The sequence below is a fragment of the Pleurodeles waltl genome, chromosome 8, assembly GCF_031143425.1.
Source record: "Pleurodeles waltl isolate 20211129_DDA chromosome 8, aPleWal1.hap1.20221129, whole genome shotgun sequence".
NCBI classification, from domain to species: Eukaryota; Metazoa; Chordata; class Amphibia; order Caudata; family Salamandridae; genus Pleurodeles; species Pleurodeles waltl.
This window is the reverse complement of record NC_090447.1, coordinates 663,552,998-663,697,176: the sequence shown is the minus strand read 5'-3', so window position 1 is coordinate 663,697,176 and position 144,179 is coordinate 663,552,998.

Genomic DNA, 144,179 nt, shown 5'->3' with positions numbered 1-144,179 from the left:
ATTTCATATACAAACAGGAGGGGATTTAGTAATTCACTCAGGACTTACTGGTCCATCCCCCAAAACATCCTCTTCACTTATTTCATGTTTAAACCCTCCCAATGTCAGATAATATATTCTGCTGTCATAGGGGTAACAGGTGGACCTCTTGGGGTTCTCTATCCGAGGGCAATGATACCAAACCTCTCTCCAATGTATCCAAATCACTGGCAGCCTTTTGTGTAGGCACTACTCTCCATGTCTGGATCCCCTCTAACAAATGTGCTCTGTCAACAGCAGCGTTTTCTTTTTTGGGGGGCTTTAGCTGAATAACAGAGGTTGTGCAGCTTTGTCTGTTTTCTCAGATTGCTCTATGTGCTCTTCCTCAATATAAAGAAGAGTCTAGCAATCCACAAAAATAATCTGTGGAGCTTAAAAAAAAGAATTTATATGTTCTCAGTTTGCAGAGATTCACTAAGTAAATTATGTTTTAACAATTTCAGAGCTTGTTTAATTTCAAGAAAACTTGTTTAACTTCAAGGAAGGTGAAAAGTCTAATATAATGTTAAAATCCATAATTGATGGACTTGTGAAGGTCTCCTGTCTGCAGTAGGATTCACAAACCTTAAATATTGATATATACTTCACATAAGGTGAAAATAATTATTCCGTGTTTCCATCAATAACACTGTTCACATAGAAACAGTTAGTCCAAGAGGCCACTCAGACTTGAAAGAATTCTGAACATGTTGCATCTGTTTTTAAGATCCCAAGTCTTGAATCATAGTGGACCTTCTAGTGAAAAACATCCAATAAAAATACAAAATGTAATCCTCTTCAGAAGGCAAATTTTTATTGGAGCAAAGTGTTTTTAGCCTATCCTGTGACTGGGTTTAGACGGTAAATTGAATGCAATGATAGATAGGCATAGATTGTTTATACAAGTGTACTCGTAGACATGATTTTGGTTGACTGCAATATTGCATTTATTTTACTCTGTCTATTCTGCTCTGGTATGTAAAAAGGGCAGAGGTAAGAAAATGGCATTCCTGTGCAACACAACATCATTTAATGTTATTGGGTCACCTTTTGAATATAATCTGTGCAAAGTGTAAGAATCGGATGTACTATTTTTCTCTTATACGAATCCTGTTTATTGTTTTACAGGATTATGATCCATTGTGTCTCAATGTGTGTTAACATGTCGAAACAGCTAGATAGTAATGTCCCATAATATGTTACATAGCATATCTCCTTGATACATAATTTGCGGTTCCTTGCTGCATGATTTGTTAACGCTGTTACATAAGCCAGTCCTCCTTTTCAGCATAATTGGAGTGCCCTTATTCACATGGAACACATAGGTTATATTTAATCAACTTCCCCTCTGCTTGTGTTAACTATTTTGTCCTAGTCTCATCTGAACACCAACTGTTCTACTTTACCAGTAACCTTCTCTCCATAATTATGTATCACTTTCTTCACAGTCACCATTTATCAAAATGCATTTTAGGGTTGCCTATATTATTTCTTTACAGCTTGTGATCTGCAGTGGGTATTCGGTTAATGCTTGTTTCAGTCCTTTGATAATTACTGTTTTTATAAAAACTAAGCTTTCTTTGTGGGTGCTCTGTTATTTGTGTGCAAATACAAACAATTTACATAATTGATAGATTTGTTTGACTTCTCCCCGGTCCCCTCTGTTAAATTCTTACTCGTTTTGCAGTAAAATAATACAACAGTAATTAAATTTAAGGCAGTATTACAGAATGAACGATTTCCTGTAGAGTTGGCAAGTGGTACCCTACTGTTGTGTAATTTTCGGGAAAATCAATTTAATGTCATTGAATTTATGAAACTGGATTGCTTTTAAATAGCACATTAGATCAGAACAAAGTGCATTGAAATAGAGTTTTGATTATTAGTCTTACAGGTTTATGTGTTCTTAGTGCATGCAATACTTCCATTGATGCTATATTGGAACTAATATACAGTCTTGAATAAACCCACAAACACTTAATGGCATTTCTATTATGAGATTAGTTTCCCTAAATGTAAACGTTTTTGAAACATTGTAATTGAAATTAAAAGACATACAGTGTGGTTTCGTTAAAGAAGGCAGGTCTCTAAACGTGCGAAATAGTCCACATTTCCGGATTGATAAAGCACATCAACAGGTCAGTAGAGCTACATAATCTGACTTTGTCAGTGTTATTGGACTGCATGTAGTTTTCCCTCTCTTAGCACCGAACCCAAACATGCATTGCATGGAAGCAAGTTTTGCTCAGTATCACCTTTTCACCAACAAGGTCGACGTGTACATTTAAATTCAAGTGGTGGAGAGAATTTTGGTTTCATTCACGCAAACATTGTGTAACATTCTATGGCAAAATACTAGGATAAATATATCTCAATTAATTAAAACCATGGGCACTAGCAGTACATTTATAGTCTAAAGAAAAAAATGATAGCTACTAGGTGCAGAACTAGAGAGAGTCTCCAATGCAAACAAAGCTGATAGATTTGCTTCACAAGGTATCCTTGACAACCCTTGCGCTAAAAGCAATGGAATTCAGTACATTTATGGAAAGGGATGGACTGTTACCCAGCCCTTGGTCTAACACGGGATTCGTATTACAATCCCAATACTTTTAGCACAATAGCCTTGCAGGGTAAAGGTCCATTGCAAACACTTGTTTCCCTAAATATAGGGAAAACTTACCAATGGAAATGAAATAACAGAGGGGTCGTACATTAACTCCAAATATCTTATTACAGACAAGAAATCTTGTCCTGGAGTCTTCTATTCATTTAAATAAGAGTGTAGCTATATATGTGAAAGAGAATCATACCATTCAGGAAACTCCGAGTAAGAGGCACACAGCTAGAGAGCTTACAGTGACACTGGCAGTTCTGCATTCAGTAAACCTGAAACTCCCCAAAAGGAAGTATAATATTGAGACAGGAAAGGGGCACAGGTGATATTTAACAAAAAAAACTCTCACCTTCTAAATCACTTGGAATCTTTCACCCCAAGCTGTTGAGAAAGTGACCATCAGGTAAAAAGTTTCACCCTGAGGGTTTCCCTTACTTGAAAAAGGAAATTCCAGAGAGATGTATTTATAGACGTCAGGCCCTTAGTATTTAATGACTTTCATACAGAATATAACTGTCATTTCCTAGCAAAGAATTTGCGCCAAAAGTCAATCACAAAGCTGTCTGAAAAAAACAGTTTTTTTCTACTTCCAACAGGAGAGGGGTGACTTGCATCAGTAGAGTACAGCAATTAATTATCAAGACAGCGTCAATAGATCATATTTTGGAAAAAATATTCTATATCCTCTAGCACCTTTTTCTTTCAGGTGACGAACAACCTTAAACCCAACCTGAGTATAAATGCAGTTTTAACAAATAACCTATCCTTTTATCTTCCGAATACAAAAGCGATTACATTGGTATCCGTGCCCTTACCTTTAATTAGATTTGAGACACAACCAACAGAGAAAATATCTCTGCGCCATGTCTCCAGGACATTTTTCAAAACTGGCCACCATATGTCAATCCAAAAACAATCAGTCAGATTGAAATCAGAACTAAAAAAATAATTAAACCATGTGTGTGAAGAAAGGTTCCTTTTCTGGCAACGGGTAATTGCTCTAGAACGTACTTCCTCATGCTACTAAACAGACAAATAAGCACGAACAGTGAAGTGCTCATTTGCACCTTCAAGTCTATTACTACTCGTCAAAGGCCTGTACAATGTCCACTCCAGCATCAATAACTCTCTAGATTCCTCCATTACAAAACCTTGAGAATATATTCTACACCAGCTGGTCCTAAATAAAGCCACATTTATCAAAGAATAGAGACCAGAATGCACATAATGCCGCTTTGTACTGCATTTCAGACATATGTGCCCTGATTCCTGTTTGTTTCTATGCAGGGCTTTAAATGACACCAGCAACAACAACAGGGTGATAGGAGGAATGCTTGACTTATTCTCAGCCACTGGTAATCGCTTGTGCCGCATCCAAGTCCATCAATTGTCACCCACCATGCCACCTCAGTTTGGACCACATGCAAATCAATTTTGGCCCTCAACGAGTGGGAACAGTCCAACCAGAACTGCCAGGATAGGTCCCCTCTGAATCAGAACAAAAGTAACATAGGACTAGGTTTGCCCTGATAAGGACTCATCAGTCAGGCAGTTTTGTTCCAGTGGCACAGTGAGCACGAAACTCACACCTGGGCATACTTGTTGCACATAGGGCTTCAACTGCAACAATGACAGAGTGATGGAAGAAACGCTTGAATTAAGTTCAGCCACTGGCAATTTCTGGGGCTGTTTCTCAGTCCATCATTTTTCACTCACCATGCCACCTCACTTTGGACCCAGTCATATGCAAGTCATTTTTTATCCTGCTCCAAAAGGAGCAGTCCTGTTGGAAGTGCCAGACCAGGTCCTTCCTAAACCCAAAAATAAGCAACTAGGACTGGTTTTGCCTTGATTAGGGCTCATCAGTCAGGTACAGCTTGGTTCCAGTGGAAGAGTGAGCACAGGACCCATGTCTGGGCATACCTGCACTTATGTTGTCAATTACAACAACAACATGGTGATAGATAGAATGCTTGTATTAATTTCAGCCATTAGAAATTGTTCGGGCCGCATCGCATTCTATCATTTCTAGCCCACCATGCCACCTCAGTTTGGATACAGCCATATGCAAATCAGTCTTGACCTTGCTTCAGTGTGAACAGTCAAGCCGAAAGTACCAGGCCAAGTCCTCCCTCAACTGGAACACAAGTACCCTAGGGCAAGTTTTGTCCTAATTAGGGCTCATCAGCTAGATATAGCTCAAATCCACTGGCCCAATGGGCACGGGACCCATACTTGAGCGAACCTGTTGCACTTAAGGCATCCACAACAGGGTGATGGACAGAATGCCAGTGGCAACTGCTCCAGTTAATTTCACAGTCCATCATTCTGCATCCACCATGCCACCTCTGTTTGGACCCAGCCATATGAATTTTGATCCTGCTCCAATGGGAACAGTCTAACCTGAACTTCCAGGTCAGGTACTCCCTGAACCAGAACACAAGCAACCTGGGACTGTTTTTGTGCTGATTAGGGCACATCAGCCAGGATATATTACACACAACTCCAAGTTTTTTATTGAGGTACAAATGGAGTCCTATAGAAAAGCATAAAGTTCTACATGGTACGGCGAATCATGTGCTGCGGTCTGAAGAAAAGTGTACGCGCTACTGAAGTGCAATATCACAGACAATTTGCTGAATTACACCACTATTTGCTTCTCCTATGCTGTTTAAAATTAAAAAGGATCCTGTGACCGCTGTCTGCAATATCCAATAAGTGAACACTGCCATGTATTCCTGGTTGCACAAGTAGAAAGCCTCGAGGTGCAGCTTTCAAAACGTGGACAGTAAAATCCCAAAATTACAATTAATATAACGCATTGTTACAAATTAGATTTCCCGAATTGAACTTAATAGATAAACCTAATCTACAAAGTGTACAAACAAGGCACTTTGCCAAGTGAACATTTGACACGAATACATCACAGAAGCATATACATTTCAGTTTTTTTTTTTAATCAAGCCGACTTGTACTTATATTTCCATTGTAGCAATAAATAATGTTTCTTTTTCAAGAAATGAATTTTTCGACTTCTTTTTTCAATTAATTATATTTTGACTGCTTTTGGGATAAAGTAAAAGTACTAAATAATTGCACCTTTGGAAATATATATATTTAAATTATGCAGCACTATTCTAACAAGGAACTATTTAAGTCTTCTGAATTTTGCAGTGTGTCATAGTCTTACTTAAGTTCAAATATTTGAAAAATCCACCAATTGTAAGGTTGCACTTATTAAAGGTATATCAATCACGAAAATCGGCAAATCACACATCTCTTCCATAAGCTCTACACTGAAGGATTCATCTGAGATTCAATTCATATAATCTAGACTGTGGGTATGTAAAGTCATCAAGGAAAACATTAACTTTTTGCTTTAAGATTTTACAAAGTAAACACCATGATCAAATGGTAGTTTCACTTTCAATTTAGCAGTTTTGCAGCAAAACGTTTAGTGCCAGCTTGCGTCATTTCACAACAACAGCTGGGCGCCGTATTTATTGAATGGTGCAAGCCAGCACTAAACATGGTCTAGCATCTTAATAAAAGACGCTAGCCAGGTGGGGGTGGAGGTAGGGAAGGAGGGGGTTGTGCGTCTGAAAATTACACGAGGCTGGTTAGAGACCAAAAAAATGCCTCTAACCAGACTAGCACCATTTCATGACACACAACCACCAAAAACATGACTCCTGTCTTAGGAAAGACAGGAGTCATGCCCACCACCCCAGTGGCCAGCACAGGGGACAAGTGTCCCCTGGACATGGCCATTGTACCCTGTGCCATGCAGGGGGCCCCAAGTTAGGGCCCAGATGGCAAAACAAATATAGAAAAAAAATACTTACCTGGGATGGGGTCCCCCATCCTCCGGTGTCCCTCTGGTGGGGTGTTCCTGGGGCTTGGGGAGGGCCCCTGTTGACCCATTCCATGGTGTTTAACCGTGGAAATGGGTCCACAGGTCCCCTAACGGCCGGTCTGACACAGGCGTTAAATAATGGTGCTAAGCAAGCTTATTAGCCCCTCCTCCCACCCATGTGTCATTTTAGCATGGGGGATAAATATGGAGCTATGGGGATAGCACCATTTTTTGGATGGGAAGGCCTACCTTGCATCTCATTGACGCAAGGTAGGTTCACTCATCCAAAAAATGGTGCAAACTCCTATATTTTGATGTCAGACGTGTCTAACGTCAAAATATAAATATGGAGTTAGGTTTGCGCTGAATTTGTGTCAAAACAATGATGCAAATGCGGTGCAAAAAAAGTATAATATGGGCAATAGTCCTATCTTACAACAACAGAAATCTTTAGAAATTATAAAACAATTCCAAAAAACATTGAATTCATGTGAAAGCTCATCATTTTGTCATGCACTGAGTAAGATTAACCTCCTGACCAGTAGCAATATGTGCTGATCACATAGGAATGCTTTGCTTTGGGTAAGACCAGTCCCATGCAAATTAGGAAAGTTTACCTGCTGTAGCAAACCTATCACATTGAGACCTTTTCAGTGACTGTATACTGCTGTTCCTGCACTATATTGGCCTTTTACAGAGGGGGTACACTTCGCATATCATAGGCCTGGCTGGTGATAATTCTGTTTTATATATCGTTATTATTATAAAAACCATTCTTTGAATAAAAATGTGTGAATTACTCTCACATCAATCAACACAGAAAGGAAGTGTATCTAAATGCTTAGCACAGTGTGAGTAAGAGACTGCCTCAAAAGACAGAAATAGATGTATGCAAGATATATTGGCTATTCTGGAAAAAAACAAGTGGTCCTCAAACCTGGCCCAGAATTAAATATTTTGCAGGTAGGGGTGCTTGATATGTATGATCAACATAGTCCTTTTTACCCTCTAAAGGGAGGGACATCTGTAATGCCTGTAGCAGTTTTGGCCAAGTGCCCTGGACAAGGAGTAGGGAAAGATAACACAATGGTTCTGAGAGGTTCAATGGGGAGATAATGGGCAGGGGACGGTAAATAAAAGAATGGGAATAAACCACATCAAGGAGTGTTGGAGAGAGCGTCTGGGTCAGTCCAACAAGGAAATAAATTGGTGAGGCCCCAAAAGGAGGAAATTATGATAAGTACCGAAGGGGAGGTGTTGGGCAATTTGGAAAGTAAGGTGTTAACGAAGGAAAACTAGGGTGTTTGAATGGGCGTATGAGAGGATGAGGGAGAAACGTAAGGCGAGGAGTTTGAAGTGGGTTTAGCACAGTCTATAAATGCTTGGGGTCTCCTGACCACCAAGGGAACATACAGTCACTAGTGTACCTTAGTGGGGTGGACTGTGTAGGTGAAGAAGTAGATATATGTAGTCTCCAAAAGTTTTTGTTTCTGCTCATACCTCTGTGGTAAATCCTTTGAGGTGCCATTAGCATCATCAGATTGTATGTCTGTTCTAAATTGGCAGCCCCTCATAGTGAAAAGTCCTCCTTGTGGAACGATAGGCACCACGCCCTTCCCCAGAGTCTCTAACAGTTCTTCACAAATTTGAAGTTTCAAAAAATCAATCTTGCTCTTTCAGTGACAACAGTTTAAGAGACAAAAGTAATCTCTTCAGGGCACCCCTCACTACGAAGTCCCTCTTTAAGAGTGGTTATTTTAAATAGCTATGACCACCAGTTCCCAGCCCCAACGGAATTCTGAAATTCACAGGAACACAAGGCAAAAGTTAAAATCCACATGGTGATTTCAGCTCCTGAAAGCAGTCAAAATATCTGGGTGGAACCTCTGTTGGACCTAGCCCTCTTTGCAGGGTCACCCAGCTTTCCTTTTCTGAACCTGTTTGTGCTGACTTTTGGGACTCTGTGCACTTTTGCTTTGCTAAACAGTGTAAACATACTTGTACTCTCTCCCTAAAACATGATAAAGAGGCCTACTCCTAACTGACACATTTCATTTACTTATACATCCAAAGTAAATGGTACAACATGTACCCAGGGCCTGTAAATTAAATGCTGTTGGTGGGCCACAGCACCCATTGTGCCACCCACTAAAGTAGCGTTTTCAAATATATCTCAGGTCTGTCACTGCAGCCTGTAGTGCATTTTTAAACTGCAATTTCAACCTGGGAAAATAAACTTGTTGCCAGGCCTAAGCCTTCCTTTTTAATACTTACAGGTCACTCTTAAGGCAGGCACTATATGCTCTCAGTTAAGGGTGCATTGTATTTAAAAAGTAGGACATGTAGGTTTAGGTTTTACATGTCTTAACAATGAAAAACTCCTAAAGTAATTTTTCTCTGCTGTAAGTCTATCTCTCCCATAGACTAACACTAAGTTACCTTATTATGCTTAGTAAGTGCTAACTTCAGTTTGAGATCCGATAGAGAAATGCTGTTTACACTCAAATGAACTGTCATTTTAAATCCTCATTAGTGGAAAAGTCAGATTTTCAGTTACTATTTTAAAACTTTTCAAAAAGTTGGCATTTTTCTGCACTAAACCAACTTTGTACTTCTGCCTGTGTCCAGGGCCATAAGACTGTGGATGGCTCTCCTGTGGTTTCTTGGGTATTGCTTTCAGATATTGAGAAAAAAGAAGCCTATGTGTGGAGGTGGATGGCCTTCCTGAGATGATGCCTGGGGAGGAGTCGTGCCCTGTGCTTATCACACATCAAAAAGAATCTGTCTGCAGCGCACCCAAAGAAACCTAATACAATGCCTGCCCTTGACTAATTTTTCCCTAGACAGTTTGGTGCCAAACTCAGGCGAGGGACTGACCAGAACCATTTTTGGGAGTAGGTCGCGAAATTCTCAAAAGTGGGACTCGTAGAACCTCTCATGAGATCACTCCTGGACCTTCAGAAGATTCCTAAAAAGGACTGCCCTACTGTTTGAAGAAGGAAGATTGGGCCTGCTTGCCTTGAAGCCTACCCACCACCAACTAGACCTGCCTGTCTGAGCCCTGCCGCGGGTCTCTGCTGGAGTGAGCCCTGATCTCTAAGATGTGCCCCCAGGCCTGGAGCCTTAGTTGGCATCATAGTGTACTCCTCCTTAAGAAAGGTTGAAGATACAGATGTTTCCAGCTCCTCTGAACACAAAGTGACCTCTTCACACCGAGACTCGACCGCCCATGATGACCACCAATGCAAAGCTCCAGCGGGACCTGAACGTTGCTCTGACAGTGACCATCCACAATGACTGCCAACGCAGGCTCCAGCGAAACCTGCACTTTGTGATGACAAAGACAGTGTGCCCCGACCATTAACGTGAAGCTCAAGAGATTATCGACTAGAACAGTGACCATCTATGACCTCCAACCAGCACCTTGCACCAACAACGACCTCCTCACAGCCCCTGCTAAAGTGAACAGCAGTTCTTTGAACAGATATGAGAAGGTAACACTTCAGCTAGATGAACCTGGTCCCTGTATCTGACCTGCTCTCTCCTGGTTGGTCTAAATTTGTGACTTTCCCCTTGTCCAGGGTGACCAGATTACCATGAGTGGTGCTTTGTGCTTTTTGATGCTGTTAGTACATAAAAAGCTTAAAACTCATTTCTTTGGTCTCACAGATTGGATATTTGCCATTTTGGTGTCATTTTATCTACTACATTTTACTCTATTTTTCTAAAGGACGTTTCTGTTGTTATGTTATTACTTTATTATTGTTTGGGTACTGCATAAATGCTTCACACATTTCATTTAAGGTAAGCCTTACTGGTTTTGTGCCAAGCTGCCAGAGGATTTAACATAGGTTTATTCAGTGACTTTTGTGGTTCACTCTGCCAAGGGTTTTATTAATTGAGTGGAGCTTGCACCCTTCTCAACTAACAGCCCAATTTCTTACACCTTCACAGTGTAAAATCAAAAAGGGCTGGGGTTTCCCTTCCCCCCAACATTTACCAAGTACCCCTGAATTGATACCTATAGGGTGGGGAACACAACTACACATTTCTCTGGCTACCCTTAATAAAGGCCAAAGGCTCTATTTTTGGCAGTAGCTCCTTTCTTCATGTCTCTGAGATGGGATAGCATTGGGAAAGGAGAGTATTAAATCACTTCTTAGTTGAATTGTACCCTTTCATAGTGCTGCTTCCTGAATATTGCCCATCAAGTCTTCATTCTTTAAAATCAGCATGACCATGAGGCCTGGTGTCCTAGTGGGTGGTGGTGATCACTGTGATTGTAACTGGCAGCACAGGCTTATTGCTCCTGTGGTGACCTTCATGGGGATGTCCAAGGCTTCTGACATCCACCCTGCCCAAAAACCTCTAAAATATTTTCCTCCTGCTTTCTCCATGATACAAAATAACCTACCACGCGTGGCTCTGGGAGAAGTCTTTATCAATTCTATTGTTCATTCTATGCCACTCTGGTGGTTGAACATATGCCCTCCCACACCTTTCTTGTATTTCCCAGTCATCAATAGGGTCTGAACTGGTTGTGATGCCTTACGTATAGAAAGATAGTGACTTCACTAAGAATGCCCACTAAGTGTGACCCTTCAGCTGGTAAATCAATTTAGTGGGATTGAAAGTTATCCTTTGCTCCTTCACACTTAATGTTACAAAATTAAGCATTTGTCCAGTGATCATATTCTTGTGTTCATATCTTCCAAATCAAACATATTGCAAGGAAAACCACCTTTGCTTCTTCATACATTGGGTGACATGTTTCACTCAGGCAGATGAATCAAGGAGCTTCCTCATGGAAGTTGTGTTTGTATGCTGACCATAAAATGTGGTTCTGTATCAGTTACCAAACCATGTTTATGTACTCAAGTGTTCAGTCTGCCTCGCTTGAGTACACGAATGTGGTTAGGTGACCAATTAAATAATTTATTTCTATTAAAGCAAAGGTTCTCAATGTAAGTTGAAAATACCAATAAATCCAAGAAAATAATCACTTGATATACATTTTAATATCTACACTGAAGATACCCTTAAATACCACTTATTTATCTTATATGCTTGTACCGACTTGATTTCAGTGAGATTTGTCAGTGCTCCTTCTATGAGTTGAGGAACACTTATGTCCAACTTCCCATATGCTTCTTGTAGACCATGAAATGTGGTGCTCAAGTTAGTTTGTCAATGCCCTGATGCACTACCCTTTCTTCCACATAGGGGAAAAGAGTACCTGGGAAACATGAATAAGTAATTTGTCTGCAAGCTCTCTCCACTGGCCTGTTTGATAGCTAAGCACTTGAGGCACAGAAGTTTAATTTTTCCCAGTTCTTGTGGTCTTTGGGAGTAGGTTTAGGCATGATGAGTAAACACTTTCACTGTTTAGATATTCATGTTTGAATACACCAAATTTCGTACTTTACTCCATTTCAAAACGGCACTTGTTTTTCACCACAAGCCTGCCTTTATTTTTTGTTGTTAAACATCAGGATTAAGACGCGATGCTTCTTCCATTCTCTTCTATTTTACTCTGTCTCAGAGTGGGATTCCCCAATAACCCCAACTCTTTGGTATTTTTTAGAACTCAGCAAACTTGAAGTCCCCTGCTTCCCCGTTGGCTCCCTGTCTGCCCACTGTCAGCAGTCAGCCTTCATTTGCACTGGAAGCTCTATGCCTATGAGGGGACTCCATCTGAACAATTATTTTTATTTTGCCTATCTGAACAGCCCATTTCCCCGTTCCTGTCACTGTGAGGACAGTAATATTGCTCTGCAAAGGCTTGGATCTGTGTTGGAAGCTCTCCTTCAAAAGAAGCTCTGCAGATGTGCATGCCGCTGGTTGCCATATTCGCCACACAACACTTAAAATGTAATTTCAGAGTGGAAAGGGAAGCAAGATGGTGGTTGTTTGAGAATGGCTGTAAATGACCCTTCATTCTCTTGGTGCCAATTATGGAAAGTGTAGACTGTAGCCTGCACTCTCCCTCTATTGCTGTGTGAGCATAATATGGCCGGTCCGCCTGCACCGCAAACTTAACACATGCTGACCACTTTGGCTGTAGGACAGACTGAAACTGCTGCTCATCGCAGTACCAGTGTCAACTCTGCACACCTAGCGCACAGCGGTAAAAACCAAGGTGCCAAAAACTAGTGGAGCCACTAAAGTCCCAGGCAGGAAAACATCCAAGGGCAGCGTTGGTCATGGAAGTCCCAGCACGCAAAGCATTACAGCAAGAGTACGAGCATCAACAAGGAGACGGGAGTATGAAAGGACAGCACTGTGCACATGGATGCCCCCAGAGCTGTGGCACGCATCTTTAGGAAACTTGTGTCAGTATCAGGAGGTGCAATGACAGGGGCAGAAGAAGATGTCTGCAGAGGGCACACTTGGCATCTCACTCCCAGTGAGTCTGATTGCAGGCACAGACCTGAAATGATGAGCTGAGGACTTGTTGGGACAGTGCCCTCTGAGCCTTCATATTGAAGATGAGCTGCAAGTCATGAAGGCCGCCCTGGACACCAAGACATCCCGGCTTCCCCCTACTAAGGTCAGTAGTAACGTATCTTTCACACCATTGAAAGGCTCTCCATCAGTGAGCAGTACTGTGAAAGAGGTTAGTGGCATGGTGGCAAGGGGCCCTATGGGGAGGCTAAAGGAAGGACAGGACATAATAAATTAATCTACGGTTGAAGCAGGTCTCTCTAGTAAGCATGTGACTGGACAGAAGGGTGGTGGTGGCTTGAGAGGCAATGCAGATGACTCTCAGAAAATCAGAAGTATTAAAAGTTCAAATAAAAGGATTAATGAGAGAAAAGGTGGTCCTCAATCAGACAAAATCGTAGAAACAGAGTCATTGGAGCATTTATTTTCCTATCAAAGCAATCAGACTGGTGGGGGAAGAGAGATTCCTTTGACAATGATCTTTCATGGGCACTATAAGTGGAAAAAGTGATGAGGACTGCACCCCTCCTACAAATTCAGGGGATGAAGGCTCATGGGCTCCATTCAAGAAACTCCCATCCAGAGAAACTGGAGATAAGGCTTGTGGTGAGGCTGGTCTTAAATGGGTCTATTCTACAATGCCCCGGTTAGAAGGAAGTTTAATGGCATCTCTGGACACAGGAGGTGATTCAGCCACACTTGATTCCATATATTAGGGAATTATGTCCCATAGGGAAAAGACACAGTCAAATAGCCGCCGAGCTCTGCAAGCCACCAGAAAATAACAAGGCACCATTCAGAAACTGGCAAAGACATACTCAGAGTTTTCAAAATGAATAGGCACATTGGAGGGAAGGATGACTGCATTAAAGATGGAGGTTATGGCCAATATGATACCAGTGTTGGCACATGAGTCAAAATTAACATACACTCAATGGAAGCTAGGGGAGTTTGAAAACAGGCTAAGACACAACAAGCTCAGGATTTTGGGCGTGACAGAAGGTTTGGAAGGAAGCAATATAAGATCATATGTAAATCAGCTGTTCAAGGGTGCCTTCCCTGAGTTGGCAGGGTGGAACTAGGAGATCTACATGAGAAACCAGTAGACCTTGGGCCATCTTGGTCTTTTTTTATGAACTATCTCCTCAGCAGGCTGTTTTTGAAAAGATATGACCAGACTCTAGGTGCACTGCTAGCGGGCGTACTTTCTTTGTGAGGCCAGACTTCTGCCACATCACAGTAGAAAGGCGATAGAGGATGTGGCAGATGAATAACCCCTTTCAGGATAAGGAGTCACAAGCATTTTTGATAAATACAGCCAGAGTGAAAGTATTTATGTCTCACAAAACATTTATCTTTCATTCAGAAATTAAGGCTAAGGAATTTGTTAATAACTTGTCTTAAAAATATTGCCTTATTTCACCCTGCTTGAAATTTCTCTTGTCTCTCTTTTCTTTCTTCTTTAGTTGGTTTTGCTTGATAGGCTATAGAGAGGTGCATATTTTTGCAGGAAGCTTTAATAATGCTGGTTTGATTTAAACTTGATCAGGATAGGATGAAGGGCACCCAGCCATCTATTGACCATGGCTGGTCCAATTGCATCACTTGGATGGCTGAGGGAGGCTTGGGGCTTGGAGGGCAAGGGGATGGGGTTCGGAAGGGATATGGGTGAAATAGAGTGGAAATTTAAGCTTTAGACTATGTTGCCGCAGGCAGATGTGTATGTGTGTAGTTATGAACTTCTGTTTCTATGATGTTGTGGGCCTACACCGCGTAAATGCAATGGTGTTTATAATTGCAGGAATATTTAGATCATAGGATGCTCGATAACAAGTTACGTGTTAGCTCTATCAATGTTTGTGGGTTAAGTGATAGAGCTAAAAGAGGAAGAGTGGAATTAGGTCTTGAGTCAATGGGGATGGATATCATCTGGATTCAGGAAACCCATGTTGCATTGAAAAAAAAGAGGAATGTGCATGGGGAACTAGGATACCTAGTCCTCAGAACCACTACTCAAGGCACGACTGCTAGGGAGATAACAACATTAACTAGAAAGAACAGCTGTTTGGTAATGTGTAAGCTCTCAGAAACATTTGGTAGATGGGTCATCCTGGAGTGCCAGGTGTAGAGTGGAAAATTCACCCAATGCTCAGTGTATGGGTCTAACCTTGATGAGGATGCCACAATAGACAATCTGGTCATGGAGCTTTCATCTTGGCAAGCATACCCCGTCTTGTGTGGTGACCTGAACAATCATTTAGAAGTAAGTGGTGACTCGGGGCAACATCAGGCATATGTTGGCAAAAACCATTGGTGTATGGAGCAGTTCATCAGCTGATAGAAGATCATGAGCTGTTAGATGTCTGGGATAGAGTGAAAATGCCAGACCGCAGGTACACATTCTTCTCTTCCCCCCAGAAGAAGTGATTTCACCTACATTATTTTCTGGTCCCAGCAGCCCTTGGAGGTTGCATAGGGATAGAGAGATATCCAGGAGGGCTATCTGACCCTAACCCACTGGTTTAAGAGTTATCTGTAGAGGGTTTATCTGAGCCAAGACCAATCTCAACATTAGATACAGGGTTACCTTTCAAGGTAGACTATGTTAATCACATGCGTAAGTGGTTATCAGAGCTTTTGGTAATAAACAGAGGTACTGCTATAGGTAACATTGTATAGGACTTATTAAAGGCAGCTGTCAGAGGGGAAACCATGAGCTATAGCATCCTCAGGTAGGAGCTGAGGCTTAGTCAGACTCAGGGATATTACGAGTAACGTTTGATGTTGGAAACAAAAAATTAAGCTGATTAGGGGGAGAAGGGATGATAAGGAGGTACAATATAAGATTGCTGTGCTTAAAGTTCAGATAAATCACTATTATAGCAAGGAAGTAGCTGCAAGATATTAATCTTATAGATCAGAATGTTATGGGTATGGGAAAATGCTGGGAGACTTCTAGCATTCTGAATAAGGAAAAAGGAGACAGAGAGAGGGACAGGGTATGTAGTGGACAGACTGGGGAAGAAGCATGACACACTAGAGGGGATCATCAGGACCTTTAAGGACTTTTATGAAGAGCTATATACAAAAAATATATCTCCTTCACTAGAGGCCCTTACAAACATTGTAAGCACATTAGAAGGGGAGTTCTAAAGGAGGAAGATCAGACCTCACTCAAGCTGCCAATTACCATTGAGGAGGTAACTGATGCTGTAAGACCTTAGGTACAGGGTAAGGCAACAGGACCAGAAAAAATACCTCTGGAGTTCTATAGGACTTTTCTCCCAGATTTAGGGTCTGATATTACATCAGTGTTTTTGGGTGTACAGCTAGAGGGACAGGTTCCATCCTCTTGGGAATATACTAACATTGTTATCTTTAGGAAAAAGGGTAAAGCTCCTCAGGACCCAGGGTCGTATTAGCCAATCTCACTAATAAATAATTCTGCCAAAATCTATGTGAAAATATTGGGCATGCACCTAGGGAAAGTAATTGTCAGCGTGGCTTCATCCCTGGTCACTGTACCTGTAGATCATGTAAGACGGCTATCACTTTATTTGATATAGCAGAGGTCGTGAAAACACCTATGGGCCTAATTTTATTGTATGCAGAAAAAGCCTTTGACTGGGTCTCTTGGAGTTGCTTTTGGGAGATTCTGAAATGGAAGGGACTCTGTCAAGGTTTTATGAAGGCGCTTAGGGCTTTGTATCAGGCTACCTGCACTAAACTACAGATAATGGGCAAAGAGCAAAAAAGGATTCTAATAGCCAGGGTTACAAGGCGGGGCTGCCCAAGCTTACCCCTTCTCTTCTCTGTTTACATAGTCACTTTTATTGCCCCGTTAGAGATGAACCCGATAATTAAGCTGATTTCAGTAAACAATGTCAACTGTAAAGCTCGAGCCTAAGCAGACAACATCACTGTGGTAAACCCAGACCCAGACCCTGCAAAGGTTTTGCCAGCACTCAAGAGGGAGGCCAAAAGTAGGCTACCATCTAAATGAGGGGCAAACCCAGTTAATATGTACCGGGGATATTGATCTGAGGGACCAACACAAGGTGGATAGTGGGACGTATTTGAGGATCACAATGACATCTAAGCTAGATCAGATGGTTGATCTGAATCTAATGCCAATGCTATTTCAGACACAATCAGTTTCAAGCAGAACTAACAATCTACATCTCCCTTTGGTGGAGAGATGCAATGTTCTAAAAATGGTTATACTGCCGAAAATTATCTTTGCGTTTAGAGCTATCCCTCTAGGGGTTAATAACCCTTGGCTCTTTAGGTTTGAGAGTGTTTGCGCTAGCTTCTTGGGCAGTATAAAAAAGTTAGGAGGGCCTGTAAATACATGAAGCGTCCCAGGAACAGGGGTGGGTGGGCAGCCCCCAGTTGTACACTTTATTATTGGTCCTGCATGCTGCAGCATATGGGGATATTGATCACCAAAAGGACCCACAATATAGGGCCTGCTGAAACACCAACCATATATGAACTTTGGGCTCTCAGGCTAAGGGGTGCTTTTTCAGAAATATAGACCATACTTATTACAAGAAGATTAGGACTAAAACTGTGATGGGACATATCAATTATGGAGGTAAGTGAAGAAGAGAATAGGTGTCACAAAATTCAATCAATACACTCCAATCTCCTATCTTTCCCTTTATATTCCGGGACAGTGTTGGTAAAAGATGTAAGCAAGGCAGAATTGCCAACCTGGGCGACCTTTTCTTTGATGAACAGTTATATTTTGATTCCCGACAGTACGCGGCCAAAACGCTGGGTGGAAGGATACACAATCACTGAGCTTATCATGGCCCGTGTCTAGAAGTAATACTTTTCTGAATGTACTACTCCTAAAACATCTTTTGTACCAACCACTCTACTGGCAACCTCCTTTGGAAAACACTATTTCCTGTCTGGATTCATTAATCAGTGGAGCGCAGTTGCAGACGTAATCATAAGTATCTTTTGGACCTTCGGACACTCATTGCCTTGATAAAGTCACTTTGTGATGAAACACGTGTTGGCTGTTAAACGTTAAATGACTGTAATGAAGAACTGTGCAGAAACATGAACTGAATCAAAGTTTCAATAAAAGAAGGCCTGGCAACACAAGACGGATTGGTCTGAAAGACTTATGATATGGACATGTTTTGAACAAAGAGAGTGCTTTGGTTGCAATGTTTTCAACAGTTACATTTATTTAGCAAGCTGCAAGAAAAACATGGCTTAACTAGGGAGTACTTTTTTAAATATCTACAGATTAGAGATTTTGGGCCAGATTTACAAGGCCCTAGTGCCTCTTAGCGCCACACTAGCATCATTTTATTTACGTTAATGTGGCATTAAGGAGCCCATTCTAATGCATCATATTTACAAAGTGGCGCAATACTTGCATTGCGCCACTTTGCGCCCTCTTGCGCCACATTATGCCTGCAGCAGGCATAATGTGTGCAAGGGGGACGTTCTCCCGTAGGAAGGCCCGTAAAAATGGTGCAGTGAAATATATAACATTTCACTGCGCCATGTTTAGCCTCATTTTTAACACCTGTTCAGACCAAATGATGGGCCCATTACTTTCAATGGGCCTCCCTTTACTTTGCAGGATTACGGCCACAATATATGGCTCTATTCCTGCAAAGTACCACAATAGCATCATAACTTTTTACGCTATTGTCCTAATGTGCACCATAGTGCACCGTATTGTAAATACGGTGCACTATCATTAGGGAGGCGCACAGAGGTGCAAGAAAAGTGGCGCTTCACAGCTGATGCACTGATTTCTTGTAAATCTGTCCCTTCATGTGCAAACTGGACAAGAACCAATTGTTGAATAATACAAAACCAATTCTAGATGCTATTGAAGGTGGAGCCAGTATTGGGCAAATCTATCATCCATTAGTGCAAATTATGCCAGATGATTTAGAGGCTCAGAATTCTGAATGGGAAAAAAGGCAAGGGGTAGAAGGGGCGAAACTTTAGAAATAAAGGACCTGGCTTTTATCAATGTAATACATGGAGAAGAGTTTATATGACTGTCTGACTGGAATTTTTCCCCCTCTGCCAGGAATCTGGGCAATAATTGAGAATATGCACTTTATCCTATGGAAAACCTGAAGCATCATATGAAAGATTCTTGCTGCTAATGTTATATGAATTATCTATCATGTGAATTTATGTAGGGGTGTGAAGGTGATGTCTCTCTTTCTCTTCCCTCAGTCGATAATATGGGTAATAGTAGAGCATATGCACTTTATTCTATGGAAAAATGTTAACTGTCAGTTTAAATACTCTTACTGATAGTGTTATATGATTGTTTCCTGTTCTGCCTACTTTTGTGCTGTACAATGTTTTATTGTATATGACTGTCAGAGTCCTAATTGAGGCTTAAGCACGTTATTGGGTTTTAAGATTTTATGTACTTTTATGCTCTACAATCATTTATGATTATCACTACCCTATTGAGACTTAAACACTTAGGGGCATAGTTAAGAGCCCACAGCATCACCTTAGCGCTGCCATAACATCATTTTTTTTACACTAAGGCAGCGATAAAGTGACATTTTCCCCACGCCATATTTACAAAATGGCGCAAAGCATGCGCCACTTTGTAAACCCTTGCCTCACATTACGCCTGCGGCAAGCATAATGTATGCAAGGGGGGGGCCAAAAAAAATGGCGTAAGATATTTTGTTGTGCCATTTTTATTGGCACTTTTATCGCCTGTTCAGAGCAGGCGTTAAAAGGGAGGATGCCATTATCTCTAGTGGGCCTCTATGTACTCTGCAGGAGTAGTGCCAAAATGTTGCCACTATTCCTGCAGAGTACATCAATAGCGTAAAAAAAAAAAAAAAAAAGACGCTAGTGCTCCCTACCCTGCACCATGGTTTGTTGTACATTTTAAATACGGCGCACACATGGTGGCGGTAGGGGGACGCTAAGGGACACAAGAAAAGTGGCGCTGCACTAGGTGCAGCACCACTTTTTTAAAATCTGCCCCTTAATTGTAATTTAAAGAATGAGGCGCTTTGTAAATCTGAGGTATTTTTCCTGCTGGTATTTTTATATATGCTGTAGGATTTTCATTCCTCCTTTAAAATCAATAAACAGAGAGAAATTTAATTTCACAATTTTGTAAACATACCCTGTTTTAGGGATACTCCTACTGTCCGTCCCCACAAAAAAAATGAAAAAACAATCCTGCAGTTCCGTGCAGATGTTCAATTTGTTGCATCTTTTCAACTCCTTCAATGAAAACCAAAGAGGCCTGCTTACAGATCGATATTTAGTGATAGATATTTCAAGACGGAAACCATGTCTGCCCCGTTGTAGTGTTCCCGAGCATTGCAGTGAGCATTCAGGACAGACAATTTAAAGCAAAGCAGTGGCTGTTAACATTGCAGATGGTCTTCGAGGGAGTGGAGCACAGACGCACATGCCTTATAAATCTGCTGGCACCAGACCCCTTGACATTTGCAACGTGTTCCCAGTTGCAATCAGAGGGTGACATTTGTGTAGACGGCCAGCTGCTGTGATTTTGCTTGCTCCTGGCAAACGTATGAGAGACAGTCGAAAAAACAGCCAGACCTAACTACATGACCATAACTCTTATATATGCTCCACTGACACAGCCCTAATATCTGATCACAGCAAATGCAAATCATTCGAAAACAGAGAAAGCGCAGAACAAGGATAGGCGCCATTCCTGCAGGAATTCCACGTGTGTTAAGCAACCAGGTATATTCCTTTACAAGGAGCGGAGAGAATTTCTACATGCAACGCCTGTAAATGTGAAACTTTTAGGTAACAAACATGACCTAAAGAATATGCAAATCGTAAAACTTTTCAAACCCCAAATACAAATAATGTAAACCATGTGGATGTGAAATCCACCGGAAACTAAATACCTTATGTATTTAGTACATCATATATGCTGCAGAGTGAGGTTGTCATTTCCACGATTCATTGTGCATCTGGCAGATGCCTCCTAATTTTGTGTGTATGACGAAACCACGCATGCCATTACCACGCGTGTTTTACAGCGCAGTTGGTACAACAAATTTTATTGTAAAGGCATGAATGGTAAAGGCATTTGCATGGGGAAATATTTGCTTGTAAAGGTAAGTATTTTGCAGGTAAGTATTAAGGGCCAGATGTAGGAAGAAAGCAAATTGCGACTTGCAATTTGAGAGTCCGAGCGACTCGCAAATTGCAAGTCGCAATTTGCTATGCAGAAAGGTGTCTCAGGCACCTTCTGCGACTCGCAATGGGGTCGCAAAGACCCACCTCATTAATATTAATGAGGTGGGTCGCAGTTTGCGACCCCATTGCGAGTCTGGGCACTCACGGGGATGGTGGCCTGCTGGAGACAGCAGACCACCATGTCCGTGACTGCTTTTCAATAAAGCAGTTTATTTTTTTCCATCTGCAGCCCGTTTTCCTTAAAGGAAAACGAGGTGCCCTTGGAAAAAAATACCAAAACCTTTAGTTTCATTTTTTTTTCTGAGCAGGCAGTTGTCCCGAGGACCACTACCTGCTCTGAAAAAATATTTTTGTGTACATTCACAAAGGGGGAAGGGTCCCATGGGGACCCCTTCCCGTTTGTGAATGAGTTACCATCCGCTTCAAGTGGATGGTAACTGCGAGTTCATTTGCGACCGCTTTTGCGGTCGCAAATGAACTTGCATAACGTTGCGAGTCGCAAATAGGAAGGGAACACCCCTTCCTAGTTGCGAGTCGGAAACGCATTTTGTGAGTCGGTTCCGACTCGCAAAATGCACTTCTGCATCGCGTAGAGGCTTTTGCGCCTCACAAACGGCGTTTTTCGCCGTTTGCGAGTCGCAAAACCCTTGCTACATCTGGCCCTAAGTGTTTTTATGTATATATATATATATATATATATATATATATATATATATATATATCCTCCAACACTCCCTAAAATATCAGGAGAACCAGGACACCTCCAATGTGAAAATTTAATTTATTTCAACACAAAGGGTTTTCACATTGGAGGCGTCCTGGTTCTCCTGATATTTAAGGGAGTGTTGGAGGATGTATTAGGGCCTCTCGGAGCCCATCCAGGACCACTGTATGGTGCACCTGCTTTCCGGGACTTGTTTGCGAGATATATATATATATATATATATATATATTTGTTTAATGGTTTAGGGTTGTGATGGGTTTTTGGGTGGTAAGGTGTATTTTAGTATTTTCGGGTGGGTATGGGTCTTTAGGTGGCAAGGGTTTTTTTTAGGGTTCAGGACAGGTATAGTGTTTGGGTGGTAAGGGATATTTTTTGCATTTAGGGTGGGTATGGGTTTTTGGATGGTAAGGGAGGTTTTAGGGTTTAAGTTGGGTATGGATTTGTTGGGTAATAAGGGATTTTATAGGGTTTAGAGAAGGTATGGGTTTTGGTTGGTAAGGGCTTTTAGGGTTTAGAGTGGGTTTGGATTTTTGGGTGGTAAGGCTTTTTTAGGATTTAAGTTCGGTATGGGTTTTGGGTTTAAGGTGCATGTGGTTTTTGGGTGGTAATATTTTCTTTAGGGTTTAGGGTGGGTATATGTTTTTGGGTGGTAAGGGAATTTTTAGGGTTTAGGATGGGTAAGGGTTTATGGGTGATAAGGTTTTTTTTTATAATTTAGGGTGGTTATGGGTTTTAGGTGGCAAGGGTTCTTTTTAGGATTTAGGGTGGGTATGGTTTTTGGGTTGTACATACGCATATACATTTATAGCTATGTGTGTACTTAACATATTTATATACATCTATATAAAAAAAGTATACATATTTATGTATATGTGTGTATATATCAAAACGAGGCCCTTTCAGGGTTAGAGTGATGGATACATTATGCAAAAACAAAGGAGAACTCTGTGAAGTTCCCAATTTTAGGTGGAGAGCAGCTCTAGTAAGGAGCACCCTGCAACACCAGTGACACTCTAGATTTGCTCACCTCAAATGGCTGCTTATCTAGCAAAGTTTTTAAGCATAGGATCAGCACAGCGCTATCCACGCCGAGCTAGATAGTGATAAAGTCTTTTGCCATTTGTACAGCAAAATCTTTAAGCATAGGATTGACACAGTGTCATCCACGCCGATCTGTAAAATGACAAAAGCCATTTACCACTCCAGGCACAGTATTACAGCTTTGGAGTGGTCAAATACCATCCAAGCCAACTTGGAATGAGTAAAGCAACCCCTGACACGTGTTTCGCTCTCATTAGAGCTCTTCAGAGGGGTTTAGCTTTGTCCAGACACAAGGGAGCACCCATAATGTGTGTGTGTGTGTGTATATATATATATATATATATATATATATATATATATATATATATATATACATACATATAGGGACATTATAGTTAGGACATAGATTTTTTTTTAAACATAGAAATTCACGGAAAAAAAACAAAGGTTACAGCGTCGTTATAGTTAGGCACACATTTTAAATGTACAAAACCATAACAATTCACCTGCTATAGTTAGAGTTATCTCAAGTAACTAGAACTCATCCCCTAAGGTAACTGTAACTTGCGCCCCCGCCATGCACAGTTTTTTTAATCAAAAATGTTACTGCAATTATCACATTGATATTATCAGTGATGTTATCAAAGATGTCATGAGTGCCAGAATTTGTGGGGTAAATAGCAGAACATGGCAAGGGCACAAAGCACCCAACCTTGCACAGTGCACGGCCTTCGCCCGTGCACAGCGGGGGCTGTCCGCAAGGCCTGGTCCGCAGCAAGTCCCTGCGGCTAGCTCCCGTAACCACCCAACCCTTCTCTGCACACGGCCCTTTGGCCGTGCGTGGCCGGAGTTGGCCACAGCCTATCTCTCTGTGGGTGAGAACAGGTGTAAGAGGGTGTATCTGTGGCTGTGAGTGTCTGTGAGAGTGTGTTTTGGGGTGTGAGAGTGCATGCATCAGTGTCTTAGTGGATGTGTCAGTGTATGTGCAGGTCTATGAATGGGTGCATAAGGGTGTCAAGAGGGTTTGTGAGTGAGTGTGTGAGAGTCTGAGTGGATCTGTGAGTGGGTGCACGAGTATCTGAGTGGGCCGGTGAGTGGGTGCGTAAAGGTCTAACTGGGGTTGTGAGTGGGTGCACAAGGGTCTGAGTGGGTCTGAGAGTGTGTGCGTGAGTGTCTGTGAGTGGGTGCATGAGGGTCTGACTGGGGCTGTGAGTGGGTGCACGAGGGTCTGAGTGGGTCTGTGAGTGAGTGTGTGAGTGGCTGAGTGGGACTGTGAGTAGGTGGGTAAGGGTATGAGTGGGTCTGTTAGTGGGAGAAAGAGAATGAAAGAGAGAGAAAGAGTTTGAGGGAGAGAGATTGAGAGTTTTTTAGGCTTTGATGGATGATATACTTAGAATGAGATATTTCTGGACAAACTGAAAAGAAAAAATGTATTTGTCAATTAAAAAGAGTGAGATCACCTTTCAGTATGAGCCCTAAAATGTTTGAATTTAAAAAAAAATTAAAGGAGGGAATTCATGGGCGTGCCTGGATTTAAACCCTCAACTTCCAGTGTGAGGGTCTGAGACCTTGGCCATTAGGCCATAGGATTTTTTCTTAGTGTTTTTTTTTCATTTTATGCCCTTATGGACTATCTGAGACTGCAGGGGTAGCCACAAGACCTCCCCTGTGGTCCCTGCTGATTTTTGTTTAATGTTGTGCCTTTTACGTGCTATCTGGGACCGCGGAGGGCCTCAAGGCCTCCTCCGCAGTCCCAGCTGGTTTCCGTCTGCTGCATAAGCTGGCATTGCTCCAGCAATCAGGTACTTTTAGTAGCAGCTCTCTGATTGCTAGAGCAATGTTTTCATCTATCTTCCCTGCATGCATAGCTGCATGCAGGAAATACAGATGAAAACTCTGCTTTCTGGCAGCGGGTCCTGTTTGACAGATCCAGCTGTCAAAAGCAGGCTTTGTTTGCTTTTGCTTGGTGGGAGCGGTCAGCTAACAACCTTTCACCCTACGGTAACTATAATTCATGCCTTTGCCATGCACAGTTTTCTTATCAATAATTTTATTGCAAATGTTGCAGTGATAATACCAAAGATGCTATACAATTTCTAATCAGCGATATAATGTGTGGAGTAATTAGCTGTGCATGGCAAAGGCGCTGGTTATAGTTACCTTAGGGTTCTAGTTATAGTTACCTTAGAGTGCCAGTTATAGTTACTTGAAAGAACTCTAACTATAACTACTGAATTTCTATGGTTTTGCACGAGTAAGAACCTGATTATAACATCCCTGTAACCTTTGTTTTTTTCAGTGAATTGTTATTTGTTTTTTAATTAAAGTAATTTTAATTACTATATGCTAGTCCAACCCCCCGGCATGCACTTCCTTCGGCCGTGTGCGGCAGGGGTTGTTTGAAAGCCCTGGCCTGCGGCCAGTCCTTGCAGCCAAGCCCTTATAACCAACCAACCAACCGGGTGCCACACATGGCCTTTGGCCGTGCCCAGCGCAAGTTGGCCACAGGACCTGTCTCTGTGAGTGGGTGCTCAAGTGTTTGAATGGGTCTGAAAGCGGGTGTGTCAGTCTATGAGTGGGTGCATGCGTGTCTAAGTGGGTGTGTTTGGGCGCATGAGTCTCTGAGTGCATGTATGAGCAATGATTTAGTCTATGAATGAGTCTGTGTTTTTTCTTTGAAATTCTTTCATATTTCTAAATATTTTGCAACTAATTCATGATAATTTGTGAAAACTCATGACTGTACGTGACTATCCCACCACACATGGTGATAAAAAATTATTTTAAACCCATAATTTGCCTCTAAAACACACCTATATCATACCCCTGGGGTCAGGGTATCTTCACTCTGACCCCTTATGCCACTTTTCACCACCCAGGGACCGTGTCTGTGAAATAAAATGGCGGCCACAACTTTCTAGTCAGGTTGCAGTCAGCCAATTACATTGCTTCTTTTTGCACACGTATCATGAAAATTCAAATATTTTCACAAAATATTTGCACAATAATTGTAAATTTGCTGCAGCCAGAGATATACAAATTTGGATTTCCCTAAATTTCTCTAAAACTACTGAACAGATTTACACCAAATAAGCGAAAGTGTGATCTGCATACCAACAGCTAGCTTTCTGACAAATTTGGTGTAATTATGTCTAGTGGTTCGGGCTGTAGTGGTGTATAAAGGTCCTATGGGATTTAACATGGGGAACACAACTTTTTTGACCCCCCGTTTTTTGGAAAAATTCGTAAAGATTCATCAAACAGTGCCAAAGATACAGGCAAGTCAAAAAACGCTTTTTCTATGGAAACATGGTCCTAACTATAACTACCTTGTGGGGACCGCCAATAGGCCATAAAAAAAAGTTTTATCTAGCTGTACATTTTTTACCAAGTGTATGCCTTTACAATGCTTCATTTACCATGAAAATATAAATATTTTACAGTAAAGTATAAGGTTTATACTTACTTGTAAAATACTTATATTTACTAGCAAAACCTTTAACACACATGTGCCTTTACCATTCATGTCTTTACAACACAATTCGTTGTAAAGGCATGCATTGTAATGGTATAGTCGTTGTAAAAGAATGTATGGTAAAGATTATGGGTGGTAATGGTACCCGCGTTGGACCAGTCATTGTAAATTTAACGCGCGGTAACGGTTGTGTTGTAATGGCTGCTTCCCCTAATTTTCGCATCTCTCCTGCTTAAGCCAAAATGATTGTGCACTACATACGCAGCACAAGCTATGATTTGGGAGAGAATGGACTAATTATGTTTATTTTAACTGTTTGACAAAAGTGCTTTGAGTGATGAAATGTGATTTTCTTAGGAAAGTCTGTATTACTGAAAGAAAAACGGAGGTTTGAGCAAATTTCTGGAGGCCAACACTGAAAGAGTGTTTCTAGCATCCATGTTAGAAGCCCTGAGAGTACAAGAGCTAGCTAGCCCTGCAAGCAATACATTTTCCCCTATGATCCCGACATCACTACACTGCTCCAGAAACACAAATGTTAGTTAAACCATATTAGGGAAATAGGTCTGAAATAAACTGTAAACTTCGCTCCTGTATAGCACACTACTCACCCGTAAGGGTCTCAAGGCGCTGTACACATACCACTGTGGAACCCCTCCTGGCTTTTCCCTGTGAGGCGCCCACTCCTGGACAGCCCCAGAGTGAAGCCAGGCATCCAAGCGCTGTGAGGGCCGTTGTGGAGATTAAGCAAGCAATTGCCCAGAGTTACAGAGTGGGACCCATTAATTAGATTAGGCATGAGGCGAGAATTATCTGGTCCAAGGGAATTGAGCCCAAGACCCGCCAAAGTGGAAATTGAACCCTGGTCCCGGGCCAGATCTCTGCATCAGGGTCTGCCGCTCTAACCATTGTGCCACACTTCTCCACAAAATAAAACATTTGTGCACTATTGAACATGCTCACAATGTATTACATAAAATTGCACACATAAAAGGCATGCCTGTACTTGAATTAACCTCCTATGATTTTACGTAAAGGTGCCTGTTAGAAATTGGGTCTCTAGTTGGCAGAGGTGTGCACCCTATCCCAGTAGGGACCATAATTCTGGTCAGAGTAAGTCAGTAACAGACTTTAAATTAACCTGTGCTCGCCCTCTGGTAGATTGGTACAGAGCAGGCAGACTTAACTTAAGAGTGCTTGTGCAGGACACACCCAGCAATATAAAATAAAAACACCACACAAAAGGACTCCACATCAGTCTAGCAAAATTAGAGAATATTTATCTGAGTAAAACAGGACCAAAACAACAAAAATCCAATAAGTACAAGTCGAGGTATGGGTTTTATAATAAGGATTGTTCAAACAGTACTTTACGATCTGCAAGCAGGTTCAGATCGATACAAAACAGTTATTCAGAACATGAATGAGCGCCTATTAATATAATTAGGGTGTTAAAGAAGCTACAGTTTTTCCCAAAGCGGTGAGTTCAGGATCGGGCCTAGGGACAATTCGGGTCCAATCTAGGTAAGGTAACAGCTGCCATTTAGCTTCACAGGGCACAGGGAAATTCCCCCTTAGCAGGACCCACAAACAGTACTCACAACTATGTAGGGAGTGCTGCACACCCTTCAGTGCTCCTTGGGTCCTGACAACACAGGGAACAGTGCCAAAATAACGCTCATAAAGGACTTTGATCCTGGGGCCACAGTATTGGGGGCTAGAGCCCCTGTCGCAGGTTGGAAAGTTAGCAGATGCCGTAGACATGCTCCGGAGTGGAGGCACACTCACCAGTGTGGTTTCTCCCAGAATGCAGGCTTGGGAGACCGTTCCGTCTCAGGAGACAGGTGGGGGCTCTCACACAGCAACCTGGTTGGAGCAAAGAGCACAAGCCCTCTGCATGCTTTGTCAGCTCGGAATCCTTGTGCAGAACGACTAGCCTCGGCTGGCTCTGCACTATAGCTGTAGGATGTCCTTTAGTTACTGGGGAAGACAAGGGCACACCAGCAAGCCCATGGAGGCACTCTGGGATGACTTGAGTTGTAGCAGGGTAGGGGGCACAACAGCCTTTACTCCAGTGTAGTTTCTTTCAGATCCAGGAGTGATCTGATTTTAGGGGGTCAGAGACCCTTTGAGGTGTAAGTGTGATCCCTTCCCAACCTCCTTCAGAGGAAGCACCATCAGCATGCAGATGAATGGAGATGCGATTGAGTATTCTTTGTTGTAGGTGTCAGAAAGGAATGCACCAGTGTAGCTGTCACCTAGCCTGGCCAGGCATGTATTTGAGGCATGCTGTGGGCACACAGGACAGTGAGAACAGAGAAATGCCCACTTTGTGAAAGTGGCATTTCAAAATAGTCATAATAAATCTACCTTTACCAGTAAAGAGGATTTCTCATTACCATTCCAATGGTACCAAACATGCTGCTCCTCTCTGATCAATAATTACAGCTTAAAAGTATTTTAAGGAATTCCCAATGCTGGCCTATGAGAGAATAAGGCCTCACAGTAAAGAAAAACGACTTTGGGAGTTTTTCATTACCAGGACATATGAAACTAGAGAGTACATTTCCTGCCTTTTTATATGGCACCCTGCTGTTTGGGCTACCTAGGTCCTACCTTAGGGGTGTCTTATATGCAAGAAAAGAGGAGTTTAAATCTTTGCAAGAGGTTTTGAATCGCAAGCATAGGTGGCAGTGAGATTGCACACAAAGGCTCTGCAGTGGCAGGCCTGAGACATGTTTACAGGGCTACTTGCGTGGATGGCACAATCAGTGCTGCAGGCCCACTAGTAGTATTTAATTTACAGGGCCTGGGTATATGGTATACCACTTTACAAGGGTCTTACATGTAAATTAAATATGTCAATTGTGGATACACCAGTGTTACCATGTTTAGAAGCACATGAACTTTAACACTGGTTAGCATTGGTAAAGTGCTAAGGTCAACAAAAAGCAACAGCAACAAAACAGGAGGTAAAGACAAAATGTCTGGGGTAAGACGACGCTAAGGATGCCAGGTATAACAAGGCCTCAAATAAATAATTGTGTACACTCCTCTACTGGTGAAACACGCTCAATTTCCTGGCTTCAAATAAGTAATGTAATTCATCTTATGTTAGAGTTTGCTCGGTACTGTAGCTGAAAAGGTATGCATAGGAACTGTCAAGAATTCTGACTTGCTTTATTTGCAAAAATTTCCATTTCAAGCAAAGAGAAAGCTAATGCTCGCGCATTGGTTAGCCCTATTTCTGAAGCCTGCATTATAGGTAGGTTTGCACCGAAAATGGTAATGGAGGAAATGCCATTCAAATGTTTTGCCAGGTAAACTTGGTTGAACATGTCAGTGAAAAAAGGCCTGCAAAGTCAAGAATCAGTGTAGAAATGATAGTGTCAGCAGTATATTTTGAGCTTGAAGCAGGTATGTTGTTAGTTGTGATAACTGTGCGAGGGTCAAAATAGTCCTGTTTTTTAGTATAGTGTTCCTCTTCCAGCAGGCTTAGGAGGCATTTTGTTGGGCCCGTGTGTGTCGGTGGTGGACTTGGTGGCTGAGACAGACATGAAGAGTGTAATTTTTTTTGTAGGTTAGCCTTATTATGTAATAGACAAGGAGATGCAAAGCTGTTAAGAGTGATATGTTGTTCATTTTGTTTGTGTCTGTTTAGTGTGGAAGGAGTATGGGTTGGGGTGGTGAAGGAGCATGTGGATCATAATGTAAGACTCTAAATTGTGCAATGGATGAGAGGCGGGTGAATGAATGTTGCTGTGTTGGGGTGCTTGTGTTAGGTGTTTGTGAAGAGTGAGAATGTAGGGGGTAAAGATAGGTCAGGATTTCTATTCTTTGTGTAGTAATGAGGGTGGGAGTGGCTGTGACGGAATGTATAATGAAAGTGTGTGTTATTTTGATGAGCTGATGTGTGTGGTCTGTATTGTTTTTGTGGAATAGTGAGAGGGGATAATGATGTAGTGGTTTTCTGTGAAGGATTTGTATGTGAGTGAGTGCTGGTGAGTGGTATTAGATTATTACAGGGGGTATTGATGTGTTTTGGAGATGAGTGTATGATGTGTGTTAGAGGGGATGGATGTGTGTCAGTGTAGTGCTTTCCTCTTTTATCTAGTTTCTAAGCACTTACATAATACACCAGAAATGCACTTCTGAGTTCAAAGAAGACTTTTATTGTTGTTAATTCTTCCCCAACCGCAATTTTTATGTATGACGAATTAGTAGCTTTCAAGCGCACGCCAATGCACAATTTGCAATATACACAGCAGGTTATATTTATAAGATATTGAATGCAAAGCAAAACAAATACTTCACCGTGTGGGAAACTATTTACAGCTTCATCTTTCTAGGGTCTGCAAGCTGATGACTCTCTGTCAGCTGCGAGAAAGAGATTCATCTACCCACACGGGATGCTGGCAACTGGCGCCTAGTCCCAGCACGAAGTCAGGCAGATTCGAATCTGAATCTCTGCAGCCTGTGACATTCGTTACAAAGGTGTGCCCCCTCCTCTCAGACTCGGGAAAACTGAGCAAGCCTTTGGAGACTGGCCAGGTCTCCGAGACTACTCCTCTTCCCAGGCTCAAGCGGAGAAAAACAACCAGTGTACCCTCTCTTATCATGTCTAGTCTACTGTGAGAAAAACATCTTGGTTCATCTTGTGCAAAAACACAGCTTGGAAAAATACAGCTTGGATTCTCAACTGCATTGTCTAACTCCACGTTAAAGGCAATGGGCAGCTAACCTAAATATCAAATGCAATGTCTAATGTCATATCAAAGCCAATAGGCAGCTGAGCTGAATACAAAATGCAATGTATAATATCATGTCAAAGCCAATAGGCAGCTGAGCTGAATACAAAATGCAATGTATAATATCATGTCAAAGCCAATAGGCAGCTAAACTGAATACATCATGTCAAAGCCAATAGGCAGCTAGACTGAATACAGCATGTCAAAGCCAATAGGCAGCAAAACTGAACAAAACATACAATGTGCTACTGGTGAACATTGAGCAACTAATATGCGCAGTGGTGAAACACAAAGTCATTGATCAAAACAAAATTAAGCCAATAGGCAGGACAGTCAGTGGAGTGTGTGTTAGTTGTGGTGAATTGAAGAGGTAATAGGTGTGACGGAGTGGAGTGTGAGGATTGTATGGTTGTGTGTAATTGATGAAGAGAGGGGAATGGAGTTTGTAGATGGTGTTTTGGAAGGCTGGGTTTAGGTATTGTCATGATAAAAGGGGGTCTGTGTGGAGCAAATAGAAGATAGTGCTATTGATTTGTATGAACAGGTAGTGTGTACCTGGATGGTTGAAAGTAATGTATAATGTGGTTGTGTGGGCGATGGCAGGTTGTGTTAGTGGGAATGGACAGAGTTCTGTTTGCTGTGAGAATGAAGGTTTTTTACTGTTGTAGTTGTGGTGGATATGTGTATAGGTGTGGTATATGGGGTTTTGTGTTGGTTGATGAGAGATTGCAATCTGTATGAGGTCAGTTTGTGATGCAGGAGTTGAATGTCTTTGCTGTTAAGGTGTTTGCATGTTGATAGATGTGTAAGGAGAATGTTCCTTTCTGATGAATAGAAAATTGGGCGCCATTTCTGGCCCTAGGCACTACCAGTCCTGAACAGGCCCAAACAGGCAATTGCCCTTGTCCTCTCCGTCCTTATTCTCGACACCCGGGCTGAGACGCCCTGAGCCCTATGCTAAAATAGCCCTACTGGCCAATAGAAACCTAGTCCTAGCCCTAACCAATCAGATTTGTAACCCTAAATCTCACTAACCAATGGGAGACCCAACCCTATTCACCAATCATACCCCTAAATCCGACAACCAATCACAACCACAACCCTAAAACTAGGAGCCAATAGGAATCTCACTCTAGTACCAATCACAACCCCAAACCTAAAACCAGGAGCCAATAGGAAGCTCAATCCCAGTACCAATCACAACCCCAATCCTAACAAACAGGAGCCAATGGGAACCTCAACCCTAGTAGCTATCACAGACCCAACCCTAATCGCTAAGCCAATAGAAAGACAAACCCCAACCACCTATCACACCACCATATGCAACAACCAACAGAAACCGATGAAAGGGCCAAGTTAGCTGAGGCACCAGCCCCGGTGGGAAGGGACGAGTCAGCTGCTGCTCTATTCAGAAACTCCTTGGATACAGACAGGCTGAATTAAAACTTCCAAGCTAGCAGATTCTACTTTCAAGGTAAGGGAGAGAATGTAAAAAACATTGAAATACTGCTTGTCGTGCACTCAGAAATGTGGCCTTTTCAAGGCAAAACAGGTGATGCAGACAGTTTCTAAATACAAGTTTAAATCACAGAAACAGATTAAGCAGTCTCCTAAACACACTGTGGTTAAACACTGAGGTGAAAGTAGCCTTTTACTTAAAAAAGAAGTGGGAGGGGCTTTATGCAGTCTTTTGCCACAAACTAGGAGGGAAATTTCAAACAGTCACAGCTAAAAAAAAACCTTTAAAAGCCCAAGATGCCTGAAACGCAGAGAGTCTACAGTAAACAGGCATGGGTAGCAATACAAAACAATTTTAACAAATAATAAAATTTCCCAGAAAAGTCTGGGGCTCCTTACCTAGGTCTCCTAGGAATCCTTGGTCACTGGGCTGTATTAGAGTGCAGAGAAAAAGCTGGGCTCACAAAATGGAGGTGGCTGTCTTGGGGTTCCCACCACAATCTTAAGGGGCCAGGGCAGGTATGGAAGGAGGTCTCAGGTTGCCTGCGACTCAGCGAGCCAATCAGCAAGGCCCAGCCCCTGTAGGAAGGGAGGAGGCAACTGCTGCTCTATTCAGAAACTCCTTGGATACAAACAGGCTGAATCCACACTTCTAAGCTAGTAGAGTCTACTTTCCAGGTAAGGAAGATTATGTAAACAAACACTGAAATACTACTTGTCGCGCACTCATAAATATTGCTTTTTCAAGGCAAAACAGGTGATGCAGACAGTTTCTAAATACAAGTTGAAATCACAGAAACAGATTAAGCAGTCTCCTAAACACACTCTGGTTAGCCACTGAGGTGTATGTAGCCGTTTTACTTCAAAAAGAAGGGGGGCTTTATGCAGTCTTTCTATGGGCCTACTTTTGTTCCTTTATTCTTAGTGTACATTTTTGAATGCCTTTAGCATTTAAAGTACTTTAGATTAATAAAATGTTGATGTATTCATTTGAAATATATACATATCTGGATACAGGGAAAATGTGGTGTAAATGCAGTGCTTAATTTGTGCTTATTGTATCCGGTGCTGAGCACCGGCACTTATTTTTGAGGGCCAGGGCTTATTCTTCTGCCTCAAGCATTTGCTGCGAGCAGAAGACACATATGGGAAAAATGGATGAAGGGAAAAACGAAAAAGCGTCACAAAGAGAGAAAGTAGAAAGCTGCAAGAGTAAGCTGAAGAGGCAGGGAGTGGCCTTTATATGGATTGAGGAGGCCCGAGATGGCTTCAGGATTACGCTTCCTGAGTATTCCGTTTTCACACATTTAATTGCAGCAGCCGCGTGTTTGAGGAGGGCTTTGAGTACCGGCACCTTTTTATTTTCAAATTAAGCACTGTGTAAATGTCCATGACAATCTGTCCAATTATCTGGGAATGCTTTGGAGGCATAATTGCAGCATTTCAATTATTTTTTGTGTGTGTGTTAACGTAGAGGGACACCACCATATGCAAACCCATCAGATCCTTAAAAAAGGATAAATCTGGCTTGGATTATAAGGGCCCACTCTGTTAGAAAAAGGCGTAAACTATACACAGTGCAGCCTCGAGAGGGGTCTAACGTTAGTCTCTAGAAACAATATCCACGTGGTTTACTTCTCAATATAATCTCTCTAACTGGAGTGATTACGAAGGGAGGATACAATGTGATCGAAAAGCACGAGCAAGTATTCTTAAACAATTAGCATTAAAACAGAGGAGCTTTCAAACCATTTTAACCATCACTGTGCTACAAAATTAGACAAACCTTACCGGTTCTGTCCAATCTTGTCACAAATGGGGCAGACAGTTTACAACTGCTAAGCCAAATTCCCTCTGCAACTCTGTGGTCTAGCTTCGTGAATAATCTTAAGGTAGCTTATTTGTTTGTTTTCAGAACAGATACCCAGTTTGGGAAGAGTGGATAACAACTAAATATTGCTTGTTGAGCCTGTTCCCTGCACTGCCACGAACAATGAGACACTTTGCATGTTGTGTGAGCTGTAGGACTGTTGTCCTGTTTGGGCCAAGGTGCTGGAAGAACAATTGGCCGAGCATTCTAGTTGGTATGTCCTCTCATTCTGGCCAAGTGAGAATCAATCTGCTTGCCAAATCCATTTGTCTGGTCTCTTGGAGAGGCCAGGGGACAACCTCTACGAATTTCCTACGTCTTGTTTTTTGATGCTGTGCACAAACACAATAGGAGCTGGGAGGTGTCACCAAGTTGATTTGTGATAAAGGAAGGGTTGTGTTTGATTCTTTTTGTACTAACATTGAGGAAAAATCTGCTGCGAGCTCCGTTACTTAGCACATGAAAATTGTTGAAGAAAAATTACAAAACCCGAACTGGATGATTTCATATATATTTTTTGTAAAGGCAGTACTCCAACAATGTCAAGTGTCAGGGGTTTTGATGTACATAAATAAATATTTATACATATCAATATCTAACCGTAGCCCCAACCTTTACCCATAACTATTAGATATTGCAGTTATCATTTTCCACAATGCCTGCTGCTCTGCATACTTTCAAGAGTTAGCATCCCACTACATCCTCACTAGTTACCTCTAAGCAGCATGTAGGTACCTAATTATTCAAAGCTCCTACAACCACCTAAAAAAAAAATGGCAGATGGCTCCAGGGAGTTCACCATTGCATGGACCACACGTTCTTCACTATGCTTTGTTTATTTTCCTTTCTGATTCTAGTATTGCTACATCATGGGTCTCCAAAGAGCCTTTGAGCTGCCTCAGCCTTTGAATCGCTAGATGTGTCGTGATAACTAATCCAGAAATATGTATGTCCTTTCATTTTTATCCAGTGTGTGCTATATAAGTGTGGATATATTTGAAAGATACCCGTATTTCGTATTCTGTGCCTGCGTCTTCCTCTCTCTATAGAGAGAAAGTTATCTGGCAGACACATGAACAAAGTGGTCTGGACAGGTTGCATGTTTAATCTTAGGAAGACAGATTTCCTGTGATGCAAACACATCCAACTCATTAATGCATTTCAGACAAGTGATAAAGGCAATGCGGCAATGGCAGGAGGCTGGTAAGGTCCGGCATTCATCACATCGCCGGAGAGGTGAGGGAATGCAAGATGTCTAGTCGAAGTCACCAAAGTTAACGTGATTGGATAGATGTTGCACCAATGCTGAGCGGAACCGACAGCTGCAGTTCCGTAATGAGAACGGAAATGAACAAGACAACTGGGAATTTGACCTGCATCGCAAAGCCTATCTCTGCTGTCTACAGAGCTAAATAATAGGGTTTTCAATTGCTCTTGAAACACCTTTAACGGAGCTCAGAATTGCAAGACTATTAGCAAAATATGCCCAAGCTAATCAATGGACTGCAGCTAGCTAAGTGCAGTCACTAGTCCTTATTCTGAGTGAAGATACGACGCCCTTCATCTTTTTTGTTTAAAGAAGTCTTATTTCATTTCAGTGCCAATATGAATGTAATATATGCTAAACTTCTCTTTTATATGCTGTGAAACGCCTTTTACCAGATACATCCTTCATAGCGTTTATATATGTTAAAACTCAGGCCTATTATATGACATCTTAGCACTAGTGCTCCAAGAAGACTAAGCTAATGTGTATTACGAGAAACGAGGGAAACAGCAGCGCTGATCAACTTTGTCACAAAAAGCTACTTTCCAACGAAAGTTAACACGGCAGCACCATCAAAAGACTTAATTGTACATGACCATCACATCTAATGTGTGCAAAAGAAGCATAATGGGGATGGTCCAGCACAAACCGCCATAGCAATAGACACAAAGTCAATCAACTAAAAGATCAGAAATTGGCTTTGAGTGGAACCAGATGCCATCAATAGACAAGTGGACTATTGCATAATATACCCAGCATATTATGCACCTTAAGTAAAACCACCCATTTTATGTGACTTAAAAGACAGCTTTTCTAGTTGTAATTGTGAAAAGTGTTCAGAAAAGTGGGGTGCGAGCAGTTATTCCCCATTTCAGGGACAAAAAACATAATAGCCGGACTTTGAAGCAAAGATGCTGGCGGGTGAACTTAATTTCGGCCCTCCAGTATCTCCTCTGCTAACTCCAGGCAAATCATGATGGGATCCTAAGTGTGAAGGCTGCTGGCAACAAAAAACGCAGAAAGCAATCCCATTGAGCTCTGCATGCTCCTATGATGTCCCTCTCACGATTTTCAAGTTATAAGGCATTGCATGCTCTGTCTCTTAATAGAAAGTTAACTCAATGCAGCAAAATTCAAATACTGCAATAGAGCCTTGCCATTTATCCAGGTTCTGTCCTCGGCTTTGCTACTTTGTACAGTGAGACACAGTCTGTTCCCAAGCCATTAAAACTGACCAGACTGGATGTGTGCGCCATATTGCACATAGCCCTTTTAGACAGTGATAAATAAGATCATATTTTGCCGTGCAAGGAGTGGTTCTGCTCGCAGCACAGCACAAAGAAGTGAGCATCCTACATTTATAAAACATTGCACAACTCTTAGACACACAGTATGGGATCTTTTATTTGAGCTGGAAAAGTGAGCTGCAATTTTCAACATTAAAACATAAATTCATTTCTCTAACGAGTCATCATCATCATCAATAAGCTTTTATTCGATTTTTGAAAAAGTCAGTCAAGCATACAATAAGGCAAATAAAATCGGGCAGATAAAAACTCATAAAAGCATAACAAATGTAAAATCAGACAATTTCACATAAAATATAATTTTGGACGCCCACATAATAAAAAACAGGTTTCAAGGAACTAAGGACAACTCAAGAACACCTTATTTCTGCACTTTCCTCCTGAGATGGATCGCTGCAGAAATAAATTTGTATATCATAAAACAAATAAACTTAGATTGCAATAACCGTAGGGAGAAAAGGGTAGATCTGCATTGACAAAAATTTAAAAACCTAAGCAAAGGCACTAAAAAATATTTCCTGGAGACAGCATAGAGTTTACAAAAAAACATAAAATGCAACAGGACATGGGTCTAAAGCTGAATCATGAAAAGCCTGATTGGATAGGATAGGCTTCCAAAAAGTGCGAAATTCCCAGTCTAAGCCTAATTAAATAAAACTGCTATTTATGGGTTAGAGGAAACAAAAAGTAAGGCTCCATCTGAAAAGTTGTAGCCAGAGGAAAGTAGCTGGCCACAATACTTTCCCCTGTTGCTCAAGTGACCTTGACTGTTCTTTCAGTTTAAAGAAATCTTGCCAGAGCTGCTTCTTTGAGGGGGTACACATTAACGTAGACACATTAACAATCCTCTCGCCAAAATAGGGAAAGCTGTTCCTTAATGTAGTTCAGCCATTTAAATCTGGAAGACAAATCAGAGGACATGGCATGATGTAATAAAGCTCTGTTAAGTTGTGTTGCCTCCTTACCGATATTGCTCTCCATAAGAGCAAATGGGACAGATTCATATAATCCATAAGCAGAGTCAGCGCACAATTCAGAATGACAAATTATACTGGGGAAACTGTTGGGAAGCGAAAGAAGCTTCTGTAAAAAAAATATTTTGGCCAACTTACAGGTTTATGACGTCACCTACTCCCCAAACTCCTGAACCAAAGGTTGCCAATGACGGTTTGCACAGTAGATGCTCAGCATTACGCCCAAAGGTTTCCCACCCAGTCTCTGAGCAAACCTAAGGAGGGCTGCCTTAGCTTGTTCTAATTTGAATCTTCTGCTTTTAACCAAATGTGACCATGAATTACCACAACTGAACTAAATACCGAAAGAAGTAAAGGTACTAATTTAAACAGTTTCACCCCATACGAAGACCGGAACCTAGATGTTTTGGTTGAGGGACCTATAACCATCAAATGTGATTTAGCAATGTAAGTTTTAAGCCCCAAGCCATTCATAAACACAATAAACTAGCAGTCTTTGTAGACCCAGGCCTGTGCTAGCAATTAAAACACATTCATCCACATTTAACAATGCAGGAAGTTTCCTGGAGCCCACTTTAGGAACATCGACTTCCACTGCATGCAGCCACTTTTCTAAGCCATTAACATACAGACAAAATAAGAATGGGGCGAGGACACAGCCCTGCCCGACCCCATGATTAATGTGGACTGCATCAGTAAGCTCATAATTTGTCCCATGCCTTACCCTTGCCGTTACCTCAACATGCATCTGGGCCAAAAAATAAACAAGGGGTGGGTCAAAACCTATATCCAAAATGATCAACCACAGTTCACCTCTATCTTCCCAGTCAAAAGCTGCCAAAAGATCCATAAAATCCAGATGGATACTCCCTCTATCACCAAGGGTGTACTTTGAAATCAAGATGTGCAGATTGAGGCATTGTTCAACCATGACCAAACCATGTCTAAACCCATACTGACTGTCTGAAAAACAGCCCTTATCCCCCACCCACAGCTCTAACATTTCCAACAGGACTCTACCCATTAATTTATTACCTTTTTTAAAAATAACTATAATGTGAGCACTGTGCCATGGCTCAGGGAGGCCAACTACAGCTGCAGCGCGCAAGACATTCATCAGAAGTGGGGCTCACAGTTCTTGATTGTCCAGAAAAATGTAAATTGGGACCCCATCAGCACCCGGGGCCTTATTCCTCTTAAACCAACTCAGGACAGCTTTCACTTTGCCATAAGTAGGTACATCTAGTAACTGATTATTGGAAGTCAACGATGAGAGTTGTAGTTAGAGTTTAAATGTTTTATTTACAATAAGTGTTGAATCTGTCTTTATTAGTCAGATAAGGTTTACAGAACATTGCATCAAGCATGTCGAATAATCCATCCCTGTTCCAGTATTCTAAATCAGTAAAAGTAATTCATTTTATTCAGAAAATAGTAAAGAAAACAAATGTCTAAGAGAAAGTATGGTCGGCAAAGCTATCAGCACTCATAAAGAATACTGTCACAGACTCTGATAGAGAATAGTCTAGGCGGAGAGGAAAGACTGAGGCTCAGTCTGGAGCTCTGGGAGAGGAGAGGGATTATTTCTGTTCTTTACCTAGGACACTTTCTTCAGCTACATTTTTAGTCATCCAATCACAAACAAAAAAGCTGTGAGACAGGAACAGTTTCCATTGAGATGGCAACTTCTAACAAAGGCAGCTCTAATACAAGACACATTTGACAAACAATTTTATACAAGCTGTTATATTGAAACATTTTCTCAACCATATTGGTCTCTGGGAGAAAAAGCAATAATGCACATTTTATGCACAAATAGTTTATGTTATTTTAAGTTTCACAGTTCTCCACACTAAAGCCTATTAATATAAAGATGCAAATTTAAGATTAATTTTGCAAGTTCTGAGATTCCAATGCAGGTCAAGCAGTTAAAAAGATTACAATAATATAGCTCTCTTTGTTAACATACGAAGTTTGCATTATGCAAAGGCCACGCAGAGGTCACAAAAGAAACATTACTGCTGTGTTAAAGTTTGATTGGAATAATGTTAACATTAGCAAATCAAGCAATTTAAACAATTGCAGGTCATGCAAAGTTTAGAAAGGAAAGTGCATGTTTAAAATGCAGCTTTTAGTTAGGCTAGCTTTCACTCATACAGGTTATTCATTAAATGTGTTTTATTTTTAATGACATCTCTAGCAATTCCCCTCAGTGGTTTCGAACCATCAAGAAATTTTATTCATAAATTTATTTGTTAGATTTCACTTTCATCTTCTTCAGTACATTGTCTTTTCCGTTTAAAATGTTCTCTTTCTTTCAGTCTCTTATATTCACTCTTACTCAATTCTAAATCTTTCTTCATTCTTTTATTCATGTCTCTTGCTCTCTTTTTGATTAAAATCATTTTTTTGCCTTGTGTATTGATAATGTAGAAAGGAAGCAGCTACTAATATTAATACAGGAACTAATATTATTTTAAGAAATCCTCCTCCTATTGTTCCAAGCCAACTAGCTACTATGGAAAATCATTTTGTGAAGCTTAGAATTATTTGTGTGGTTTCTAAAGGTCAAGATCAAGCTTTAGATCAGAAATGTTCTTCGCAAAGTCCACTATCTTCCTACTATCATCAGGAATGTATGTGCAACAATTCTCAGACTTTGCCTTTTTCAGCAAGTAAGAGACCTAAGATATAGTGATTCTGCGAAAGTATAGCTCTAATTGCTACCAACTCACTGTTTTCACTAATAAAGCTCCAGAAGTACTGGTTGCTACTCTATCAACTACTTTTGAAAGCTTTCTGATTTTCTCATTATTCAAAACTACTCCCGTAGCAGGTAAAAGTGTTCCAAATATGTCTCCCACTTCTTGTGATCACTCATTCACACTACAGGTATATCTTTTGTATGCAGGTCTCATTGCTAATGCATCTAATCTCTGTATGTGATACATTTTTGGAAAAAGTAAACTAAATAGCAAGTACCCTCCCACTAAGCAGCAAGCTAAAGTATGCATTGTCTCCACATTTAAAGTACACTCCAGGTTTTGTAGGATCCTCTTCATGCAAAATCTTCCATGCTCTTTCAGACAATTCAACACATGCTTGCAATTATTGTTTCCCACTGGTGTCTTTCTCCCACTAATTCTCCTCTGAAACACATACACTTTTCCCTTATGTCTTTTATCTAAGTTGAGCTTAGGATCAGACATTTTTCCCTAAATTAATTTTCTTCTTCTTCTTATGCTATATTTTTTGGAACATCAATTTCTTATACACACTTCTTGCACATTGCTCATTTCTCTCTTCTAACATTAGAACTAAAGCCTTTTCTTGTGAGTTCATTAGGAATGTTAAGTTTCTTTGATGTACTTTAACAGTGTTTACAGGAAGAAACTGTCTACAGTAATGCCATGGATTCTCGAATGTTCTTGCTTGTGAGTGGAAATGCATACTCTTCATTAGGGAAACTTTAGAAAGTACCATGTCAAAGGTTGAGTAAACTAAGAAATATACTACATGAGATAGCATTGGAAAGTGGAATGCGATGATAGGAAATCTGTTCATCTGCTGAGGATGACATGTGTGCAGAAACTTATCAGGCTTTAACATCAATAGCCTTCGTGTATTCTTGAATTAATCTATAGTAAACATTCATTGAGTAATCTTCGTTCATGTAATAAATTAATTATGTTTTTAGCTCATCTTCATCTATACCTAGTTTAGATGTTGCATTCACATATTCTATTACGGCTTTTTTCTGTTTTAGGTGTAAAGTGTATAACTAATACTAGTGCTACTCCTACTAAAGCAATACAAGTGTAAGTAAAGTCACTAAAGATATTTTGCGCCTAGTTCAGCAGTACACATGTTTCTCTACAATCAGATCTACTACCAAGGAGTCATCGCTAACAGCAAATTATCTCTTGTTGAAGTTGAACAATAGCAGTAAACTCTTCTTCAGGTTAGTTTCCTCTTGAGACTTTTCTTTTTCTTTTACTCTTTTAGTGTTGTTCATTATACTATCTTTGTATAGACAATCCTTACCCATACTCCACGTTCTTCTAAAAATATTATCCCTACTCTTCAACTGCTCCCTCAGACCTCTGTACTCATCTTCCTTTTCAATTAATTTCTTTGTTAGTCTTTTTATTTCATATAATGTCTCAGTCTTTTATTTCTCGGCTCTCAACTTTGCAAATCAATTGTTCTTTTGTAATAAAGCGCTTTAGAGGAGGCTCTGGTAGCTCTTTGTTCCAATCAAGCAAATTAAAGATTGGGACATTCAAACCTTGACTCACGTAATATGTCCATTCAAGTGACGAATATCTTCGACACAGTACTCTAGATCTTTTTGATCTTCTGAGTGTGTTTTGATCTTCTTCTGCATCACTTATACCACATGACTCTGCTTCTTCTCTGAATGTTGGTGGTATGATTCAGCTGACACACTCATTCCTAATTTCCTTTTACTGTAAGCTTTTGGTCATCTTTCTTCTGTGGATCACTTCTTGTCTCTGTTCCACAACTCATCCTTTCTTCTGGATCACCAGTGTTCTCTGTTTGTTCCGAAACTGGTCCAGAAGTCACTTCAATACTTTTTATTACCAGTTTAATGTGAATCAAGCACAAGAAATTGATCTTACCTAATAATTATGCAAGGCTTTGCAGGAAAAGTGAGCTTTCATTGTATAGTAACAAGAGCCTAAAAGTAAAAAAAACAACTTTTATCACATTCAATTATCAATAAACTATGTGACACATTGCGTAAACACCAGTTGTAGGGAATTGGGTTTTTGATTGAGGGGGGGGGAGGCAGGGGCGAAAACCCTTCTCAAGCAGCGTCCACAAACAATGCCAGCTTGTACTACAAAAATTACTAAATTAACTTGTGCTTAACCCTCTGGTAGCTTGGCAAAAAAGCGATCATGCTTTACTTAGAAGCAATGTGCAGAATATTTATGCAGCACTAGGCCAGAAATAAAGTGAAAACACAACAAAAGTAAAATCTGACACCAACTTAGAAAAATACAGTAATTTCGAACAAATAAAGTGATATCAGAATAACAAAAATCCTATCTGGAAAACCAGAGATACACAATTTCAACATTTTAGCTAAGTATAGCACCTAAAAGCACAAAATGCCACTTGTAGTCATCTGGCTGTGCTGGTCATGGTGAAAGTCACAAGTTCAGAGCAACCACAACGGACAGCAAATTGGATACAGTGACCTGGTTAAGTCCACTGAAAAAGTTACCTTCTCAAAGTCAAGCGCGAAGAGTCCAGTTTGCAGTGGAGGAGTCCATGAGAAGCAAGGAGAACATCACGAATGACCAGGCGTTGCGGAGGGTTGTCGCTAAAGGTTTACATTGGCGGTCACCACAGACTGTTGTTGCTGTAGCACAAAGGCAGATTTCACACTGCCAGTCATCACTGGTGGTGGTTGTAGCATGTTCACCAGAGCTTCACATTGGTAGTTGTTGCGGGCAGCAGAGTTTTGGTGCAAACAGGCCCATTCACAGTCGCGAAGGGCCCAAAACTGCAGGATTTCTCCCTGTCTTTAAGGGGAGTGCACTCTGATGCAAGCCAATGATCTAGGACTTGGGGGACACCTCTCAAAGATCCAGGACTCACTCTGGCAGAGGCCAGCAGATATCATGGAAGTCCAGACAACAGCAGAGCAGCTGGGCAGCTGCAGGGTTGCCTCTGGAGCTTGATGTGTTCCTGTAAGTCAGAACAGGAGACCAGCCAGCTAGCCCTTGGAGTCGCTCTTGTAGTCCAGGGTTCAAGGATCAGGTACAGGTTACCTTCCTTAGGCTGCATGCCAGCAGGGAAGTACTTCCAGCAGCAGGGCAGGGAGCAGGGCAGCCCTTCTTCTGAGTCTTCCACAAGTTGAAAAGAGATCTGATGAGTGGTTCAAGAGGTTAGATATTTATACCTGGTGCAAGCCTTTGAAGTGGAGGGGCTCCCTATACCAGCCCCGCATCAGGTTCCGGAAAGTTATTTTCTTCCCCTCCCAAAGATGTTTATGCAGACAAAAGACTATTGTCAAGTTCCTTTGTGTATGTGCTAGATGCAGCTATTTGAAATGTAAGTGGGATAGGAAATAGCTGTGCCCCAACCATCCTGGCAGAAAAGAGATGGATCTACTGCAAGGAAAAAAAACTAGGATTGGGTGTTGGGAATTCCCCAATCGCTGGATGGTGCACAACGGAAGACTGGATTCTTTCAACCACCTATTCATAACATTCCAGGACCCAAGAAGAAAGTATCTTGAAGAAAGCAGACTCTGCCTCGCTGCTAGAGGACTGAAGACATTCAGACTTCTAACAGCACTCTGAGACTGGAACTGATCTCCAAGGGTCAAGTGATTGACCTCCTACTACCTGTTATAGAAGAATAAAAAGCAGAAAGGCTCCGAACTGCAAGGAGGCTCAGCTGAATATTGTGGATTGGATTCTGCAGGAGCCTTGACAAGAGGAAGGTTTGGTTCCAACAAGCATACCCCGAGGACTGGAGTGCTGTAGGAGTCACCAGGACAAGCTTTCCGAACAACTGGAGAAAAAAGTGGGGAATATTTTCCATTTCTCTACCACCGATGTGAGGCTCTGGAGGTTAGCTTTGGAAGGAGCACTCTCAATGGACCAGTACCAGTTTTATCCAGCTTCGAGGTTTTTACCATGCTGAAAAATGGTTCAGCAGGACGTGGTGAGAGGGCAAATTTTGAATGGCTGTTGGGAAGGGATGCCCTAAACATGCCCCTTCCAAGTAATGATTTATTATTCGTTTGGAACCCAGTTTAAAATTCAGTTACCTGTTATGGAATTGTAAAAATGGGCTTAGTACATATCAAAAAGCAATCTTCCAAATCTGAGGCTTTGCAACCGCAACATGTCTTTGTACATCAATCCCCAGGTTTCCTCCTGCATTATTGATAGATAGTGCATCAAGTCTAAAAGTCAAATTATAATAAGATCCTCTGGAATTATGCCATTTTCAGCCAAAGCATTTTCTGCATAACTATGGATTTGCTGCTAATGCCGTACAATCCATCATCTGCAGCAAAATCCATTTATTTTAACAAAAAAAATGTGTTTCTATCTGTGAGAAAACAGGGCTAATTGCAGAGGCCCCCTATCTTTTTGCCCCCATTTTCCACTTTTTGCTGGCGTTTTCCTGACACTGATGGTGCCCTGGGTACTGCTAACCAGTCCCAGAGCCTGTGCTCTGTGTAAAATCAATATGCAAATAAGGCTAATTATAATTGGCTAAGTCAACCTACCTATAAGTCCCTAGTACATGGTAGGGCATGTAGGTTTAGGGACCACAGAATAGGTAGTGCACCCATAGGTGCACTGCTGAGGTGCCCAAGTGTAATTTTAAAGGTAGGCCTGCCTTGCTGGCTGCTTTTAAATTAAAGTATATGCAAATTCGACTTTGGAATTAAAAGTAGTTCCAAAGTCATAAACTACCTTATTTTTTACATATAAGTCACCCCTAAGGTGTGCCCTATATGCCCCTAGGGCTGGGTGCCATGTAACTATAAGCAGGGACCTTATAAAAATAGTTTTATAAGCCCTGGTGAGGTAAAAACAGCCACATTAGTTTTTCCCTCATTGTAGTGAATGGCCTTCTTAGGCTAGAATGGGGAGACTTTAATTTTAATTTGAAAAGTCCCCTTAAGTAATGGATACCAAGAGTTTGGTATCAAATCCATTGTTATAATACAATCCACAACTTCCAGTTGTTGGATTTAATATAACTTGTTCAGGTAAAGAGTTTTAAACTTGAAAAGTTGCCAATTTCACCCCTGCATTGTTTTTGCTGCTGTGCTCTGATTGGCCAGCTTCAGGCAGCCTGGCCAGGCTGCCTTGATGAGGTGTGAAGTGGCCTGGCTTCACACAAAGAGATGTGCCTGTGGGAGGGAATTTCCCCTCAGCAGATGGTGAGGCAGGAGCGGGGAGGGCTGCCAAACTGGTCTTCAAAGGCAGAGAAGGACATTTGGACCAACCCAGCAACACCCCCACATCATGCAACCCCAGACAACTAGGTGCCCCCTTGATTAGATTAGGAGAGGGGAGGAGAGGGGTGTGTTTATGATTTTTGGCCTCACCAGTGGGTGGGCTCTGCCAGATGTAACCTCCAAAAATCAGATTCAGCCATGATGGATTTTTGAAGAATGTTGCCTCCTGGGATTGATTTTTGCCACACTTCCCAGGAAGTGGTCATCACAGGGGGAAGGACCCTGCACCTGATTGGAGAATCAGGACCCTCCTGTTTTTCACCCAGGAGCAAGGATAAAACTGGCAGACCTGCACCCACACCTCAGTTCCCTACCAGGAAGAACTACAGAAGAAGAAGGACTGCCCTGCCGGACCCCTGGCCTGCACCTGGAACCTGCACTCAGAAGGACTGCACCAGCTGCACACTTGGGCTTCACCACAAGAAGGACTTTGCCTGGCTTCAACTGGTTTAAGGAGGGACTCCCTGTTTGCTCCAGGTGAAAAATTGCTAGCCAGAGTCCCATGCACCAACTCCTGAAGAAAACGACCAGCTGACCACTGCCCAGTTGCCAGAAAGGAGTTTGTGCCAGGTGCATTCTGGGAGTTGTAGTCCGCACCCCCCAAGGATCATCTCAGAGCTTCTGAACCCTTGGGGTGAGCTGTGGACCTCAAAAAAACCTTAAAAGAACATCTGGGAGAAGACCCAGAAGTTTGGAGAAGTTTGGAGTACTTTTGAAAAAAAGCTCCAGAGAGGGACCAACCTGCTGCGGCAACTCTAGCCGGCTTGCCTCAACCGCGACCCGGCCTGATTTGCAGGTTCGTCCCGCTGAAGAAAATCTCCGAAAAAGAGACTAAGTCCGAAGGTAAAAAGTTGACCGGGACCTCCCAGCCAGGGTATCCGAGGAGGGCTCCAGGGACGTCGGATCAAGATCCAGGTTTACCCCGGTCAAAGGATTTTCACCTCGAAAAAACGACTACCTCCGAAGGTAAAAATCTCCACCGAGGGCTCCCGCAACGTGTATCCGGAGAAGAGTTCCAGGAAGTCGGATTGGACTGGCAGGTTCGTCCCGCTGAAGAAAATCTTCAGAAAAGAGACTAAGTCCGAAGGTAAACTTTTGACCGAGGCCTCCCGCGAGCTGTAGCCGAGCAGGGCTCCATCGCGGTCGGCCTCAAACTTTGACTTTGCCCCGGTCAAGGTGCGACCAGATGACCAGATTGGCACTTTTTGTTTCTAGGCACTAGAAAACAATAATTCTTTAAAAATTCATATCTCCAGTTCCCCTTATCCGATTTTATTCGTTTTTTTGTCATTTTAAAGATACAAATATAATCTATTTTGATAAATTGGTTTTGGATTTTTAAACTGTTTCCTGTGTTTTATTTAATTACTGAGACCTAACTGGACCTAAGTGGAGGTTAGTGGCCTATTCTTAAGTGTAGGTACCGACCTGCCCTTACCAATAACCCATTTTCCAACACTATCTCAATGGATCAAACGTTGATAGTGGTATTAAGTGTGAAACTGGCAAAATAATAAGGCAGTACTATTACAACGTATGCCACATTATGCAGTACACTTGCAGTTTCTTGCTGCATTTAACCCTGCACAAAATTTGATCCTCGTCTGCCACATAATTCCAGTGGCCATGTTTGTAATATTAAGAGTTTGTTTTGAAAAAATAGTTTTTCAAATGTTAAGTAGACATCAAACAAGAAAAGCATATGTTCCACTTTTATATAGTTTAGTCTCAATAATTGTTAGTTTTATGTATCTTCTTTCTAGCATTCACCAATGAGCTCATATTTATAGGTTCTACTCCAAATGTATTTCTTCTATGAAAAAAAGAGATACTTTAGCCCGTCAAACACATCAATTTTATATGGTTAATTTAAAATGTTATACTTACTGATGTACATCAATTACTTGCAGTGTATTTAATCGTGCCATACCTTCATGCATCCTTTATGGAGCTCATTCCTCTATAATTTCATATTTCAAACAAAACAAAATCATTATTTTTACAAAGGCCACTTCCTACAAGACTTTGTTTTGCAATGGATCTGTGCTGAAGTTCTGAACTTGTACTTGCAACAATTAGAGTCCTCTAGACTGAGTGAAAAGAAACTATCAACCTTAAATTACTGGTAATTGTGCCTTAGGAAAGCCAAGCCCAAAACATACCAAAACGTAAACTTTCTCCCAAACATAAACTATTATAAAACATTCATTCATTATAGTAAGGATCATATGTACTAAGCATTTTATCAGTCTAAAAACACACACTTTGATTCCGTGTTTAGCTTGTTTAAATGCTGTTTTTAACATACTCATGTCATTTTAGGAGTGCTAAACATTTACCAACTCCTAAAATGGCTCTGAGTGTGGATACCAGTTCATAGTTTGGATGGGGCGTAAAGTGTTGCAGGAATATCTTCTAAATTGCAAATTGGTATGTGACGTATGTAGGAGGCTGGCCTGGTGTGTGGTGGGTACCTGTGGTACTTCCACCTTATATCAGGTCCAGTATCCCTTATAAGTGTAGTGTAGTCAGTGTCTAAAAGCCAGGGGTAGCTGTGGATGAGCAGCCAAGGCCTATTTAGGAGACATACAAAGCTCATGCAATACCACTGTAGTCACACTTAGTACTTACACACACATGAAAGAAAGCTCTCAGTGTTACAAAAATAAAGGTACTTTATTTTGGTGACACAAATGCCAAAAATACTACAGAGACTATACTCCTTTAGGAGGTAAGTAATGCTCAAATTATGTACACTAGTTTGCAGAAAGAGGCATAAAAACAGTTAGAAAACAGTGCAATTAGTGAAAATCACAATAGTTAGCAATTGGCCTAAGGGGACCACAAACCATAAACTAAGAAAGTGGAATGTGAAAGTCGGCCCCCCACCTAGGCAAGTGTAGTGTGTAGAGGGGAGCTGAGAGTACTAGAAAAGCCCAAAGGTAAGTACCACAACCCACCCCAGTGACCAGGATAACAGAAGAAAATCACAGTAAGTTTCCCAGAACACACACATAGAAGTAAAGAAGAATACTGCAAAACCTAGAAGAGACTGCAAGACACCAACAGTGGATTCTTGGACAAGAAGACCTGTGGAGAAAGGGGACTGAGTCCAAGAAGCACAGAGGGTCCAAGAAGGGCAGGAGCCCCTACCCACCAGGATGAAAGTGCAAGAGTTGAACCACCGGTGAAGAAACAAAGTCAGCACTGCACCAATGAAAACAAAGTCAAGTTCCTGGAGGATACAGGTGATGTCCCACGCCGGAAGGAGGATTGCAGTTGGGTTTGCATCTTTGGGGTCCGCTAACAAAACGTGGTACATAAAAAACTTGCAGTTAGCAGAAAATGGGGCTGCTAGGGACCAGGAAGGACCAGGTGGACTCTACCCAGGAGGGGGAGTCAGAGGGAGCCCTCAGAAACACAGAGAGCCCACAGAAGATCAAGCAGCCCCCATAGGAGTCCCACAGGAAGGTAACAGGAGAGTCACACCACTGGAGAACCACTCAGGGAGCTGTGCATCACAGGAAGGAGTTCTGGGGGCTGGAGCTTCAAGATGCATGAAGATTTTGAGAAAAGGATGCCAACAAGCGGTGGCAGCTGCAAATGACGTAGTGCACGGGGGTTCTGTCCTGCATTGGGAGATAAGGGCTTACCTCCATCCAAGTTGGACAGTTGGAAGAGAGTCTCGTTGGGACCACTTCAGTCCACCACCCGTGATGCAAGATCCATGCAGCTCAGCAAGAGAGGGGCTCCACGCAGCTGGTCGTTGTCACAGTTGGTGCCTTCAGAAGCAGTGGAGTGACTCCTTCACTCCAAGGGAGATTCCTTCTTTCTTCTGATGTAGGCTGAAGAAGGGCTGTTCTCAGAGGATGCATGACCAGGGAAATGTTGCAGTTGTTGGAAGGAGCCGGAGATACAATGTTGCAGAAGGCGTCTTGCTTCTTTGTTACTTCTTGTAGGGTCATGAAGAGTCCAGATGCTATGTCGTCTGCAAGAAGCCAAAGTGGAGGATGCAGAGGGTTCCTGCTGGAGTTCTGCAATCCAAATCTGAGGAACCACTGAAAGGAGAGACCCTAAATAGTCCTGAAAGGGGAATTGGTCACCTAACTGGGTGACCACCTATCAGGAAGGGACTCTGACGTTGCCTGCTGGCACTGGCCATTCATCAGATGCTCCCAGAGTTCCCTGCCAACCTTGAATCCAAGATGGCAAAACCCAGGGACCCTCTCGAGGAGCTCTGAGCACCACCTCTGGGGTGGTGATGGACAGGGGAGTGGTTACTGCCCTTTCCTTTGTCCAGTTTCACGCCAGAGCAGGGACTGGGGGTCCCTGAACCGGTGTAGACTGGTTTTTGCAAGGAGGGCACCAAATGTGCCCTTCAGAGCATTTCCAGTGACTTGGGGAGGCTACCCATCCCAAGCCTGTAACACCTATTTCCAAAGGGAGAGGGTGTAACACCCCTCTCCCAAAGGAAATCCTTTGTTCTCCTTTCCTGGTCTCAAGCTTTTCAAGCAACAGGAGGGCAGAAACCTGTCTGGGAGGTGGCAGCAGCTTGGGCTGCCTGGGAACCCTCAAAAGGCTGTAATGCCAATACTGGGGTCCTCTAAGGAGCCCCTTGAGTGCATGGAATCATACAACCAATGCTTGCAAAAGCATTGAGGTATGATTCCAACATGTTTGATACCAAACATGCCTATGTTCAGAGTTACCATTATGTACCTGGACATAAGTATTGACCAATGTCCAATAATCGCATAAAATGGCGTCCTGCACTCATGAAGGCCAGGAAAGTGGGCTTTGGTTCGTGGATCACCTCTGCTAGTGCAGGGGTGCCCTCACACACAGTTATTTTGCACCCTGCCCTCTGGGCTAGAAGGCCTGCCATAGGGGTGATTTATAAGTGACCTGGTGTGGTGATAAATGGCAGTGTAAAGGTGCTTGCGCCTTTTCACGTAGGCTGCAATGGCAGTCCTGCAGAAGCCTTTGCTTTGGTTCCCTATGGGTGGTAAAATATACGCTCCTCTGGAACCCCAATGCCCTGGGTACCTAGGTACCATATACTAGGGACTTATAATGGGGCACCAGTGTGGCAATTGTGGGTGAAATACAGACTTCTGGGAGAGAAGGCATAATCACTGAGATCCTTGTGAGTAGGATCTCAGAGAAAACAGCACAACACACTGACATCAGGCAGAAAAGGGGGTAACCTTGCCAAGAAAGAGGGTACTTTCCTACACTGTATTGATGTTTTAGTGATAGAAATCCACTCACAAAACACTGAAAGATTACCAACTACTGTGTTGGGGTGGTAATGCTTTTGCAAATTGGAAAGGGCCTACTTAGGATTTCATGATTCCATAAGGGGAACTGTGTAATATGATGCAATATTCCCATCAAAAGGTTATGGTGACATAATAAACCACAAGGCTGAAGTCTGATTGGTTTGTAAATGTCACTAGGACATCAAAATGGCCATATAATTCATTGTACCCTTTATGTGATTTTTTTTATATTACATATTTATTTGAGGGCAGTTAGACTGAAAAAGCTGTTTCCATCATAGTACAGCTAACAAAGGGCACATGCTGGAATTGGAATGTTCAGGCTTTGTTTACCTTGCCTTAATACATTTTTCATAAAAAAAGAAGCAATATCAAGGTCAGTGACTTTAGGAGATTGCGTGGCTGCATCATTTACCACATAATTATGGATTTACTGCATTTGCCACATGATTTGATTCATAATTTGTTAACTTTGCAGATTTAACCTAAATGTTTCTGTCTCAAAATAAAAATAATGCACGTCAGGGATGTGCTGCATAACTTACTTTTTGCCACATAGTTTAGATATTCTTGCAACATAATGTTATTCTTCATGCTGCCTAATCCTCGTTACCCAGTCAGTTCAAAGTATATTTTGGATGGAGCCCATAAAACACAACATTCAAAACAAACATTTTTTTAAAGCAAATCTTCTGCTTCGCCAGATCACCAATCCTTTTTAGTCCAGTATCAAAAAAGAGAGGGACGACGGGGTACTTTTGGGGAGTTTAAACAGCCATTTAATAAAGCTGTTCTCTCTTGATGTCAGCCCTTTCAAGTTACCTATCCCCAACAGTTCCGCAGCATATGAGGATGCTGACTGCACCTAACCCATATGAATTTCGACACCCGGAGAAACTGATTTTGAGCTAGGCGCCTTGTAACATCTGAGAGTGCACTATGCAGAAGGGATAGTTCATATTTCAAAATGTATGCTTTCCATTTTGCCGTTTTATGGTCAATATGATCTACCATTTGAAGTCTGACTCCTCTCATACAGAAGCCCCCTTAAAGGATTGTGTGTCAAGGCCAATTGTGTGCATGGTCTGCACTACTTTGTGTCGTGCTGGCTCCGCTTCTTCAGGAGCCCAATCATTTTTTATATATCTCCTAATACTAGTGTGTTTTAGGAGTAGGGAGTAAGACAGGCCATGCGCAAAAGTAAAATCAACCTGCTGCAAAAGCAAACTGTTGCCAAATGATGCCCCAACCGTTGTGACCTCACCCTGCTCCCAAATATGCAATTGCCATTTCGTTAGTGTTAGCTCCTCTGGCTAAGTAAACTTACAAAGGGACGCAAATAGGTCAATGAACCTTTTGACTCGCAATTAAGATGTTCTTACCATAGCTCCAGTACATAATCAATAACCAATACAAAATAATCAATAGCAATCAATAACCCTAATAATCAATGGAGTCAGTAATTGTCACGCACCATGACCTCTCAGTCATGAATAACCACAACTTTAGTAAAAGTTAGAATATTTATTTCCCTATATTAGCAATTCTAAGGTCATGTAGATTAGTCTCAAAATCAAATGAAACACATACAGAAACAATACTGGCTGTCCAGAGCAGCGGTAGAAACGTAATCTAATCACAGCTTGAACTACAACACATTCCAAAGTTATGGTGCAAACCAGTAACAAAGTCAACTGCATCAAAGTAAGTATATACATTAAGTTTAGCAGAGTAATTCATCAAGCATTAAACCCTATTAGCATGATTTCATTACTGAGGATCCTTAACTAACACCAGATTAGCATCAGCATGTTGGTCTTCATGCAAAATAATTTAGTAACACAAATTTAGAAAAACATCTAACTATGGCTCTATAAAAACAATGCAGTTGGTACCTAGAAAGAAAAAGCAAATATGCTTAATAATCAACAGTCTATTACATTATACCTATCCTCAGTGTGGATCAGCAAGCAGAGTCAGTCTTCGCCCTCAGGACATCAGGATTCAGCATTCAGCATCAAAGTTCAGAAAACCCAAAGTCTTTAAGCATTAAAGTTAAGCACGTCCCTTGTCAAGACGCACAAGAAAATAACCTTTCGGTCAGGAAGAAAATGGACAATGGCGGTGTCTTCTCGCAGTGTAGTGTTGTTATATTAAAACTACTAAAACTACTTCTCAAATCCCTATTGGTCAGTTATCGCATGTTCACACTTTGTCCAATAAAACTAAAACTCCAAATCTACGAATTCTCCGTTCACATGTCGTTGATTGGTTTGTCTTACAATGTCCTCATCATCCGGCTTGTCAGGTAACAATATTGTTGAAGCTTCCACTCCAGTCAGTATCTCCATGTTACATTAGCGAGAACAGCATCTTCTAGCAGTCGGTTCTCATGAGAAAGCTTCCGGTAGGAGCATATTTAAACAATACAATAGAAGTCACAGTTTAGCTCTCTAGGACTGCCATTTTATTAAACGTTAAGAAAAACTGCTTTGACATGAGGCCTGACAAGTGGCCATTACACTCGCTAAGTGAAGGCCTACAATTAATAAATCTGAAGCTTACTGCAGAACCCTTGATATGGTAGTATGCTACAGTAGTCAAACATATATTCAACATTTCATAATATTAAATTATTGATTAGTACATTTTTGTTAACATTGGTGACCATTCATCGTAATCACATTATCAAACGTGTGCATTATTTTTCTATGTTATTTTATTTTCTACATAATTTGCTTATTCAAAATACATGAACACTTGTTAATAATTTTCATTAATACACCTGCACTAGTATTAGTGTACCAGATGACACTGGAAGACCTAGCAGTGGAATATTTGAAGCATATGGTGTTGCCGGTGCAGTGTAATTCATATCGATCTTCCAGTACGTTAGAGCAACTCGTAATAGCAGGGGGAATATGGGTGGGGTATTCGAACCCTGGCAAATCAGTCTGTGCAGTTTACCCTGTTCCAGCTTACCCTGTGTGTAATTAATTTCATGAAGGTTGTGTCCGTCTAACCAGTAGAAAAGCCACTACAACTGAGCTGCCACTCAGTATGATTTAAAGCAAGGGCCCCCATCCCACCACCGCCTCAAGGTAGCTGTAGGTTAGCAAGGCTTACTCTTCTCCTGCCGCTGCGTTAACAGCGTTTAACAATTTGAAAAAGTGAGCCATAATCACCACTGGTAAATTCACAAAATAATAAAGTAGACGTGGCAGCATCACCATTTTGGCAAGCGCAATCCGGCCTGCCACGACAATGGCAATGTGGCAATAAAGTACTATGTCATCTGCGTACAAAGAAGTCATGTGGAGTGTGGTCTGTTTGATATCCCCCAGTTATGTGCCCCCTGTCGAAGCGTCTGTGCCAGTAGTTCCAGCATAATCACAAATAGCAAAGGGGACGTGGGTAGTCCTGTCTAGTGCCATGGAAAATAGGGAATGTGTCTGAAATGTATGCACCCGTCCGCACCCTCACAGTAGGAGAGGTGTATAACAGTTTGGCCCATCATATATAATCAGGAATGATCCCAAATCGTTGAAGGGCACCAGCATGTAGTCCCAACCCAAATAAATGCCATATATCCAATGAAAGGCATCCAGCTCATAGGTAGTGGACTCGGGTACCGTCCATAGTATGGTACAGTTGGTGTATATTCAGGGAAGTATTAAAGTTGGGGATCAAGCCACATTGGTCTGTGTGTATGATTTTAGGGAGCAGGAGGAGTCTAAGGACCAAGACCTTACTCAGAATCTTGTATTCAGTATTGAGTAGTGACAGTGGTCTATAGGAGAACATACCAGGTTTCAATACAGACATCACCAAGGATTGTCTAGCAGTAAGGGGTAACACCCTCTTTGCAGGAGGATTTATATAGCAGTTCCGACTGAGGTGTTAAATGGTAAATGTAAGTGGTTTAAAATTCCACTAGGAGTCTCTCAGTTCCCAGGGTTTTGTTACAAGGTAATTCCTTAATGGCCTCACAATTTCACCAGCAGCCAATGGATCTCCTAGGGCTTCCCTGTCGACAGCATTTAAGTGGGGCAATGTCAAGTCATGTAGGAAAGAATGTATCACCACAGGTCCTGCCGAGGAGGGGGGGGAATAAAGATCTGCATAATAATGGTGGTAGGCAGTGTTAATTTCAAGTTGTGTAGTGGTTTGTGTCATCTGGGGGAAACAACATCAGTAATAGGAATGGGAGAGGGTATCTCTTTAATCATCTGGACCAATAGCATGCCCACCTTGTCTGTTTCAGAGTGAGAACTCTATACGCAAGCTCTATAGTCTGTGAAGTGGAGACACTCTAGAAGGTCTGCATTGTTGATTCTAGCTGTCTGTAGCTCAGATATGTGAGACGTGTCCATCTCTCACTTGGTTTCTCTAGGAGACCATCTCCTCTTGACCATGAGCAAGCTCACGGTGGACTGTTTGACAAGCCCCTACGTTTGACCCTATGGACCTGTCTGGATCACTACTTTAAATGCCTCCCACTCCACTAGTGGGGAGGAGGCTGTGTTGGTATTCCTGCGAAGTAGGTATCTATTATTTTGAGTGTCCGGAATGTGCTATCCTCTAGTAGCCTGCGGTGTAGGCACCATGTGGGAATAGGAGTTGTTACTCAGCCCCAAGACAATGTCAGTTCCAGAGGGTTATGGTCGGATAGGGTTTTCCGTAAGTACGTAGTGTGGGTAATACTATTTAGGAGTGAGGATTTGATCCAGATGCACATATAGGGCGTGTGGGGGGGAGAAGAGTATTCTTGCATTCCTACATTGTGGCTACACCAGGTGTCCATTAGTATCCAACCTTGTATCCAGTTCTGTAGGGCTTTGGCCTTGTGAATCGAGCCGGTACCTGACAAAGGAGGGTGAAACGATTTAAGTCTATATCAAGTAGTGCATTAAAGGCCCAACCAAGAATCCAAGGATATGGTGTCCAGTCTGCTAAGAATGTGGACAGGTGTGTAAGTAAAACATCTTCCTCTGTATTCGGGGCATATATACTTCCTACCACCACCGGTTGTCGGTTCAGGGGGCCCAAAGTAGGGCGTATCTGCCTTGTGCATCAATCGTAGTGAACTGGGCCGTGAAGGGGACAACAAAACAGACCCACGTGACTGCTCTTTGCACAAAGGCGTAGTATGTGGTGTGAAAGATTTGACCCCTCCATTTCTTCCATAACTTGAGGGCCTCAGATGTGGTGAGATGCATCTCCTGTAGACACACTATGTGTACCTGTCTGCGATGTAATTAGGCATGTGTGGCATTTGTGAATGGAACCCATGCTCCAGACATTCCAGGTGATTATGTTATAGTGGCTTGTACCAGACATTATCATATTTAGGCATACAGGAGGTGGTATGATATGCATTAATCAAGTGGATCCATGTCTGTGAAACAGTAACCAAAACAATAATCCTCCTTAATGCATGATCCAGCAATGTTCACTTGTTCAACCAAACCTTTGTAACTTAACATAATAACAATAGAACAGTTTGAGCACTTGTTTGTGCGGTGTGCTGCGTACGTCCAACAAACATTCATGAAGCAACAGTGACTAACTCTATGGGAGTCAGTTGACTCAGTCCAAACCCGGGATCTGACACCCAAGTAGTGTTAGTGAGATTACAAAGAGGAGGAAGCATATCTTATTCATCAATCAGAATTTCTAATGGCAGTCTTGATATTATGAGTTATATGGGAAATCATTAGCATGGTCACCAATCATCGCTTGAGCTACCCCTTGTTTTTTACTATAGGGGACAGTTTGGGAAGACAACTTGTTAAGTCAGTCCACAAGGGGATTAGTAATACCCCCCACCCCACCCTCACAGGCTGGGCAGTTCCAACATTACTATATGTACTAAACCCAGCCCAGTGGATCGTTGGCTGTCTGCAGGGTAACGGAGAGAAACAGTGCAATGCTACTTTCCTAGTCTGAGTAAGATGCACTGTCCGCTGAGGAGATCATAGTGGAAGGTGGTCGCTTATCTCTGAGGGAGGTCGCGGTGGCGAGCGCCGGCTATTGGCTTTCCTAGACCTGCTTTGGTGTCCGAACTTCAGTCCTCCACATTCGCTGCTCAAGTCCACATTGTCAACTCCAAGGTGGCTTGCTGTGTCTTGGGAAGAAGAGACTGTGAGGTCCCTGCTTTGTGAGTTCCAAGGAAGGTTTGTTCCAACCAGTACCAGGCATCCAAAAAAGTACTCCTTTGTTTGTGGGTCACCTTGAGTCTATCTGGGAACAGCAGGGTGTAGGAGAGATAGTGTGCACAACTGTCTTCTCACCACCTGGAAGGATGCTCTTTGTCGCTGGACCAAAATTGGGTAATCTGGGAACAACAAGACTTGGACATTATCCATCAGGATATGTGCTTTTTCTCTAGCGGTATGAAGAAGAGCATCACGGTCTTTATAGTTCGGTATCCAGGCCACTACCAGCCGTAGGGGCGGTGCTGGGGAAGGTCTTGTGGCTGGGACCCAGTGCACTCTTTCCACAGTGAACAAGTCAGAGAGGCCATTCAGCGCCGCTGTATTGCACAGCCAATCTTCCTCATATTGCGTAGCATTGGGGCCCTCATTTCCCTCAGGTAATCTGATGATTCTAATGTTATTATGGTGGGCCCGCCATTCAGCATTTTCAGAGCGGTCATGTAAGATATTAACTTGGTGCTGAAGTTGGGCACTGGTAGAAGTGCATTCCGATTTCCAGGGCGTGAGGTCTGCAAAGCCGACCTTGTTAGTTTTGACTTTTTCCGCCAGCTTTTTATGATCATCCTTGAAAAGGGAGAGGTCCATATTAATTGTCCCCAGTTGCTGTTCAATTGCCGTTCTGGACTCACATATTTCTTGCAATATAATGTTCAGTTTGTCTTGTGGGAGACCATTGGTTGTTGGGGTATACAGTCCTCCAATAACATCATAGGGGAGCTGTCTGAATGGGTCGATTGGGATGCAATTTGAACTCGAACATCAGTGGTCTTGACTCTCATGTGGCCCTTGGTGGAAAGGAGTCCGTGATCTCAGTAGCAAGTAACGTCAAATGGGTATGATTGTCACCAAGTGGCTCAATCCCCAGAGGTGGACGGTCATGGCAGGGGCACCACAAAGGTCTATGCTTGACAGTTGGAGTTGAGAGCACAAGATAGAGTACTGCCGTATAGCAATACTGTGAAGGAATTAGCACCGGGGGATCCTCAGGCGTGCCCATGGGTACACCCTCTTTATCTCCTGTTGCAGCAGAATTGCACCTCACAGGGGGATTCAGGCCTCTATAATCCTATCAATCTGGTGCCACCTATAAGGGGCCTGGAGTATTTATTCCAAATGGTCTATAGCGGGATGGACATACCCAAGCTTGTCAGCAGATATATCATTCTAAGGTGGTAGAGACAGTTGATCCTCGCTGCAGTCGCTTCTTCTGTTGATCGCTCTAGTTTATTACATCTCTTGTGTTGCTACATTGGGTACAACTAACCATTTAGCAGTGTTAGTAGGCCATATAGGGGCTAGAGAAGGCTGGCAGTAGAATGAGCTGTAGCCGGGCTCACCAGGTAGATATGCGTAGAATTACATTTCATCCGTGGCAACCCAGTGAACAATGGGGGTGTAGAGGTCCAGGGTAGGTAGTGCAAGGCAGAGACCTCTGTTTGATTAGGGTCACCCACTGCGATCGGTGCTCCCACCACAAAGCCTTCATCAGCCACAGTTGGATCACTGGTCTATCAGGGCCTCAGTCTCTTCCCAGTAGCCTGCAGAAAACTCCCAGTCTGCTCTTCCTGGGCAGTGACACCCCTCTGTGTGCACCCCTAGGAGACAGGTAATTATTCCTATCTCTTTATCGCTCCAGGTGGCTATGTTTTCTGCAGGTCAGTCGTGCAGGATCGCCGCAGCAGCCCTGGGTGTGTGGCTTTTGCTGTTGTCGCCACTGCCACTGGAGCTTTGGGGATGGAGTCCTAGACTTCACTAGGTGCCCGGCACACCCTGGCATTCACTTCTCTTTTGACACAGCCTTGGGCCAAGGCGCAACCGCCAACCTCAGTTTACAGCCTGACCAGACCCACAATGTCAGGACCCTCTTGCAACGTGGTGTCTTCGGTCCCCTCCACCGCCGCTGGGTGGCGTGGAGCCATTCCATGGAAGGACAGAGGATGTTCAGGCATCAGTGGCCTAGCTTAGCTGTGCAGGCAGTGGAGTGCCGCAGCCCCATGCGTCTTCCTACTTGGGCCTCGGGCCACCATCACCAGCATGCGAGCAGGTCCGAGACAGCCATAGGAGTGTGGTGAGTGGAGTCGACAGAGTTAATTCACCCCCGCTTAAGGCGGCAACAGGGTGCTGCATTAGTAACAGATGTTTCTCCCCAAACAGTTGATTAATGGCGATTGCCAGTCCTGGGCTCGGAAGCCAAGTGAATATACAGACTAAATGTAACTGAGAGAAACGGATGAGACCTGAGTGACCACGGCTTCCCTGAGAAACCAAGTATGTCATGCGCTTGGCTGCCCAGTCATCCCTATCCTTGGGTAGAGATGAGGCACTGCTAGTAAGCCGGAGCAAAACCTGTATTGGAGCGACAGGTGTCACCCACAGTGGGTCAGACTTAGTCCCCAACACTGCGGGCAATTCTGCCACTCAAAATCCAGTAGTCTCATTAGAATAATGCCTACGTGACACTATCAAGCTTAAATCTTTGTGTTATAAGGCGACACACCCTAGATGGTACTACCTCAAGGCTATATTTGGCGTTCCCCTGCATAAAGACTCCTTCCAATGTCTAGGTCTCTTGGAGTAGAGCTATATCAAAAAGACTAATAAAAGTACCCCGGCCTGTTCTAAATTAGTACTGTAAAAGGTCTACAACTTCTTATATCAGATAATGGTACATTTGTGGTGGTAATAACATGGATCTGGGTTCCAGAATCAAATTGATGGACATGAGTAGTAATGTAAAAGGCTAGGGATTGAGGAACTAAGGAAGATTGGAAGTTACAAGCAGCCTCATCTGGTTTGCGCTCAGTCTACATGCCTGTGGGTGAAACATGGATACCAATACTCAATATGGGTATTTGAACATGTTCAGAAGTGCAAAACGGGATTCTCAAGCATTTTAGACTGGGGAAGGTGAATGGACAGATAGTCAATCAACCTTGCACAATGGGGATGTCTCCATATCCCTCAAGATAGTTGCGTTCCCTTGAGCAGGCACATTTGATCCTCTTTGCCACTGCATTCCTTGGCCCTTAGAAAGGGGGGGGGTATAGAAAAGGGGAGATCAAAAGTTCCTAGTGAATTGATCACTCAAACAGCTCTTGAATTGAATCTTACAACCAGGGGGTGGATTTGAGTGAGCTTCAAGGGCCAGTAAACTGTTAACAAGAGCTATGCCCCTCAGATGTAGCTCTATAGTGTCCCAGGTGTTTTTCCAGGTTAGATAATCAGTGGGCATTAACAATGTCCAAGAGCACAATGTCTAGGCACTGCCTTCACATTCTAATCCAATGTATAACTTTATTCACCAGAGAATCTGTATTTTCCTTGTGATTGGATTTAATCCATGGTGCATTAGTCATATCGACTAAACATTGTCTGTTATATCTGCAGTAGCTTGGGATCAGTCGATTAGTAGCTAAAGATGGGTTGACCTGGTTCCTTCCATACTGGTCAATGTTAGTATCTTGGGAGTAACTGGCTATAGCACTATGTCTAGGGAGTTCTCGGAAACCTGGCGGGAGGAGGTGAGGCCTTTGAATGCATTCATACCCTTATAATGGGATAGATGGCATGGTGGTTTCTATCCCTGCCCAACAGGTGCAATGCTCTGTGTTAGTTACATAGACAGATAACAACCTTCAGTGGCAGAGAGTTTGTGCTGAGTCCTGTGTATGACTTCTCTCACCTGCTGGGTACAAACCTGACACTTTTGGCAGCACTGGTGCACCTCCAGTGCACTGGTTGCAATCTTTGTTAACTCTCTCTTAGATCTGCGTCCAGCGCATAGAGGTCAGATACCATTTGGTTTGTCGCCTGGAGGGTGATCTGCAGGTCACTGACCTCCTTCCTGAGGTTGTCAGTGAGTGCATTTGTACTCTCTAAAGAATTTGATGATAATTGTGAATCTGTGCAAGACGGCGGTGGTTGATTAGCCGCCAAAATAGTTAATGGGGTGAAAAGATTGCTAGATGAGATATCTGTCTTGTGACTTACTTGATTGTCTAATAGGTCCCCTTAGGGTGGTTGATTATTGTTAATAAGAGGCTGATTTGCTGTCGATTTGACTTGCCAATTGGCCTCTGCCTGTTCCAAAGCCTGCAAGTTAGTACCAGGGGTATTAGTAGGTTCACTCGTCTTGGCTTCCTTATTTCTCAAAAAATGAGTTATTTTTGATTTCCTATTCTTGCCTCGCCTATTCTCGACTCACTCATCCTCCTTGTTTGGCATATACTCCACCTCTTCTATTAGGTTATCGAAATCCGCTAGTGTGCTGTTTTCTGCTGCATGTTTTTTTGCAGATTTAGATTTAGGTCCCTAATCCTTTAAGGGTTCTGCAGCCTTTCTCTTCCCCATAATAATTGCTCAAGGTACTCACAGTTGTGTAGAGGCCCCGCTCACTGCGATAAGTGGCTGTCCAAAGGAGGAAAACCAAGGGGGTGGCCCTGCCCTGCCTCTTCCAGACACTGACAGGTGAGGGCCCGCCCTTGTCCCGTAAGCGTCCCATGCAGTGGGACATCTGAATGTGCTTTGTAGCACATTTGTAGAAGACCATGCCCCCCTCCAGGAATGATGCTGCAGCTGCACCTCCTGGTACTATGGAGAGTGGAACATAGAATCCCTAACAAAGCAGTAAGTCTATGGGGGCCAATAAAAAAATATTCTAGCTATCGCATCAAGAATTTTCAATTCTATTAAGGACACAGAGGCGAGGATTATGCTTTCTCTTTCTTTACTGAATCAAACAGCAGCCAATCCAATACAAGTAACAGAAAAAACTACACATCCCAGGATGCCTAACATCCTATCACATGGTCCAATCACTATCCATGTCCTCTGCTATAAGTCCTTTGACCTTTGATGTCACTTCCTCTTTCTTTGGTCAAACAGATAAGATCAACTTGAAAACAAAACTTCTTACGCCATCACAAACTCCGATGACCTTTACATCTACTCTTCCAGGATAAACCTTCTCCTGGACAACTCGATACCAGGCATCAGCCGAGGCAGAACATGAAAACCAAACTATTCCTGCTGACAAGAGCTTCAGGAATTTTTCTGATCAGAACCTGTAAAATTAAACAGGCTGGTAATATCCCAACAAATTGAAATGTCTCAAACTGATGGTTCTATAATAGACAATCAAATGGGAGGGAAAAAATGACAATAATCATAAATATTCACAATAATTGGCATTCAATATTCATTATATTTTAAAGGTGGGGATAATCCTCACCTCCGTGTCCTTAATAGAATTGAAAATTCTTGACGCAATAGCTAAAATTTTATTTATTCTATGTCAGGACCGGAGGCTCTGATTATGCTAGTTTAAAGCTGTTCCATTACTACAGTAGCTACGTCCAATACTGGTTTGTGATAAAACTTACGAAAAGTGTTTTCTGAAGACCAGTCTGCTGCCTTCATAATGTCTTCTAACCGGGAACACAAGGCAAAAGATTTGGAAGCCATAGCTCTTCTAACAGAATGAGCCCCGAATATAGAAGTATCAATACCTGCTTCACTCATCAACCATCTCAACCATCTGGCCAGAGTGGCTGAAGTCACTGGTTTAAATGGTTTTAGCAAATAAATTAATAATTGACCTTTAGTATCTTGTCGAAATTCTTCTGTGACTACTTCATAATCCTTTAAACATTGGACTACACACAATTTTGAATTTTCCATGTAAATAGGGTAGGATACTGACCTGTAATTTGTTTTAGTCCTTCTTGTCACTGAAAAGGTGACCCCTTCTAGGGAAAAACTCTACCAGCTAAATCCAGAGCTCTGACGTCTGAAACCCTCTTGCAAGAGATAAGGCATAAAAGCATGGTCAGTTTAGCAGAAAGCTGTTTGCGAGAGAAATACCTGTTGGTAGGCCAAGAATCCAAAAATTTTAAAATAATGTTAACATCCCATAATACAGAATATTTAGCTTGAGGAGGTTTGGAAAGACGTATACCTCTCAAAAGTTTGCAAATTAATGGATGTTCTTCAATGGGTTTACCCTCAAGATGAGCGTGCCCTGCTGATATAGCGGATCTAAAGTTATTAATTGTCCGATAAGCCAGACCAGAACTTGCTAGTTCTGTTAAAAAGTTAATAATCATACCAAGGTGTGCTTCCACTGGATCAGCACCCCTTCCATCACACCAACTAGACCATCTGCACCAAGCTGAGTCATAGCTTTTATCGGTACTATCGGCCTAGGCCTGCTTAATGAATTCGGCAGCTTGCTTCGAAACGTCTGGGGTACTCCATCTCAAACTGAAATTAACCAGGCTAGTATAGCCAACATCCCTGACAAGACCAGTGGATGTTGAAGGCCCTCCGGACTCAACAGAAGATTCAGACGAGGCGGAATCAGAAGAGGAGAGGCACAAGCTAAATGAAGAGCTATAGGGAACCAAGGCTGTGCTCTCCAAAATGGGGTCACCAGAACACTTTCTGTCTTCTGTCTCCTCACCTGAGACAAGACCCTGGCAATCATCAGGAATGGAAGAAAGGCATAACCTTGAAACTGGGACCAATCCTGAAGAAAGGCATCTGTCTTTAGCGCACAAGGGTCTGGACGCCAACTGTAGAATTTTGGAATTTGGCAATTGATCCGCTCCTCGCAACTGCCCCACTCCCTGATTATCTGTGAAAAAAATCAGAGGGTCCAATTTCCAATCGCTGGAATCCGAGAGGTATCTGGAATTCCAGTCTGCTATGATATTCTGATCCCCGGGAAGGTATTCCGCTATGACCACTAGACGTTGAGTTAGGCAATAATGCCAGAAATCTTTGGCAATCTCCGCCAGAATTCTGGACTTCGTGCCTCCTAGTTTGTTGACATATCTTACTGCTGAGACATTGTCCATCCGTAAGAGTATGCAACAATCTGTTTTCTGAGGGGAGAGGCTCTTTATGGCAAAAGATCCCGCTAGAAGTTCCAGGCAATTGATATGTAGAGTTTGCTCCCATTCTGACCATCTGCCCCCCGTCACTAGGGAGTTGCAGCGTGCTCCCCAACCCCATCTGCTGGCATCGGATTCTATCACCACTTCTGGATGGGACCCAAAATTTGCCCTGCCGTTCCAAGCCTCCATATGATGGAGCCACCACTGAATCTCTGATCGTACTTCGGCAGTCAAGGGGATTTGTTCCGAGTAATTCAGACCCTGTTGCAGATGTCTGATCTTGAGCCTTTGAAGTGCCCGGTAATGAAAGGGTGCAGGGAAGATCGCCTAAATAGACGAGGCTAGTAAGCCCACTATTCTGGCAATATTCCTCAGTGAGACGGTCTGGCTGGATAGAACCAATCTCAATTCCCTCTTGATGTTGCGGATCTTCTATGAGGGAAGAATGAGTTGACAAGATATGGAGTTTATCTGGAACCCCAGGAACTCTATCACCTGAGAGGGTTTCAATAATGACTTCTGCACATTGATAAGGAAACCTAAATCCTGCAGAAGATTGATGGTCCAATCCAAGTGAGACTTGAGGGGATTGAGCCATAAGCAGAATGTCGTCCAGATATATAATCAATCTGACTCCTTTGGCTCTGAGCCATTCCATCACAGGTCTCAGAAGCTTCGTGAAGCACCACGGGGCTGACGACAGACCGAATGGAAGGGCTAGAAACTCCAAGTACTGTTCCTTCCATTGGAACTGCAGAAATCTCCTGTGAGGAGGAAAAATTGGGATCGACAGGTATGCATCCTTTAGATCCAGACGAACCATCCAATCCCCTTGTAAAAGGATATCTCTTAACATGTGGGTGCCTTCCATCTTGAAGTGTCTGTATAGGATCCAGTGGTTGAAATCCTTCAGATTCAAGACTTAACAGTGACCTCCTCCTTTCTTGTCTACTACAAAAATAGGACTGATGAAACCGTAAGGATGAGGGGAGGCAAACTGGACGGCTCCTTTGTCTAAAAGGGCTTGTACTTCTTTGTCTATAAAATTTTGATTTGCTAGGGAAAAACACATTTGTACAGGAGGGTAGAGCTGTTGGGGAGTACCGATAAACTCCAGGCAAAAGCCCTCTACTGTTTGGAGAATCCAAGGATCCCCAGATATCCGTTTCCAATTTGTCAAGCATAATGCTACCCTGCCCCCAAGTTTGACTTGAGAAAAGTGAATAATGCTCACCTGTGAAACTTGAGTCCTGTATGGCTCCTTGCTGCCCTCTGCGTTGACCTCTACGGAAACGGGGGCGTCCTCCCCTAGGGCGCGTGGGGTAGAAGGTGGGGTCTTGATCTCTGTACCAGCCACCTCTGCCTCTCGGGTAGTAGTTTTGGGGACTAGTGTATGTTCCTCGGCTGGGCATACGTCCCCGTAACGACCGGCCCTGAGAAAAAGGCCTCGTTTAAAGACCTTCTTGAGGGACATTTGAGCCTTATCAAGCGTAGATAAGGTGGAGCAAAACTTGGACAAGTCTTTGATAAAAGAAGATCCAAAGAGCAGCCCTTCAGCCGAAGGTCCTGCTTCCGAAGACGCAAGGTCAGACAACTTAGGGTCAATGCGCATTAACACAGATTTTCTGCGCTCTGCAGAAATAGCACAATTCGAATTCCCAAGTAGACAAATGGATCTCTGTGCCCATCCTATAAGGACATCAGTGTCCACCGGAGATCCAGATTCCTTAGCAACATACGCCATCTCAAGAATCTTGGTCAAGGGTCCTAAAAGGTCCAACAACTTGTCTTGGCAATTACGCCAGGAGCGATCCAAACCTTTTTTGGGGTCCTTAGAAATTTTTTGCGTAAAGGTGACCATTGTGGGATCTATTTCTGGGGTCTCAGAAACCTTGCCCTCTAGGTCAGGTCTAGGGCATTCCGCTTTTAAGCGTGATCTAACTTCCTTATCAAAGCTTTTTCGTAAATTAGATTGGACATATTGAGCCACTTCGGGTGGGGAACCCAATTAGATGCTCTGGGGTGAATGATTTCCGTGGGATCAAAGTCTAGAACCTGACAGGGAGGAGGCGCTTTCCTAGCTTTTTTACTAGGTCTAGGAGCGTCTGAATCATCTGAATCATCAGAGGAGGAATTTTTATCAGAAGACGAGGAAGGGAGGAGGACTTCCTTTTTTGAGCTGTAACTATGCTCCCCACTACGTTTCTTACGTAGTTTTTCAACTGCATCTGTGTGCAGACTACTAACCTCTGCTCTAGGGTCCAAGTTTTTTGCTTTCTCCTTCACTTTTTTGGACTCGGGGAGAGGTTGTTGTTCTTGCGTCCAGCCCTGTGAATGAGCATAGTCAAATAATTGTCCTGAAAAGGGACCCAAAGCTCTCACCAGGGCATCATTTACCGATTGTTGAACCCTGGAATCAAGGGCTTCAACTATATCAACTTCTAGTTGATTGCTGAAATCATCTGTGTAATATTCTGCTCCTTGATCATCCCACTGAGCCATGGTCAGATTAATAAGGTAAAATACTTTTAAATGTAGCAGATTTGGGATCAAGGAAGGGGGGAGTGCAAAACCCCCAGTTCAGGCAAAAGACAGAAATGAGCCCTTAATAGAATGCGGAGGGAGCTGCCTGAAAGGCACTCTCGGCTGAAGCCTGATTTTGATTTTACTACCCAAGCAGTCACTCTGCTGGGCATCAGGGAGCAAAGAATTTGAAACAAAAGGGCACTTGAACGCCCTCGCCGCACCTCTCACGAGCCGATCGATTCAGAAACAGAAAGGAATCGGCTCGTCGAGACGTGCGTGCGCGAGTGAGTAACAATGAAAAGGAGACTGCCAAAGCAACTCCGCTACCGCTCCCGCTCCACTTGTTATGGGCCAGTGAAAGTTTGGCAAAAGGCCAATAATACAGAGCGTACGAGCGCTCAAATCAATACAAATGAAGCGCGCTGAATCGCGACGCTGAGCAATAATAATATAACAGTCTAAATCAATAATCAAATATGCAAATGCACAAGAGAATTAAATCATGTACTTATCTGCTGCGCAGCAGCAAAGAAAGAGGAAGTGACCTCAAAGGTCAAAGGACTTATAGCAGAGGACATGGATAGTGATTGGACCATGTGATAGGATGTTAGGCATCCTGGAATGTGTAGTTTTTTCTGTTACTTGTATTTGATTGGCTGCTGTTTGATTCAGTAAAGAAAGAGAAAGCATAATCGGAGCCTCCGGTCCTGACATAGAATTACCCCCTCACCACCACCTCATTGGTCCCAGGTAGGGGGGGCAGCCGAATACCCTTTGTAGCACATTTGTAGGATGCCACACCCCCTCCAGGAACGAGGCTGCAGCAGCGCCACCTGGCGCTATGGAGAGTAGGACATGGAGTCCCCGGCAAAGCAGTAAATCTATAGGGGCCAATTACATCCTCACTACCACCTCCGGGCCCAGTCATTATAGCTAGGTCAGAGTTTCCATAGGAAATCCTTTTTTTGTTTCTTTAATAATTTTGGTGATGTTTGACAAATATGCGTGAAACTTGTTGGAAAAAACAGATCACCCACTTAGCATTAATTTGTCAAGTGGGTGCCAAGAAAAAAATGGGGTCTCAAAATTGTCATTTCCTATGTTAATTCCCATTATAAAGTTTGCTCTCAAATGCAGAAATACCATCTGAATGGAATTACACCAGAATTGGTGAAAGGCCACTCAGAAAGTATGCTCTTTGTAATTTGGTGTAAAACTGTTTAACTTCTTTTTTTTAAAAAACTGGTATTTAAATAAGTGTGCATGGTGGACATACTGGGTTAAATGCTGATAAAAAGTTATGCGGTTTCTGGGCTGTTGGTGCTCAAAAATGCTTTGACTGGCCCATTCAAAGTACATGGGTGTCTACTAAGTGGCTGGTCACAACCTGGACAATATGTTATGGCAGCCATTAGAAGACTCACATGGGGAGTCAATCCCTGAGCTGACAAAAAGAAATCAAGTGTCAAATAAGAAGTTAGGGTGAGCATAGCTTGATCCCTAGCGCCATGTGGGAATCTCCCAGAGCGTCCCCTACTTTAGTCAAAATAAAAAAAGCTTTGGGTCATGGTTTCCTGCAGAATCTTGTGAGGCCTTTCCTGTAGTACCTCGGTATTGCAGTACCAAATATTGTTTTTAAAAAATGAGAAGGGTGTCATCATAGGCCAAAATGGCCCACTGGCATTGTACAGGTGATCAGCTATGCGCAATGGAGGGCTCAGGGCCAGCCGACCACTGCATATACCTAAAGGCACAATGGGGGGTTTGGACACCTGTCTGGGGTGGGCACCCACAGGGGATGGGTGCAGGGGCTGACAGCCAAACTCCTATGGCACTCGGTCAAAGTTAGTGAGCAGCAGAGGTTGAAACTCAGCAGGGTTCTGGTACAGAGTCTGGCTGGAGGGCATGCCCTGCACCTACTCCCTCTGCTGCGAATGGCCTGAGGCTGTGTGCAGTGGGGGTTTAGTGTCAGCATGGTATAGCACAGACCCTTGCCGGGGCCAGACCCTGTGGACAATGCTAGGTCAGCAGTATCAGCACCAGAAAACATTTAAAAAATGAAATGGATCGGGTCTATGACCTGACACTGCAGCCAGTAGCATTTGTAAGGGTTGGCTGCCAGCAATGGGTAGGGGGCTGGGTCAAACAAACACAGCACATGGCTGAAGTCCTTGCACAGCAGGGGGTTGGCACCTGTGGGGAGTTAGGCGCAGTGCCTGACCAGAGGTTGCACATGGCTGGGGGGTTGGGTGCCATTTGTCAGAGGGAGTTGCGTGTATGCTCAAACTTAAATGAGATTAAAAAACACTGAAATTCTCTGAATAAAAGGTTATGGTGACATTGTAGTTAAGAATCGTAATGAGATCCTAGCTTCTTGAAATAAAACCCAGACTGGTACAGAAAAAGTTTTAAAATGATATTAAAGTTAGGTATCTAAATGAGATGGCAAGGTTTCCAGCAATTCCTTATTTGGTGTATAAAGGTGCTTGATAATGTCTAGGACAAATCAGTTATTTGGCCATAGTCATCTTGGCTAAAATGGTCTCCCAATGCATTAAAGATGGTATTGGCCAGGTCAGAATGATGCGAAATCACCATACTTGTTGTCCTGAAATCATTGTTGAGATCCTTCTATGAGGTCAGTTCTGGCTGGTTAGGCTCCTAGATTCTCATGGCTTCTAAGTATCACACCTCATAGGGTGACCTGAACACAAATTTCATTCAGCTTTCCTAAACCTATAGACTCATGTTCAGAGGCCAGTTTCTTCTTACAATCAGCAGAACATAATTATCTTCTTTCAAGGCAGGCTATATCATCAGCACCTTTACAGAATCTTAGCTGCTGATGAGACTAGTGACATGCAGAATACTGTTTCTGAAAAACATCTACCTGGCTGGATGTACACAGTATATATTCAAAGTCTAAGTGAAGTTACTGGCTCAAAGTTAAAGGTGGGCGTAATTCACGTAGTTCCACTCCACGTAATTCCGTGGAGTTACATAAAAACTCTGTGAGATTACGAGGAGTTCTGCGAGTGGCCAGAATTCGGGCATGTTGTGCTGGTCATGCTAATTTTTAGAGCTAGGAGCTTGTTCGGTGCTGTAAAATCAGCATAGATGGCACCTGGTAGCACACCAGAGGGCTCTGCTTCTTTCTGCTGCTCAAACAGATTTTCTACTCGAGTAGCATCTTTCTCAAAGTGAATGGTCATGACCTGCCACAACCACCTGCGTTGAGAAATCTTGCAGAAAGACATTTTAGTGCCCAAAAATCATGCTGGGGAACACAAATTCTCACCCTGATCCCCAACTTAATGTTGGTGAGCCGCATGCATGAAAAAATCTGCCACTCTGAGTTTTGCCGGAACTCTGCGCTCCAACTGGAATGCAGGCTGTTCAAAACCCCATGAAATCCCCTGGTGGAGCAATTGTTTTCTCCCAACCCTACTCAAGTGGACTGAGGTTCATGATCCTTTTGGGATGGTTGGTGGGATGTCAGAACCTGTTTCCTTTACATTTCAAACTCTCCTCTAATCTTTACAGAGTGCATGTTCCAGTGGATTCTTCCTGGTCATTAGGAAGGGTACAGGAGGATCATATTCCAAGTTGCCAGGCTCTGTGCAATAGCCTGATGTGAGGATTGTGGTAAGGTATTTGGCATGCCTGTATTAAACACTCATTAAACCATATTGGGTCTGCTTAGGCTTGTTAGTAAATCTTTATCTCAACTCTGGGTAATTACGGCCTTGAGTAGCAAGGCTTGAACAAATGTAGTGTAAATCATTTTGAAGTGCCAAACAAAATGAAAAAAAAACGTCATGCAACACAAAAGAAACCTAACACCAATACAAAAATATTATATTTTTTACATTTTTAGATACCATGATGAGCAAAATCTACTAGATTGTTCCAGAGATATAGATTTTTAAGTAAAATGTAAATTTCAGTTTTTTACTTCAAAGAGCAAACAAGAATGGGTAACCTTAAGGTGTGCAAAGTTTTGAAAGAGTTGTGTTCGACTAATTTGGCATGAGTTGAGCAACCAATTCCAACAGGGAGAAGCTCAGGGGGGCCAATAAGGAGTGCTTAGATCATCTGATTACCTGATCATCAAAGCAGTCTCAAGTCCAGTTCAAGACTGCCACTGACTTCAATAAAGTGGTCCTGATGCTGGGGGTTCAGAATGCTGAGGATGCTAAAAGATGCTCCCGGTGCAGTGTGGTCAGCAGGGGGCTTCCTGGGGTTATTTCTCAGTCCACAGGTATAGTAGGATCACTTAGGCCACAAGGGTCAGAGTCCCACAAAGGCATCTTTGAGCCAGTAGAAGTCCAGTTATGGATGGGCTACCAATTTCTGGACACACCGTGTCCAGCGATATTGTTTAGTTAGGGTAAGTGTGCATCTTGGGTCACTAATCCACACTCTGACAACTCTCCCAGGTTCGACTGCCACAGTTGCATCTTTTGAATCTGGGGTGGAAGCCTTCTCGGGAAGTAGCCAATCCTTGCGAGTTGCTACTGACTGGCCAGAAAGGGCTACTTCCGCTTTTAAAACCTTGGTGCTGAAAAAGGGGGTCACCACACAGACCCTTGGAGTCACAACTTCATTCTGGGGCTCAAGAGCATTTTTTCCTTGATCCAGCACTCACAGGCACAGTTCTCTCACTGCTAGCTAGCCCAAGGAGCAGCAGGCACAGCCCAGGAGTTGATGTGGCCTCTCTTGCCAGGTCCAGGGATCAGCAGGGTTGTCCTTCTTCAGTCCTTTCTCTAGTCCAGCACTAAACTGAGATTCAGGATAAAAAGAAAAAAGGGAGCACACTGCCTCACACTCAAGCAAAAAGTTAGTCCCAATGCATCATGGTAAATGCAGTCACTTCGTTTTGTGCTGAAAAAGTAATCAAAAGTCTTTCACCTAAGTAGGTGCAGCAAGTGCTGTGTATCTCTGGACACGTGTTTCTAGGTTTAGCCCGTCATCAGCAGAGAGCAGCCAAGTCTGTGGGGTTGCTTGAAATGCCGCCAAAAGTCTTCTCGGGTTTATGTACCACTCACTGGCGCACAGGTGCCTCTCCAGAGCTCGTCAGCTCGTTAGCTCAAGGGAGCAGTCATTGGACAAAAAGAAAAAAGGGAGCACACTGCCTCACACTCAAGCAAAAAGTTAGAGATTCAGGATGCCAGGGGTGCCATATGTATGCCCAGATAGTGCCACTGGGCGGTGATGTGGTTTCTAGCCAATGGACCACCTGGATCCCCCCTATCTTGTGATGAATTCCAGCTATGTGTGGCATTTAGCAATTGCAATACTAGAGGGCACTATACTGCTTACTCTCAAGATGTCTGAACCCTTCCTTGGATGTTTGGAGCTTGATAGCCCACCAGAGAGATCTGGCTACTTGTGGGTTACATGCCTTCTGAAAAAATAGCTTGGCCTCTGGTATTCCCTCTCTGTGCCCCCCACCAGCCTGTCCACCTGAGCAAAGGGGCAGCCCTGCATGTGTGTGATTGTCATTTGCCCATAAAAGGCAGCTTCCTCTTTGAAGTTCGCCTTTTGGGCCAACACCCGGTTTGGCTTCCCCCAAAGGGGAAGTAACACCTCTCTCTGTGGCAGGCCTCTCTTGTTCCTGAACCTGGGAGCCATTCATACAATTCCTCAGGATTGCAGAAGGCTGTCTGGTGGTTGTAAACTGTGAATGGACACCGGTAAAGCTGGGCAACAGAGTGATAACTCTCTAAACGTTACCTTTCCTTTAAAGTGACATGAAATTTGCATCAAGTTGGGTTTAATGCCATGATCAATTTTATACCTTGAAGTACTCATATTAATAGACCCAAAAGCTGGACTATGAGGCCAGCCAGTAAGTGTTTGTTAGCCAATGGGGCTACTACGTTTTCCACAGCAAAAAAGACAATTTGGGGATGGGGGGGATTGCTGTTAGGACATATTAAGTTATATGGACTACTTAATAATATACAGCTCTTTGATTTAAGGATCAATAGGCCTTCTCTAGGGGGAAACCCACATATATTGTTACAGTAAGTGAGAACTTTGCCATTAGGTAAAATGGCAAAGTCAAACTATCAGTTTTAAAGCTTCTCTTCCTGGCTGCAGAGGCTGACTGGGCGCCATTTGTACTTTGTCACATGGCAGGTGGGACAATCAGTGCTACAGTGCTGGGTGGACACTCTACCTTACATTCAAGGAGCACCTGGGTGCCATATACTAGGGGCTTATAGGTAAGTCAGCTTATGCCATTTGGGTTAGCCAATTCCACATATGCTCTATAATGGGTTGAACACTGGCACTGAAGTCTGGTTAGCAGGCCTTGGTGCACTCTCAGAGTAAAAAAGAAGTAGCTAGTAGTCGAAATGGGGCAAAAGGTTTGTGGGGGCTTAAACAAACCTGTCTCCTCATACCTGAGATAAACCAAATCTTGGCTGATCTTGTCCAAGGGCTCGTGGTTGTTAGGTGATGCTTAGACAGTGTAATATGCTGGTGTAGAAAATTGGGCTACTTGTTAAGAGGGACGAAACCCTACTCAAGAATCAACCATAATTCTTGTCAGGGTGAAGTCACAAGCAAACCCCAGTTTAACCTATGCTTAACTCTCTGGAAGCTTCGTACAAAATCAGTCAGATTTAGCTTAGAGGCAAAGTTTAAAGAATTTATGCAACATTTCAAACAGTAATAAAGTGAAACAACACAAGTAAAATCCCACACCAATTTAGAAAAATAGAGTTAAATGTAACAAATTAAGTGAGACTAAAACAACAAAAAACCTAATTAGTAAAAGCAAAGGTATGCAATTTTGAAGGTTTCGGTAAAATAGTGCCCAGAAACACAAAGTGCCTTGTTATCAAGTTGTAGTGGATGAGTACAAAGTCACAACTACAGCTGACCACAAAGGAACGTAGAAAACGTACATGGAGAAAGATAGGCCAGCTGAACAAAGTACGTTAAATCAGGGTTGTGTAGCTTTGTCATATCCGGCATGGTAGATGTTTGAGTTCTGTGTGGACCACAGCTGGGCTGACAGAGCATCTTAAGGCCCACATCCCAGGGCCAGGACTGGGATGGCACCACTTGGGGAGGCAAGACCCACAGTGGGAAGAGTCCAGGTGCTGGGTCCAAGGTGGTTGGACCCTTCTCTGTTCCTGAGGCTCTGATCAGAAGGCTAACCAACTAGCCCTTGGAGTCACCCTGGTGGTCCTGAGTTCAAATGCAGGTCCAGTCCTCTTCACACAGGCAGCAAGGCAGCAGGGCAGCAGAGTAGCACAGCAGATGTTCTGAGTCTTCCACAGTTCCAGAGGTATACTGAAGAGTTGGGTTTAAGGGTGCAATATTTATACCTGTGCCATCTATGACGTAGAAGAAGGTTCAGGGGGTTTCCACCCACAAGCTTGCCTGGGGGCACAAACGACTAGTGCAAAACCCTTTATGAGTGTGCTCAGACAGAGCCTTTGTGATGACCAATCATGTATGATGACAGCCCCATCCCCCATCAAGTCAGAGATGGCCCATCCTGCCATTATCGATTTCCCCTTCTGTCTTACTGTCGGGAACAATGCACAAAGACCAACTGACAGCTACTCTTTGTCATATGACCCAGGATACAGGCACCAAAAGGTTAGAACAAGAAAATACAAATTTTCTAAAAGTGGCATTTTCATAACTGTGACTTAAAATCCAACATGATCATTAGAGGGTTTTAAATTACAATCCTTTAGACCTCAATCTAAAATTTGGATCTGCTCCCAATTAACATTATCACATAATAAATGTAATATGGTAGCCCAAATTTATCCTATGGAAGAGGAAGACCTTACAGTAGTGAACAACAAATTTAGGAGTTTTTCACTACCAGGACATGAAAAAACTAAAAGTACATGTTCATTTAAAAAAAATACACTGCCCTCTGGGGTGCTTAGGACCTACTCTAAGGGGTGACTTATATGTATTAAAAAGGAAGGTTTGGGAATAGCAAAAGGCTTACTTTACCAGATGGAAATGGCAGTGTAAAACAGCACAGACAGGCTTCAATGGTAGGCCTGAGACACATTTACCAGGATACTTAAATGGGTGGCACAATAAGTGCTGCAGGTCCACTTGTAGCATTTAATTTACAGGCTCTAGGTACATGTGGTACCACTGTGCTATGGACTTACAAGTAAATTAAATGTGCCAGTTGGATGTAAATCAAACTTGTCATGTTTAAAGGAGAGAGCACGAGCACTTTAACACTGGTTAGCAGTGAAAAAGTGTGCAGAGACAGCAAAAAATGAAGTCACCAAAAAACAAGGAAGATTACAGGCACAAAGATAGGAAAAACCATGCCAAGGATGTCAGGTCCAACAGGCAGGTTTTCGGGGTAGACAGAAATTTGATTCATATTCTGCAGGTCCCTCATATTTAACTGGATTTCTGCAGCAATGCTCAGCAGTAAGCGTCGTTGTCAAAAGGAATGTGAAGGAGAACCATAATTTCTACAGTATTCAACCTTTCCTCAGTGGGACATCTTTCTTTCTGTACATTCATTCAGCAATATAACACCTGTGTAAGTCGCCCAGCATGGACAGACACAAAGTACAAATATTGGGGTTGAGCGAAGGTTCTTATTTAAGTAGGATTGAATAAATTCTAAAGAGGAGTCCTAGTAAACTGTTTCCGCACAGGCACCCAGGTATAAAGGGCTTAGTCCCTGAACCTCAAATTTGTTGTCACCAGCTGCATGCTGCTGCTACCGCCACATAACAGTAGCATGGTTAAAAAGAAGTTGAAAGAGAAATGTAATTTTCACAGCATTCATCATGTCCTCATTAGGACATATATTCTTCTGCCCATTATTTCCCAGCAGACTCATTAGTAGGAACATACCACCTTCAAAACTATCAAATGTCAGGTTATCCACAAGCAGAATGACGCACAATTACTATCTGCTTGACTGGTAAACACCAGTAAAAATCTTACCCCGGAAACAAATTGCAGCTACCGTGAGTCTTCAAAGTATGTCCTTAACTGTACTCATCTATGAAAATCATATGGTGTGAAAGGTTCCACATCTATCATTTGTTCTCTATGGGAGACCATCCCAAAGAAATATGTCCTGGAGATCTAGCAAAAAAAATAAAATGAATGACAGCGAATTTAAGGATACCCTGGTCAAAAATGGAGGTGTTATTCGATTGTCTAGTGTATAAATAAATCAAATTAAATACACAAAGGTTTCAAAGCCACTCAGTACTGAGCCTGGTGGCACCAGCAAGATGTTTTTCTTTATCGTTTCTCAGGTCTTGTGGTTAGTCTCTTGGTTGTCTACCTCTATTTGCTTTTCTGTTTCTTTGGCATGTGACTAGGTTTCACCTATTTGTTCAGATGCCCAAGGGGACTAAGTTGTTTTGTCATTCCATTTGCCAGCTGCAAAATATTTTCAAACATAGTTTATTATCATTTTCTTTGAAAGGGGCGGGGCCACAGGTGGTGATGTGCACTGAGGAGGAGTGCACAGCCCTCGCCCTCACTGCACATGTATGTTTGGCCGGCCCTCTCGGCCTGGCCAAACACACATGCGCACAGGGCTCTCTCCAGCTCTGAAATACAGTTGCCTGGCTGGAGAGAACCTGCACATGTACCCAGTCTGCCTGGCAGCACCATGGCTGGGCGCTCCCAGCCAATCCTGATGCTGCTCTGAACAGCGCCAGGATTGGCCACAGGCTCCCAGCCAGCAGGGCAGGCTGGGAGCCTGTGCCTGCACCCAGAAGAAGAGGAGCAGAATGGAGCAGTGCTATGGCAAGGAGGTATGTTTTTTTCAAATTTTCTTATTTAATTTCATTTTTAACACCCCCCTCCACGTGCCACTCTGCCCCTTCTGCGCCCCGTGAACTGCCACTGGATTTGATCATTTCATGAGCACTGTTTAAAAACGCACAAGTGTGTCTGTTGCTTTTCAGTATTACATGGATCCTTTACCAGCGTCTGTGTCCCTTTCAATGAAGCGGATATTTTTCAGTACCACTTGTGCATATCCTGTTAGCACTTCACAGTGTTGCTCTGGTACCGCAATATCTTAGACGGATCACGCTTTTATAGTGATGCCTAATTAAAATGAGTAATTACTGTGGATTTTTTAGGAGTAAATAGCTATTGAAATACTGAAACTAAATTAATTTCCTTTTAATGGGGACTCTATGGAACCTCATTTTGAATCTGCAGGAAGCTACAGTGCTGTCTACACGAATCTTGCCCTCTTTCCTACAGATCAACCCTGTTAACCCCATTATGAAAAATGTGCACCATAACACTATTAAAGCGCCTGGATCTCATTGTTAACCTTCTTTACGATTCACCACTGGTCTTTTGAGAGGTACCAAATTAATAAAAAAAAATAGTGCACTATTGACGCACATAAAATGTTACCTGTAGCTTGACTGATCTTGACGAAACTGATGCAACATATGCATTATTCTCATGTATTTTCTCATTGCTGGGAGGCAAGGCAGTCTATGTACGTGTCCCCAATAAGTTATATTAGCTCTTTTAAAGTTTATTTGCCAATCATCTGTCGAGCAGCAAAGAAATTTGTATTTGTAAAATTCTGGAAAACAATAAAAGTCTTACATTTCCTACTTAGATAGCCTAGAATCTTAAATATAATATTCTCTGCCATAAAACACATGCTAGAAGAGTCCCATTTCTTTATGTCTGTCCCCCATACTAGGGAGTTTGTCTACTACAATTACTCATCCTCTACCATGGGGCTGGCTTTAGCATTGGTGACGCTTGGTGCGACAATCTTTTTTGGCTCCTTCATGACCTCTTTCTCTACAGATTTCCTCAGGAGCACCCTCCAGGGCTTCCCTTATCTCTCCTTAAACCCTGTCTCACATGTATTTCATATATTTTATGGCACTTTTTTGACTGGGCCCTTTTTGCAGGGTCACCCCAAACTTGTTTCCTTTCTCTGCGTTCCTTTGCTGAACCTATTTTTGTTGACTGTTAGTGCTGAATCTATGCTGCTAATCAATGGTAAGTGCGTATGTTCTGCCGGTTAAACATGGTATAATTGTTATATCCTTGATTGATTCCTTTAATTTACTTGTATGTCCATACTATATGGTACTACATGTACCCGGGGCCTGTAAATGAAATGCAACTAGCGGGGCTGCAGCACTCATTGTGTCACCCCCTGAAAAGGCCTTGTAAAACATACAGGCCTGCCACTGTAGCCCGTGTGTGCAGTTTTAAACTGTCATTTCAACCTGGCAACATAAACCTTTTGCCGGGCCTAAACCTTCCTTTGTAATACATATCAGTCACTCCTAAGGTAGGCCGTAAAGGGTTATAGGGCAGGGTGCATTGTATTTAAAACGTAGGACATGTGTTTTTATTTGTTACATATCCTAACAATGAAAAACACCAACATTTGTTTTCACTGTTTTAAGGCCTACATCTCCCACTGATTCATACTAGATCACCTTATCAATCTATTAAGCCATAGCTTTGAACTGGAAGTTGATAGAGATATGCTGTTTACAATCAAACAAATTGTAATTTAAAACCCTCTTTAAGATGAAGTTACATTTTAAGTTAGTCTGAAAATGGTATTATTAGAAAGTTGCCATTTTCTTGTCCTAATCATCTGTGTCTTTGCCAGTGTCCTGGGCCACATGACTGTGAATGGCTCTTCTGTTGGGATTTGTATATTCCTTTCAGACAGTGACACAAAGGGAGCTTAGATGGAGACAGGTTGGGGCATCCTGACAGGATGACTGAGGAGGGGCAGCACAGGAGCCCTACATGCACTTCAAGGAGCTTTGCCTCCTACCTGCACAAAGGTATATTTCACCAGGCCTGCCTGCCTTTTATTACACCCAGATGATTTGGAGCCTTGACAGGGGAAAATGGAGAGTTTTCCACAACCAGATGTGGGATAGGACTGGGAGTCCCGCACACACAAAGGCTAACACCAGGTATAAATATTGGACCTCCAGTGCCACTCTGCGGAAATGTTCTGGGCCTGTGGAAGTTACAAATAAAGGACTGCCCTGCTACCAGAGGACTGCCATGCTGTCTGAGAAGGATGACTGGACCTTCCTACCTTTATCACAAGCTACCCCAGAGTGACGCCAAGGGTCAGTTGGCTTACCTTCTGTGTGAGCTATAGAGAAACAACAACCTTCAGAATCCTCCTCGCAAACGCCTAGCTAACGTGTTACAACTGGACCTGCCTGAAACTGCAACAGGATCTGCCTGAGCCCTGCTGGCCTCTGCTGGAGTGAGTACCTGAACCCTAAAAAGTGCCTTCCCAAGTCATGGAACCTTGTTTGGCATCGGATTGTACTCCTTTGTAAGAAAAAGTGAAAATCCTGAAGTTTGGGATCCTTGTAACTGCAAACAAGCTAATTTGCACCAAGAGCCTGCCACCAGTGACATGTGCCAACAGGATGCTCCTTTGAGACCTGCTGCTTGTGCTTCAGTGACCTCCAACAATGAAGGGCATTGCGAGATCTTCCCTTTGCGCCAACATCAAGCCACAGCAATGACCATCTGCAACTCCCGACCGGCTCTTCCTACTAGAGTGATGGCAGCCTGCGAATCCTGGCCTGCTTTACGCACTACCGTGACAACCATCCATGATGCCCTACCTACTCCATGCGGACTCCTCCAAAGTGAATGGTTGTCTTAGTGCCAGACTTAGAAAGCAATTATTCAGTGGGACTAACCTGATCTCTATATCCAACCACTGTTCTATAGCAGTCATCTTAAACTTGTGACTTTCCCCTGATCTAAAGCGACCAGATAACCACGAATGGTGCTTTGTGCTTGAAGACGGTAATTTCATTTCAAACTAAATATCCCCCTTTCTTCTAATTGAATTTTTGTCATTCTGATATCATTTTTTATTTATTAAAATGTACTCTATTGTTCTTAATTGGCTTTATTCTGCTGTCTTTTCACTTTACTACTGTTTGTGTGTTGCATGAATAGTTTTCATTTTGCCTCTTACTCTAGCCTGACTGCTTTTGCGCCATTGTACCAGAGGGTTAAGCAGAGGTTAACTTCTATGATTCATCCTGACAAGGATTGTGATTGGGGCTTCCACCTCTCTCAACCAATAAACCAATTTCTTATAGTACTACTTATCCCAATGTAGGGTGTCAGAGCACTTTATATCTTACACATACTGTTCAGAGACGATGAGTTATACAATTATGAAACTCAGTGCATTGGAAATGCTTTATAAGACAGTGAGGGTTTCAAGGTGTAGGAGCCACATATCATCCATACTGGTAGGTAATATTTATTAAGAATGCTTGGTCTGGATAAACAAAGTAGTAGACTTACTAACTTTTCATGTAACGGAGGCCAACAACCTGAGTTGCGTAAAAGGGAGTGAGCACATGAGTGTCATATCTGCTAACAAATCGTGCAGTCCCTCTCTCTACTAAGGTTGACACACCCTTGCACTGTAGTGTAAAGGTAGGTGCAAGATATCATTTTGTCTACTAGAAAAGCTTTCTGTAGAAACCATGTTGTTTTGGCAATCTTTAACACTTTACCACTTTGTATGTGTGTTGAACAGTTCAGCACACATGCAATGTTGAAAACGTTTGAAGAACCTAAATCTTTTATCCAACCTGACACCTGCCTCATTGAGGTATTCTTTTTTGTGCAAATCCATTTATACCAATGTAAGCAGATGAGTATCAAAATATATGGGTGGCTACATAGGAATGCCCATGTACCACCTACGGTACGTCCCCATAAAGCCTAGTGCAAAGTAGTATATTCTGCTTTGTGTCACTTCAGCACTACTTCAGCACTACTTTTCAATGCAAATCAGGATTTAAACTGAAAAGCACATCCCAAAACACTTTGCTCCAGGTATGCATCACTTTTTGACACAAACCTGGTGCAAAGTGTTAGTAAATCTTGCCCAAATACTCAGGATTCATAACTTAAATAAGTAGTCTTCTATATTAATAAGTGTTTATTACTACCACAAATTACAGTTTTTAATCAACCTTAGCATATCTTGAAGTTTCTGAAAAAAATAATTTTCAAAATCTATGCAGCTCTTTGATGCTGATTTATAACTCAATATGCTACATTAGAAGAATTGTAACTTACAAACTGTAAGTGATAACATAATCTGTGTGATGAAAGCAGTAACCCACTGAGCTAGCTACATAAAATTCAAATCAGTGAGCTGCATATTACACGTGGAAATAGCAACTGCCACATTAACCCTCTATGCTACTTTAGGTTGAATCAAAACTGTAACTAGACAAATCACAAATCTCTCCATCTGACCATCAGAGTAATCATGCGGACTATTATACCCTGAAAATTTCCAGGCATACAAAGATCTCTGCAGGCTGTTCTTGTGTTGCCTGGTATACAAACGACACACCGCCTCACTCTCTAAGCTTGGTGCCAGGTGTGGCAGCACCAGTTGCACTGCCCCAAAAGCCGGCACTCCTTTGACATACTTTAAAATGTAATACTGTTTTATATTTGTTTTCACTATCCCTCCTTGCAAACTGCAGTCTCTCAATTGTTATGTATTGAAAGCTAATACAGCAACCTACATATAATACTGACAGGCAAATTGAAAAATGGTGCACCTATTGTAAAATAATATGGACCAGATTACATTTTCTTTCCTACAACTCAATGAGGCAATGGCACCGTGCTGTGCTGTGTTGTGTGAAATCAACAGAACAGAAATGTACTACATTTACTAAGAAATGCTGCACTTCTGCTCTCTCCCAGCACTGGTGCACTATGTGCTGCCATGTGCCAGGATAAGCAACTTTGCACCATGGTGCAACAGTGCCTATGCTACGGGCAGGATTGTTTTTGTGCAGGATGCAGGGCCAGCTTTAGGGCGGTACCACTAGTGCAGCTGCACCTGGCACTGATTTTGGTGTGGGCGCTGTGTTTAAAAATAACTTATGGGTTTAAAACCACCTGAATTTCTGTGTGCGTCCAGCAGTTTTAAGGCAACAATAAAAAAGTCAAGATAGGTGAGACATTGGAATTTTGTCTAGTGGCAGTTTTGATTGATCATAGTACCCTAGAGGGTTAATATGACTGCTGCAAAGAACGCACACCATGCAGATCACTTAACTGAGTGTGAGTGATTATGAGGTGCACTATTTAAAAAAATGAAATGTATGTCAAAGAGGGGCTATGGAGAGATGAGGGGCACAGCTGGAGGGTGGTAGTGAGAAAATTCGCTGAGAAGAAGGTCATGAGGTGGCGCCAAATGAGAATGTAGCACTGGGTGCCACCAGTGCTAAAGCCAGCCCTGGCAGGAAGGAATTCCTTCTATAATGTCTTGCATGTTTTATAACAGAACTCTTATGGCTCCAAATGGACGCCACAGCAGTGTGATTTAATTGCTAGAATAGAATGTAATGAAAGTTTGGTTTAAATGTGGGAGTTCACAGACAAATGCAGAGGAATAAAGACGTGTGATTTACATCTGTGTGTGTGTGGCATAGTCATTGGTAGGTACCCAGGCTGGGGAAGATGCTAGAACTGGTGATAAGATAAGGTAAAAGTAACCGGAAAAAGGACATGCTCTTTCTCTGAGAGTTCAGCATGGTCCAAGTAGACTGCTTGTGCATGCAAAATATGTTTTCATCAAACTTTCAAGTCGATGGTTGGCATATGAGGAGTCAAAGAGCAACTCCAGACAGTGTGAAGCAGTTGAAGTTAAAGAAAGCTTCACTGAGAAGCCTATACATCATTGGTCAAGAAGCTGTAAACTAAACCACACTAAAAGGTATTGCGCTGCCAAGCAAAATAAAGTTACAGATTGTTAGGAGCGTTAATGCTAAAGGCGGAAACAACAAGGTTTACAGAGCACTGCAAGGCAGGGATCAACAAAGTGTCAGAAAATGCAAACTGACAGGGAGCAGGAGAGAATAAACAAATTATCAAGCCCTCTAAAGAGAGTCATTGTGCCAAAGCATTTGACAGAGTGGCTTATGGAGAAGAAGCGCTCAGCATTGTGTTTACAGAGCTGTCCATACCTGAAGCAGCTGCTTACCAGACTGCCGAGGGGGCACAGAACAACTTCATAGGTCTTCAAGGAGCAAAGAGCTGGAGGCAACAGTTAGATTCATGAAATTTTGATGATTACAACTAAAAGAGAAGATACAGTTCTAATGTTAAAGATGATCCTGAGGCCCACAGGTCAAAAGACTTTGTAGAAAGTTTACATAAACATGATCATCAAACAGCATCAGAGAGCATTCTACTCTCAATGTCAGTAAGGTCCACACTAGTTTATATGTTGCCACCTTCCTGAAATCACCACCCCTTTCAATACCACCAACAAACAAAATATTGGTAATAGATGGACTGCTTAAATGGAGACATTTTGAGGATTTCTTTGACACACTTGATGAGATGAATAGCGGAAAGATTATCATGTATCTCAAAAATCTTGTGGGTGATGGTGTGAATGAAGTTATAAAGAAAAAGCTGAGACCTGATTAAGAAGTCGCATACTGTCAAACTAAAACAAGTTGATTATGAACAATACATTTTCAGTAAGACTTGATGCACTCAAACACTTTAAGTTCAGCAAATTTAACAATGAATAAGCTATGCATCTGAGAGTTATTGATGGATGCTTGTCAGATTCATTCAGATGATGAACGCTGATAGAAACTCCTAGTCTGGAGCGAGTGCCAGAGCAGAGGAGTGTGCCATGCTGAAAAACAAAATGCTGACATGGAGGCACAGAGCGAATCAGTCATGAGCGTGAAAATTAAGCTGAAGCATAAGACTGAAGGGCACAAACTGATGTCCACCCATAAAAATAAATTATGATTTAGATGTGGATTTTCATTTCCACATGAAGGAACTTATCCAGCCATTGTACATACATGTAAAGGCTGTGGGAAAGATTATCATTTTATGATGATGTGTAAAGAGAAGGAAAAAGTAAGTATGTTACATCACAAAGACAAAATAGCTGCCAAAACTTTAAAGAAGCAACATTCGACACCCCCCCACAAGGCCAAGGGGCAAAATCAGTTGTGGCAAACTGACATTAAAGAAGCTGATCATCATCTAAATCATCATCAAACAGTTCTTCCATTTTAATATCAAGTGAAAGTGAAGAAACTAACTGCGCCATGTTCATATTTACCTCCAAGAAACATGCTCATGTTGGACTTGTCGCATGTGAAGAAAAATATCAGTCAAAAAAAACTTTAGATGCCAAAGCAGGAGTCACAAAGTCAAACAAACCCTGCCAAAGATAACATTGAAAATAAATTCTTGTTCAATACCTTTATTATCGACTGTGGTGCATCGATAAACACAATGCCTGAAGAGAAATACAAAGAACTACCTCCATCAAAGCAGCTTATGCCATAGAGGACCAAAGTGTATACTTGAGAGGATCAACACCCAAAAAAGTCAAGGTTCATGTGTAGCGACAGTGAAACATAACAAAACAAAGGTACATACACCCATTCATGTGCTTGGGGTGCAATGTCAAATGCCTGTTTACTCATTTTCAATGTGACTGCTGATATGGGAGTGATTACTGTGAATTACAACATGAATGCTCACCACAAAATAATAATAAGTCAATTCCCTTCCTTGTTTCATGGTTTTGAAAAGCTTAAGATTATGGAAGTAAAATTGCATATTAATGAAGATGTCCATCCTGTTGCTCAGAGGTATGGACAAACTGCATTTCATTTACAAGAAGCTGTTTAATAAGAATTTGAAACACTACTTAAACATGACATTATTGAGCATTCCACTGGTCCAACACCATGGGTTTCTCCCATAGTGGAAGTGCCCAAAAAGGAAAGTGAAGGAGCTGTACACATCTGCATTGACATGCATCAGGCAAACAGGGTGATTCAATGAAAACCACGTCCAGCTCCACACATTGCTGACAATGATAATGCAATTGAATAGTGCAAAGATCTTTCTTCCCCTTGATTTAAATAAAGGTTATACTCAATTGGAACTTGACAGAAGTAGCAGATACATTACAACCTTTTTTACACATGTTGGTTTGTTTCACTATAAAAGAGTTGGTTTTGCTGTGCCATCGGCTGCAGAACTTTTTCAAGGTATCATTCAATGTATCATTGAGCCTGTTGTGAATGCGTTCAATTATAGCGATGAGGTTTCAGAGCTACACAGAAGGAGCACAATAGAGCCCTCACACAATGATTATGAATGCAGACAAGTGAGAGTTTAACAAGACAAAACTGAAATTCTTTGGCTATATCTTTTCTGGTGAGGGTATGACACCTGATTCTGTAAAAGTACAAGCTCTGTCTAATGCTGATTTGTCACAAGATGTTTCAATGGTGCATTCTTTACTTGGCACACCCAGTTACTGTTCAAAATACATACAAGACTTTGCCATTGTTAGTGCTCCATTATGAAACTTAATGAAAACAATGTTTCTTTTAAATGGTCACAAGAATGTGAGAGAGGTTTCAGAGGATTAAACACACCATTGAAAATGCTACTAAAATGGCATACTTTAATCCAAAGCTTCATACAGAGGTTGTTGTTGACGCTAACCCGGTCAGGTTAGGTGCTATCCTTGCACAGCATAGTGGACGCCCAAATGCTTGACTACATATTGTGACCTACGCTAGCAGATGTTTTTTTTCATATCAGAACATGCTTACTTACAATATGAAAAAGAAAGTTTGCCCATGATATGGGCTTATGAACACTTCAATGTATTCTTATACTGAAAGCCTTTCACTGTGGTTACTGATCATCAAGCTCTACTGACTATTTTTGGCAATCCAAAAGCCAAGATTCCTCCCCACATCAAATGCTGAGGACTTCAATTTCAAGAATAAAATTATACAATTGTGCATCTTCCAGGAAAGGATCAGAATTTTTCAAGAGTGCCTCTACAAGATAATGGTACTCCATCCAAGATGGCCGAGTCCTACATTAATTTTATCGTCAACTCAAGTACACTGCCATTACAAGAGCCCAGATTATCACTGCTAGGAGCCATGATAGTGATATTCTGAAGCTAAAGGAACTAATTACACATCAGTCATGGAACCAACACACTCGACTTGTCACCCACAATGATGAATATTAAATATACGAAAATGTCCAGGATGAATTGTCCATAACTCAAGAAGGATTCATACTACGAGGGTCGAGAATCCTGAATCCAGAGAGCCTATGACATAAAGTAATTAAAGTGGCTCACAAAGGACATTTTGATATCGTTGCCACAAAAAGAGCTCTCCAAGTCTGAGTTTGGTTTCTGTACATAAATAAACAAGTTGAAAATAACTCAAAGTCTGTCATATATGCAACTGCCTTTTTACCAATGTTGCTCAACATACTCAGAACTCCCTAAGCATAAAAAATAGCCATTGACTTCTTCGGTCCACTGGACAATGCACATCACCTGATGGTGATTGTTGATGAATACTCACAGTTCCCTTTAGTTGAAGATATCGCATCTACAAATCGCAAATGAGTTACTGGAAATCTTGATGGCATCTTTGTGATTTGGGGCATTCCAGCCATTGTGAAGTCTGATGATGGTCCACCCTTTAATCTTAAAGAATTCAAAGAATTTTTGGAGCATCCGAACAGAAAGCATCAAAAGAGCACATCTTTGTGGCCACAGGCCAATTGACTTGTTCTGCAATTTATGAGTATGCTAAAAAAAAGAATTACAGTGTGCAACTCTTGAGAAGCTTAGTTTGAAAACAGTACAAAGTTCTTCTCTATGAGCTTATCAGACAACACCTCACTCGACCACAGGGGAAGGTACTGTGAAATTGATGCTTGGGAGAGCAATGACAACCAAGTTACCTCACTGGTCCACCAAAGGAGACCAGAGTGAGAACATGATTCATACAAGGGAGTTGGATGACAAACAGAAAATTAAAGTTTCCATTGGCAAGAAGCAACATGCAAAAGACATCACATTTAAAAAAAAGGTGAATGGGTGGTTGCTCAACAGATGCGCAAAATAATATTTGATGCTTCATATGATGCTAAATTTTCCAAGTATTGTCAACCGAAGGACACATGGTGACTGCCCAACGCCCTGACAAGTCTGTTACCAGAGACTCTTTTCACATCGGGCCTGTGATTTAACAGTCCCCAACTCAAAATGGTCAAAGAAAGGCTAACCCTGAAAACTCAGTGACTGCTGTTATTTCTTCACCATCCTTAACAATCTCAAAGGTTAGAGGGAAGTTATAGTCAGGCTCACGTTTCAAGCGTACAAAACCATAGACATTCAGCAATTACAGTTAGAATTACCTCAAGTAACTATAGCTCGTGCCCTAGGGTAACTATAACTTGTGCCCCCGCCATGCAGTTTTTTCCTAAAATCTTTTACTGCAAATACTACATTGATTTTATCGAGCATGCTATCAAAGATGTCATGGGTTCATGGGTGCCATGATTTGTGGGGGCATGAGTTATTTTTACTTGAAGTAACTCTAACTGTAACTGCTGAATTTCTATGGTTTTGTACACTCAAAATGTGAGCTTACCTATAACGTCTGTCTAACCTTTGGCTGTTTTCAGTGAATGTTTATATTTAAAAAAAAAAAACTATTTCCTAACTATAACATCCCTGTAACCTTTGTTTTTTTTGTCAGTGAATTTCAATGGTTTTGTAACGTATAGTAATTTACATTACTGTACGTTAATCCTTCACCGCCACACACAGCTGAAGCAGTTGGCCACAGGCCAATCCCCTATAATCACTCCAACTTGCACTGTGCACGACCTTCACCCGTGCACAGGGGAGGTTGCCTGCAAGACCTGGCTTTCAGCCAGACCCTACAGCGAACTTCCGCTAACCACTCAACCTCATGCTGTACATGGGCCTTTGGCCGTGCGTGGCACAAGTTGGCCACAGCCTCTCTGGGAGTAGGAATAGATGTGAGAGGGTGTATCTAGGGTGATAGTGGCTGTCAGATTGTTTGTCTGGGTGTGAGGGTGCATACAACAGTGTTTTAGTGGGTGCGTCGATGTGCGTGCGGGTCTGTGAATGGATGCATGAGGGTGTGAGTGGGTCTGTGAGTGGGGGCATGAGTGTCTGAGTGAGTGAGTGGGAGAAATTGAATGAAGGAGAGAAATAAAGTGAGGGGGAAGAGATAGAGTTTTTTTAGGCTTTGATACCTCATATAGTTAGAATGAGATATTTGTGTTACATTTAAAATAAAACAAATGTATTTATTATTTTAAATAAAAAAAAAACATTACAAAAAAAAAGGAAAGGAGTACAGCTGTGCTCATACCCCCAAAGCTCAGTGTGAAAGTCTGCGACCTTCACATGGAGCTATGGGGATTGGTTTTTTTTGTAAAAAAAATAAACAATTTAAGCCCTTCATGGCCTTTCTGGGATCCACTGGGGGAGGGGGGCAACCCCGCCGCGGATCCACTCATAAAATTTTAAAAAATGCTTTTTAGCCCTGGGGGGACCCAACCACCAGAGCTAAGGGTTCAGGGTGGCCCTACCCTGACCCCTTTTGTATTTTTTTTTCTTGCACTCAGCTTCAGCCGAGTCTCAAGATGGCTAACTACACTTCTGTTGTTGAAGTGTTATCAGCCAATCAGATCTCTGCACGAGATTTTGAGGGGTTGCATCCCTATATATACAAACTTTGATTTTCTTAAATTTCTCAACAACTACTGAACGGATTTACATCTAATAACAAAAAGGGATCTTTCTGGACCAAGAGCTACCTTTCTGTCAAATTTAGTGTAATTCTGTCCAGAGGTTTTTGCACTGTTTCTGTTCAATTTTGTACATATGTGTATGTCAACTAATTTTATAAAAATTTTCATTTTTCATTTAACAGAGCGGGAGATGTAGTGCTAGAATACAATTAATGAAAGCTTGGTTTAGAATGTGGGCATTCACAGGCACCCACAGAAAAATAAAGATGTGTGACATACATCTCTGTCTGTGTGGCGTATCCATTGGCTGGTACCTAGGCTGGGGAGGATGCTACACCTGCCTGCACAAAAACAATCCTTAGAGGCATATTTCTCTTTCTATGAGTGCTACAGAATACAGCACACATGAAAAGAGCGACTAACAAGAAGAAATACAAATATTTGTCATTGTTCAAATCTGTTAGGTAGATATACCATTTGGGCGCAAACACAATTTTACATTTCTGTGTAAAGCTAGTTTTTCATCAAAATACATTGGTGGATGTGTGGGAACTTTCATGCTCCACCCATGTAATGCCTACATCATGCAAAATAATGGGGCAGTACTAAGCACTGCATTGCATTATTTTGTATTTTTTGAACCACTGAAAGCCACACAAATCAACTTTGTATGGCTTAATAAATCCAAAAAGCATTTTGTGTTGGCATTGAGCCACAAAAGTATTGGAACCCAATGTAAAATCTTAGTAAATCTGGGCCTATATGTATTTTCAGGCTAACAGTCCATACAAAGATATAGCCACATGATGTTTGGGTCACAAGGAACTATTATACAAGGAGCCTTTTCTTTTTTTTTTTATATAAATCTATTGATTTTCAGGTAGCATAACAAGCAAAAAAGTAACAGTGCTGCATTAAGCCCAGTCTCAAAGTATTCAGTAGCAAAGAGGTAGAAGTATATACTAGAGATTCCAAATCTGCTAACCATTTGCCCCATATTTTGTGGTGTTTTTCCAGACGTCCCCTGAATTTCTATTTATATGGGTGGGTGCGGCTCAGCATGGGCATTTCCCCACCCCCATAAAAATGCTTTCCTGGGAGCAATATGTGGGCTTCCCAGCATAGGCATAACCATGCCCCCATCCCCATAAAAATGGGAAAACAGACTTTCTGCCACCCAGGAGGCACATGGGGCCATTACCCATCTACCCCTCCAGTGGGTGGGGACCAGAAAGCGAACTATACACCTAGTATTACTTTTTTTAATGGTAGGGGAGTGCTGCCCAGCATGGGTATGGTGATGCCCCCATAGAAATAAGGAAACCGTCTGTCTGCCCCTGTGGGGGCAGATGGGGGCAATTGCTCTCATCTGCTCCTCCAAGGGGGCAGAAAGCCCATGAGACATCAGGGATTGATTTTTGTTTTAGAATTGTAATGCCTCCACCCCCATAAAACTGGGGAAACACTCTTTCTGCCCCCTCTGGAGGGCAGATGGGGACAATTAACCCCATCTGCACCCCCATGGGAACAGGAAGCTCACAAGACACTAGGGATTACCTATTTTTTTAACATCATAGGGTTGGGGAATGCCCAGCATGGGCATGGCCATGTCCTCAGTCTTTCTGCCCCCCCGGGTGCTAGACTGAAGTAATTAGTCCCCATCTGATCACCCTGGGGAGGCAGAATGTCCACTAGAAGTCAGAGATGTTTCTTTTTTTTACAAAAATATAGGGGTAGGGGCTGTTCACCATGGGTTCCCAGTGGGGGGCAGAAGACCTTTTTTGGGGCACTGGCACATAATTCTGCACATCAGAAATTTCCTGAGACCAACAGAGGGAAACACAAACAAAACGAAAAGACAGAGAAAAAGAAATAGAGAAAATCCTTCATCAACGAAGAAAGCAGAAACCTATACCAGTTTGATAATGGGACAGGGAACGCCTGCCAGTGAATTTAAGAGGAATGAGGCGGATTCAAGACAGTGCACCGTTCTATTCATGCCCTGCCATTTTACAGTGCCAGAAATAAAGCACCTATCATGACCCACCCTCTCCCCTAAAACCTCAACAGTCTTTCTGCTCCCCCGAGTACTGAAGCACCCAATCCCAATGGCAAATAGGAGGACATTTGATTCTTTTGAGTGATTTTTTAACAAATGGGCCACGAGAGGATGTTTAACTCCCAGTATCGTCCCATTTATAATGGTGAATGGCTGCACTTTTTGGGCTTGGGTAGGATGGCACCTGGAAAGACATACCAGACCCAGACAGTTCGGAAAACTAGACATCGATGGGAGTCCAGGGTGGTGTGCTTCACATGTATCTCACACCATTTTCTTACCCACGATGCCCTGCAAACCTCAAATGTTGACTGAGAACACAGGATTTCCGCAGATTTCTGCGAATAAAATGACTGGAATCAGCAGTGAACCACAAATTTTATACCACACAGCATTCCTCCAAGTCTCCTGATAAAAATGGTACCTCACTTGTATGGGTGGGCCAAGAGACCTTGACACAAAAGGTCCTAAAATGCTGCATGGAGAGATCACCGATAGGGGTAGATGTAGGATTTGAGACCATGCTCCGCCACCACCCTTGGAAACCCACCAACAATAGACATTTTTGAAAAGTAGACAACCAGGGGATTCCAGGGAGGTGTGCTTTGTGTGATAACCATGTGATTTTTACACCCACAGTGCCCTGCAAACTTCAAACTTTACCTGAAATCACACATTTTCCCTATATTTTTGTGTTGGAAACTTCTGGAATCCATAGAAATCCACAAACTTTCTACCACCCGGCACCTACCCAATTATGCTGATAAAAATGCTGTACCACTTGTGTCTTGGTGCCTAGAGCCAGCAACAGGATCAGATCAACTTGAGGTCAATTGGAATCCCCACGCAAAGGCTCCCATTGTCCTTGGTTTGATCGTTTCCTGCATGAGTGCTAAACTCAGCCACGCAAGTGGGGCAGTGTTTTTCATTAAATAGGTGAGGCAATGCTGGGTGGTAGGAATTTTGTAGATTCCTGTGATTTCTAGAAGTTTCCATCACAGAAATGCAAAGAACATGTGTGATTTTGGGAAGAGTTTGAAGTTTTCAGGGCAACGTGGGTTAAAAAAAACCATCATGGGATCCATGCAAGTCACCCCATCTTGGATTCCCCTAAGTTTCTAAATCAAAAAAATTTACAGGTTTGCTAGCTTTCCCTGGGTGCTGTCTCAGCTAAGGCCCACAATCCAAAGCTACACACTTTGCAAAAAAAAGGGTCAGTTTTGAGTGGAAAAATGTGATGTATCCATCTTGCGTTTTTTTGCAGGCACTAGGCCTACCCACACAAGTGAGGTAAGATTTTTAGCAGAATACTTAGGGAAGTGCTGGGTGGAAGGAAGCTTGTGGCTCCCTGCAGATTACAGAACTTTCCATCACAGAAATGAGAGGACATTTTTTTTTTAGTCAAAGTTTGATTGTTGGAACGGGTTCTGGGTAAAACAATCTACTGGGAGTCACACAAGTCACCCCATCTTGGATTTCCCTAGGTGTTTCTTTTTTTTTTAAATTACAAATTTGCTAGTTTTCTCTAGGTGACAGGTGAGCAAGGGCTCAAAATCGACAGCTACCCACTTAGCAAAAAATGGGTCAGTTTTGATTGGAAAAATGAGATGTATCCATGTTGTGTGTTTGAGCCTACCCACACAAGTGAGGTATCATTTTGATCAGAAGACATGTGGGAGCATATAATAGTCGGATATTTGATATTACATGATGGATTATACTGCATTTGTGTCTTCCATGAGTAAGCCAGTGTGCAAGAAAGAATACATTTTGAAAAGTAGTCTCTAAATCTTATGCTCATATGGGTATACTCAAATTCAGAAATGCACAAATAACTACTGCTCCTAAAGTCCATATCTTGTGTCCAGTTCAGAAATACATGTTTCCTTGATACCCATTTTTCACTCTACACATTTCATCCTATGAACTTGTCAATACCCGGTACACATTAAAAAACCATTGCATGGTGCAGCTCATTTGGTGGCTCTAGGTACCTTGGGTTCTTGGAAAACCTACAAACTCAAGCTAACACTGCAACTCAATGTGCCTAGTGGACGTAATGGTATACTGCTTTTGTAAATCGATCAGTGTGATAAAAAAGTTACAGATGACAATGTTGTCACAAATGGATGTTTCTCCTACTTATTTGCAGTATTTCTTTATTTCAACAGTTAGGGCATGATTTGGAGCTTGGCAGATAGTTTACTCCATCACAAATGTGATGGATATCCCATCCACTGTATTACATGTTCCATAGTCTATAACAGCATTGTAATATGGCAGACGAGATATCTGCCACTTTTGTTGCAGAGTAACCCCCTCTGCCAAACTCCAAATCTGGCCATTAGTTTCTTTGGAAAAACCTTGAGGGATCTACAAATATGACCCCTTGCTGAATTTGGAATTGTGTCCACTTTTATTAAATTTATAGGTGCTCTGGATCACTCATGGGTTCCACCACAAACTGGAAGTAGGTTGAGAGCACACAAAATAGGAAAAATGGGTGACCTCTTTGAAAAATGGGAAACAAATGTATTTTTGTTATTCAGCTCTACATGTTCCTGAAAGCTTTAAAGATGATGACTTTAGCATAGCAAATCATTCACTGATGCCATGTTCATGAAAAAAAACAGATAGTTTTATACGGAGCACTTTTTTCCTATTGTTCCCAAAACAACTAAAAATATAGCCAAATGTTGGCTATATTCTCAGTCCCCTCCAGGGGAGTCAACAAACCCTGGGCAGCTTTAGAATAACCAGTATGTTGGTAAAACAGGAGGCAAATTTTGCATGGATAGCTTATGTGAACAAAAAGTTATGGAGTCCTAAGTGCAAACTACACCAAACAGCCAAACAAAAGTTTAGCGCGGGGGGGAATGGCGGCCTATCAGTTAAACGGTTACTGGCAAAAGATATTGACTCCCACCACAGAATCACTGCCAGGGTTAGACTTAATAACCAGAGCCTTATTGCTATCTCTCCTTCCAGCACGTTGCATATTTTCTTTTAATGAGTCAGAGCTCTGAAATTGAAGTACCAAATTAATTTCCAGATACAAGCTGCTTATCTAGGACTGACCCTGCAATGATTGGTATTTTGAAATTTCAGGACTACCTAGACAAGTATAATCAACCTTTTTCAAGTGGTAGATCTCTAAGCACCAATGGATAACTGAGTGAGCTGTGCCAGAGGCTTTCTAAAGTATTTAAGCACATTGTTCCAAACAGTAGTTCAAGATGTTATGCAATCTGCTTGACCTATCCTTCTTGGGAGTCGATTAAAATCATATTTTTCCAGGAACAATAAACCTTCACACCATTGTCCCTCACATGTAAATCTGGGACTACAGTCTGCACAAAGTTGCTGTTGGCCTTATTGTTGCTGGTTATGAAACATTTGCTCTTTCCATGATTACAATTACCTATCACCGTATCTGATAAGTAGTCTAAGTGATAGAGCCAATGCTTTCCACAATCCTTCAACAACCACACTACTAACTTTCACCTTGGTTTTGTGATGGTTCTGATGAATCGCTTGAGGTTTGGTTGCAGTTCATTCTAAATACATTCAATCATATCTATTTGAGTATAAATACATGCCCAGATTACCCAGCATGTAACGGTACTTGGCTCGGAAGCTAAGTTGCTGACTGCAACCAAGAGAACCTGAGCTAATGATGTATTTGCGACTTGGTTCACTTACTAGCCAACACTTTGGGTGCTAAAGAATCAACTGGATGGTCTATAGAGCATTCAACAAAAACAACTACTTAAAGAGAAAGTTCTTACATCTTCATGTTTACGCACAGACCTCTATGCAGGCTGGCAGTGGCTCCATGGTGCTAGGTGGTACTATCTAGCAAAAGTGTGGATTACAAGTCTGGGTGCCCACATACTACAGTTTTTGGCCTGGGGATGATGTAGTCCTTATGTCTGGTCTGACACAGAAACGTCGAAGGATTAGAAAGTATTACATGAACATTTACATTAAGTGCCTCATAGGAAACTCTTTTGAATAATTGGAACTTGAATACTTTCATAAGTAAAGTATAATATAAATGTAATATAACAAAGGTAGGCTGTTTATGTATTGTACCTGTTCCTATATAAATATTTACTGAAAAAAACAAAAGGTTACAGGGACGTTATAGTTAGATTCTCATTTTACCCACACACAAATCATAGCAATTCAGACGTCATAGTTATATTTATGTTAAGAAAACTGGAACTTGTGGCCAAAAGTTACTTAATAGCATGAGTTATAGTTTCTTCAGGTAAGTATAACTATAACTGCTGAATTTTTTATGTGGATAAAACATGAGCCTAACTATAACGTCCCTGTAATCTTTGTTTTTTTCAGTGCACACACACACACATATGTAGCATGTACATACATGCAGTACATTTACTTCAAAGTTGCTGCAGTTTTTCACCAAAGTTGGTGCAGGTAGTGCTGCTATCTCTACACATGTGTTTCTGGGTTTTGGTTAAAAACCAAGGATGCAATGGGGTGAACTGTTCTTGGATGAGAGGCAGTGTGGTCCCTCACCCTAATACATTATATATATATATATATATATATATATATATATATATATATATATTTGGGCTAAGTTACTTAAATCACTAGAACAATTGTTTTCCATTTTTTACTATGGTAGTGTCTTGTTGTACCAGTGGTTGATGACGTTTGGTGCTTGAATTACTTCTAGGCTGGGTAGAAGTACATTTAAGCATGATTTTGCATTATGAGGGCTGTTGTAAAGTGTATTTTGTGAATTACAAGGGTCTTACTCTGTTGTGGGTGTGCATTTTCTATAAGCAAGCCCATCCCTAAACCCCTCCTGAAATTTCTCATAACTCCACTCCTTTTGTGGTAATTATTCCCCATATTCTCACCACTCCCCTGGTTCCTCCCACATTTACTCTCAAAATGTACATCCATGTGCACAGGGATCTCTGCCACCTTGGTGAAGATTATTTCATTAAAAGAGCTGGTTGACAAAAGAAAACCTGATAAAGGCCGCAATTTCCTATAATGTGAGGTATTGTACAGGTGCTCAATACATTCTGAACATACCTGTTGTCCAGTATGTATAATGGAACAAGAAAACTTGTGCCAACGAAGATTCTTTTATGTTTAATATGAGAATGGAGCACACATGAGCAAAGTTCATGAACTATTGACCCTATTCATGGATCCTTAGATTTAGAGATTTTGAACAACACACATATGTAAAGCAAAATGTGGCATCAATGTAACAAGTGATAATTACACAAAATATATATATGTTGTTTCATTAACAGATTTTAATATACAAAATGCAAATATGACACAATTTCATAAAGTAATGTATGAATCATTGTGATAAAACTAATATATACAAAGCTAGTGTTACACCTAAACTGAACAGTGTTACCTCACACATTACATGTTTAAGTCAATGGTAAAACATTTCATCTTTTTCTTTTCCATCCAAACTGAATACTTGATCTTGAAACTCCAATTCAGTTGGTAAGATGTTTGATCTTTTGTCTTTCCATCCAAAATGAGAAATTTGATCTTGAAATTCAACCAAATTCAGCCGACACGTGTTTCGTCCTCTGAAGGACTTTATCAAGGCTTGCTGTTTTTAAGTTTGCTGAGTTCGATTCAAATTGGGATTTCCAAATTCCTTGCGAAACCACAACGAGTCTGTGCTTATTAATCTTTAATAAAGTGAATAGTTCGGTATTTGTTGGGTATTTATAGTCATGAAGGCAACCTGCATGGTCAAGAAGTAGTCAAAGGTCCAAAATGTATAATATCTTTATGATTTGTCCATCAAACGTTCCATCGTGTAGTCTAGTTCTCGCGTACCGGCATCAAACAGCTGGTGAAGATTCCTGTACAGAAATTATAACAGAGGTGGAAGTAGAGATTGTCATTTTTAAGTTTGCGAACAGCACCCCAGATTTATTACAATTTTGCATCACCCTTGTGCCACAGAAGGGGGTGCAGAGTGATGCTAAACCTAGAATAAAACTTACCAAACCACCATGCGTGGCCCTTCATGGCTTGGTAAATCTGGAGTAATGCAAGGCAGTGCAAGTCGCTGCCTTGTGTTACTCTGTGTGTTTGCAGCATTATATGGTTGGAGTGTGGGTGTTCCTGACACCAGCGGCAAATGATTGCATTTCCCTGACAGTTTCTCCTAGGGGCTACTGATAGGCTTTCACCCAGGGGTCATATGGTCAGGTGCATGTATGGATGAATGTTGGTCCTCAAGCCCTGATGAAAATGCCAGTAATTTTGGGGTCACAATGAAACATGTCAGCCTTTTGCACTAAAATGGTCTAACATTGGTTGATTGTTTTTATTCATAAGTGTGGGCATGAAAATAAAGATGTTTGCTAAATGCCACATACAACTAATTTGTAACCTTTTTTGTGAGGAAGAACTCTCTCTTACCTTTATGAGGGGCTAAGGAGGTCACAGAATATGTGACATACCCATACAGACACACACAACACTCTTTTGATTTAGTCTGGGGAGTGGTTCATCCACCATCTATAAGAAAGTTGCCAATGATGATAAAGTGAACACACATAGTGGTTTTGTTTAGAAAGGTACAAGGATAAAAGTCATCCCTGAACAACAAATTCTAAGTGGTTGGGGGACCCCTAAACGAGAAACAGAGTGTGTGTTGTACTTCCAAGGGCTTTGTTGTAATTGGAAAGCTAATAGGTTGCAAAGATAAGATCTAGAGCTTTGCCTACGCTTGTTTTTTAATGCTTCTGCACCCTTAGATTCACCTCTCCATCACAAGAGAAAGTCCAGTGTTAAAAAAAGACGGTTCTTGGAGTCTGCATACAGCAGGTCATAGAAGTCTAGTAGGGAAATTATATTTATTACCTTACTATTTTTTAATCTTTTATTATTTTATTCTTAGCCGTTTTCTATATATTTGTGCTTTATAGTTGCCTTGTGTAATATATTTTCATGGAATATGTCAAATTGCCATGTTGGCTTAACCTTCCCCATGTTACCTCCATGTTTCTTACTTTGAACAGGGAACACACTAGCATATCCTCAACACACCACACTGTGGAGTGTTGCACAGAGAATGGCCGTGGGAGTTTCTGGCTGATGCTTGTTTACAACGAGCGGGAGCTGAGCTGAAAATCCAAAGCCAATCTTATCGTTTCCTCAGAATTATTCCAAGCACACGGTGCTGGTGCACGTGTGTAGCAGGGAGACACGCGACAAGAAAGCTGGGTCTCAGATCTTAAATACTGAGCGATCTGTGGACACAGAAAGGAGCAGAGCTGTCTTTTTAAGGAAACAGGGAAATGTGTTATGCCAGCCAGCAGGACAGAGTAAGTCCCGGGATTTGAGCGAGATCTGCAGCTGGCGCTGCCTGGGTGTTGTAGACGGGAACAATGCTCATACCCTGATTAAACGCCGACTGTTGCTCACGTTCTTGTGTGTTCGCAGCGAGATGTAGGTCTGGGAGACTAACGTCTCCGATACAGGCAGCCTGGTTAACACATCGATGGTGGAGCAGCTGCATAATAAATGACGGAGAGGACCGCGTTAGGCATGCCTACCTAACCTAACTTGAATCATGCGAAAAGGGAGCTGCTGGAATTCAAAAAGACTTTCTGGTTCCCAGCAGTCGGCAATAATAGGATGCTTTCAGCAAGATGACAGATGCATGGAAAAAATGCTATTTTGCACTATCTTGATTTGTTACAGCAGCCAACTTATTGGCACGATGGAGTGACGAGAACCAGCAGCTGGCATGGAAGGTAGGATTAGCAAAAAACATTGCATCATTATGAATGTAATTATAAGCTGACCATGACAAAGCATATGTTAGAGCGAGCGGCAGCTGACGGGAGGATTTGGAGCCGACGGCTCCTAACTCCGAGAGCTCGGTGCTTTCAGCAAATAGCTTTTCCGGTAGCCTTTATGCTTGCATTACATGCCTGTGCCGGCAATCTCAGCTTGGGGGAAGTACTGCTTAACAAAAGCAATTCCATTAAGATATGATCTCTAAATGAAGCGATTTGCCGCTGTGTTTATGGCTCCAGGTAGACTGAGCTAGCAACCACCCAGTGTGATGCCGGCAGACAGTGTGTCCCTGGGTTTTATAGCAGAATGCTTCATCGATATGCGTGTGAAAGATATGCATGTCACCTTAGGAAGATTCAGCCAACACATTTCTGAAAATATCATCTTTCCGTGAATTTAATACTGTTGATTCTTTCTGCCGTTCTGTATGGCTTTCATGAGACTTGGGGCACTTGACATTTATTTAGTGGTGATTCTGAGCGATATGGAAAAAAATGTAATATCTCCTGGAGGGTTTTCCAACAACTCCAGCATCTGTTTCTGCTACTGAACCGCATTCACGTTCAGCCAACTTGATGTCTTCCCAGCTGGTCTATCATTTCCCGGTTGATTACTGTTCTTAATTTCTCTGTATCCGCTTGCTTCAGATACGGGTTGGAAGGCTAACAATGAGAAGTGACAAACAGTCCTAAATCATTGTAAATCAGAGCATCTCTAATGTCAGAGACTTTCAATCAGCTGCGTTAGAAACAAACATCCCCATTCTGCCTTCAGCCACAGGTCTCCCATCCCCTCCCTGTTTCAGAATCAAGTTTCACACCTCTTTAATGGCGATGTGATGAACAATATTCCCAGCTGTTTGTCCCAAAGAAGTTGTATTTTTAAACTGCAGCTTTTTCTTTTTGCATAACACTGTCGAATGTGAGACAACAAATGTATTTCTGGCTGTATAAATCCATATATAAGTATATAAACATATACATGTGTTCGCTTTCATTTAACTTTATATGATATTGAATGTAACATACGATTCAATAACAATAATTTACATTCATATATGTGCCCCACCTTACATTTGTGTAAGTAGATTGGTGGACAGAGAGATAGATAGGTAGATAGATGGATAGATAGACATTTAGATAGTTCAGGTAATTAAATCTATACTTCAAGCAATAATTCTGTGTGATTGAGAGTGAAGACCTGTGAGTAATTTTAGAATCCCTAAATTAAACACAGGCCGTGAACAGATATGCATCTCTGATTATATGAAGTGAATTTCCACTGTCCTTATTAAATTGTTGAAATTATGTCTGGCTTTAATGGAAAACATTGAAAATACTAATGCGAGATGGAATCAAATGTGGCTCCACATCATGACAATGCTTTGGAAACTCAGGCTATCCCATGATTCTATTCAACAAACAGTGATGTAGAAGTGGCCTTACACATTTTGACTTGGCAAAGCTTTAGTGTTCATTAGTATTTTTCTAGCCCAGTATTGCTAGTGATTGAATTTCATACAGTCCTGCTGTAACTTAAATTGAACTAGGTTCAGGACCTTGTTGAGCAATGCCCAGCGTGATAGACATGCTCAGCAGTAAGTTGTGGATTCTCATTTAGTGACCGATTTGGACAGAAATGCACTGGTTGACACTACCAGAAACAAAAACACGAACCATATGGATAAATGAATCTTGTCAAGAATCTAGATCAATTTGAGATACATAATTATTTACTAAACGAAAAATGCATGTAAATATAGCATGCCATATGATTTATGTTGACCTAAAAAAAGTGGTAGACCATGTTGGCCTTTTGTAATATGCATATCGTATTTGTATAAGTTCTTGCATTTGTTGATATTAGTTTGACTGCTGTTCTGACTGTGTGAAGTGGAAACACCAGGTGGAGCCTGTTGTTGACGTTTGAGCACATCTGTGTGGAATACAGATGATAATGGAAAAATACTCTGACAGAAGCAAAACACCACTGGGATTGTTTGCAAATCTTTGTAATAATTTAACAACAAATGACTAGATTTTCCATAAAAAACAAAACAAATATACTGTCACCTGTTTCTATCTTGAAAACACCTTAATTGGGAACACAGCTACGAACGCTTTCAGGCATAAAGGTGTCATTCAAAGGAGAAAAATATAACTAAACAGACTCTCTTCTATGACCACAAGTGCCTGAAGAAGTCATAAAGAACTAGCTCGGTTATTAGTGTATGTTTTTTTCAGGAGCCTTTTCAACATAGTTTTGTGCCCTCACTTTCACACATTTGGTATTGTCAGAATCAATAAAATAGCTACCGTCATAGGAGCCTTTAGAAATCTCATAGTGGACTTTTTTACAGTAAAATTGTTTGTAGCAAAGCCACCTTGTTGAATCGATTGCCTTTGCTTTCTTCTCCTTTCTCCGTTTAGCTTCTGGTTCCTGCAGATTCATAACCAGGTTTCCCTTTCTCAATAAAGAGGATTTAATCTCTTTAGTTTAAAATCAGCAAAGCTTCGGGCTTCCCGGCATACTTACATTCTCCTAAAATTCAGAGGAACTTATAACTCTTAAAACATTTCTGACTTTGAGCCATCTTAAATGGTTCTTTGTTAACAAGGTCTATTCCAAGAATGCTGATGTCTGCATGCAATAACCATTTATTGAAGAAGCCTTTGCTTAAGCATGACAACAAGGCCAACTAAAGACCAATTTCTCGACTTGTTGTAAAGGACCATCTTCCTGCAAGTGTCTGAGTTAGTTCAAACTAACCAACTGTCATAGTATTGAGCTGTCTGTTGTGACAACTTTCAGCCGACATTACCACACTCGTCTATTGCGAGCTATAGGCACATTTTATTGAAGTTCTGTGGTTTCACCAGAATCTCTCTGTGGTCACAGTGACTGAAAGCCATGGCATGGAAATGCCACCCCCATCTTTGACAGGAGGCAGATCTCTGCTAATTTAGAAACCTCTTGAAGACCTTGCTCCATTTCCCCAATCACAGTTGTTAGCTTCTTTTTTTCTACTGGATAGAGCAGAAAGAATGTGAGCACTCGGTTTATATGCCAGTACAGAAACGCCCCTTCAGGGGGAATGGTGCACTTTATAAGTAGGTAACCTAACCTACCCTATGCTATTGTTAAATTTTTTGATCCTTGCCAAATGGGAAGCAGAGGATTTTACATGAAGCTACATCAAAAAAGCTGTGAAATATAACTGAGAGAGTCTTCTGTGGAATCTTCAGGGAAAGAGAAGAGGTTGGAGGATAATAATACAGTTATAGATCAGAGGTAGAAAGAGAAGAGGGGATCTGTAGAGCCCTGTAGAAAGCTAACAGGCCAGATTCCAAGCACCTTTCTTCAAGGGTGAGTGTCCAAGTATGAGGCTATGTAAAATAAAAGACGATCATAACCCAAGACTGATGCTAATTGGACAGGATTTACATGCATTTAGTAAAAAGTTAGCACTGTATGCATTGTAGTTTTCTGCCTGTGATATGCATGAATTTCTAATGTTTTGTGATTCATAAATATTATCAGGGATGTATATAGAACTCTCCGCAAATCATAGGTTTTTCTCCATATGCCACCTTTACTAAAACTAGTCCTGTAAAATATGCACAGTGTGGATAATCCATAAGATTCAGTTCTGAGACTGCGTCTGTCTTTCTGCACATAAAACTTTACGTTTGCCTATGGAAATGTTTTCACTGGACATATCTTTTCTCCTTAAATCCCAACTAATATTGGGTGTGCCCTTCTGTTTGAGATCATGGATGCAAACTCACTCTTATCTTCTGCATGGTAAGGTGCACCTGAGTTTCAAGTGGAATGTGACCTATGAAATGGTTATGAATACCCACAAATATTTGAGATGGTGACAGTTTACTGCATTATGCACGGCTACTAGTCTAGCACACCAAGTTTTCTTCCCTATCTGCAACCATCATATTGCGGACAATGTATCATTTCAGTTCACTGTTAACAGTATTAAGATCCATATGCAGGCCTTAGCCCATTTAATGGTTCTGTGAATCACAATCTGCATTTACACTCGCGCTTCCTTTTTGTGCACTTAAGTTTTCCAAGTTTGCTGAGAGATCCAGATTTCACTCTCATATAAGACAATTTGATAAGAAATCTGTAGGAGTGGATTTCACAAAGCAATGAAAGGCACCCACCCATGTTTGTATATTTTTTCACTGATGTAATAATTTATGAGATAACATAAAACATGGAAACCTTTTTGCATATAGGTGAAAGGAATTTTGTCACCTTGAAGCCATTTATACAGGTTAACAATGTAAATTGAAACCCAGCATATATTTAAGTAGAGTTATATAAAACGCAGCTTTGTTGAAAAGTCACTGAGTTCAGGCATCTCTGAGGCAATCACAAGAACATTTATAAAATGTGAATAGCACCACTTCTGTAAGGTAAATTGTCAAGTGCTTCACACGCTGCTGAGTTTCCCTTAATTTTCAATATGTGCAACGCAAAAAAAACATGAAGCGATTATCTCCTATTTGTCAGGGCCTTCATTTAAGGAAATACCTCGCGCTTTCCTGATGTTAAATAGAGAACAGCTTCTTGATTGCTGAATACTTTTGAGAGCTGGTGGATGGCCTAGACACACTTAGGGGCTGACTTAAGAAAAGTGGCGCTGGTGCACCATTACCGCCACCATGTGTGCGCCGTATTTAAAATACGGCGCACCATGGTGCAGGGTAGGGGGCAATAGCATCAGAATTCCAGAAGCTATTGATGTACTCTACAGGAGTAGCACCAAAATGTTGGCACTTCTCCTGCAGAATACATAGGTGCCCATTGTATTTAATGGCATGCCACCTTTTAACGCCTGCTCTGTGCAGGCATGAAAAGTGCCAAAAAAAGTGGCGAAAGATTTCCTTGCTCCATTTTTCGGCTCCCATAACGGGGTAACGCCACCCTTGCATACATTATGCTTCGCACAGGCATAAAGTGGCGCAAGGGTTTACAAAGTGGCACAATGCATGCATTGCGTCACTTTGTAAATATGGCACGTGTAAAAAGCCACTTTAGTGCTGCCTCAGCGTAAAAAAAAAAACGCTATGGTGGCGCTAAGGTGGCACTAGGGCCTCTTAAATCAGGCCCTTGGTTTTAATATGGCTAATAGGTATGAAAGCACTTTCTACTTGGAACTGTTGAGAGGAAGTGTACATGTTCTTTATGAAAAATATGGAAGTCATTGTGGTCAGTATGTAATTGGTCGGATTAACCCAGAGAGTCGGTTGCAGTAAACCAGTCACTACCATAAAACGAGATACTATGCTTGTGATACTAGGTTTCTTTAATGCAAACCTATTATGCATTCTTATCCCCTATTGACAGCAGTACTACGTTCTGTCTGTTGTCAAGTGTGTTTATTTTTTGTTTCAATTTGTTTCATTTATTTTATTATTGTTTTTTGTTTGTGCATATTTAGTACATAGTTCAATGTCTTTGTTATTACAGAAATATTGCATACGTAAGGAAAGCATTAACAATAATAGACAGGTAACATAATTTGTCATGTACACAAATGACTTACTCATTGCAGGTTTCTTTTTTCTTAAGCAGGTGACTGAAAGGAAGTGGTTGAGTGGTGTTCCATACAATGTATATGTCATTTTTAAGTTGGTGGGTGTCAGGAGCAGTGTCCTTATAGATATAGTTGCAAATCCAAAATGTAGTAATGATGCGTTAAAGTCAACTATTGGAAAACAAGCAATATCTATAACATTTAAACGTGAAACCATTAAGAAAAGTGAAGTTAAAGGGGAAGAGAAAGGAGAAGATAGGGGAGAGAGATACTGGGACAAAGAAAAAAAAGTTGGGTCAGTAAGGGCAGAGGGGGTGTAAATGGGAAGGGCCAAAGGCAATGAGACCCAGAGACGGCTGTGTTCCAGTCCAGAGGAATGATAGGGATGCTCCTAAACCGGGCAGTGGGACCTTTTGTGGATATTACATTGATGGCAGAGTTGGAGTGTACCAGGGTGTGTGGCCAGTAGGACCTCTAGTAGGGTCCCCCGCAGTGTGTTTAATATGTCAGATAGTGGGGAGGATTCTGATATATCAGCGGTGTCACCTGTTAGTGATGTGGTTCAATGTGGTTCGATGTATCAATGGTGTGGGATGGGTGTGTGAAGGTCAGTTAGGATTGTGTCCAGGTTAGCAGCGAGTGGGTATTTGCGCTGTTCAAGATTGTCTTCACAGTGAAGGGCAGTTCCCTCTGCTTGTGTCTGAACGCTCATGGATTGTAGCAATGCTTTGTAATGTGTAGGTCTGATAGATGCCATTGGCGGGTGATGAGACATTTAGCCAAAACAAGGGCCAGATCAAGGAATTGGCAAGTGACTGCATTTTGTGTACCTGCAAAAGAGTCCCAGGAGGCAGGCCTCCCAGTTCTGTGGAATAGTTTGATTCATGCAATGAGACAACCGGCAGTTTCATAGACAAGTAGTGATGTAGGCATAAGCATACCCACAGCATGTGTACGAGATCTGCGTTTATTAAGTGACAGGGTGAGCTTTCACTGTCAGCTTGGTTGTAGTATTTATTAATTTTGTCAGGTGTAAGGTAGGCTCTCTGTGTGATGCAGAACTGTATTTAATTAAAACCGTGTGTTGCATGGTATATGTGTGGCTTTTTCTAGTAGTTCCTACAATTCTTTGTCTTTGAACGGTCTTCCTTGGCCCAATTGTTGTTGCTAGGATTCAGTTAGCCAATCCACCAGGTGCCCCCGCTTCCAAACATGTGTAGGTACTGTAGAGTAAGGTAAATGGGGGTTCATGTGTTAGGTCTCCCGACGCCTGCTGCAGTGTGCTTTTGAGGGTGCAATACAGTAGAAAGGTAGAAAGCCGCCAGGGGGTAGTCTGATTCATAGGGGATTCATACTGGTAGAGTGCACGATTGTCTTAAAGATCTCCCAGTGTGTGGACTCCTGCAACCTGCCAGAGTGAAAGTTCTGTCAGTGTAGTGGTGTGACAGCCTCATGGTATTCCCAAAGGGGGATGTCTGGGGCATAGGGAATCATTGTTTAGGTGAGACATAAACATCTGTAGTAGCAGAGGTATGCCAATCATAACAGAAAGGGTTGGGGGGTCAGGAGTTTGGCACTGAGGTGGAATAGGTGCAGGAGTTTTGAATGTGTCCAAGGGTGAGATGCTGTGGCTGTGTCAGATAGATGGCAAAGTGCCAAGTGCATGGGCAGTGCAGGGACCCCCATGGGGCCTTCGACATCCGCTTTCCGCTAGCCTTTGCATGGCGGTGAGATGGCCATGCAAAGGCTGGTGGAAAGGGGACTCTCAGTCCCCAGGGCAGTGCTGCAAGCTGCGCTGCCCTGGTTGATTGCGACCGCGAGACCCCGCAGACTGTTGACAGGCAGGAACCTGGTGGTGCCGGCAGTCGGGCCGTGACCCATCTTCCACAGTCATAATAGGGCAGTCGGACCACCCTGTCTGCGGCAGTCCGACCGCCAACACGAGTGTGGCAGTCTTGAGGCGCCACACTCATAATGAGGGCCTGAGTGTGTCCTGTCTCTCAAGGGTATATATACCCCAATCACGGCCCTGCATTCTCAGCACAACACCCAGCAGCCAGGGGATCCATGGCTAGAGCTAAGAGAAGGGGAGACACGGGGCATCACTGTCTCGTACCTCTCTCTACATTAATACAGTCTGAAATAAGGGGGCCCGTTTTTAATCTGGCCATTGGTAATGTGTATAGTAGCCTGATCAGCTGGATGAATCGGGGCCCCAGCCCTATCCGGGGTAGGACACTGAATAGAAAGGTCCACTTTAAGGAACCAAGGGCCAAAACAATCGCAGATAGCACCAGTTTCAAACTGGTGCTCACCCATTCCCCTTTGTGAATGGCAGCGTAAATATTATTTCAGAGCAGGCATGTCTGCTCTGAAAAAATGAAAAGAAAACTTTAGATTTTTGATTTTGAAATGCATCTTGTTTTCCTTTAAGGAAAACGGGCTACATTTCAAAAAACAAAAACTGCTTTATTTAAAAGCAGTCACAGACATGGTGGTCTGCTGTCTCCATGTGAGGGCGGCCATTCCCAATAGGGTCGCAAATTGCGACCTACCTCATGAATATTCATGAGGTAGGTCAATTGCGACCCCATTGGGAATCGCAAATAGTGTCATTGACACTGTTGTACTTCAGGTTTTGTGACTCACAAATTGCGAGACGTTACGACTCACAATTTGCAAGTCGCAAAACCTGAAGTTCGTACATGTGGCCCCAAATGCTTTTTCTGAGTCAAGTGCTAGGCATCCTTCCTGGGGCTAATATATTGGAGCATATTTCAGGACGTGAAGAAAATTACATATATTAAGGGATGTGGTTGGGGCTGGTCCAAATCCGTTCTGATCTACATGCACTAATGCAGGGACCAGGGGAGCCAAACGTTTCTCTATGATTTTGGCTAATATTTTATAACCAGAGTTCAGCAGTGCTAGCCGTCTGGATGATTGTATGCTGGTTGAGTCCCTATGTGGCTTAGGCAGTGAGATTAATGAGGTGTCTTGTAGCATGTCAGGGTGTTGTGCTGCAGTTAGGGTTTCCTCATAAAGTTTATGTAGGTGGGGCGTGAGTTGCGATGCATATGCTTTGTAAAATTCGGCCGGAAGCCCACCTGGGCTAGGGGTTTTTCCATTGGCAAGGGCATGGATGGAGTTTTGGATTTCAATTAGTGTGATAGGCTTGTGTAGTTCTGTCCTTTGGTCTGGTGTGATGCGAGAGAGGGGTGTGTTGGAGAGGAACGATTCAATGGTAGCTGGGGACGATGTAGTAGACTGGCTGAGTGTTGCATTATGTAGGTGGAATGCCTTGTGTATCTCTCTTTGTGTGTAAAGTAGTGAGCCAGTAGCTGAGTGGAGTACTGCAATGGGATGTTGAGGTCATTCTTGGCGAATTAGCCAAGTGAGGAGGGAGCCTGTTCTGTCTGCTTTTGTGTGTACTTTGGCCGAGTGCGCTGCGTAGTTTAAGTATCTCAGTCATTCAAGAAGATCAGACTCTACTTTGCGTTTTTTGACTAAGAGCAACAGGTTTTTTGGGTCTCAAGTAACCTCGGTTTCAAAGTTCAGTAGCTGACATTCGATGGCGAGCAACTCTCTGTCTAGCTGTCTGTGCATGCTCCAAGTCAGTCCCAAGCAGTTGCCACAGAGGATCACCTTAAAGGCAACCCATTCCAAGGAGCGTGCTGAGGAGGAGACGTTATTTATGTCAAAGTAGTTGAAGCTCATTTGTCCTTCAAAGGTTCAAAGTGCAGGGACTTCGAGCTCTGTGTGTTGCAACCGCCAAGTGGGGATAGAAGCCTGCATCCCAGTTTAAGTGCAGGTACTAAGGGTTATGATCTGAATGTGTTCGGTCTAGTTAGTCAGTCTGTGTGATTGTTTGCACCAGATCAGTCATGCAGACCAGTCAGTCGATGCGTACGTGGATTCCATGTGGGGCCAAGTGGAAGGAGTACACCCTGGCAGAGTCATTATGGAGTCATAATATGTCTGTTAGGTGCCTATGATGCAGCCAATTCGTCAATGAGAGAGCGTTAAAAGATGCTGTGGTGTGGGACAGTGGTGGAAATGAATGGTCCAGGTGTGTATCTAAAACACTGTTGAAGTCACCCCCTAGTAGCCGGGGGAGACCACTCCATTGAGAAAGCACCATTGTAAGTGTTTTTTAGAAAGGGTTTTGTCAGTGTTGGGGGCATAAGCTCCCCTTAATGAACACATAATGGCCCTGTCAAGTGTGTTTAAAAGACAACCTGATTAGTAAATTATGGCTTAATTTGACCATGTATTTCATGTTTTCATTTCAGTTGTTTTTTGCACGTTTTGAACAAAAGTAAACTCTTCCTGGATGAAAAGGACAGAGCAATTGTTGCTTTAGCAATTATAAGCACAAACTTCATTTCTGGTTGCCCCCATCAGATTAGGTAATTGGAGCCACAAAATCTGCTCATGTTTCTAGTTTCCTAAGATCTTTACATTAGTTTTTAACTTAAGAAGGGAGCTCATGTCGTACCACATTATTTATGCAAAGATTGTTATGTGGAACTGGCCCTGTTAACTGCACCACAATTACAGCTCCATTCATATGAAAGTAATCTGACCTCCGCTTGAAGATTTAGGTGACAACGGAAAGCCTAAGAGGGAAGACCAATTTCTGCCCTTGGCGAGATGTGTTGAACAAAGTTCCTCTAATGTCCTACCAAGCAATAATCTAACTCAGCTCAAAGACAATTTAGAAACTCATCTATATCAAAAGTTCTAAAAGAACTTTGCAATCAGCATTTGAATACCCCAAAAGTTCCTAATCCTTTATCAAGTGTATGTTGTTGTTTTTGTGTTTTTTGCGCCAGAAAGGCAGGGTTGTTTCCAGGAAATATGTGTGGTTTCGAAGTCCTTTTTTGGAAGGATTTAGGGCCACATGTGCAAAGCATTTTGCACATCTTAAACAGCGAATCGGGCCGTTTGCTCCGTGCAAAATGCAATTTGGGATATACAGACCCATTTTTTAAATTCAGTAAATTATTTACCGAATCGCAAAAAGGGTTTGCGAGTCGCAATTAGGAAGGGGTGTCCCCTTCCTAATTGCGAGTCGCAGTCCCATGAATGATTGTTTTGTGACCACAAATGAGGTTGCAAAAGAATCGCAGTTAGCACCAGTTTCAAACGTGTGCTAACCCATTTGTAAACGAGAAGGGGTCCCCATGGGACCCCTTCCCCTATGTGAATGGCAGCAAAAACATTTTTTCACAGCATTGTTTCACTGTTCATTGTTTCATTGTTCATTGTTTTTTAAATGCATCTTGTTTTCCTTTAAGGAAAACGGGCTGCATTTAAATAAAAAAATACTGCTTTATTTAAAAGCAGTCACAGACATGATGGTCTGCTGTCTCCAGCAGGCCACCATCCCTGTGAGGGCAGCCATTCCCAATGGGGTCGCAAATTGCGACCTACCTGATGAATATTCATGAGGTAGGTCATTTGCGACCCCCTTGCCTATCGCAAACAGTGTCATTGAACATAAGGTTCTGCAACTCGCAAATTGCGAGTCGCAATTTGCGAGTCGCAAAACCTATGAATCGTACATGTGGCCCTTAGTTCCTTCTTCTTCCCAGTGTTTTCTGTCCCATCGGGTAGAGCTAAGGGTGGCCCGCTTAAGGTGATTTCACTCCAACTGGATTGTAAGCATCAGCCTTTGAGACTGGGTCCTCTTATTTACTAGTGGGGTTGTAATCATTTCTAAAGCTATACGTTTACTAGCTCTTAATTTTTATAGCTGAGTCCAACCAGATGAGCTCTGATCTTTTGGGTGCCTTCAAACTGTCTCAGAGATGAGTTTGCTTTTTCATCTCCTGGTTGTCGCAGAACGTTTCAGTTTATGCTCGTGTAAAGAACAGGTCTGTGGGAATGAATCTGGGTGGGAAATTAATGGGGACATTTCTCCTGGTCGTGGAACATACCTGTAAAGGTTAGTTGTTACACACAATATTATGCACAGCTTGTATGCCCGTGGAAAGAAATCATTCAAAGTCCCCTCTGTTGCGAAGTCTGATGTTTGAAGGTAGAAAAGGCATCGACTATCATTGAAAATATATTTCTTTCAGCCTCTCTTCCCTGAGTAAATGTTACAAGGCTAGTTAGAGTGGAAACAGTGATCATAATCCTGTTAACCTTTTCATTATTGGGTTAAAGACCAAGGATGAAAAGTCAGAGCTGATGAAACACCCAGAGCTTGAAATGAAGTTGTGGCTTTTTGTCAGAAATACAAAAAAGCTCTAGAGGAGAGGAAAAAGCATTTGAGAGGACGCATGGGGTCAGCTTTTGCACACAAGTACCCACAAGCAAAGCCTTATATGGTTGGAGATAGTAAATCAACCTGTGTTTTTAAGGAGGAAAGGAACCCTATGGCTGTCATTATGACCCTGGCGGTATTTTGGAGAAAGGTACTGCCAACAAGCAGGCAGGACCTCTCTCCAAAATATGACATTGGCGGTTTGGCTTAAGCCAAACCGCCAATGTACCACTCTGTCCGCCTGGGCGGTAACAGTCACCAGACGCCCGTCACTGTCCCACCCGCAGAAATATGACCCCGCCTACCGCCATGGTTTTGGTGGCTTTCATACCGCCACAAAAACAAATTCCTTTCCTGACACTGATAAGAGTCTCCCCCGCCCCCCTCCCCAGAGTCCTCCCCCACCCTCTCTCTCCTTCTCCTGACCCTCCCATGACATACACGCACCAACATACACATGCATACACACACTCAAACCCACATTCACCCACACATGCATACATACATTTACACACACATCTACACACACTGACATACATACAAGCACCCACGCATTCACACAACACAACATACATGCACACTCACAACCACGCATGCACACACGTATTCCACATGCCACACACCTGCATGCACGCACACACAAACACCCACACCCCCCCCACACACACACAACACCCCCCAACCCCCTCCCCTGTCAGAGCACCCGACTTACCTGGTTGCAGGGGGTCCTCCGGCAGGAGACGGGACGTAGCCCTGCTGCCAGCAGCAGCGTCCGCCAGCAGAACACCCCCAGGCCGTATCATGTGTCATGATACGGTCGGCGGCGGTCTACTGGCGTGGCACTGCTGCTGGCAGCAGCGCCACCTTGCTGCCGTCTGCCGCCCTGGCCACAGCTGGAATTCCCCAGCCTTCTGGCGGAATTCCAGTTACAGTCATAATATGGCTGACGGAAGGTAGCTGCAGTGACTGTGTTTTGGCGGCCGTGGCAGTAGGCGGTCATCACCGCCAATGACATAATGAGGGCCAATGTGTTCGCATATCCCCTGGATATTTGGGCTAAAGAGTTTAAAGGGATTTATGATTCATCTGCCCTTGTTAGCCCGGCGAAGGCATCTCCCACACAGTGCAACACCAATATCACTTTTCAGATGGAGGAAGCTGTTGTTTTCTTAACAAAGAAAGTCAGAGGTCCAGACGGGGTCCCCTCTGATTTAAACAAATTGGAAATTCGTTTATGGGCACCTCTAATTGCACAAATACTGAATGCTGCTGTCAGAATAGGGATTCACACATTCTAGTCTAATTCAGTAAATACACCATTTTTTAAAGAAAGGGTATAGGAACGACCCCCTGTCATTACAGGCCCATTTCACTGATCGATTCAAGAGCTAACGTATTAGGGCGAGTTGCTCACTACCTGGGCTAATGATAATCACGTTATTTCAACTCTCCAATATGGCTGCAGATTTGAATGAAGCAGCCTTGGTCAATGCTTATAATTTACATTTATTGATAAACAAATACAGAGTGACAAAGCAGAGCCGTCTTCACATGGTCTTTGTGGATGTTACCGCCATATTTAACAGGCTGTTGATGTCTCTGGAGGTAGATTGAGATAAAGTTAATTTTCTAATGGACCTGCACTAACATTAACTCCTTAGTTTGATTTGGCATGGATGGCTTTCGTATGGAAGATTTTGAGCACAAGCAAGGATGAGACAATGGTGCATTTTGGCCCAATTCCTATTATTAAAGCTATGTATAAATCACCCGGAGGACCATCTGCTTAGAGAATGTCAGGACATCCCATGACTGAATAAGAGATGTATGCCTGTGTTTCTCTAAGCAGATGATGTGGTATCGATAGCAAGAACAGCTTTTTGATTCTAGCACCTCTCCAAATCTTTTTTAAGCCTTTTGAATTCTCTAGACCGTTCCACTAATTTTAGTAAATCTCATATCCTGCTCATTGGGCCGAGTCAACAAAGTCTAGAAGACATCATGTATGAGAAAATTAGATCACTAGAATCTCAACTTTCTCATACTTGGGAATGTGGTTTGATCTTAAAGAGACATGGTCATCACTTTTGTCCTGTTATGTTATTGTTAGGTTATGTCATGTCGAATTGTATGGTGCAGTATTCACCACACAGGGTATCCTGAAGCTTGGGCAAGGTGTGTACATGTGCGGTCCCAAGGTATTTATATGAAGAGGCAGGTATTCAGCTTCTTGCGAAGCTCAGGACACGAGGAGAGGCTCTGATGTTTTGAGGGAGGTTGTTACATGTCTGTTTGATGTAGAGAATGAGTGACCTTCAGTTTTGCTTTTGCAGATGCAGAGAATGTGTGGAAGTGAGGCAGAGCATAGGTGTCTGGTGGGTTGGTGAAAGTGTTCGCAGCTGTTTAGGTACTTTAGTCAGATGTTGTGTAGGCTTTGTATGTGTGCATAAGAAGTTTGAATTGGCTGCACTGGTGAATAGGGAGCCATCAAAGCTTCCTGAGGTGCAATGGGATGTGGGTGCTGCATAGGATGTCGAGTAGAAGTCTTGCGGCAGCAGTTGTTTGGAGATTCCGTCATAGAGAGTATGGCCACAGTGCGACTGCTGATGATGAGTGCTTGCATGACGGTCCGTTTGGTGCTCATCATGTTTAACCTTCCATCTAGGATAACTCCTAGATTTCTTGTGTGTACTGAGGGTGTTGGTCCTAGCTCCGTTGGCTAACAGGTGAAACCCCAAGGTGAGGTGTTGTTGCAGAAGACCAGTACTCCCGTTTTGTCGGAGTTAAGCTTCAGGTACTTGGTTTGCCTCTAGTCTGCTACCATGGTCTTGCAGTTGGTGAAATTGACTGTGGTGGTGTCTGGCTTGTCTGTCAGGGAGAGGATGAGTTGGGTGTTATTGGCATAGGATATGATGGTGATATCTTGAGATCGGATGATGTTGGTGAGTGGTGTCATGTATATGTTGAAAAGAGTGGGGGTGAAGGACACCACATATCGGCTTCTTGGACTCTAATGGGGGTTCTTCTTGTGAGGAAGGAACAGATCTCTTTGAGTGTGTATCCTTGTATGTCCACTCTTCCACTGCGCTGGCACACAATTGGCTGCCATGGTCCAGCATAGACACCTAGCATCATGGTGCAAGCGTGTCTGTGTTGTAGGAATTATTGTTTTGTGCAGGAAGAGGCACCTTTCTGCACAAAAACAATCAATGAAGGTGTTTTCCACCTTTTATGTGTGATGCAGAAAGCAGCACGCATAGAAAGAGGCAATAACGTGAAGAAGTTTTTTTTTTCTCATTACACCTCCCCAGGGGACACGTTGGTGTTGACGCATTCCCAGATTTACCTATCCATGTGCATCTGGGGATACATCAAAATCTATGGGTGTTGTGCGGTAACACCCACCACAACACCCATACAATTCCTCATTGATGAAGAGTAAAGCACTGCAGCAACTTGCTCTGTGTTTGTATTACTCCATATCTACAAGGCCATGAAAAGCCATGCAAAGTGACTTGGCGTGGCCTTGCAGATATGGATGTGCAGCCTGCGCCACCAGTGCATCATAAAAAGTGACCCACTGGAGGCGCAAGCTGCTTGTAAATAAACCCCATGGATATTAGGCAGATCATGCTTGCACTAGCTTACTTGCAAATGTTAACATCTAAACTAATTAGTTTTTACATTGCTTGTTTTTTAACTGTTGCTATTGAAAAAGGCAACACATATTTTTTACTGTCGCACTTGTACTTTTATGGTTTATTTTATTTTTAACTATAATTAAGATATTTGATTAAATTGCTGGCTCCTGCTAGCAAACCAGCATCTGGAAATAACCTCCATATGACAGCATAATGGTAACCTGATTTATTTCTAGAAGGTCCAGATCGCCAATAGGAAGGGGATCCTATGCTAAATGAAGAGACAGTATAAGAATATTGGGACTCAGTCATGCCTTTTCACCTTTGGAGGACTGGGACAAAGTGCTGAGGCTTCTTCAGGAAGAGTTCTCAGTGAACAGCATGCACGGGCTTTTTTTGTACCCAAAGACTTTTGTGACAAAGAAAAAGGCTTCAACAGGACATTACAGAAAAGGGTTCTAGCATTGTGGAGAACTGCCTGGCTACAGCTTTTAGCCTTTCCAGCTAGATGATTTACCTAAATCAAACAATTCGATATTGGACCAGGAAAGGTTGCAGATCTATCCCAGTGGCAAAGAATCCTTGTAGTCATGAGTCTCTGATGTATCCTGCTCAGAACTTTTGACACAAAAATTTGAGGCTTCAGAAGGACCTCAACAATGACGTATTCAATTGGGGCAACTCTCACTAGCTTCAGTATCCCTTTTTACTCCTCTTAGCGGCTTTGAGAATTGAAAAATGTTCTAAGTCCCAAGGTAAAAACTGTATGACTTGCTTAGATTACTCATCATCTGCTCCATTGTGTGAAGTGATGCCTAGGTCCTGTTCAACAATAAACTATGACTTTCAATTATCAATTTCAGTTTTCCTTGCCATTTTTTGCTTTCAATTTCAAAAATACACATCTCTGAACAGATTTCATATTGTTGGTGTCTTGTTGTTCAGTTGTTTTCTTGATTTTTAAAAAATAGATCTAGGATATTTAATATGACGTGTTCTTGCATTTAAATGTTTTGTCTAATGCTTGAACTTAACTTACATTTCTCTGGGAATTGCCTGCTGTTTGTGCTACTGATTCTGATGGTTGAGCACAACCTTCTTTCATACTGTGCTATAACCTAAGCCTTTGTGCACAGTCCCATATTCACAAACGAAACTCAATCAACAAACCAAGCAATTAAATTTACTTAATTCATAATTGAAGATATATTACAGCTTACATTGTTGAAAAACCTAGTTAAGTGACACTGGATCACATAAAGATGCTGAGTCAATCTATTTGTATAACTACAATTTGGGACAAAAGAGCTGTGTGTTCTAAAGTGACATAACTCTGTAGACAATCAGACTGTCTATCCAATATTTGCAAGCTTTTGTACACCTCTAGTGCCCTTAAATGATGGGTTATAAACAAGTTATCAACTGCCCTATTCAAACCCTCAGGTATGTAACTTTGAGAATGTTTCTTTTTGTGATTCAATGTATTTGTCCTGATATCTATGCACTGGGTCTGTATGGGCTTTGTTGGGGTAATATTCACTGTGATAAATTCAAATATGGCAAGTGGTAAAGTTTATAAAACAGTATAACTTGTAATGACAATGGAGCTGTTTATTCACAAATGGTTTACAATAACACTGAAAAAGCATCAAAATAGATCTTTGAAAACCTAGCTGTGTAAGGCCTTTTTCTCAATGTTTCCCCTAGCGAGAGAAAACGAGGTTAACTGTGAAAAGCTTGCAAAGGTTACGAGCAATGCTTCTTTCAGAGTATGTGCCCATATGAATTACTATATATACAAGAACATATATTCACTGCATACTTCCCACAGAAGAAGGAGATTCAAAGTTCAGTTAGGTTTTACCAGGAGAGCCAGGATATGACACTGATTTTAAACTTCTTTGTTAGTTTTCCAAATTAGTGAAAAAAACACCCCTACAGTTTTTTTGAGCTCTTATAATTCACAACTAACGGAGTACATTCATTTGTTTAAGTGCCCCGCATGTAATGGTGTCTTTGTTATGTGGCCCTTAATAAGAGTTCACAAATTTTATGTTTTTTAAATTACTTTCACAAGCTGAGAAAATTGTAAAACAATAAGTTGAGAGAAAAGGAGTGAATTAAGAATTGGAAACAGAAATACATTAAATAAATGTAAACAAAGTTAATTTGGAAGGAATTTGCTCACAGGGATGGGGATATAGAGCCTGATTTACAGTTCGGCAGACGGGATACTCTTTCACAAATGTGATGGATATCCCGTTCACCATATTACAAGTGCCATAGTATATAATGCAACTTAGAAAATGCCCTTTTTGCATATTCATTTTTTTGCTGACTTTTATTGCTAGTTACTCGACTTTGCACACTAGTACGCTGCCATCAAGTGAACACTGTATGTACTCTGACCCCTAAAACAGGTAATATTTGGCTAATCTCTGATTGGTTTATCCAACTTTTCTGTAAGGACTAGGTATATGCTACGGAAATTCACTGGTGACATGAAAAGTTAAATGTTACCTGTTCAACTGCTGCACTTATTGTGTCCTTCACTATTGTGACAAAGGAAAACATAGCTTCGGACCCACCTTTGTAGCTTTACTGCAGTGGTGTAAACCCTACACTGTAACCTTCTAAATATAATTTTTTAGACAACTGAAAACATCTCTCTGAAATATTAGTAAGTCACCCCTCTGTAAGTCTTGTAGCCTTCAAGAGTGCATGGTATTTAAAAGTGAGACCTAGAAAATGAATGTGATCATGTCCCTATAGTGACATGGTCCTACAAGATATTTTAACTTTGGCATGCCTAGCTGTTCTATATAGCAAACCAGAGTACAGCTTAAAATACTATACTCTTATCTCGGAAATTAACCGAGCTAGAAAACGAATAAACCACTATTTTTAATAGTAATTAAAAAAACGAATTCAACGGTTAAGTCAAACTTTAAAAAATATTAACGAAAAGTAGCTTTTAGCCTGCTACCCTTTACCTGCCTGAAATGCCGCTTGAAACCCCAGTACCAGCTTGTGGATGGGACATGTCCCCTTTGTCTAGCCTTCGCCCATTCTGGGTTTACCTCTAAACTGTCTAGGATAACAAAGGGCAGCTGCATTTGTCAGTGACTGGGCAGGTAGCCCTTAAGGGTCAGGAAGGGGGTGGGTAAGCCTTGAGGCTACCCTTTGAAGCTCAGGAAGGCTAAGTAGAACCTCCAAGGACATCTGCATTGGTGCTATTGGATCTATACATTCCCTACAATACAGTCAACCAGAAGATATTTGTCAACCATTTTGAGGAAACAGGGCTGAAATACACCACCTTAAATTGTATTAAATTGTTTACTTTAAGATCTTACCCAGGTAATGAGGCTGAGTCAATTCGTAGGCTCGGCTATCCCTGATTATGTAGAGTTCCACAAGGGCCTTTCCCATCTACCCCGTCTGTATAAAGTGTGCGCTAGACTCCTAATTAAAGAACAAATATTTAGTGGATGTACAGTGTAGAAATATGCAGATGACTTGCAGCTGCATATCCATAACCTTAGATAACAGCATGGCTCCGCAGTTGGAATTCCAAAACATCATGACGTTCATTTGGTCTTGGATGGTAAGCAACAAGCTTCAGTTAAATGTGCATGAAAGATGTCATTTTAAACAATAAAGTTGATCTCTGGTACTGTCATTATTTGTCAGCGTACATGGGAGAACCTCCTCAGCCCAAGACATTGGCTAAGATGTAATAAAATGATTAAAAAATAACTACCAACCTACCATGGGATTCATGTGCTTGAGATTATCCAAAATGAAGTAGCCCATCTTATCTTCAGACTACCGAGTTATTCTCATATAACTCCTGTAAAACGTTGGGTTGCTGGTTAACTCCTGTAAAACATTGGGTTACTGGTTGGGGTGGGGGCGAATCCCTGCTCATGCAACAACCACAATCCTTGTCAGGGTAAAGTCATAAGCAATCCCTAAATTAACCTTTGCTTAACTCACTGGTATCTTGGCACAAGAGCAGTCAGACTTAACTTAGAGGCAATGTGTAAATTATTTGTGCAACACTTCAAACAGTAATAAAATGAAACCAACACACAAAAAGGATCCCATACCAAATTAGAAAAATAGAGTAGATTTTAATAAACAAAAGAAGACCAAAATAACAAAAATCCAATCAGTAGATCTGGAGGAATGCAATATTAAAGGTTTACATTAGAATAGTGCCAAAAAAGCTCAAATCACCTGTTAGAAATGGTGGTCTCTAGTTGGCAGTGGCTTACACCCTGTCCAAGTAGGGACCCTTCCTTATAGTCAGGGTAAGGGGATTACACCACACCAGTTTAGAAAAATAAGCAATCTTTATCTAAACCAAAGAAGACCAAAACAACAACAATCCAACATACAGAACTAAAAATATGACTTTTTAAAGGCTTAAGCAATTCTGTTGATAGAACTCTATGGATGCAGTGATTTTACACAAAGTACTTTCAAAATCCAAGGCAAAAACAGCCCCAAAGGAAGAAAGTGTCACAAAGCACAGGGATGCATCGATTCCTGAGTCCACAGGGAGGCCATGCACCAGATCTGCTGCACACAGGAGAAGTGTTGCATCGAACCCGGACTGTAAGGGGAAGCAAGGCATCAAATTCCGAGGTGACCCTTTTCAGGGGATGATGCATCGAAAACTTGGGTGCACAAGTGCGATGCGGGGAAATATGGGAGCACTGAAGGTTGATGCGGTGGTGACAAACAGGTGCTATCTTGATTTCTTCAGCCGCGCTCCAGCAATGCATTGATTCCTTCAGCCACGCAGGAGGGCCTGTGTTGGAGTGAGCGCGGAGGTCTCAGATGTTGTGCACTGGACACGGGCTGTGGTAATTCTGTGGTTCACGAACAGCTGTTGCACCACTTTCTTTGGCCGCATGGTGGCAGTGTGTGGACATTTCTCCCACACGACAGTGCTGCGTTGGGAACACAGGCGCTGGAAGGGCAATGCGTTGGGTTTGCAGGTGTTTGCAGCAGGAATAACCACCAATGGCCCAGAACTGGAATTGCCCCCACTTGGGAGGTCTGAGCTCCCAGCCCTGGAGTTCAGGGATGCTGCAGGTGAAGTCTTTTCTGGTCCTCAGACTTCCAACAGGAGGCAAGAACACACACTTCCTCGGAGAACCTTCACAAGAAGAATACACAGCAAAGTCCAGTATTTGTCCTCTCCAATGCAGAAGCAGCAACTGCAGGCTAACCCAATGAAGCAACACACAGCGAAGGGGCAATACTCCTCCTTACAGCTCCTCAGCTTTTCTCCTTGGCAGAGTCTCCTCTTGATCCAGAAGTGTTCTAAAAGTTCTGGGTTTTCGGTTGAATACTTATACCCCTTTTGGCCTTTGAAATAGGCATACTTTAAAAGAAAGTCTTTGTTGCCTAAAAGATCCTGCCTTGCCCTGGCCTGGCTTCAGACACACTCCAGAGGGGTGGAGACAGCATTGTGAGAGGACAGGCACAGCCCTATTCAGGTGTCAGTGATGGCTCCTACCATGACTCTAGTTCAGGAAGACCCATCATCCTGTTAATGGGACATCAGGATATGCAGGGCACACCTCAGCTCCCTTTGTGTGACTGTCTGGATATTATGCATAAACAGCCCCTGTCAGTCTAAACCAGACGTTGATTCCACATTCAGGCAGAGACACGTAATGGCAAAGCAACAAAATACCCACTTTCTAAAAGTGGCATTTCAAAACACACAATTTAAAACCACCTTCATCAAAAGACATATTTTTGAATTCTGCATTTAAGGAACCCAAACTCCAAATCTCTATCCCTTCCGAATTGAATGCTACACTTGTAAGATGTTGCAAGACAGCCCCCATGATAACCTATGCTAACGCTTTGCAATAGTGAGACACAAGTTTAGCAGTATTTCACTATTAGGACATGTAAAACACACCAATACATGTCCTACCTTTCACATGAACTCTACCTTGCCCACAGGGTTACCTTGGGCCTACCTAAGCGGTGCCTTACATGTACTAAAAGAGAAAGTTTGGTGCCTGGCAAGTGGGTGCACTTGCCAGGTCAACATGGCAGTTTAAAACTGCACTCACAGACACTGCAGTGGCCAGTCTGAGCCATGTTTGCAGGGCTAGTTATGTGGGTTGCACAATCAGCGCTGCAGCATTTGATTTACCATCCCTAGGCACACACAGTGCACTTTAGTAGAGACTTACCAGTAGATCAAATATGCCAGTTATAGATAACCAATCATAATGGCAATTTAAACAGGGAGCACTTACATTTTAGCACTGACCAGCAGTGGTAAAGTGCCCAGAGTACCAAAACCAGCAAAAGCGAAATCCAGCACACATTAAAAAATACAGGAGGTAGAGGCAAAAAGACAAGGGAAACCACACCAAGCATGCCTCATCTAAAAGCACCAATCGCTACTATCTGGTCATGCGAGACAGAGAGAAAGTCATAGATTCAGGGCGACCATGAATGAGCATAGGTAGATACAGGGACCACGTTAATTCAGCTGAAAAATGACTTTCTCAGTTGAGCGCAAAGAGTCCCATTCATGGTAGATGGGGGTTGCGAGGAGCATGAAAGCATCGCAGACAGCCATATATGTAGCAAGAACAGTGTGCCTAGCATCATGGATGGGCATCGCTGTAGTGAGAAGCTGCTGTTGTCATCATGAGTGTGCATGCCAGAGCTCCACGGTGAAGTCAGGTTGGCAGAACTTTGCATTGGCTGTCTGTGCATGTGGCAAGGTTTTTGCACCAACTAGCCTGTTTGCAGATGCAAATAGTCCAAACACATCAATTCAGTCTCTCTGAGGCCACACCAAGGGTTCACGACCTGGCTAGCAGCACTGGGGGGTCCAGGGCTTGCTCCCACTGGATCTAGGTGCTGGTTCTTGTGGTTGGGAGCTTGTTACTTCCCTGTGGCTCTGAACAGGACGTCATCAGACCAGCCCTTGGAGGTACTCTGGGAGTCCTGGGTTTAGGTGCAAGTCCAAACCCATGTGACTCAGGCATAAGGGCAGCAACCAGGCTAAGCAGTGACCCAGCAGGGCAGCATTCCTTCATGTTTTCAGTCATTTTTCATGGCAAAGTTTCCACAGGCCCACAGGTGTATTGAAATGTTGAAGTCTGAGGTCCAATGTTGATATCTGGTTCTTCCTTTGAAGTAGGGAAAACTTCTAGAGGCTTTCTGTCTTCACTGTCCTGGTTCCAGACTAACTACAGGGGGATGCAGCCCTTTGCGTGGAGGAAGGACACCACCTTTTCAATTGTATGTAGGGCTGTGCCCAGTTCCGCTCTCCCCTCTTGCCAGTGATGGCCCATCCAGGGACACCTAAACTCTCTGTTGTGTGTGTATGTGTAGGAAGAATACACAAACCAAAACTGTCAGCTACACCTAGTCATGTGACCCAGAGAAATGCTGCAGGTCCCAAATGGCTAGGGCAGGAAAATGCCTAGGATCTAAAAGTGGCATTTTCAAAATTGTAAGTCAAAATCCAACTTTACTGTAAGATTGTTACAATTCCAAGGACACAAAACATGAACTTTGTGCCTGTTGCCTTCTGAAAATACAGATTACTAAATGTAATAAGGTAACCCCAACGTTATCCTATGGAAGAGGCAGGCTTTGCAATAAAATAAATAAACTTAGGAGTTTTTCACTACTAGTACATGTAACATTTAAAGATACATGTTGAACTTTTTAAATGCAGGGCACCGCGTCCTCTGGGGTGTCCAGGGCCTGAGCTAGGGGTGGTTTACATGTATTAATAAAGAAGGTTTGGACCTGGCAAAAGGTTGATTTTGCCAAGTCGAAATGGTAGTTTAAAACTGCACACATAGACTGCAATGGCAGGCCCGAGACATGTTTAAAGGGCTACTTAAGAGGGTGGCACAATCAGTGTTGGAGGGCCACTAGTAGTATTTTAATTACAGGCCCTGGGTTCATGTAGTACCACTTTACTAGGGACCTGTAAGTAAATTAAATATGGCAACTGGGTTTAAGCCAATATTACCGCGTTTTAAGGTGTGCCCGTTTCCGCTTCAGCACTAGTAAGCAGTGGTAAATTGAGCAGAGTCCTAAGACCAGCAAAAACAAGATCAGCAAAAATGGAGGAGAAAGTCAAAATGTTTAAGAGAAGGCCACCCTAAGTCTGACAAGTCTAACAACTCCTGTTCTAAAACGCCTACACTGGTAGCCTGTTAAGCAAAGGATTCCATTCAAAGTCAGTTGCACAACATTTAAGGCTTGTCAGGCTTTGTCTCTTCATTTTTCAGCAAAGAGAATCTTCCAGCGCTAACTCTCTTGGGATTCAGAGATATAAAAATTGTATGGGAGGCCCAAGTTTTTCAGTCCATGCACCCATTCTGTGGAGTTCTCTTCCAGATCATCAGAGATTAGAAAGAGGTTTTAGATCTTTCATGAAAGATCTAAAAACGTGGCTTTTTAGACAGACTAAACATTAGCCTTATTGCACCAAGAAACGATTGATAAGAGTGCACTTTAGCAAGTTTGATTAACACAACATTTGTATGGTACAAGCCCCCCTTTATCTTGCCTTACAGAAAAAGAGTACTTTAATTTTCAACTTAATATAGTCAATTTGTATTACTTCCCTCTCTGTATAACAAATGTCTGGAGGTAAGTAGAATTTTATTTTATTATATGAGATTTGCTTTTCTAATAGAATTCAAAAAATGTAAATGGTATAAAGACTGAGCTTTTCACAAAACATTTACAGTCCAATTCTCAAAAGATTTTGCTGTGATTTACTCTTGTGTTTGTGGTTTACTCTTGGAATTCAGTAGTAAGTCAAGAGTACTGCAAGAGTAGGCCACAACTTTTCACAGCAAAGTTTTAGTAATACGTGCCCTTGATCTCAGAGACACTGTTAAGACAAAAGATGTTTTAGTGGACATTATAAAAACATTCTAATGATTTCACAGACGTCTCATATCAAGAGCTGTGCCCTTCCATTACTGACTGTGCTCTAACCATATAGTCCACTGAAATCCAAGGGGCCTGTATTACAGACTCTGGCCTTGATTCACTAAGCTATTTGCCTATGTAAGTTTGACTTTAAAATATATATAGCTGTTGGAAATGGCCTTTCTGCAGGTTTACCCTCCTCCTTCTCTTTTTCTGACCTCATTTTGCTGGCTTTAGGACGGCGCACTTTATCACCGCTAATCAGTGCTAAAGTGCATATGCTCTCTCTTTAAAACCTGGTGACATTGGCTCATACCCAATTAGCTTATTTAATTTACTTTTAAGTCCCTACTCAAGTGTACTACATGTGCCCAGGGCCTGTAAATTAAATGCTACTAGTGGGCTTCAGCACTGGTTGTGCCACCCACATAAGTAGCCCCCTAACCATGTCTCAGGCCTGCCACTGCAGGGCCTGTGTGTGTAGTTTCACTGCCACTTCGACTTGGCATTTAAAAGAAATTGCTAAGCCTTAAACCCCCCTTTTTCTACAAATAAGTCACCCCTAAGGTAGGCCCTAGGTAGCCCATAGGGCAGGGTGCTATGTAGGTAAAAGGCAGGACATTAACATGTGTGTTCTATATGTCCTGGTAGTGTAAACCTCCCAAATTAATTTTTACACTGCTGTGAGGCCTGCTCCTTTCATAAGGCAGCATTAGGGTTACCCTCATATACTGTTTGAGTGGTAGATTCTGATTTGAAAGGAGTAACCAGGTCATGTTTAGTATGGCCAGAATAGTAATACAAAATCCTGCTGACTGGTGAAGTTGGATTTAATATTACTATTTTAGAAATGCCACTTATAGAAAGTGAGCATTTCTCTGCACTTAAATCCTTCTGTGCCTTATAATCCACGTCTGGCATGGTTAGTTGACAGCTCCCTTGTGCATTTCACTCAGACAACCCCAAACACAGGATGCTCAGTCACACCTGCACACATCTGCATACGGAATTGGTCTTCCTGGGCTGGGAGGGTGGAGGGCCTGTCACTTACATTTGAAAGGACAGAGGCCTGCCCTCACACAATGGACTGCCAAACCCTACTAGGACCCTCGCAGACAGTATTGAACTGAAAGGGGACCTGGTGCACTTGTAGGCTACTCTTTGAAGTCTCCCCCGCTTCAAAGGCACATTTGGGTATTTAAACAGGGCTTCTGACCCGAACAACTCAGACACTTCTGGACAAGATACCACTGGTGAGAAACTCTGAACCAGAATATGCAATCTGCCAAGAGGAACTGCCTGGCTGCCCAAAGGACTCACCTGACTGCTTTTCTGCAAAGGACTACTGCCCTGCTGCCTTACTGCCCCCTGGCTGTGCTGAGAAGTGAGAATTTCGTTGCAAAACCACTTTTGGAATTTCCAGAAGTCGAATGGATCGCAAAATCGTCTTTCAACCCTCTTTCCAATAAAAAGGCATTGATTTACTCCTGTCAAGGACAAGTGTAAATCAGGAGCGGCTTGCGGGGCTTTATCAGGGTGGGGGCGCGGGAGAAAAGTAATTAAAAATTCAAAAATCACTTACCAGCTTTGCTCCCGCACCGATCCTCACCCATCGCTGCTGCAGGCACAGGCTCCCAGCCTGCCCTGCGCCAATCCTGACGCTGCTCAGAGCAGCATCAGGATTGCCTGGGAGCGCCCATCTAGGGCACTCCCAGTCAGACAGGGAGCCTGTCCAGTCTCTCTCCAACCTGGTTGCTGCGCTGGAGAGAGCCCTGTGCACATGTGTGTTTGGCTGGTCCAAGACGGCTGGCCAAACACACATGCGCTCTGAGGGAAGTGCACAGTACACTCCGCTCTGCTCGTCTACCCCTTTGCCTGTCCCTTTCAAATGGAAAGGATAATAAACAGAGTGTATTATCCTTTCCTTGAGAAAGGATTTGCAGTGGTTGATGCTTGAGGGGGGTGACGCTCTTCCGCCCAAACAGAGGAACCGCGCCTGGTGTAAATCCCATTTCATGGCGGTTAAAGGGAAAACGAGCTCCCTTAAACAGGCAAGGATCTAGGGAAAGAGATTCTCCACAAAGAGAAATGTTTCCCCAGGCAAAAAAAAAAAAGAAAAAAAGTAATCACATGCATTGACACTCCTGGTGCTTCAATTTTGTTAATCAATTACATACATGTATATATCTTGGATGATGAAAATGGGTTTCACAAACGTATTCCAGGAGTACATCTTCGAACCTGTGACTCTTAAAGTTACATATGTACTTCTGAATCGTTCCAACTTTCTTTCTTAATCAGGTAGTAAGAGCCGCATAAACAAAGACTTTATTACTCATGATGGACTCTAGAGCTATTATTCCTCCATTCCAAGAGAAGGTCGGGAGTGATGAAAGTAATTCACACATCCACACAACAAAGTCTTTGTGATTTGTGCTTATTATTTGTAGATTATATCCATGATTTGGAATGTTTTATGTTGCCCAGTCCCTTCATCAGAAAACTGAGCAACATGACAAGGAGACGGGCACATAGAAGTTGCTCCCTATGCAGGACTAAACAAACACTTACACTTGAAATGGGAAGTATATTTCTGCTAACACGGTACTCTGGTGAAAGGCTGGACATGTGGCAGTGCTGTAATCAATAAATATTAGGACATAAATGTTTTGATATTGGTGCAATCTATGCATTCTGCTTTATCACCTTAGTTGATACTTGTCACCCTCATGGAATACTTATGTGTATGTTAGAACTGAAAGAATTCCTTACCATAAAAGCAAACTGTAGCTATTTCTTCCTCTCTAACATGCCGTTTGCTCTGTTTGATAAAACGTTATTGCACATAAAGAGTTTGAAAGCAATCTTGGATATAGAAAAACACATGTAATGTCAGCAGCGGTAAAGCTGCATCTCGTAATTAATTATTTATACTGTGCTATATTGAAGGAGTAATAGAAAACAATGGAATGTGATTTCCTTTTGCTTGAGTTGTTATGAGGCATGATGCAGCACAGCCTTGTTTCAACTTTAATTCACCTGCTGTCAGGTTCAACTCAATAGATGCACTGCTAGGACTTCTCATGAATTCATTATAAAATGTGTGAATATCGGAAAATGCTCCAGGTAACAAAGAATTGATGAATAAGACCAACGTTGATCACTGAAAAGGAAACAATAACTGAACCACAAAGTAGGGACGTTAGTATGCAGAAACATTAGCAAAGCAAAGAATTTTCAAACAAGTGCCTACAGGAACAGAGTTTGGCACCAACAGTATTAGTGGTAAATTTTTCGGGATACCTAGCCACCTGCACGAAATATTTCACCTACTTTTATTGACATGGGTGAGGTGGTACTACAAGCAATCCAAGCATACATCGAACAACCTCCAGAACGTAAATCAGTTGGAATATCATCATATTGTAGGTGGTGGTTACATTAATCGGACCACACTCAAATATATAGGGCTTTATTTAGAGTTTGGTGACAGAGTAAAGTACTGCAGCACCCTGAGGTGTATCCGCCTGCCAAATTTTGAGATGTCTGCAAGCTCAGCAGACATCTTTTGCATTTACAGTAACCCCCGTCACAGCGATTCCTGTAAATGCACTGAATGTTTGACAGACAGCTCGTCAACATGATGGAGCTTTGGGGAAAATGTTCAATGTTTTTTTTTTTCAAAAACAAAATCGCAAAGTGGGATTTTCTTTTTGAAAATTAAAACATTTTCAAAAAATAAGGACCTGCTTGCCATAGGCGTTTTCTCACAGGACGACAGGTATTGGAGTCAATGAATAGTTTTCACTGTCCCTCACCACAAGGCTTTTCCTGTAGATGAGGGTCACTGAAAACCGCCCATGTATTTGCTCACTCTAAATAGTGTGGGCGGACAAATGGCCTGCCCTCCAATGGCCCATTCTCTGTTGGGTCTCGGAGGTGTATGTCGGTGGTGGAGACTGAGTAGTCTTTGCTATCAATATACTAATGGTCCGCCCAACTTTAAATGAGGTAGTTGGACCTTCAGTTTGGTGGTGGGTGTACTCCATTGCAATTGCCATATTGCAAAGAAAGGATAATGCTGGTTCATTTCAGGTCTTTAATGTTTAATCTTCAGTTATTTGCTTTCTTGAATAGATGGATGGATGGCAGTTGGATGGCCAACTTCAGGTTTTCATCCTCCTGAAGTACAGAAAATGAGTACTTCTGGGTTGGGTAATAATAACACATGCAATCAGCACTTCTAAAAGCTGGAGGAAAATACTCTTCCATTAAAATTCCTTACAGTTGAAGGCATTTTTGTTAGAGTCACAGCTTTGGAGGATATGAAAATGTGAGAAAAGCTTTTAGTCATAATGTAAATTATGGGTTGGTAATACTACACTGATTTTAGATACAGTAGTAAATATTAAGGCAAATTCACTCTTCGATAATACATTATGTCCTCTTATGGATTGAATCACAATAGTTGCGAGCAAACAGTTTTCTTTTATTGTTTTGCTCATGGAAATGATACATAGCGTCCAAAAATGTAAATTTAAATGAAGATATATTTTCTGCCTATCCACTACAATCTCCCTCATGCATTCTGATGAAAAATATTTTACAAAAAAACACACCTAAGACAACAGTAGTTGTTCTGCGAGGGTCCACACTTTCCCATGGTTTTCTAATACAGAAAATGCTAATATTCTGTATTGATGGCAGACTAAAACTGCAGCATGCGATGTTGATGAACTGTGAGCTGTGGAATCTGCTCTATTTCCTTTAGAAAAGTCTGCAGAAAATGAACCGTACTTCTTGTTTGATTCTACTATTTTTTTATAATGCAGATTCAAAGCCTACTGTTTAAAAAATGAGAGGAAAAATGAACATTCTAGATATTTAATACATTATTGTTTTAAATGCCAAAAATAAAGATTAGAAATGTCTCTATTTTCTCTATACTTATAGTTATTTGTTTTCTCAAAATACCCACCCTCTCAGTTGATCATTATGACTAAAATTTTGCATCTCGAAAATTAACATTTTGTAATAAAGCCTTTAGACCTCATTATGACATTGGTGATCCCACCACAGGACCGCCAATGCTGCAATGAGGATGCCACTGGCCTGCCGGCTGCGCCCCCTCAGTCGTATCACAATGTTCCTGCCAGGCTGACCGGTGGGAACATTGTATGACGATGTTCCCGCATGTCAGCACAACAGTTACAGTGCTACGGTATTGGTCTCAGCTCATTTAAGGGAGCTGAGGCCAATGCCATAGCACAACAGTACCATTGGAATGCAGGCTGTATGCAAAGCAGACAGTGTGCATTTTGAAGGTGCTGGGCAAGGGGTGCCCCGCACTGCCCATGCCATGGGTATGGGCAGTGCAGGAGTCCCCCTGTGGCCCCCAGCACTGGATTTCTGCCAGCCTTTCCATGGTGGTGTGTCTACCATGGAAAGGCTGGTGGAAAGCTGAGTTGTAATCAGCACGGCGGCGGTGAGTTCAGTGCCGCCGTGGCTGGGTACAACTCACACTGATGTCAACCCGTCGGGAGCACTGCTCCTGCCAGTGAAGGCAATCTTTTAGGTGGTCTCGCCTCCCAGGGTCGTAATGTGGCGTGTATGACCACCTGGAGTGCGGCGGTCCAACCCCCACAGCAATTCTGGCGGTCTGTAGACCGCCATCCTCGAAATGAGGCCCTTAGTCTCTCTTTAACTCTAAAGCATTGCAGGAGGATTTTTCAATTGACATAAAGCTATTTAGACATATGCCCGATGTCTAAAGTCACTGATTTTATTACCAGGTGCACGGACACCCCACCAAAAAGGGGCAAGTTTGGAAATATGTTATTTTTCACTTTTTCTCTCCTATTCCTCTTTGCAGTTTTTGGTGACTTTTTTTTTATCTTCCTGAATGAAAGTGCATTATTTTTAAATCCATTTTATGACAGGTATCCAAGCCTGCATCCTCAATGAAAGGTCATCGTGGTGTAAAGGGTGTCACAGGGGAATGAACTGCCCCCAAAATGCAAAAAATAATATTTTGATGCATGATTCAATATTGTATTTTAGGAAAGCGTTGTGCAGCATGTCCAGGGTCAGTGGCTGACTCAGAACCTGCCCTAGCCAGATCCTATGCTCCAAGCCATAAAATGTAAGAATTAAAAAAACTAAGGGTCTGATTTAGATCTTGGCGGATGGAATACTCTGCTCCAAACGTGACGGATATCCTGTCGGCCGTATTATGATCTCCATTGGCTATAATGTTATCGTAATACGGTGGATGGGATATCTGTCACATTTGTGAAAGAGTATTTACCCTCTGCCAAGATCTAAATCAGGCCCTAAGTGTCTACATATGGCCTGTGACTGTACTGTGGCTGTTCGCACTTGGGTTTGGCTGCATGGTGGAATGGGAGTTCAATTGCAATGTTTGGCTAAAGGCCATGCAAAGCTGGTTCAATTTCAACAGAATCTGGCACAAGACCTACCTGTTGGTCCTGGCCATAAACTGTGCTTAACCAATAGATGTGTATGGTTTGCTTTGAAGAGCTAACGGTTGTATGATGGAACCACGCATGCCGGAACAATGCATGCCTTAGCAACACGGTCGGAACTGTGTTGTTTTCACGCATGCCTTTACAATGAATTTCGTTGTAAAAACATGGCTAGTAAAGGCATGTGTTGAAATAACATGCAAAATGGCATGGGCGGATCTTTCATGCAACCTCATCACCCGTCCTGAGGCCCATAACTACCCCCACCCCAATACCTAAACTACCTGACCCCCCCACCTGCCCTGAGCCCTTATAAAAAAAACATCCCAACCCCACCAGCCCTGCCCCAAAAAAACTAAACTACCCCAAAAAAAAACACCCACCATGAGCCCTAAAACCTTCCCCAATAAGTAGTCTACCCCGAGCCCCCCACCCACCCTAAACCCTGAAAAAAAATGACCATGACCCCTCACCCGACCCCTAAAACCAAAACTGAGCTCAAGATAATGGCCTTCATGAAACACCTTACTAATTAAACTTGAAACATGCAGCCACCTCACTAACCATGTAACCTTTAAGTCTTTGATTATGTTTGCGTGTATACCCTATGCCAGCACTTCTTCTTAGTTCACCTGGTTTATCATCATTAGTTATCTGGCCGTCCCCCTTCAGCCCTTTCCATCTCCCATTCTACTCTTAATGCCTTCTCTTATCACTGTCCCTTTATAATATGATGTGCTACTAGTAATATCTGCATTTCTCCCTCAGGCCCTTTTTCCATAGTGACATTATATAAATCTTAAGCCAAAGGTGTGATGACCTGCAACCTTTTTCTGTGATCCACTTGTGTTTTGCTTTATAACTACCTTCCGTCCCAGTTACAATTCCTCACTATTTGCCTCAGTATGAAGGATTTCTCTTAGTTTTTCTGAGGCTCACCTGCTAGCACCATCCCTTTCTCCTTTAATGAAAGTCTAATCACCTGCCTCCCGCACCTATATTCTCCAATAATCTCTGACCTGGTCCTTTCCTCCTACACACCTACCTCACAATTCCTATCTAATCATCCCTGGTTTACCTAGGTCACTCTTCAGAGAACAAATCCATTCAAACACCTAATGTGGATGACATTACTGCTAATGATTTCTACCTTTTTTTCCAACCAGTGATATCCTTATTTAATGCTATGTCCTCTATGTCTCCGCCTGCCTACTCCTTTGTAAATAGTTTATCTCTTATCTTGCTGATGGCCAATGACTTGCTCCTGGTTACAGCCAGAGTTTCAAATGATTCCTTTGATTCCCCCCACCTTATTTCCTCAAATTATAGTTTTAACTTGGCAAACTCTGCTGCTATGTTCATGGTATAACTACTAGCAAATGCCTGTTACCCATTCCATAATGGCATAACTTCCTTTGTTGTTTCCCTTTAGGTCTTTAAGGTTAACATCTTATTACTTACTTCACCTTATTACAGAGGTACTCTTTATTTCTCCTGTTTATGTACATTTTCAGTCAACTCATCCCCTCTCTTCTATTAATGCCTTTCTCCCAATTACAGGAGATAAAGTTGGACATCTTCTTCCACCAATGGTTCTACCAATATATACAGCCAGCAGCCTAATTTCTAGCTCTCCAACTAGTCTGGTCTTAATGCACCGCCTCTTAACTATCCCTTCTCTGCGCAAGCTATGACTCAATTGATGCACCCACTTGCTGTTGGTTGATTCCATTCCTTCTTCCTTTATGCATTAATTTAAATATCCACTTAGTTGTGTCCTTTTTACTTTTCACTCTTGTGCCTCCAATTATTTAGACTGAAAGAATTTCCCCGTACTCTAATGCAGATGGCAGTGGGCATACATCCTACCCTTGAAATTGTCCGCAAGGCTTCCCACTACATCTATTATCATCTATTTTTATCCATGTGTATCCACACTCTTTCTAAGGCATAAGATTTGAAAGTGGTATAATAAGTTTGTTTTGTTCTCTCACTGAAAGTTATTGGTGCTGCTTCTGTGTTTGATTATGTATTCTGAGTTGATGAGTGAATGTTCTCCATACTATGAATATTATAGCTTGATATTCCTAGACAGTCCTTGATTCCTTCTTAGGACTGTCTACTCTATATAAAACTCTTATAACTGCGTGCATGTTTGTGTTTCCTTTATCAGTATATTTCAAAATCATAAAGCACACAGAACCAAGATGTTTACTTTTCCTTACCTCTTCAGGAACTTATGACAATTTTTCATTCCTACAGAAGACTGAAGAGGCTTCCGAGTTGGATATGCAGAGAAACAACTATGAAAGTACAACTAGTGATGCTTATAAAAGAGTTACAAATGTGTTTGTCAGACAAGTATCAAGAGATGGATCATAGTCCATCAGGAGGTCATGCATGTTTTTACTACTGCTAATATACTTATAAGAGATGAAAGAAAACAGTCATTGGATGAGACCATGGAAGTGGCTGGAGGGTCTTTACACTGAACTTATGATTGAAATAAATGGCATAACCGGGTCACATTTGAATATAGGTGATTTGATGTCTGTAATGGAGAAAAAAATATTCTATGAAAAAATACATGTTTATTGTTTAAAATGCTCTTTCCACTAGTGCTACTTCAGGAAATTCTTAGCCTATCAAGACCCAAATAAAAAAAACCTCCTATCATGACCCAGTGAGAATGTTCCCAGAATCCTATTCCTGACCGTGGAATGCTGAAGTGCCTTTTCTCACTTGTAGCGATTTTTTCATCAACAAACATCCTCATGTCTCATTCCCATCATGGTATTCTAAATTTATGAAGAATGTGTTACAACACTGCAAGAAATTGGGTTACAGGTTGGGGGAGGAGGGGGTTAAAGCCCTACTCAAGAAGCAACCACAAACCTTGTGAAGGTGAAGTCATAAGCAAACCCCCATATTAGTCTGTGCTCAACCCTCTGATAGCGTGGGAGCCAGTTTTAACTCAGAGGCAATGTGTAAAGTATTTATGCAGCACTTCAAAGAGTGATAAAGTGAAACACAACACAAAAACAAATCTCACACCAAATTAGAAAAATAGAGTAACATTTAATGAATGATTTAAAACCAAAATGAGAAAAATCCAATCAGTAGAACCGGATATATGCGTTTTTACAGAGCTACGTGAAAATAGCGCCAAAAAGCACAAAGCACCAACTGTGTATATCTGGTCATACTATACGGGGACAAAGTAACAAGTTCAGACCAACCACAATGGTGCATGGGCCAGCTACAGGAATCCAGTTAGGCCCAATGAGCAAGAGTATCTTAAATCCTGATTGTGAAGACCTGCATCGAGGATGTGTTGATTAGCCAAGGCAATATGAGTTCCTGGTCAGAGATGCGTTGCATAGTGTAATTTCCAAGGAGCTGAGAGGCTGGGATGTGAGGTCCTTTGTGATCCTCAAGGAGGCTATCAACCAGGGGGGTTGTGATATGAAGTCCTGCACCGGCAGGTTATGAAGAAGCTGTGGGGTGTGTGATGCAGAGTCCTTCATTGTCACGAACGCTGCCATCGACAGGAGACCTGTGATATGATGGCCTGCGTTGGGGATGCGATATGCAGCAGTGGTCCTGATAGGGCTGCAAGCTGTGAGGACAATGCAACATACTTGCCCAGGGAAAGTCCATGCAGCAGATGTGATGCCTTGGTTCTTTGAGGGGCTGTGCAGAGGAGATGTGCCTGTTCTGCTGGGTCCACAGATGGGCTGTCAGAGCACCATCAGGCTCACTTTCAAGGATCCAGGACAGGGGTGGCACTACATGGCAGGGTGGGACTCACAGATGGCAGAGTCCAGGGTTCAAGGTTGTGGGAAGCCTGTTATGTCCCTGAGACTTCTAATCAGGAGACCAGCCAGCAAGCCCTTGGAGTCAAACAAGCGTCCTGGGTTTAGGGATGCAGGTCCAGTCCTTCTCACCCACTCAAGAGAGCAGCAGTGCAACCGGTAAGCACAGCAGGATAGCAGTCCTTCAGAATAGCTGTCCACCAGAGTGGTGGTACCTTCAGCAGCACAGCAGTCCTTGTTCCTGGCAAAGTCTACAGGTCCATAAGTGTACTGAAGAGTTGGTGTCTGAGGTTCAAGATTTGTATCTGGTGCCCACTTTGAAGTGGAAAAGATTGCAGAGGATTCCATCCCCTAGAAGTACTTAGAATTTTCTGCCTCCCTGCGCTGGCTCCAGTTTGTCTTGGGTCACAAAACCCTTTGCCAGAGTGCTCATGCAGGGCCTTTGTGATGTGCACGTGGTAGTTGACAGCTCCTCCCCCTCGTTAACTAAGATTGGCCCATCCTGCCAACACCTAGCTTCTCTTTGTCTCACTGTCTGGGACCAATATACAAAGACCACCGCCAAATACTCCTAGGTATGTGACCCAGGATATAGGTAGCACACACTGAATGGTTGGGACAAGAAAATACCACGTTTTTCTAAAGTAGCATTTTTGCAAATGTTATTAAAAATTCGACTTCACCAGTAAAGAGGTATTTTAATTACAATTCTTTAGACCCCCAAACTCAACTGGTTTGCGTGCTTCCAATTAAAAGTTATCACTTTTTGAATGTAATAAGATAACACAATGTTATTCTATGGTAGAGATAGGCCTTGCTTTTGCGTAAAAACACATTTAGGAGTTTTTCACTAACAGGACATTTAAAATCTAAAAGTACATGACCAACATTTTAAATACACTGCATGATGTCTTCTGGAAGGTTTGAATCTGGCAAGAGGTTTATCTTGCCAGGTCAAAATGGCAGTTTTAAAATTCATACACAGACAGTGTCCAGCTCTTCCTTCCCATCCTGCCCAGGATGAGCCATCAGGACACAGATGAGCCATCAAGTCACACCTAAGCTCCCATTGTGTGTGGCTGTCTAGGGGAAATAAGCAAAGCCTAGCTGTCCCCCACACCAGACATGTGATCAGCGACAGGCAGCAGACACCAAATGGCAGAGGCAGTAGTTTCCAACCATTAGTCTGGGGACACCTGGGGGTCCGCAAAGTATCCTCAGGGGGTCTATGGCTGCTTAGAAAATGAATATTAACAGATATATCTGTATATAAATAAAGTGGCTAAATGTACAAGTGAAATTTTTGAAAAGTACTGTAAATGTCAAGATAATTGAAATTGGAGGCAAAAAATTTATTTAGAAGCCTTAAATTAATTTGTGGGAACAGTGCAGGGGCATCAAATAAAAGATAGTATGGACGATGTGTGGCTTCAACTGAATTTAGAAAAGCTCCAACCTACTTATTAAAAATGTTATTTATTTTATTTGTTTGCAAATCAAATAAAATGTTATCATTTGTTTGTGTTTGATGGAATGCTTGTTTCTGTATTTTTTGTGTATTGTTTTACGATTCAAATCATTGACAGTGTTTAGGCTGTGGTCCTCGGCTCCCATTAATGAATCATTGGGGGGATTCTCATGATTCCAACAATGATTCAGTGGAGGGCTTCGGATTCCGGTAGTGATAAAGTGGGGGTGCACAGGAGTCAAAAGGTTGGGAACCACTGAGCTAAGGCAAGAAAATGCCAACTTTCTAAAAGTGGCATTTTCAGAATTGCAATATAAAATCCGACTTCAGTATGAATTTTGATTTTAAATTGTGATTCCAGAGACACCAAACTCAAAAAACATATCTCTTCCAGATTGTGAATTATACCTATTAGATGTAATATGTTAACCCTAATGTTATCCCCTAGGAAAGAGAGGCCTTGCTGTAGTGCAAAATGACTTAGGGAGTTTTTCACTACTAGGAGATGTAAAACTTAAAAGTACATGTCCTACCTTTTAATTACATTGCACCATACCCTCTGGGTTGTCGAGGGCCTACCTTAGTGGTGACTTATGTGTCTAAAAAGAAAAGGTTTGGACCTGGCAAAAGCATTATTTTGCAAGGTTGACATGGCAGTGTAAAACGTCACACACATGATCTGCAATGGCAGGCCTAAAACATGTTTAGGAGGGATACAAAAGTGGTTGGCATAATCAGTGCTGCAGGCCCACTAGTATTATTTAATTTACAGGTCCTGGGTGCATGTGGTACCACTCTTTTAGGGACTTGCAAGTAAATTAAATGTGGCAGTTGAGTATAAGCCAATTTCACCATGTTTTAAGGAGAGAACACAAGCACTTGAGCACTGGTAAAATGTGCAGAGTCCTTAGGCTAGAGAAACAAAATCAGCAAAAATAGGACAGGTGAGGGGAAAAACATTTGGGGGAAGACCACCCTAAGGCTGACAGGTCAAACAAACACAATCTGTGATTAACTCTCACTTGATCGAACAGGGCTATGTAAAAACTTCTAAGTACGTAGGTTGACAGTTCCAGCAAACTTACTGATGTGTTCCATTAAATATTTCCCACAGAAAACACACATATCAACACTTACATATCATCTTGACATTTTCTTATTGCCAAAGAGTTTATTGCAAACCATTTTCCTTATACATATATTAACCCCTATTTATTCGAGGTAAGATATTATTGGTTATTTTTCCTTCTTATATGTTACATTTATTTGTATTATTTTTCACAGCATCTCCATTGTTTAGACATTAGACTCTTTACAAATTGTGAGACATTTTGACAGTTCAAAACATAAAATAGTATTGTCAAGGTAAAGTGTTTTTTACACTGAATTAATCAGTTGCCTGAAAGACAAATGAGTTCTAATAATTGATTAGGATTAAATAGAACAAACGAGAAACATGCCTAAAACTTCTACAAATATCAGATTATAATGATGATAAGAAAATGATAAAATGAACCATTCGTCCTAAGATGTCTCTTAGCTATTGGGTTGGAAATTCATGTCTAAAGGAAGTGTCGTTTTGTATAATGATAACCACTTTTGATAAGTTGTTAAAACAATACATCTTTGTGGTCTGACTTTTTTCTTAAGTATAAGGTATGAGTTTAAATCCATTCAATAGGATTCAAGGTAGTGTGGTGATTAAACAGAATAAGCCTTCCATCATCATTTACCTTGCCAGCTGACCTTTCCATTTACTAAAAAGTGGATCTTATATTTTTTCATATTATTTTCAGTACCTGAATAACGCAGCTGCAGAGAAAGCAATCCTCAGTTTTCTGAGCAACATTGCCTCATTAATTTTTTCTCTCGTGGTGGCCTGTGGGTATGTAAAAATGTCCAACACACATGGTAGTCCACTTTTTCATAAGAGACAGCATAGAGTAAAGTACTTTGTCTGATGCTCCTTTATAGAATGTCCCACCTCTTGAAGACCCTACCATAGTTACATGCTTAATCCCTCCAAAGTATATTGTTTCTTCCTGTTGTTATTTGTTATTATCATATGTTAACTACTCTAGATCCTTAGAAATTGTGTCATGTATAATGCAACTAAAATATAAAAATACAAACAAATGCATTTCTAAATCATTTAAACCTATCAATAATGTAGATTTTGCACCTGTACTCAGAATAGCACAATTATACCACAGTTGGCTTCATGGTGAAATCTTGTTTATTTTTTAAAAACATTTTTAGTGCAGTTAACTTTAGAATAATGATAACGTGGAATAATGTCTGCTGAGTTTGAGAAGGTGATGGAATTTGTCATGCTTCACTATTTTTTTATTTGTACAGTGTGTTGTGGAAGAACTAATTTCCATCAATCAAGAGAAAAACCATTACATTTTAAAAGGATGTTGGTTCTTTTATGATGGATAGCATATTACACATCACGGCCCTTCATAGAATGTTTCCCTTGGTAGAAGACCAGTACTTTTGATGTAATCAGCTCGGGCTGGGGCGTGGATTCATATATTTTACTTGTGTTCGAGATTGACCCAATGTTATGCTCTATCTTTCCTCAGCCTTGATCGAGGCTTTTGGAGCTCGTGTGGAATAGAAACCATCACTGATTCTCTTTGGCTTTACTAGGCAGGTTAAGGGTGTAGTGAGTAAATCAGCACAAATGTTCTTGTCAGTTGAACTCTCTATAGCTCGTTTTCTGAGTTTACAACTCTGGTGCACAGAAAGGGCCCCATCATATGAATATTGGCTGGAAAAAATGTCCAGAACTAGGAAGTTTGAGAAAGCCAATGACAAATGGGTGGGGAGCCTAAAGAAATTCCTGGCTTCATGCCATTATTTCGATTTAATTCAACATGGGGGTGTGCCGTCCCATTAACAAATTTGGGATTCAGGACCAGTACTGGCTAACAGTAAGCTATGCAGGGAAGCAACTCATTATCTATATTTATTCATGAGATACTTTACGTTATTCCATGCTTCCTCACTTGTTTCTACTTTAGCAAAGGCCCACCTTATTAATGCAGTGATAGGTACTGACGGTCCCTGTATCGGAGTATATAACTTCAGTTTGTAGTATTAACCAAGAGACCTGTTCTTTAAGGATTAGAAAACATTTACTTTTTTTTTTGTCCTATGTGTAGGTGTTCATAGCACATCTGCACTTTACATTTTGCACTTTAGCGTATCTGCACTTTAGCACACAGTCACTTTAGCACATGTTCACTTTATTTCACCTCTGTGGTTCTTGAGATATTGTATATTATGAAACTGATGTGAGGCATAAACTTTGTGTCAAACTGATTGTGCAACTTTTTGATCTCACCAGTATGTCAGTGTCGATATGAGATGGGATAAAAGCTGCTTCAGTGTTTAAAGTATTGTATCTTATTTGGTATTGTATAATGTATGGATTTCTGCTCAATAAAAAGATCTTCAAAAAGAGGAAAACCACCACAAATGCTATACTACAGCAGTCTAAAGCCCTCATTATGAGTCTGGTGGTCCTAGGACCGCAAGACTCGTGGTGGCGATCTGACCCCCGCCAAAGCAGTTGTCAAACCGATTTGGAAGCAGTAGACTGCCACATTATGACCGTGGTGGTTCGGCCACTGTCGGACCATCAGCATTGCCAGATTCCCTCCACTGGAGGGACTGGCGATGCTGGCGGTCCTAATCTGCCAGGACAGCACTGCATGCAGTGCCGCCCTGGGGATTACGACCCCCCTCTCCACCAGCTTTCACATGACAGTTGCACCGCATTGTAAAAGCTGGCAGAGATGAAGTGCAGGGGGCCCCATGGGGGCCCCAGCACTGCCCATGTACTTGGCATGGGCAGTTCAGGGGCCCCCATGGCAGCCCTGTCGCACTTTTCACTGTCAGCTTGGCAGACAGTGAAAAGCGCAACGGGTGCTTTTGCACCTTACGCACTGCAACATTGCCCCTGGCTCGATTACAAGTCAGCGTCAATGTTGTGGGCTGTTTCCTGCTGACCCAGCGGGAAACTCATAATAGGGTCCGTGGGAAGGTCACCACACTAGCTGCGGAGTTTGACGGGTGGCCTTTTCCTCCCGCCAAACTCGTAATGAAGTCCTAAGTATTTGTCTTTCTTTAAATATTTGCAAGGTCAAAGTTGTGATATATGTTTACATCTATGAATGTGCCCAATTAAATATATTTAAAATATATTTTATTAATTACAAACCTTTTTGCGTCCCACGTATATAGTAATTAGTAATAGCAATGCCCTTACAATCCTTTGAGTGAAAGGTACACAATGGTTGTTCTGTAAAATCTGAAGAGCCAATGAGAATAGTGACAACTGTTCAAGGAACTGCAAGGCTCTGGTTACAGTTGCTGGATTTCCAGTGAATGAGCTGAGAACCAGCACCACTCTTCTGTTGCTTGCAAAAAGCCCTCTCAGCCAGGTTGTTTGGTTAATGCATCCCCCTCAGCAAATTGAAGTACTATTCCCCCATTATCCAGCCTTGACAACCAAGGTAATACGTAGGCAAGATTGGTCACCAGGTCACCACCTGCATCTTCTGTATCATCCTCTTTCTATACAGTGCCCCCTGACACTCCTCCTCCAACTGTAATGATCTCGGTTTTGCCCGGGCTCGGATGGGGGTTGGAGTCTTTACTGGGACTGTTTGAGGAGCTGTACTCGTAGCCTCCCCTCCCCAGATGCTCTCTTTCTGCATTTTTTGGACAGGTGGAAATACTGCTTTAGGTAGGACCAGACTCTTGGTTCGCAGCATTAGCTACCACAGATAGAGGACTAGTACCTCTTTGCGGACTGGGTTCAGTGTGGGTTTGAGAGATCAAGGAGGGGTGAAGCAAGGCCAAAGAGTCATCAATGGCACTCAGGAGTCCCATTTGAAGTGCCATATCTGGTTTTGTATAGACCTGTTTAGGAGGCTTATTGCCTAGAAGAATTCAACCCGAGTGAAAAAATTCCCAATGCATTGGTCAAATAATCCTAGGTAGTACTTTCAGCTATTGAATAACCTGCAATGAACCTAAGTCAAAGAATTACCCTTTGCAAATATGACAAATTTCCAAATATTGTGAAGAAATGCCTAAGGAACTTTAGCCATTGCTTTAACACAAACTTAAATGGAAAACAGCCCTGCTGCCTCACAAAAATATATGATGACACAGTGTCTGCCATTATAACAGGTCTCACTCGTGTTCTTTTCTTTTCATATAAAATACCTTGCCCTAAAGGATGTGACAAGAATCTCAATGCCAAACAAGAAAATAAACTATTTTTAGGAAAAAGGAATGTCTGTAGCCATGACCACACTTATTGAAAGGGGCTGCAGGCAGGTGATAATCAATTCCGGCCCGGTGGCACCAGGACTAGTCCTTCCCGGTCCAAGAGCTCCACAAAAAAATTGACTATGCTCATTTGCTTGGGTGAGCGCACCTTTGCACATGGTTTGACCACCCCAGGATCGCCTACCCTACCTTATTTCTTCTTCGGCCATTCTTCCTATTGGACCCCCAACAAGGGCTACTGGCAGAACACCACATGCCCAAATGTAGGCTCTTCTAACATCAATACCACTGCTAGGGCCTAGGCAAGCAACACATTGGCTGAAGCAGGCCAAATGGCGGTCCAAGTTGATGAGGGGGCAACAATGACAAGGCACAGTGTATAAGAAATTCTAGAGCAGGCAAACACTCTGGGTGGTGCATGCTGAAAAGCTAAACTCCAGAATGGATGGAGGAGCAGGGTCTTTTAAGTGGTCATCTGCGACAGCCAGGCAAAAGCGTGGTGAACAGCCAGAATCACCCAGTTTTTAACCTGCTCCCAAGCTCCTGCTGCGTGATCAAGGAGACCTTGCTGGTCCATGGCAACCAATTGCAATCCTGCAAAATAAAAAAATAATAGAGCAGGCGTTGCTGCTCCTGCCTGGTCTGATCTGGCCCGCACCTGTGTTCAGGGTCCGTCATTACGATGCAGCCCTTTGATCTAGAACACTGAACACGCTGACATGGAATTCTGCTTTGGTCTCGGTCAGAGAACTTTTGCTGGAGTACTAATGCACAATAAGCCTAGTTTTTTTTCATCAAGGGCCACTCAGTACAATATGTAGCTTGAAGGTTTTAGCTTTACTAGCTACTGCCAATAAATAATCGTATTATGATGGATTACCTTCAATTGCCAGGGTAAAACATTATACAACGGTTACCCATAGGATCTGAGAATGAAAAAAACAGGTTGGTTGTATTCAGCAAATCTTTTTTCTATACTTACGTCATACTGTTTTGATAGTCAATATTTTTAACTATTTGCAATACAATTGAGGCATCTGTTCCAAATCAGCAGATATCGTGAGGCCCCTTCGAAGGGGAGGATTTTTAGGCAATATATTTTTACAGTTGGATTTTTGGGGTGTTTCGTAGAGTGAGAGTTCAGATTTTTTTGGGTAGATCTTGGTAAGTATAAATTTCATTCAACCAAGCGATAAAAATAACCCTTAGTCTCATAGAATTTTAAAAGTGGCCTATATTTTGATGCCTTTGGTGTATCTGTAAAAGCATTTATCAGTTCATCTTAATATATTTTAAAATGTGTTCTGTGCCACAGTATAAACAAACAAAACACTATAAAGGAATTAGAAAAGTACACGGTAGAGCACAGTAAAATTATTTTAGTCAGTACAGAACCATGACGTGGGCACGGTGGCCAGCAAGTGCAAGTATGTTGCGGCTTTATAGCTCTCTGTTCTGACAACCGACCGGGCCAAATTCTCAGAAATAGAAAAAAGTGGTTAATAATTTACTTTGCAGTAACTGGGATTAACTGCACTTTACATAAAATAATTGCTGTCTTCTGATTGAAAATGCAGATGTATTATAATTAAAAGCAGAATAAATGACCGAAGGGGATTGTAATGATTAGCAATCAGTGTGCGTCCTGCAACACCTGGATAGATTAAGCTCTTTGTTCAGATATTGCATTTAAATTCTACCATACAACCTTGAAATGAGGTGACTAATGGCTAGCATAATATTTCTTGCATCAAAACAAAATTGCTAACACCTGGAAAATATCTTCTCAATCCATTCTCATTGAAATATTCTGTGAGCTGGCGTTTCCTTATTCAAATTATTATTTTCTTTGATTTTAACATCGATGGGTTATTACACCATAAATCTACACTGTGTTTCAAATGCTGCACATGTGTTTTACTTGACATTATGGTAGCTAAAATTAAACACGATGTGAAATGGACTGTGAACATGTTTTGCCACGTAGTTTGACCTGTGCTTCAAATCACATTTCCAGATCTATTTTACCATTTGTCTCTGACGTTGAGACATATTCCTTTTGCTCACAGTCTCACCCCTTAAGCCTTTAGTGAACTACATTAACCCCAAGAACTAGGCACAAAAAGAAGTTATGGGTATGTATGGACATTAACTTAGGAACGCAAAGGGACTGGTCAACAAACAAAAGCTATACTTCTACCCATGTACTAGGCACAGATGTATGTTTGAAACTTTGGCTATTCACAAAATGTACCAGCAGTACGTCTAGAAAACTGTCACAGTCATAGCATTAGAGGCGTTTCTCTTCAAATGTAAGACAACTATTTTGTATGGTAGAATTTCTCCAGTGCTAAAATGCAAGCACAATTAAATTCCACATTAAAGAATGGCAATGCATCTATGAATTTGCACATTTTCCTTTTTTTCCTTCTATTGGAAAAATATTTTTCCTGTGGAGAACCCCCTTCCACGGACGTCATTTAGGGGTCGCCAGTGGTTTCAGCTGATACCCTTACTTGCCCTTTGTGACCCAGGCCTCAGAGATGTCAAATTCAGTGCCAGGATCACAGTGGCAGCTAGTCCTTATGGACCTCAGTTGGGGGTCTACTCTCTGCTTTGTGTCAAATTTGTATTACACTAATAGTGAATAATCATGCATTTTTCACTAGTAGTGTAAAAGAAATAGAGTACAATTAGCTGGAATATGCCCTGGCAGCTGAGGTAAGTAAAACATGGTTTTATATGTATGTTGTGTGTGTGCTTGCAGGTGGGAGTGTGCTTATGTGAAAGTGCATATAAGTGTGAATGTGTGTGTGTGTGTATGTGTAAGAATGTGTGTGTGAGAGTGAAAGTGAGGGTCAAAGGGGGTGTGATGTTACTTCCACTACCTCTGGCATTTCGGTGAATTGACACCCATGCCCCCTTCCCCAGAAACCAAATTAATTAGGATGCCTACTGTTTCCTTCCGAAGCTGAAAGTGATTTACTCCTCCCATTTCAAAGAGCAGATCTCTGGCCATTATCAGGGTGTGGAAGGGTCAAGATGAAGTTTGCGAATAAACAAAAACTAAAGTGTTTGTGAGCAGCATCCACAAACTGTCAAGGAATATCACACCTTGACTCTCCCGCCCTTTCCCCTACATGGAAATATACTCTCTTCTAAATATGGTGATCTTATGATATAATATTACGTTAGAAAATATTGATCCGCTGCTTAGTAGTCACTAATCCAGCCATTTATGGTCATCAAAATATAAAACCGAAATGTTCTATCAGAGTAAGCCTCAAACATTTTTGATTCAGTGTCAATATAAAAATTACTCTGTTGATAAAATTATACATATATCATTGTTTTTACTGAGGCTCTGCTACACCACATAAAGGCTCTGTATTTCAACTCTGGTCTCATTTATGCATGCGTTTATGAATCCTTACAGTTTCCTTAATGTATGTTAAAATACTCTGCGCCTCATACTTCCTCTGAGAGCAGTGCATGGCGGCCTATTCCACATTTCAGGGATGAGTTGGACGACCTGTTTGGGTGAATGGAAAGACCAGCGCAAATATATCAATATGGAGAGGGTTCACCTTTATAATAAATGAATGTTAATTTCCATAGGCACCATATTGTAAGAAACCACGGGGCCAAATACTAATCAGTAATTTATGACTAGAAGGTCTATTTAAGACTAGAAGGCCTATGGGTCAGACTTAGTTAAGTAGTCGGTTATCATTCACTTTCATATTAGTGTCTTGATTTGTTTGAAACATTGAAAATTAAAAAGACTTTCAAAGTAGTCCAGTTTATTTTCTCTGGCTTCTGCTGCCCTGCTCCTTGCTGTTTAAGCCTATGTGCACTTTTTAATCTTATTTTATCAGCATTTGTATTCACCTTCTCCCATTAGTATGGCACTAAAGAACTTTCTTAACATGGGTGCCAATTTTCAGAGCTTTCTGGGATAGTCATCCATCGATTGTATATGCTTATTTGCTTGTGTTTGGTCACATATGATTGGTAGAGATTTGCTGGGTGCCAAGCTTAGTAGTTGTTTGATGTTCAATGTGAACGGAAAATGAATTTGATCCTGCTAACGATAGTTCTAGTGTGTTATGTGTACGATATGATGTATTGGTGCACTAAATGACATTTTCATTGAGCAGGGTC